Consider the following 111591-nt stretch of genomic DNA (forward strand, 5'->3'; position numbering starts at 1 on the left):
TATTTCCTCCTCAACTCTCAGATACCAGGCCTCTCACTATGGGTGTTGGGCCTGATTGGGGTCGAAAATACTGATTAGGACAGTATGGGTGTGTCGTGTGTCATTATCCTATTAGGAGATGACAGATGATTCCTGGGATGTCCCTGGTCTGGGAGAACCCTCCCCCTCCCCCGGACCCCCGGGCCCCCGGCCCCCCGGTCTGCGTTCTTTGATCTGCCCAGATCAGCCTCAGGGAGGATTGGAGAAGGGCAGGTCCCTCCCTGTCCCTCCCCATCGCTGGATCCCATCACCCAGAACCATCACTGAGGCCCACTCTGGACACAGGTGGGCCACCCTGGGGCACCAAAAGCTTTCCTGGTGGGTATTCATCCCTCTGGGTCTCTCTACTTTTCCCCAAGTTTTGAACCAATGCCTGCCAGAGGTCCTGGCACATTGCAAGGGCTCACCAAATGCTTATGGAATGGATGGACAAATATCCACATCTCTTTGGGCAGCTCTTCCTCTGTCCCCCACCCTCCATCTCTCCCTGCTTTCCCATCATGTTCTTTCTCATCCCCGCCCAGGCCTCACCTGTCTCCTCTCATCTTCCCTTTGACCCTGGTGTTTCTCCTAAAGCCGCTGGGCCCACCATTCCCATTAGGGAGAAACTACAGCCAGCTGCATTGGCAGACAGATTCTTTACCCTGAGCCATGGGTTTGATCCCTGGTCCAAGAAGATCCCACATGTGCCGGGGCAGCTGAACCTGGGCACTACAACTACTGAGCCTGCACTCTAGAGCCTGGGAACTGCAACTACTGAGCCACACACCACAACCGCTGAAGCCTGAGAGCCCTAGAGCCTGTGCTCAAGAGAAGCCCGCACTCTCCGCAACTAGAGAAAACCCTCAAGACAACAAAGACTCAGAACAGTCAAAAATAAACTTTAAAATAAATACAATTTTTTTTAATATGATGGAAAGAGGAGTTCTCAAGACCCCAAATACAGGCACACCCCTGGCACCTCAGAGTCAGGAATGCAAGATCAGAACAAACGTGTCCTCCAACGCCTGCTTGGTGTGATCATGCATTTATACCCACACAAGCAGAGAACCCACACACAGCACGTGAAGTTACCTACAAACACACACAGGGGCGCACAATCGTGAAATCACTTGCACTGACACCACACAGAAATAGCCCATTTCACATGCAAAAGAGACACCTCAGTTGTGTGGTTATACGCCCAGCCACAGACAGGCCAATCCCTACTAGGACCATGAGCAAAGACTTGGTTTTATTCACTATTGCATCACCAGCAACTAGAACATCATCCCCACTATCCTCATAAACACAAAATGTTTCCTATGGGCCAGGTGCAGTTTCTTTACATGAATTAACTCATTTAATCCTCTCAGCAACTCTATTGGCAAAAACCCATTTTGTAGATGGGAAAACAGAGGTCCAGGGAAGTTGAGTGGTTTGCCCAAAGTTTCACAGCCATTCAGAGGCCATCAAGATTTGAACTAAGGTTTTCTGGCTATAGAGTCCAGAATACAAAGCTGCCACTCAAAAACTAATTCCTAGGCTTCCCTGGTGGCTCAGTGGTAAAGAATCCACCTGCCATTGCAGGGGATATGGGTTCAATTTCTGATCCAGGAAGACCCCACATGCTACAGAGCAACTCAGCCCATGCACCACAACTACTGAGCCGGTGCTCTAGAACCTGGGAACCTCAACTTCTGAAACCCACATGCCCTAGAGCCTGTGCTCCGCAACAAGAGAAGCCACCGAAATAAGCAGTCCGCACCCCGCAGCTAGAGATTAGCTCCCGCTCGCCACAACTAGAGAAAAGACTGCGCAGCCACGGAGACGGAGCACAGCCGAAAATAAACAAATTAAGTGCTACAAAATAATAACGCCTGCCTTCACCTAGTCAAAATTACAGAAACTTGACAACTGAGACTGCACCCAAACACAGGTGCAGAGGAGGGAGGATCACAGCAGGGCAATACAGACACGTAAATAGAAAAGACCTTCTCACGTGTCACACCCCAGGACACAGGAACGCTCAGAGAGACACATCGTGACAACCCCTACACAGAAGCAACAGCACCCAGAGAGGCACACACACCACACAGCAGAGATACAACACACCCAAACCCAAACTCTGACGCACCCAGAGCGCCCTGAGTCCGTCCTGTTCCGCTCCCAGCCCCGCTGGGCTGGCCCTCGAGGAAGCAGCAGGCTCAGGATGGGATGGGGGCCACCTCACTTGTCTGCTCAGCCAGACTGGTTCCACCAGGGTCATGGATGGCACCACCCTCCTTGTGAAACCCACGTTGGGCAACTGGACCCTGACCTGGCCTGGACACCTGAATTCTGGGGAGAAAGAGGCTGGGAGCCTGGCTTCTGGAGTAGGGACTGGGTTCTAAGGGAGGCGAGGAGGGAACTCTGAGGAGGGATTCCTGGGGCACAGACACTTGGATCCTCACCGGCCCCCGGCCCCCGGCTTTATTTTCGTTCTGTTTTTTGCTACCAACCCATCTCCCTCCTCTCCCCTCATGCGTGCATGCTCAGTTGTGTGACTCCATGGACTGCAGTGTGCCAGGCTTTTCTGTCCATGGAATTTTCCAGGCAAGAATACTGGAGTGGATTGCCTTCTTTATGGATTCCCTTCTTTGAAAGTGAGTTTCCAGATTTAGCAAATAAAAATACTGGACACCAAGTTAAATTGGAATTTCAGGTAAACAGCAAATATTCGGTTGGCCTGAAAGTTCAATCGGGTTTTTTCATAAATGGTACAGAGATGGTACAGAAGATGGTACAGAGATGGTACAAAAAAGCTTGAACAAACTTGTTGGCCAACCCAATACTTTTTTAAGAGTAAGTATATTCCCTCCAACATATGGGACACTGCTGCTGTTACTGTTTAGGTGCTCAGTCGTGTCCAATTCTTTGCAACCCCATGGACTGTAGCCCACCAGGGTCCTCTGTCCATGGGATTTCCCAGGCAAGAATACTGGAGTGGATTGCCATTTCCTTCTCCAGGGGATCTTCCCAACCCAGGGACCAAACCCTGGTAGGCAGATGTTTTACCACTGAGCCACCTGGCAAGCCCCATATGTGACATACAGTAAAAAAGTATTGTTTATCTGAAATTCTAATTTAACTGGACATCCGGTATTTTCTCTGGCAACCCCATTTGAGGGGGATGTAGGCCAGGTGCCCAGAGACTCTGCCGTGGTCACCCCTCAGCCCCCAGCTCTCCTTGTCCTGCCCTCTGCCCTCCTCCTCACCGCGGAGCAGGCCACCTCACAGCTTCTCCAGTCCTGATTTCCTCATCTACATGAGTCGCTGTATCTAATTGGGGCCCCTGGGCTGTGTCAGAGTTGGAAGAGGAAATTTGAGGACAACTCAGGTTGTCATCTTGGGAGCCCTAGAATCTGACCCTGACTGAGTCACCTGCAGCCCACGGTCTGGTCCACTGGGGGAGGGGGCCCTGTGGCTCTCTCCAAAGAGCAGGCCTCAAGGTGGGGAGAGATGCCAAGAAGGGGCGCAGAGACTCCCGGATAAGGGCACTGAGACACAGAACTTGAGAGGAGGGCCTCAGAGATGAGGAGACAGAGAACCAGAAGAAACTGGAAGACAGATCTGCAGCGATGGGGAAAGAAAGAAAGAAAGGAGAGATTCAGAGCCAGAGAGACAATAATACAGAGATGGGGCACAGAGCGGGGAGATGTTTCCCAGACATTCAGGCTCCAGGACCAAGTGATGGAGACAACGGGCAAGAGGCTGGGTGCCGCCCTCAGGTCTGGGACAAGCACAGCAAGCCACTTTGGGGTGGTGCCAGGAGACCAAGGCTTGGGGGAAAGCGGGACCCCAGATCAGTAAGGTGATACCCAGCATGGTGATGACACCACTCCCTCTGCAGCTAACACCCCGATTTTCCAGTGCCTCCTACATTTTTGGAGTGACACCCGTGCTGGGAACCTCATCCACCCGGCTCTAATGCCGCTTCCTTCACTGAGTCACCTCCAACCCCGCCAGACCTGTTGAGGGGAGACTTTTGGGTGACTCAGGCATCCAGGCCCCCAGCTCTTTCATTTCCCAGGAAGCCATCAGTCTGAGTATCCCAGGACCCCTACCTGACTCAGGGACACAGTCTAGCTTAGACCTGAGAGTCTGGACTCCCAGCCCCTTCTGCCCTCAAACCCAGGAGTCCTGGTCCCCAGTGCTCTGCTCTGTTTGGACTCAAGCATCCTGGACCACATCTTCCTCCTTCAGGAACCACAGGTTTCTCAGTTCCCAGCATCCTCTCTTCCCAAGTTGGAGTTGGGTGAGGCGTGTTTATTTACTTTGGTTCCAGCATGGGTCAACCCCCCAAACACACTGCCCCCCTATGTGCCTGGTGGGCCTGAATGGGAGGACCCGAAGCCCCCACTCCCAGGGAAGTTGGGGCCTCACTAAGGGTGGCGGGAGCACCGACCGGCCTTTCTCTTCTCGCCCTTTCCCTTCCGCCGAAGCTGTGGGTCGTGGGTCGGCCAGTGGCTGGCACCCCCACTTACCTGACTTGTTTTCTCTTTTCTGAATCTCTGGCTTCCCCTTTCTTGTTACTTCTCCCCAGATGTCTGTGCCCCACTGTCTCAGCATCTCTCTCTGTCTTCTTGTCTCTCTCCATCTCTCTGAATCTCCTTGTCTCTCTCTCTCCCCTCTGGTCCTCTCCTTCTCTGCCTCCCAGTCCCTCCCCGTCTCTCTGTCTCTCCCTCTCTTTGGTCTCTGGACAGCTGTGCCCCGTGCACCTCCCCCTCTGCCCTCTGTCTCCATCTCTCTGTCTTTCTGCTGCCTTCCTTGGCTTTAGACCTCTACTCCCAGCTCCTCACCCTTGGGCCCCCTCCCCCACTATTTCCTAGGTCCTCTGAGGCTGAGCAGAATTGGGATGAGGGATGGAGAGGGAGGGAGGGGAAGTCCCAGTGGGGAGAAGAGGGTCAGCCAGACCGGCTTGGCTCCCTGGGCATCTTTGTCAGAGCCCCGCCCAGCACCACACAGCCCGCCCATTTATAAGCCACTTGGTGCCCAGGCGTCACCCATACCTCTGTCTCCACCATCGCGCAGCAGTCCTGCAGGTAGGGGCATCCGCCCTGCACAGCTCTCTGCTCAGAGGCTGGCACCTCTGCTCTGTTCTTCCTCCAACCGACTCCACATCTGTCTCCTTACATTCCTCTGACTGCTTACCTCTCTGGACATCCCTGTCTTCCTCATGCCCCCTGTGACCGCCCCCCTTCTCAACCTGTTGACACTGGGTTGAATTTGGAAGTTCTGGGGCCTGGTTCCCCCTCTGCTAACCCTCTTGGCTGGGCCATCAGGTATGAGGTGTTTTTCTTCAGCTCCCTGAGCCTCAGTGTTCTGTCTGTGAAATGGGCTTGCAGAAAAAAAAGGTACTGGGCAGGTGTGAGTGCTACTGGCAGCATCTCTATAGGCACCCAGCTCTGATCTCTCTCTGCCCTTGTCTCTGACTCTGCCTGTCTCTTGGTTGTTCTCTCCAGCACTGCCTTTGGTATAAGAGGGTCCTCTGGGGTCTGTCGGGCAGCTGTACAGAGATGGGCGAGTTTCTCGCCCCCAACCCCATACATCCCTGTCCCATTCTTTCCTAGCAGGCAAGCTGACTTGGCCTCTTTCTCCCCAGCATCCTTACCCCTGAGAACTCAGCCCCCAGTGCCCCACCCCTTGCCCTGACCTCCCTCAGTATCCAGCACCCCCTGGGCAGACTCTGACGCTGTCACCGCCGCCACCTCTGCCATCCCCAACGCCACCTCCTCAGAGCCAGCAAGATGCAGTTTGAGATGCACGACAACGTGAAAGGCAAAGGTGGGATCGCTGGATGGACCCTCAAACCTTCCAGTCCCTGGAACATGGCCACTTCCTTCCCCTGGGCACTCTGGCTTCGAAGACAGACGGCGCCTGCTTGCACCCCAGAAGCCCTGAAACGCGGGAACCCAGCACCCCAAGCCCAGACGTGGAGGAGGCGGCGGCACGTCTCGGCCCCGCCCACATGTGGCGCCAACCTCCCCTAGACCTGCAGGATGCCCCCCTTACCCCCAGCTGAACCAGACATGCAGCAACTCCGGGGACAGAACGGGGGTGGCGATGCCCAGAAGTGGCGGCAGGGACTGGGAAGACGCAGTGGTGTCCCCTCGATGGGCGGCCTGGTGGCCTTGCCCGGACTGCCCGGCAGAGGGAGGGGCGGCAGAGGTGCCAGGGCCGGGGAGGTGCTGCGAGGCTGCCCGCTGACCCCCGCCGCCTCCCTCTGCAGCCATGTCCTACCCAGTGACCAGTCAGCCCCAAAGCGCCGGCACCTGCTACCAGACCCAGCTCAGTGACTGGCACACCGGCCTCACGGACTGCTGCAACGACATGCCCGTCTGTGAGTGCCCTGTCGCTCCCTCTCCAGACCTGGGAAGGAGCGGGAGGGGAAGGAGGGTCACCCTCCTCGCCCTCCTCACCCCGCTCCCCGGTCCCTTCCGTGGGCCTTGAATTCCCGGTCTCTAACCCTCCCCCCTCTCTCCGACGCCCGATACTCCCTAGGGTCCTGGCTTCACCACACCTTCCAACTCTCACGGGGACCCTCCTCGTCCCCCTTGCACCCTCTTTCCTTGTGGTTCCAACTCCTTCTTTAAACCCTCTTTCCCGCTCTAGAAACCCTTACTCTTCGGGCCCCTAATTTCCTCTGGGACTTTCACTTCTTCCAACACTCAGTAGCCTCTGGGACCCTCACCCGGCGCCCCGCGGACCCCGCCTCGCCCCTCTCCGAGGCGGAGCCGCCCGGAGGCAGCCGGTGGGCCCCGCCCTTAGCGCCCTGCTTGCGCTCCAGGTCTGTGCGGCACCTTCGCCCCCCTGTGCCTCGCCTGCCGCATCTCCGACGACTTCGGCGAGTGCTGCTGCACGCCCTACCTGCCCGGAGGCCTGCACTCCCTGCGCACCGGCATGCGCGAGCGCTACCGCATCCAGGTGCGTGCGCGCCCGGGACCCGTGGGAGCCGAGGGCTGGGGGACTGGCCTTCTCGGGTGCCAGGTTAGGGCTGCTAACCTCTCTCTCCCACCCTCCAGGGCTCCGTCGGGAAGGACTGGGCGGCCCTCACCTTTTGTTTGCCCTGCGCCCTCTGTCAGATGGCGCGGGAACTGAAGATCCGAGAGTAAAGAAGTTTCCCTCACCTTCTCCTTGCCCCCCGCCCCCACCCTTCTCCTTTTCCCCACCGTGACGCCTGCCCTCCTCTGCCCTCTCCTGGGACGGCCTGCCCCTCCACCCCATCCCTCACCAAAAATGCGACCACAATAAAAACCTGAAAACCAACTCCGCCTACATCCTTTTTCTCCCAGGGAAGGAATCTGGGTGGAGAAGGAGGTTCGATGCGGGAGGCGGGGACACAAGGGAGATGCCTAGGTGTGGAGGGAGTTCCAGAGGAAGATGCTTGACCTGCATCTGCTGTGTAGGTCGTTGGCAAGTCTCTTCCCTCACTAAGTCAGGGAGTCCTCGCTAACAAAGTAAAACCACTAACTCCTTAGCTGCCAACCTAAAGCTCTGACTGGAGCATGAAAAGAAGTAAACCCAGAAAGGCTGTCTGGGAACCATGCAGGCACTAACCCTTCAAAGAACAAATTTAGGAGTCCCCTTGCTCAGTCATTGCCTTTGGACTCTTGGTCTACATACAGTGCTAACAGATTTGAGGTCTCTGTCTTCAAAGCACAGAACCCTCAGGTTTAAAATTCTAGAGCTGAAAGGAACACTCAAGGATCATCTGATTCAATCCACCCTCTATTGCAAAAGCAACTAGCAGATTAGAAACTGTTCAGGTTTCAACACTGGACAGACCTGTCCAGTGACTCTTGCCACTTCCTAGCTGTGTTATCTTAGTAAATTAATAAAACTTTCTGAGCCTCTTGCCCCCACAAATTCTGGTGGTTCTACTTTCAGAACATATCCAGAGTCTCCCTTCTCCCCACTCTACTGCAAGACTTGTTCCAACCACAGTGGCTCCGCCACTGAGCTTCCTGCCTTACCTCCAGCCTGTTTTTAGTTTCTCCCCCACAGAGGAGCCCTGCGGACACGTGTGGAAGTAGATCACATGTCTCCTGGGCTCAGAACCCTCTGATGGCACCTTCTGCATGGAGGAAAAAGCCAGAGTTTGGGGACTTCCCTGGTGGTCCAGTGGTTAAGAATCTGCCTTCCAATGCAAGGGAAATGAGTTCAAGCATTGGCCGGGGAACTAAGCTCACACATGTTAGAGAGCAATAAGCCTGTGAGTCACAAGATACAGCTAAGGTATGACACAGATAAAAATAAGTATTAAAAAAAAAAAAGAAACAGCGTCCCCACAGCAACTCAAGGACCTGCACAATCTGCCTCTTTTTCCCCCTGTGACCTTCCCTCTTTATTCTCTTTATTCCACAGGAGGCTCTTTGTTGTTTCTCTGAAATGTTAGGCACGCTCCCATGTTAGGATCTTTGCTCTGGCTCTTCCCGCAACTCAGAGTTCTTTCCTCAGATGTCCTTATGGCTGATTCCTTCACTGCTGCTCACGTCATCTTAAGAGCAAGGCCTCCCTGGGACTTCCCTGGTGGTCCAGTGGCCAAGACTCCGCACGTCCAGTGTAGGGGGCCCATGTTTGATCCCTGGTTGGGGAACTAGATGCCGCATGCCACAACTAAAGATCCCGTGTGCTACAGCTAGGACCCAGCACCGCCAAATAAATTAAAAAATCAAATGAAAACTCATGCCAAGCACCGAGCACAGTGCTGGAGTGCTGTAGGACCTTGGTAAAATTTCTCCTGAAGTCCCCAGGATGTGAGTGGCCACACACAGGCTAGAATCCAGGTCCCTAGCCTCCCGTGTCCAGGCTTTCTCTCACTTCACTATGAGCCTCTTGCATTCAGGTGTGTGGATACTAGGGAGAGGTGCCAGGCAAGGGGCTGACATGGAGGAAGGAGGAACACACGCCATGGGGCATCTGTACAGGGACATCTACATAGCAGGGTTGGAGGGAGGGTAGCTCTGTCCCAGAGGAAAAATCCAGTCCAAGAGCAAATGTTCTGCTTAGGAAGGCAAAGTCACAGCGTGAGTGTTAGGCAGAGGCCTTACCAAAGGGTCTGAGCACAACATGTAGGTGTCTGGAAGAACCTCAGCTCCTTTCTGGTTATGCGTGACCACGGGCTCCAGACTCCCTGAGGCAGCATGTCCCACTGCTACCTAGCTTTCCCAGTTGGGCAATTCTGCCTTATCCTGAGCACAAATTGGCCATTTTGAACACCGACTCCTGGCGTCTGCTCTGCGCTGAGATAGCTTTCAGTGAGGTCAATCTGTGCTGAGTAATGCCGTCCTTCCTTGGGACGTGGAAGAGCCTGGTGGTCAGGAACGTGGGTGAGAGAGTCAGGTCCGGGTTCACATGGCAGCTGTCACTCAAAGAAAAAGAAAGTGAAGTCGCTCACTCGCATCTGAGTCTTTGTGACCCCATGGACTGTAACCTACCAGGCTCCTCGGTCCATGGGATTTTCCAGGCACAAGTACTGGAGTGGGTTGCCATTTCCTTCTCCATAATGTCTATGAAGTACTGTTTTTTCATCTGCAAGATGGAGACTACATGGTACCTACCTCATACAATTGGTTGTTGGAAAGATAAAATGAAAAGATCAAGCGAGCCACCTAGCATTGATACTTAGCAATGTAAGTTCACAGTCACGTCTTGGAGGTCAGGTGTGACTATCATCTCATGAAGGCAAAATGTGTGTGGGCAGAGTAATCCCCCCAAATTCCTTAAACTGCCCATCAAGTCTGAAAATATCGAGATAGTCACAGGCTGCACTGAAGGCTCACTGGCCCCCCTGATGCAACACATTTCTGTGTTCTTGGCTAAATATCAGAGGTGGCCAGCCTGCGCCTCGGGGCTGGGTTTGCAGAAAGTTAACTTAAAAAAAATTTTTTTTCATTTATTTTTGGCTGTGCTGGGTCTTCCTTGCTACGAGGTTACTCTCTAGTTGCAGGGCGAAGGCTTCTCGTTGGGGAGCACGGGCTTGTCGGGCCTCAGAGATTTTGGCTCTGGTTCTAGAGCACAGGCTCAGTGGTTGTGGCACCTGGGCTTAGCTGCTCCGTGGCATGTGGGATCTTCCCAGATCAGGGATCGAACCCCTCTATCCTGCATTGGCAGGTGGATTTTTTATTACTGAGCCACCAGGGATGCCCCCCACAAGTACACTGTTGAACACTCCCAGCCACACTGAAGGGATGGGGTCTCCTGTCCCTACCTTCCCTCACAACAGGGCTCTTGCTCACCCGGGGACTGGCAAATAGAAGTTTCCATGCTGCTTTCCATTTGGGTTGAGAATCTACTTGAAATGGAGAACACTCACTGTGCCAAGGCCTCATTTCAGTCTTTGTGCTGCCTGAGTTCTCTTAATGTCAGGGGCCAGAATAAAACCCGAACTTGGGACCAAGGCAGGCTGTTTTCCTTCCTGAGCTGAGTAAGGGTCTCTTCTCGATAGGGATCTGGGCAAGGGTAAAAGGTCTCACTGCCCTCAGGTGCCCTCAGTTCACGCCTTCTGGGAAACAAGAGCTTCTGTAGTGGTACCACCCCCATGCCCACCAGAAGACATGGTGAAGAGTCAGGCCCTGGCCACATGGCTTGGGGGGTGGGGGCACCAAGATAAGGATGTTTATCCGATGTAACCAGCTCTCAGGTGCCAGGTCAGAGAGCCAAGCCAGCCCATCTTCTACAGACAGCACTGGATACCGGGTCTTCCACACACTCTTTATTTGTTGCTTTTACTGCTCCCCCAATTTCCCACAGCCTCTGATGGCACACAGGGATCAGCCTCTTAGATGAAGGCCCCCAGCAGACAGGAAGACACAGGGTCCCCACTTTCCAAGGTCCAAAAAACAGCTGGGGGGGGGGTGGAGTCTTGGGAAAGAAGGAGTCCGAAGTTCAAGATGGTCAGGAATGGGGGAGGCGGGGCAGTCCTAGGGGCAGAAGGGCTCAGAAGTCCAAGGTGGCAGCTGGGGTGAGGGGAGGCCCTGGGGAAAGGCCAGATGCTGCTTCAAGGCAACGTCATCTGGGAAGAGAGCTGTAGGTTGAAAACTCTCATTTCTATTCCCAACCTGGGTATCCCCTCCCCCACAACCTCACCCAGGCCGGCATCTCAGGCAGGGGCTTTGTCTCCTCATGCGCCCTGGCAGCGCAGCGACACTGGCCTGGGTATCGGGGAACACCACCTGAGCTTGTCCCTGCAGCCTCGTGGTAGCAGAAACAGCATCTTGCTGTGGCTCGCTGGGCGGCTCCGCTTCCAGTCTCCTCTCAGCAGCACCCCTCCTTCACTACTGGGCCAACCCCCACACTCAGCCCTCTCTGCCCAGATCCTCAGGGCAGTGGCTGTGCCCCTGGTGGGACCTGACTGAGGAGATGTTGCTGAAAGGCATCTCAGGTCTAAAGCTGAACTCCTACTAATCTTCCCCCATAGCCCCAGTCTGTCCCACCTTGGCCCACAGTTTGGGCCACAAAGCTGGCGTCAGCCTGGCCTCGTTCCCTCCCCTATTCCGATGTCCATGTATGCCATCATAACATCCTTCCACTCACCTCCCGCTTCCGTCCCAGACTCCTCTCACAGCCTCTGCCCTGACCTGGCCCATCTCGGGTCCTGTCCCCCTGCGGCTTCTCTCGGCATCTCTTGTCTATTCTCCACACAGCTGAGTGACCTCTTAAATACATCGGATCCTGTCATTCTCCCTCAGAAGACTGTCCAATGGCTTCCCAATGCCCTGAGAATAAAACCCCAAGCCCTACTCGGGGTCGATGGGCCCCGGGTAATCCGCCCCCTGCTTGAGCCTGACCCCGCCGCCTCTGCACATCTGGTCAGGGCCACACTGGCCAGCTTTCCGACCCTTTTCAGTAACAGCCACTTCCCGCCTCTGTCCTCGCAGTTCCTTCTGCCTGGATCCCGCTCCCCACAGCTCCTCCCACAGTCGGTTTCCTTCTTAAAGTCGAGCTTCGCACACTTAACAACTGACGACCCCAAAGTCCCTCATCCCGTTGCTAACTCACACCGCTCGCCCGGTTCAGACATGCTTTTCCTCGTTTGTGCGTGAGCGCGCGCATGCGCACGTGACTGACTCCCGGCACTGGGACCTAAACTCCCGCGAGACCAGGGACCTTGACTGTCTCGGTTCCTACTCACGCCCAGTGTCTTCAACAGTCCCTGGCGCATAGTAGGTAATCAGTAAGTAATTGTTGAACGCAGAACAAAGAAGGCTCTGTCTGGGGACCCTCCCCCCAGGGGAAAGAAACCGGAGGTCTCTGAGAACACAGTGTCCCAGTTGGAGGGGCCCCAAGTCCAGGGCGGCCACCCTATGGGGACTCGACTGCTGGGGCTGAAGGTCCCGCCAAGGGTCAGAGGGACATGCTGGTGAGGTTGTCCTGGCTCAGCAGCCCCTTCCGGCCCGCACCAGCCCCGTGCCCACTGCCCCCAGCGCCCCCGCCGCCGCCGCAGTACTCGTGCAGCCGGTGCCGCAGTGTGACGAGCGCTGACCCCAGGCAGGCGCCGTTGGGTGCGTGGGGCCCACCAGGCAGTTGGAGCAGCAGTGTGGCCACGCCGGCCATGCCATCCTCGGTGGGCTCAAGGGTGATAGGCCCGGCTCGCAGGCCGGCAGTGGTGGTGGGGATGGCCGGTGGGCAGCAGCCGCCTCCTACAGGTCCCCAGGGCCCGCCGGCCCCCGTCAGCAGCAAGGGTGCCAAGAAGGGCTCAGAGCGGCGGAAGGTGGGTGGCGGGAGCCCGGCAGGCTTCCAGGCAGGGGCTGGGGCAGCAGGGTCCGGCGGGAAGCAGACGGTGACCTTGGCGAAGGGGCGGCTGGCCATCTTGGTCATCTCCTGCAGGTGCCGGCGCTGTTCCTGCCGGTGGTCCAGGGCCTGCTTGGCCTTCCAGAGCAGCACACAGAGCGAGAGGAAGAGGAAGAAGCAGGAGAAAAAGACGGAGAAGAAGACAAACAGGTCAATGTGGGCCTGGTCCTGCCGGAAGAAGAGCAAGCCCTGCGAGTCAGCTGAGCCGTTGGCACTGGGCCCACTTGGGTCTCCCACACCCAACAGGAGCAGGTAGAAGCGGCTGGACTTGAGGGTGTGGTGCTCGTGCGGGTAGGTGATGACCAGCCGGTCCCTCACGCCACGGACCACCAGCACCGCCGACGGCTCTGTCACTGTCACGTAGGTGATCAGGCCCCGTGGCCAGACCTCCCGTACTCGCGGCTCTGCTGGGGTAGCCGGCCCACCTCCAGCCCCAGGTCCCCCCAGATCCCCAGGTCCCCGGGGACCACCGTCAGCAGGGGGTGGGGGGGGTGGGGGAGGCGGTGGCGGCTGGATATGCACGGTGTGGACACCAGTGTCAGGAGCCACGCGGACCACGAAGGTGTCATAGGAGGTGGAGACATAGAGGTCCACGGCGCCAAAGGTCACGTCCAGCGTCAGGCGGATGTCCACATTGGTGAACTTGGGCTGCACTCCAAAAAGAACCGTGCGGCCGGGGCCCAGAGCCCGGCGCTTGGGCTCGTGGAAACAGTTGGTCTGGGACGTGGGGTCCAGGCAGTACTCCTGCTCCACAGAGATGAGGCGGTAGCACTGCTGGCCCCCTAGCGGGCTCCCGTGGAATGACTCTCGGCACTTGGCACACTGCGGGCAAGGCAGGGTGAAGCAACTCAGAGTCCAGTCCTCCAAGGAAACAGACTGTGTTTTGTACCTACTGGTAAGTAACCTCTGCCACTGTACCAGGTCCTCTATTTTGTATCTACTGATTAGTTGTCCCCATGTCCCAGCAGCTTCCCTGTGACCCCGCCCCCCCAAACGTCCCTGACAGCGTGGACACCAACAGCAGCCTACACTCCAGCACTGCAGTTCCTGGTGTTACCCCAGCAACCACAGCACCCTGATGGCGAAGCTTCTGGAACTCTGGGACACAGCGATGCAGAGCTCTGTTGAATCCTGGCTTGACCACCTCCCTAGCCGTGTGGCCTTGGACTAGTGACCTACCCTTGCTGAACTGGAGACTCTTCCTCTGTACCCGGGGAGCAAACACTGCTGAAATCATAGGCTCCGCACGAGTGGGCCCGCCTGGCCTGCTGGCCTTGCTGTTTCTGACTGGAACAAGTAGGTCCTCCCTCGGGGCCTTTGTACTGGTTGAGCCTCTGCCTGGATCGCTCCCCTGCTCCCCCAAGTCTGAATGTCCAGTGTCCTCACGTCCATCGGGTCTTTACTCAAGTGTCACCTTGAGTGACACTTACCTTCTCGCTCAGGCCTTTCTTGGCCACTGTATCTACCATTTCCACTCCCCCACATCCCCGAGCCCTCCTCTCTGCTTCATTTTCCTCCTTACTGCTCATCACTAACACCCTGGGTGTCTTGACTTATTTTTCTGTTTATTGCTGGACTTCTCCATGAGTTTGCCAGAAAGTGAAAGCATTAAGTCACTCAGTCATGCTTGACTCTTTACGACCTCAAGCCCACCAGGTTCCTCTGACCGTGAAGTTCTCCAGGCAAGAATACTGGAGTAGGTTGTCATTTCCCTCTCCGGGGGATCTTCCTGACCCAGAGATCGAACCCAGGTCTCCTGCATTGCAGGCAGATTCTCTACCATCTGAGCCACCAGGGAAGGACAAAACATTTTGCCTGTTTTGTTCCCTTCTGTGTCCCAGCCCTCTGCGTAGTGCCTGGTGTAACTAGGTGCTCAGTAAATATGTGCGGAATGAATGAGTGGATGGGTAACAGCTCACTTGATTCCTGCAGCCCAGTAGAAATCACTCAGTCTCTGAGGTTGACCAGAGCCAGTCCAAGCTCCAAACCCACGCAGCTGTTTGACCCCGGACAGGTCTCTGAGCCTCTTCCTCTTCTACCCACAGCTCACTGAGGCCTCAGCACAGCCTTCCTGAGCGTTCCGTGTGTGCGCTGTCTCCACTGTATCTGTGGCATAGCTCCAACTCAGTGGCAAGCACTCCCTATATAGTAACTACCACTGCTATCACTGGGTGCTTCCCAGGTGGCTCAGTGGTAAAGAATCTGCCTACCAATGCAGGAGACGCATATTTGATCCCTAGGTCGGGAAGATCCCCTGGAGAAGGAAATAGTAACCTACTCCAGTACTCTTGCCTGGAGAATCCCATGGACAGAGGAGCCTGGTGAGCTACCGTCCATGGGGTGGCAAAGAGTCAGACATGACTGAGCAACTGAACAACAACAACTGCTGTCATTAGAAATGAAAGAAACTGCTTTATCAGAGCCCCCAAACAGAGCTGCTGGAGGAGAAGGTCTGAACTCATCTCCAAAGCTGTCTGTTCAGACAAAGACCAACAGGCCTTTTGATTAAACATCAAGAAAGCAAAACTGGTCCTGGGTGACACCTGTCCTGGGTCAGACAGCTGTGGGTTTGGAGCTTGGACTGACCCTGGTCAATCCCAGGTGTGAGCACCTGGATCTGGCCAGTCCTGAAGGCAGACTCCAGAACTCAGTTTTGAGAGCCACATTTTGTTTTTTGCTCAGCTACTATGATATGAGTTTTCCAGCATTTGCCATCTTTAAGTTGTGACTACCTGTAATGGAGCCTGTCTCCTTACCACCCTGAAAGCCCCCCAGGAGGCTCATTTCTGGGTTCCCAGTATCACACTGAGGGCCTGACACTGACTGCTGCTGCTGCTAAGTCGCTTCAGTCATGTCCGACTCTGTGCGACCCCACAGACGGCAGCCCACCAGGCTCCCCTGTCCCTGGGATTCTCCAGGCAGGATCACTGGAGTGGGTTGCCATTTCCTTCTCCAATGCATGAAAGTGAAAAGTGAAAGTGAAGTCGCTCAGTCGTGTCCGACTCTTAGCAACCCCATGGACTACAGCCCACCAGGCTCCTCCGTCCATGGGATTTTCCAGGCAAGGGTACTGGAGTGGGGTGCCATTGCCTTCTCCGTAGGGATCAGTTTATCAAGCTGACCTTGATCCCCAGGACCACATATACCAGAACCTTATTGTCAGTCCTGCCTGAGCCAGGCTGCCTCATCCCAGCTCGGACCTCTTCTGGGCTTGGTGCCCTTGACCCGTAACTTGCATCTCCAGCCGTACCTGGTATTTGTAGCAGTCTCGGCGGTCACTGGGGGAGCTGCCCTGGCACGTGCCTGTCTCTGTGTTGTTCTGACATGGGCAGCCTGTCCCATCCTGCTCATTACACGTGTCCGCGTGGCCATTACACTGGCATCTGAAGAGAGGGAAGAAGATGCGGGTTATAGAGCTCCCATGACCTACAGAGGCCAGGCTGGATGCTGCAATCCTTGAGGCCAGAAGAGGAAGCTGAGGCTCACAGCAGTCAAGCCATTTACCCCAAGGCCACAGAGCTGTTCGGTGGCTGAGTCAGGATTAGAACCTAGGTTGGACGGACTCCAGGGTCAGAAGGAAGTGGATGGAATGGGGAGACTGGCGTGAGGCGTCTCCCTCAAGGTCCTCTCTATTTTTTCTTATTTTTAAATTAAAAATATTTTTTAATTTTTGGCTGCGCTGGGTCTTCGTTGTGGCATGTGGGCTCTCAAGTTGCAGTGCACAGGCTTAGTTGCTCCCCAGCATGTGGGATCTTAGTTCTTGGACCAGGGATGGAACCCACGTCCCCTGCATTGGAAGGTGGATTCTTAACCACTGGCCCACCAGAGGCATCCCAGGGCAGTCTCTCTGCCTAACAGTCTCCACCAGGGCTGCATTTCAGTACCAGCCTCTGAGGTGGAAAGTCTCCCACCTGAGTCTATCTATTGCCCCCAACCCTGGCCTCAGGGGACCCCATCCTTGCCTGAGGGCTGAGGACTGGGGAGAGGACTCGGGCTCTCAGAGCTGCTCCTATTGGGCAAGGCGGAGGTCCCTGGCCCGCCTCCACTTACTTGGTGCATTTCCCGTCGAGGAGAAAGTAGCCGTGGAGGCAGCTCTCACACTTATCCCCGTAGCTGTTATTCTGGCAGTGCACACACACAGCCTCATCTTCACTGGGACCCTCTGTCACCCACTGTTCAATCTGGCCAAGGGAGGACAGGGCGATCACCAACCAACACGGACCAGACCCCTCCTTCAGACCCAGGAGCTCAGGACCCCAGCCTCTTTCACCTCATCTGGATCCAGCGAGTACTTCTCTGGCTCCCTCCTGGCTATCTCAAGCTCCTTCCTGGAGACGCAGACGTGGCTGTTGCCGCGACAAAAGGCGTGGCAGGGCCGGCAGGTCCCTCCCCCCACGGCTGAACCCACGAACAGTGGGAGGCACTGCTCACAGTGGCTGCCCTGAAAACCAGGGACAGAGTGGTCAGAGGCAGTGAAGGGTCCTAGTGGGTGTGAGAATCGGGGGAGGTTCTGAGAGCACCCAGCTTCCCTGGTGGCTCAGACAGTAGAGAACCTGCCTGCAATGCAGGAGACCCGGGTTTGATCCCTGGCCTGGAGAAGAGAGTGGCTACCCACTCCAGTATTCCATGGACAGAGGAGCCTGGCAGGCAACAGTCCACAGGGTCGCAGAGAGTTGGACACAACTGAGCAACTAACACTTTCCACTTCCTGAGAGCACCATGGGAAGGCAGCAGTGGCTCCGGCATTTGGCTTGGGCCACCCCAGCCCCTCTACCGTTTGGCCCTCCACCTTCATTTGCACACCTCCAGTGACTGGGTCTCAGTCCCCTTCAGTCCGGGGTGTTGAGCTCGGAAAGCCATTCCCTACCTGATCCTAAATGCTGTTCCATGTGCTCACCCTCCCTGGCCCAGCACTAACTGTCACACTATTCCCAGGCACCCCACTGTGACACAGCCCCAGAAGGTGTCCCCACGGTCCTTTCATCCCCCCGAGATGGGGCTATGCCATCTCCTCCCTGCGTCTAGCTGACAGGGGCTTGGGACGAGGCTCAAGATGCCTGAGCGCAGGCGGAAGGCCAGCAGGGCCCGGGGGCAGGCCTGGAGATCCCGGACGGCCACCTTGGTGTGGTTGTGGCAGAGCAGGCAGTGGTCGCGGGCCCCCACGCCGGCGCAGTCACTGTGACGGTTGCAGCGACACTCCGTGGAGCAGTTGCGGCCAACGAAGCCGAAGTGGCAGCGGCAGTGGTCGGGCTCCACACACGAGCCATTCACGCAACCCTGGGCGCACACCGGGCGGCATAGCCCCGTCACGCTGCGGGGAGGGGGTGGGGGTCAGGGCAGGGCAGCAGCCGCCCCCTCCCCAGGGCAGACCTGGCTGGCGTTAGGGTCCTCACAGCTTCTCAGAGCCCACCCCAACCACCCACCCTCTTCTCCACTAGTCCACCCTGCCCCAGGTCTGTTCCATCACTGCCCTGCTCCAGGGTCCAGCCCAGAACCTCCTGTGGGAGCGATGGCCCCCCATTCCAGGGCACCCTCTCAAACCAACGTACCAGCCTGCCCTCCCTGGACCAAGCGCCTACCTCATGCCCTCCTCCACACCTTGGACTGTGTTTCCTTGCATCCTGCTTGGGTCCATGCCCCATCCTTAACTGCTCCTCACAGGCTCTCCCACTCCACGGTCAGTCTGGTCTGCTCCCCTCAACCCCACCAGAGCCCTGGTCCAGCCGGAGCCTCACTTGTCCATGGTGTAGCCTGCCTTGCAGCTGCACTCGTAACCGTGGGGCCGGTCGTGGCAGTTCTGGGTCTCATTGCAGTCATGGTGCCCGTTGGCACATTCGTCCTCCGGGGGGCAGGAAAGAAAGGCCCAAGAGGCCCCAGGTCGCCCACACGTCAGCCCTGATATGAGGATACCAGGCTTCGCTGGGAGGCAAGAGCCTCTGTACCTCCCACCCAGCCACCCTGGCCCTTGCTCCCACTTTCCCTGAACACCACCTATGAGGGCCCGCAAGTTCATTCTCCACACCAACCCCCATATCGGAACCCAGACAGGCACTGGCCCTCCTCACCCCATCCCCAAAGCCGTCTGTCTCACCGTCACGGGGGCCACTGAGTCCACCCTCCAGGCAGCGGCCGCCCCCATCCTGGGCCCCCCAGGTACACCAGCCACAGTGGGGGCGCCGCAGGCAGAGGGCGCACTGGGTTGCCTGAGCACAGCCCAGGGAGCAGCTCTCGGGTCCGCGGAGCAGCCGCCCACAGCCTCCGGCCATACACCGCAGGGGCAGGTAGGAGGGGCTCAGACACTGCGGGGAGCGGAAACGGCAGAGGAGGGGCATCAGACACACGTGTCCTGGGGAGCTCCCTGGGCCGCACCCTCTTCTTGGAGATCTCACCCCTGCTGGCCACAACCAGGTGGGCCAAAACGGACATCACCTGGGGCCACAGCATCCTCCCTTCTCAGCCTTTGTAACTGGAAGTTCAGACTGGAAGTCAGGCTAGGGACAGCCTTAAAACTAGACTGTGTGGACCAGGGCTGGCGGGACCGTTTGGATAAACATGTGACAGCAGAGGAAGAGAGTGGGGAGGGGCGAGGAAAGAGCAGAGGCAGAAGGCAGCAGAGATGAGACCCACACACACTAAAGACAAGAGAGGCAGCCTTCCGGGCTCCGTCTCCAGTGCCTGGCTGCACTTCCCACCCGCCTTACCAGAGGCGCCACTGTGTTGGTGTAGTGAGCCCTCTCTACCACCTGGCTTGGGATACAGCCGTTTCTTACAATCAAGGAAAGGCAATGGCCCCAGGTGGACACAGAAACAAGATTCAGGAGGGGGATGCCAGCCACAGTCTCTTAGAAAGAACATAGAAGAGGCTTCCCTGGTGGTCCAGTGGTTAGGACCTTGAACTTCCTCTGCAGGGGTTGTAGGTTCAGTCTCTGGTTGGGGAACTAAGATCCCTCATGAGGCACAGAGTGGCCAAAAAACAAACCAAAAAAAAAAAACACTTTTTTTAATTAAAAAAAAAAAAAAAAGAACGTGGGCCCAGCCATTGGGGCAACAGGATCCTCCTGCCCTTGGCTGGGAGGATTTGGGGTCTGTGGTCAGGCGCTGCAGTGCAGCTCACGCACCATCACTTACTGTGTCCAGGCACTCAGACAGGGTATGCAATGAGGTCAGGAACTTACCTCACTGTATGATAGCATTTTATTTACAGCTCTGGTCTTAAGTAAAGTACAAGGGGAAAGGGATTAGTCTAGCCTGTCTGTCTGGATGCACTCAGGAAGAAACAAAGCAATTGTGCAATCCTGAAATAGAAAACTCTGATTGCTGCGGCCGGAGCTCTGAACCCACTGCGGGCTATGCCGGTGATGAGCTGAGCCTGGCTGAACAGCCGGAGCCAAATTCTCCTCCAGGTCAGGCTTCCAGATTTAAAATTAGTGCCCCCTTGACAGACAGCAGGGCCATCGGGAAGGGGGCCGAGAGAAGCCCAAGGCTCCAGTCGGCCAAGTGTTCTCTTCTGGGACCACTGTAGTGGCCCAATGCGATGCTGCCCAACACCATTAACTGCGTTTCCTGGAAGAGACGCAGGGTCCCAGCTTGTCTGCTGACCTATGCCCACTGCCTGGCAAGGTGCCCGGCACGAGGAAGGTGCTTGGTGATGAATTTAGTGAAAGAAGAAAGGGAGGGAAGGAAGAAGCCAGCCAGTCAGTGGGGAAGACAGCACCCTGTTGCCTGCCCCAGGCTCTAAGGCCAAAGTCATTCAGAACAAAGTCTGACAGTTACAACATGGCTGCCCTTGAGCCACAGCACAACAGGTCTTGTCTGCACACCTGTTACATTTGATCTGCTGTTGGGGGATGGGCAGCAGTATTTTTTTATGTTTTTAGTTTTGGGGTGTTTTTTTGGCCACACGGCATGTGGGATGTTAGTTCCCTACCAGGGATCAAACTCGCAGCCCAGCACTGGAAGGTGAAGTCTCATCCACTGGATTGCCAGGGAAGTCCCCTTGACCTATGTCTTTTAAAAAAACCCTGAGCCAACACACTTTAGTTTTTAACTGCTTCTCCCAGAAGTCAGGTGTAGCAGCGACCCTCTGACATTCCCACGCAGCTTCAGCTCAGTGCTATCCACTCAGCCGCCCCACCACTCCCTCCCGCCTCCCAGCTCCTCAGCTGCCTGCAGGCTCTCTGGTGTTGTCTTCCAGTCCCTGGAATCCCAGTAAAGACAAATAATACCAACCTCAAAAATACTTAGGGAGACCTTGTATCACCAGAAGGAGCCCAGGCTTGAGGATGAGAGAGGCCTCTGCTTGTTTGAGGAGCCACCGCAGGGGGCCTCTGCCCTTGCAGCCACACTGAGCGCCCCCACAGGGAGCAACCCCCACCCCCAGCCATGGTACTGACCCTCTCCATGTGGCACAGAGAGTTGAGAAAGGAGATCTTCCCAGGGGTGTGCGTCGGGGGGTGGTATTACTGAGTTTCTACTGAACAGCAGGCACTGCTCCAGGCTCTAAATAGTTCTCCCATCTAATGTGGACGACCCTCCTATGGGATGGAGTGGTATGACGCCAAATATATTTGGTTTTTGTCCCGGGTTCCTGGTACTGAGCTACTAAAATGCACAGGGGTTCCTGAGTGATGGGACATCCTTTGTTATTCACAAGGAACCCCTTTACACCTAAGTTTATGTTAATGGGGTGACTTAGGGGAGTTACCAGTCACCAGGGTTTAGGGCAGAGACTGAGGTCTCTAAAAACACTTGAACAATGAGATTCAGGGACTTCCCTGGTGGTCCAGTGGTTAGGACTCTGCGCTTTCACTGCTGTGGGCACAAGCTCAATCCCTGGTTGGGGAACTAAGACCCCACAAGCCCCGTGGCGTGGCCAAAAAAGAACAAGACAAGGAGGAAAGAGATGTGAGGAGAGAAAGTGGGAAGGAAGAGGAAGGGTGATGGCGGGAGCAGACCTAAGCAGAGGAGGACTGGGGCAGAGGTGGTGGTGGTGAGAAAGGTGAACGTGGCGGGGAGGGGAGGCCTACCCGCACCCCCGGCCGGGTGTGGTACCTGCTGGAGGCTGCTGCTCCAGACGCAGTGCTGCCAGCCCCCGTCAGCACCCTTGGAGTCCAGGCAGGAGGTGCAGTTGGGCAGGAGGTGACAGGGTGTGGGGCAGGGCAGCGGGGGTGATGACTCCACCGGCATCGGGGACACATTCAGCAGCGAGTGGCTGAAGCACGTCCAGTCGTAGGTGGGCTGCACCGAAAGGATGCGGCGGGTCTCCCCTGAGGTTGGGGGTGCAGGGACTAAGAAGTGGGTCCAGGTCCCTTGCCCACTCCCCACCTCCCACCTCAGACCAGGCCGCTGAGCCCCTGGCGTCCCTGGAGCCCTGGAGCAGGATCCAGGCCCCCGGACTCTCCTCTCGGGGAGCAGGCCTGGCACTCACCCGTCCTCTTGAACTGCCGCGTCCACATGCACTTGCCCTCCCTGGTGCACTGCGCGCAGTCGGCCGCCCCGCACACGGCCTCAGAGCAGTTCCCGGCCCAGAAGACCTCACGCTGGTTGATGCGGCAGTCGTTCTCTGAGGTGCAGGACCCATTGCGCCCGATGCAGGCGCCCTCAGGGCAGTTGGTGCACCACTTACAGCGGGGGGCAGCGGCCTGGGGGGGCACTGGCTCAGAGGGGCGTCAAGGCCCCCAGCACCCCCCCGGTCTCAGCTGCTGCCACCTGATCCAGGTGAAGAGCCCCGGGTGCCTGAAACACGTTCCCCAAAGCCCCCACCCCATCACTCACCTCTCCATCTCCAGGCTGCAGGGTCCGGGGATGGCGGGCCAGGCACTCGCTGCAGGTCCGCAGACGTCGACATTCCTCAGGGGAGTGGGGCATAGGGGAGCAGGGGGCGCCGCCACAGCCCAGCCTGGGGAGGCGGGAGGCCTGGCCCATCACGCTCAGCCAGGCTCCATCCTTCCCGTACCCAGCCCCCCTCCCTGGTGCCTCCTGGACTCTGGTCTGCAGGCCCCGCAGGTCCATCCCAGTCTCAGCACAGGCCTCCCAGACTGGCCCCTCCTGAGCTCACTTGGTGACGGTCCCGCGGCCACCTGTCATCCCAGAGACACTGGACAACACCCCATGTCCTCCTGGCACTCCGCCCATGGAGGCCTCTGCCTCCTAACTTCTTCCCTGACCACCCCCTCCTCCCCAACCCCTGCAGCCCCCTGCCCAGGTCAAGGCTCCTCCTCTCAGGCCTCCACCTGCAGCCTCCCCTCCCCATCCCCTCCTCCATGAGCCCACCCCTGCCCTCTCCTGCTCACCCCTTCAGTGATTCCCCATCACCCACGTGGAGGCTCGCAATCCCTGACTCAAAATCCTTGAAGGAATACACGTTTCAGGATTTTCTAGGTTTTAGAAAAGCAGTGGGTGTACCCACTGTTATGTAACACCCCAAGCAGAGTCTGGGGGAGCACGCTAAAAATCAGACCCCATAATAGTCTGTAGTAAACACGGTGACACATGTAATGGGACAAAACAAAGCCCATTAGTAGCCTCATATCAGCAAAGGGTAACTGCGGCCAGTACAATTTGTGCTAAACCCAGCAAAGTACTTTCAGCCTCCCAAGATAGATGCCTGGATTCCCAAACTACAGACAAGGAGTCTCCGGAGCTGGACGCAGCCCAGGGTGGCTGGGCCCTGAAGCCCCTTCTGAGCAGACCCACCCACCTCCCAGTCTCAGTCTTCCCCAACTCAGGTGTTTCTAAAAGCCACTAGACACAGCCCTACTTCCAAATCTTTGTGGTCTAAATGACCCCAAGCTGGTCATGTGGGGCCCAGTTCAGACTCAGCTGCCCCAGCCCACAAACAGGGCTCCCCACTCAGGCACTCCTCATGCCTGCCCCGCCTGTGATGAGCTGGCCCTTCTCCCAGGGGAGCTGGTGTCCCGACCAGACAGTACCTTCCTGAGGCCTCCCCAACAAGCCTGGCCCAGCACAGAGCCCCCTTTGGACGGCACCAGTACCCCCCACCCATGTGCTGTCGGTCTTCATGGTTACCTGTGGGCCTGGTCCCCGGACAGGCAGGCCCCATGGCACCAGGTACAGGCCCCAGTCTGGTTACAAGCTTCAGGCGAGGGCAGCAGGCGGCAGGGGTCAGGGGGCAGGGACAAGGCCAGCAGGCGGCCCAGGGCCACTCCCCCAAAGCCTCCTGAGATAAACAGGCGACCCCCTACCGCAGCCACAGCGTGAGCCACAGACTCTTCCATTGGCGGGCCCACGGAGGCTGGGCCTGGGGAAAGACAGAAAAGTTCAGAGACACAGAACAGGTGACTGGAGGCAGAGATCCACACACAGGAGCCAGTCAGAGAGGGATGCTGGGCAGAGAGATGGTCTAAGAAGAGCAGAGACAGACAAGAAAAGGCAGGGAGAAGATAGACAAGGCCAAACAGAACAAGACAATCAGACACACACAGCAAGACAGAAAGAGGGAGAGAGACACACCAACAGGAAAAGGAACAGAAAGAGTGGAATAAAAACAGAGGCAAATTTTGTGGAACCAGACCACCAACACTGCGAAGGTACTGAACGTCACTTGACTCACTTTACCGTGGCTAATTTCGTTACCTGAATTTCCCCTAAATTTTCATTTATTTATTTTTATTGGAATATAACTGCTTTACAATGTTGTGTTAGTTTCTGCTGTACAACAAAGTGAACCAGCTAAATGTATATATATATCCCCTCCCTCTTGGACCTCCCTCCCACCTCCATCCCATCCATCTAGGTCATCACAGAGCACCTACTCTTTTTTAAATCCTAAAAAAAAGTAAATAAATAACAGAGTGGTGGAAAAGATAGATTAAAAGCAAAAGAGAACTAGAGACAGAGGGACAGAGAGAGAAACAAAATGAAAAGGAAACAGAGCCAGAAACACAGTCAGTCACTTACGATGGTCAAATGAAATACGAAGGCAAGATACAGCCCCTTGCCAGCCTATGAACTGAGAGGAAACACCCTCACATATGACAGTCATCTCTAGAGAATGGGATTATGGGGGATGCTTTTTTTCCTGTTTTACAAATTACCTACCACGACTTCATAATCAGAATTTAAAACATTCCTAACAAAAAAAAAAAGGAAGGAAGGTGTTTCCGTGGGTGTTGAGATAATGTGGAGAGGACGGGAGCTTTGCCTGTCAATCTGAAGGGGTCCATGTGACTGCCAATGAGTGGGGGGTCTCAGACCAGGCCAGAGCGCCCCCTGGTTGTTCCAGGGCCTCCCGGGAGGGTGGTGGACTCACCGATGAGGTCAGGCAGGAGCCAGGTGTTGCAGTTGACCTGGTAAAGCAGCACGTCACTGCTGAACTCGTCGGGGTCTGAGCGCCCCCCGAGGACCACCATGGTGTCCCCTAGCAAGGCCGAGGCATGGAAGAGTCGGGGCCGGGGCTGTTGGGGGAACACGCGGCAGGGTAGCCTATGAGAGCCCACATCCTCTGCTCCCTCTCAGCCCACCCAAGAGCCATCTCCTTTTTGTGAACCCCTAGAACCCTCATGCCCCATGTTTTTCCCCAGGAAGCCAGCCTGGATGGTTTGAGATGAACCCCTGGTTTCTCGTGTGACCTCGCCAGCTGGACTGGGGGGTCTCCTGCTGAGGCTCGTACTTCCATCTCCCTTGCAGTCTAGCCCCAAGAAGGGCTTGGAAGCTTGTTCACAGATGGAAAATGCAGCTGTCTCTAGGCACCCAGGTTCCTGCTCTCACTCACACTGATGCTTTTGGCCTTGGAGGTGGAAGCACAAGAGACCTCAGCTCCCTGTTTCATAGCTGGGGGTGCCAGGAAGGGGAGGGGCCTGTCCAGGCCACACCCAGAGTGTGGGAGCACCAGGTCAGAACACAGGCCTCTGATCTCCTGGTGGATGATTCTTACCTCCAGGTCAGATAGAAGAAGGGGAGACTTGGGGGAGGGAACTGGAAAGGAGGCAGAGTAGGAATCCAGGGTTGAGCCACTCCCTGGGGCACTGGGAAAGGAGGGGCCCTCCCGCCACCACCCCCCCGACTCATCTGTCTGGCCCTTTTTCCTGACCTTTGCTCCCTGAGAAGGGGCCAGCAGGCTCCAGGTGCGGTCAGGGCAGTGCAGGGAGTAGAGCTCAGGGGACGGGGCTGCTAGCTCCACATGGAAGCGGAAACCCCCAAACACGTAGAGGGAGTCGGTGGCCTCGTGATACACAGCAGAGTGACCATAGAGACCTGGGGGGAGAGTGAGCACAGAGGCTGGGGGAAGGGCTGGGGGCCGAGAAGGCCCCCTGGGCTCCCCTTCTCATGACCACGACACCACCCTACCAGGCCCTGAGGCCGGAGACCTGGGAGCCTTTCTCAACCCCTCCCTCTCCCTTCAGTGCTAAAGGACAGCCACTGGAGACTCTGGGAAAGGGAAAAGAGAGAGACAGGGTGATCAGAGGGACCTTGGGGACAGTGATCAAAGAATGGCAGAAGGAGAGGGCCTTCCCTGGTAGTCCAGTGGTTAGGAATCCACCTTGTAATGCAGGGGATGAGAGCTTGATTCCTGGTTGGGGAACAAAGATCCCACAGGCCACGGAACTAGAGAGCCCTCACGCTACAACTACTGAGCCTGTACGCCACAATTGGGCAGTCTATGCGCCACATCGAAGGATCCCACGTGCTGCAACTAAGATCCGGCGTAGCCAAAGAAGGAAAGAAAGAAGAGAGGGAGAGAAAGGAAAATATCTGAGGGGCAGTGTTCTCGGGCCTGGGAGAGGGAAAGTATCCCACTGCTACTAGGCAGGAGGCGGGGCAGCTTCTCAGGAAGTCTGGGAGGGGTAAGGAGAGAAACTGAACTTCTCAAAAGACAGCATCCTGAGAAGGTGGGTGAGTGACGGGGTACACAGGGAGACAACAGGCGTAGGGGCAGCGACCACAGACCGGAGGGGGTAGATAGGACGGCCAAGAGTCAAAAGCACTGTGCCCAGCCCCCAGGCTGCGCCCTGTCCCCAGGCCCACCTGTGGGGGGCGTCCCACTCTGAGCCCCGGACACCCAGGTGCCAGTCGCCAGCTGGTACTCAAGCAGCTGCTGGTTGAAGCCATTTTCCGGGGAGTAACCACCCACCAGGAGCAGAGATAGGCCTCGGCGGGCAGTAAGCGTGTGACCAGCGACAGCTGGCAGCTCCACAGTCTGAGGGGCCTGGGGGATGAAGGATGGAGGTCACCAGGGAGAGGGGCAGAGATCAGGGGTCATTTTGTGCGTAGAAGCAAGGCTCAGAGCTCCCCATTCTCCCCTTGAACCGCTAAGGGGGAACAGGTCAGACCCCAAGCCTTCCCACCAGTCATGGTCCCGGCAGGTGAGCAGACCTGTCACTATTTCTGCCTGCTTGGTGTCGCTTCTTCAGGTGGGAATAGCCCGTGGTTCCTCTGGGAATCCCTTGTTCCCCGGCTCTTACCCTGGCTGCACAGGGCTGAGTGTACCAGCTCGACAAGGGGACTGTGTCCCAGCCTGGCCACCCAGAGGGTCACATCCCCTTGGCTGGGGACTGGCTCAGGAATTAAATGTGACCCAGGACGGCCAAGGAAATTCAACTTCTGGGACTTGTGCTGGGGCCCCAGGAGGAAGCATCCTCCTCTGGGGGCAAGGATGGCTGGAGCTGCTCTCGCCATCTCTGCTGGAGCCTGGCTGTGGGGATCTGGGGACTGAGATGCTCACCTTCTCCTGCCGCCACTGCAGGGTGGTGAGGTTGAGGACCCAGAAGTCCCGGGAGACGCCCCCAGCTGTGAGGCCCCCCAGCAGGTACATGGCCCCACGGCCAGCAGGCACGTAGGCAGCAGCGTGGAAAGAGCGAGGGGAGGGGCCTGGGCCCCCATCCTCAGCTCCTGCCAACATCTGTGTCCACCGCCGTTCACTCACTGAGTACCTGGGGCCAAGATGCCAAAAAGCAGCCCATAACCCCCTGGGGCAACATCCCCCCACTGGTACCCCAGCATCCCCTGGAAATCACCCCCCACTTGGCAGGTACCCCAACACCTCTAAGGTGACCCTCCTATGACAATCACTGTACCATCCTCTGGGATACCACCACCTCAATAAGCACCCCAGCCCCTGAGGTAAGCCTCCTGCGACAAGCATTCCAGCATCCTTTGGGGTATCCTGCACCTGTGGAGATTTTTCTGCACCCTCCACAGGGGACTCTTATGGGACAGGCATCTCAGCCTCCCCTGAGGTGACCTTTTGTCATTCAGGTGTCCCACCTTCCCAGGCTGTCCTCACCTATACAGGTTTCCCAGCAGCCCCTGGGGCAGGCCCAGGCCCCCAAACATCCACAAGGTGGCATCAGGTCCCTCCACCATCGTGTGCCCCAGGCGGTGCAGGAAGCGGCTGGCAGTGTCCTGGGGGTGGGGCACGAACAGGAGAGCTCAGGTGAGGTCATTACCAAGTGGCAGGCTGGGTACAGGGTCTCTGGGGGTAGTCTGGGGAATGGAGCAGGGAGAATGATCCAGGAGGCGGGCTGCACAGCACCTCCCTGGGGAGTGGTGTCCCATAACTCACAGCTGAGAGGCGGCTGTCCATGAGGGTCTCCCAGACCAGCTGCCCACCATCCAGCTTTGTGGCACAGTCAGGACCCCCGAAGCCCTCAGCACAAACGCACACGCCCAGGCTCTGGGGGACAGCAGAAGAAGCTGGGGGGGTTGCCCTGATTACTACTCCCACCCCCCGTCCCACCTGGCTTGCTCTCTTCTACCCGTACCTGATTACACGTCCCCGCCCCGTTGTGGGCATTACAGTTCTCAGGACACACAGCCATGCGGCAGTGCGGGCCAGCCCAGCCTTGGGGACACCGGCAGAGTCCACCACCTGGGACCCCATCCTGGGGCACACACTCCTGGGGGACAGGGCAGCTCCCAGGGCCCCCTGACCCACAGCGGGCAGAGCCCACGGAGGCGTTGAAGCCCCAGGATGAGGAGCCATTGGCCTCCCAGTGAAGTACCAGCAGCCCTGTTGGAGGAAAGAGTCCAGAGGCTTGTCACAAGGCCGCAACAAAGTGATATTTAAAGAGACAGGGGTTGGGTGTCCCTGGTGGTCCAGTGGTTGAGACTCTGCACTCCCCATGCAGGGGGGATGGGTTCGATCCCTGATCAGGGAACCAGATCCCATATGCCGCAACTAACTGCATGCTGCCAATTAAGAGCTCACATGTTGCAACTAAGCCCGTGCCACAACTAAGACCCAGTGCAGCCAAATAAAGAAATAAATATTTTTTAAAAATACAGTCGGTAGGCCTGCAGGCTCTCTGACCTGATCCCCTCTCACCCTTCCAGCTCTTTGCACTCCAGCACCACTGGCCAGCTTCCTATTCTCAGAACAGGAAGTTACTGTTTGTCGTCATTGTTTAGTCGCTAAGTCGTGTCCGACTCTTTGCAACCCCCTGGACTGTGGCCTGCAGGGTTCCTCTGTCCACTGGATTTCCCAGGCAAGAATACTGGAGTGGGTTGCCATTTCCTTCTCCAGGGGATCTTCCTGACCCAGGAATCGAACCTGCGTCTCCTACATTGGCAGGCCAATTCTTTACCACCGAGTCTCAGAGCCTGGGCGTCTGCTATGCCTCCCTCAGTAGTCGTCCTTGCCCACACCGCCCCCTTCAGGCCTCAAGTAAAATTTCACTTGTGCAAAGAATCCTTCCTCACCTGCCCAGACAGGCCAGGTCCCCAGTCCTTTCCATTTCCTCTCGTTCCTTCTCAAAAAAGTGTCACTACTCTGACTATAATTTGTTCACTGCTGTTTGTCACGTCCCCTTCTGCTGTGAGTCCATGAAGGCAGCGCCTGTGTCCCTGATTCCCTCCGACATGCCCAGCATGGAGCCCAGGAAGGCCCGGCTTGACAGCTGGGTGCTCAGTAAACATTTGCTGGGTGAAATGACACAGAGGACCCCTCAGCTCTAGCAGCTCACTGTGCAGGGTCTGGGTTTGCATGCGATCACCAGCAGAACTCCAACTCTGCCCTCTCACAGCCTTGTAGCCACTTGGTTTTACAATCGGAAGAGAAGCATTTCTAAAGACAGGCCCTTTCACTGCAGAGTAGCATCCCTGGCCCCCACTCATGGGATACCCCTACCCATGGGATACCAGTAGTACCTCCAATTGTGACAATCAGAACATCTCCAGACACAGCCAAATACCCCAAGGGGCAAAGTCACTCCTGGTTGAGAACCACTAGGCTGAAGAGAGAGATGCTCGGGGGCCACACCAGCTACATTCTGTGTCCCCCACTTGGACCTGCTTTCCAGAGACACAACCCAGGCAGTGCAATCTTCAGCTGAAGAAACTGAGGCCCAGAGGTGGCAAGGAATTGCATCACCCAGCAAATCAGTTGCTGGGACAGTCAGGCTGGGTCTTGAGCCCACCTCAGGCAGCAAGGGACAGGGACAAAGGACAGTCCAGGACCGTGGTCCCATTCCCCCAGTGCCCATACCAGACAGGGCCTGCACAGTGAGGGGCCGGTCCCGCCGCTGGCCGCAGAACGCAGCGATGAGGCTACGGTCCGACTGGACAACACCAGTGTCCAGGAAGCGTGGGAATCCATCAAAAGCCAGGACGTAGCTCAGCTGGAGGGGTGAGGAGTCAAGGATCAGGGGATGATGAGGAAGAGACAAAGCGATCCTTGGGGTCTGGGAGGAGAGGAGCTCAAAAAGAGATGGCAATCTGAGACAGGGGCAAAAGCTGCTTGAACCACCTAGTTCGACTGTCACGCTGTGGCATGGAGGCCACCATTCCCAAGCCTGTGTTGACAGCAGACACGGCTAATCAATCAGGCACTTGTGCCTGGAGGCTCTTTCTCAATGCACAGATCCTGGCAGCCACTACCAATCGATCAGAGTCGGCACTCAAGGTACAAACGTTTACCATGCCTGGACTGGGGAATGGGAAACTGGGGTCCAGGAAACAGGAGGCAGCCTGGCAAGTGGGAGGGTCTGTGGGCTGAGGAACAGAGGGGTAGGGGCCTGAGGAATAGAGTTGGGAGTTTGATGGATGAAAAAGCAGGGACGTGGGGGCCAGGGTCTGTCTGAAGGTTCCCCCTGGGTGGGGGAACGTGGGCCTGTCACGAGCGCCCTTGGTGCTCACCGTGCACGGGGTGCTGCTGTCGGGGGAGAAGGTGAGGGTAAGCGGGGGACAGAGGGTCCCGGGGGCACAGGGCTGTAGCACCTCAGTGGCCGAGACAACCCACACACAGTAGGACAGGCCAGGCCCCGCTCTTGCTGCCCCGCCACCTGCTGGCAGGAGGCCCCCAAACCGGCGTGAGCCCAGTGCCACTGAGGACACGTTGGTGAGGAGGGCACGACCCCCACACTCCCGGAAGCAGGAGCCACCTGCCCTGGGGGGGAGAGAGGAGAGGCAGCGTCAGATCAGCCCTGCCCCGGCCCGCCACGTCCCTGACCCCCACCCTGGCCTGGCTGGCCCCTGGCTCACCGAGGGTCCCCGTAGTAGCCAGGGGAGCAGAGCTGGCAGTGGGCACCCTCGGTGTGGTCCTGGCAGAAGCAGAGCCCGCTGAGGTTGTCACAGTGGCCTCGGCGAGGGTCCCCATGCCCATTGCACTGGCAGGGCCGGCAGCCGCCGGAGCCTGTGGCGTTCCCGAAGCTGCCGGGCCGGCACCGCTCACAATGCTCCCCCCACGTCCAGTCTGTGGAGGTCCCCATGGGCAGGAGGCAGGGTCAGGGGCCAAGGCAGGAAGGAGCCCGACCCTGTCTGATCCCACCTGGCTCAAAGAGGGGCAACTGGGACCCAGACTGAGGAGGAAGTGCAGATCCCAGGAGGGAGGGCGGGCGCTGAACAGGCAGTGGGACCGAGGGACCTGGAGCTGGGGGTGGGGACTCAGGAGCCCCGGGGAGGTGCCCGAGGCCAGCGGGCTGGCTGCTCACCCTGGCACTCGTCGCAGAAGCCGGGCCCCCGCTTGTGGCAGTGGCTGTGGAAGTTGCAGCCACAGTCCCGTGAACAGCGGGGCGCAGGGGGGCCGGGGGCAGGAGTCGGAGGGGGCAGGTCCGATGTCCAGCCCAGGTCACACACGCAGGTGAAGTCTGGGGGGCCACTGCACACACCGTGGCCACAGTCCTCCAGGCACCTGAGGGGGCGTGGCGGGGGTGGGGGAAGGATAGGCAGGCCTGGAGCCCCCAAGGCATCCACCCCTCTCCCTGCTCCACCCCAGTATCTCCATGGCAACACCATCAGAAGCTACTGCCTGTTCCAGGATCCTGGACTCCGTGGGTCGCCCTGTCTCCAAGGTAACCCCATCACGTGTAGTAACTCCTGTCTCTATAGAAACCAAATATCACCACTGGTGATCTGTTCTCTGTGAAAGAGAGACCCCTTTCCACTTGGTCCTCCTCCATCTCTATGGCAACTGCGGCCTCTAGTCCAAGGGTGACCCGTCTCCACAGTAACTGTGTAACACTGAGGACCCTGTTGGTCTAATGAGGGCCTGTTCTGCCAGGTAAAAACCCAAGGCTCACTGGGGAGGCTGGCTCCAGGGAAGGCAGCCTAACACCAGCATCAGTTCCGCCCAGCGTCTCCGCCCATACCAGCCCTGGGCCGACATCTCCATGGAAACCCAGGCCCCACTCACGTGCGGTTGCAGTAAGTGACGCCATCGCCCTGGTAGCCCCTCTGGCAGTGACATTCATAGCTGAGGGGTGTGTTCAGGCAGGTCGCCCGCAGGTGGCACCGCGCCAGGCCCAGGCGGCACTCGTCCACATCTGGACAGCGGGCATATGCCCAGCGGGCGGGGAGGGCCACAGACAGCCCCAGGCCCTCCCCGACCCACAGGGAGCAGTTCCCCTCACTCAGAGGCCCTGAGAAGTCCCCCTGGAGGCAACTGCAGGGAGGGGGGTTGAAGAAGGCAGTTGGGGTGGAGGGGCACAGTAAGGAGAGAGACAGAGAAACAGGGACAGGGAGAGAGGAGATAAACCAGAGAGACACAAAGATGAATATGGAGACAGACAGAAAGAGAAATGGAAGACAGGGAGAGAAAAACCCAGGGAAGCCAGGCAAAAACGATTTTAAAGGACAGGAGAGGGGGCCAGGATATAGACAAAGGGAGGCAGAAAAGAAACACAAAGATCAGAAGAAAGAAAACAGAAGGGAGGATGAGAGGAAACAAGTCACAGAAACAGGGAAAGAGTTGGGAGGGAGAAAGAGAGAGAGAGAAGGGGGGAGAACAGAGAAAAAGGCCAAGGGGCAGAGAAACAAAGCCCGTGAGAATCAGGGTGGGCAGCGAGCCCCCGCGGCCCCGCCCCGACCCCGCCCCCTCACCGGCCCAGCGTGGGGTTGTCCTCGTTTCCACACCAGCCACACTCGTGGCTCTGCAGACACTCGTGACAGCTCTGGAATCGGTCACAGCTCCGGCACCGAGGCTCCGAGTGCACGCTGCGGAGAGGCGGGTGTGAGGCCGCCGCGCCCCATCTCCACCCTCCCCTTCCGCGCCCCTGCCGCCTGGCCGCACCTGTCGTCCCAGCCTCGGCAGCCCCCGTGCGGGTACCGGGCCAGGTAGGCGGCGAACAGGAAGCAGGTGCGGGTGGACTGGCACCAGGCGCACTGGCTCGAGTTGGCCAGGCAGTCGTCACAGGTCAGCCGCCTGGGGGCAGGCAGGGCACAGGGGCACCGGGTCAGGGCGCCGCCCAGCCCCCCCACACCCTCACGCGCCCTCTCCCAGGGCCCAGCGGCGCTCACTGGCTGCAGAGTGGGGGGCACTCTTCCGGACTCTTCAGGGCGCCCCGACCCCGGCCGCGCCGGCTGCACGCCGCGTCCCCCTTGCGGCTGGTGCTCTGATGCCACTCACAGAAGGGGTCCTGGGAGGACGGAGGAGGGAGAGCCCAGCTGAACCTTCCCCTGGGCCTCCTGGCGCCAGGTCCCCAGCACCGGCTCACAGATCCCTGGTCCAAGCCCGCCTCCCTCCTGCAGCCAGGGAGATCCACAGGTTCTGCCTGACCCACACAGCTCGCTTTGGGGACAGCAGCACCACTTTGTGTGGTCCAGGTGGGGCTGACCCAATCCCCAGGATCCAGAGATGGGCAGGGGTCACCCTCTCTTCCCCCAGCCTCACTGGTCCAGGAGCTGGCACCAGCCCCAACAAAAGCACAGGAAAGGCTCTTTGGCAATCTCTGTTGAGCTGAGGGATGAGGGTGCAGTGGGGACAGGAAGGTGTTGTCCTTCCCCTTGGGACTCAAGTGCCCGGGGTGGGGGCGGGGAATGAAAGCCTGGAGCCCTTGAGGCTCCCTTGACCCTCCCAAGGAATGAACTTCCAGGGAAAATGAGGACATGGAACAGAAGGAGGTGAATGGCTGACTAGGTGGCTTGAACTTCTGGAGCCAGCAGGCCTCAAGACCTGCTCTCGGGCTCTGCTGTCCAAGCAGATAACGCCCCTCTGGTGCAGAGACGTCCAGCTCGGTTCTCCGGTCCCTGCCACATGCAGAGTCATGCCTACGTCAAGCCTGCTCTCCAGCCCCTCTCCCACCTGACTCTCACCTGCTAACAACAAGGGCCCCCACTGTCTGTCCTCACCACTACCCAGGGTCCCTCAGCTAGTCCTGGGGACCCTCCCCCTAGGGCTGAGTCGCCTGCTCTGGCCGACTCCATGCCAAGACCTCCCAGCTCCGGCCTGGTGGGCACCTGGGTGCAGGCGTGGCAGTCGCGATGCTCCTCGCAGAGCGGGCAGAGGGCAGGCACCAGCACGAGCAGGGACCCGCCGGCCCCAGCGTCCCCGCAGTGGGCGCCGCTCTGGCGCAGGTGGCAGGTGGCACTGGCCAGGCACCAGCCGCAGCCCTGGTCTGCCAGGCAACCCAGGCAGGAGGAGTAGGAGGCACAGGCTGACGAGCGGTAGGGCTCCAGGAAGAAGAAGGAGATCTCCTGGGGGTGGGGGTGTCAGAGGAAGGTGAGGGCTCCATGCTCCAGGTCAAGGTTTGGGATAGGGATCAGTGTTTGGAGCTAAAGACTTCAGGGTTTGGAGACAAGGCTGAGAATTTTGGGGCATGCAAAAAGTCAGGATCTAGGACACTGGCAGATGAAAGGGGATCAGGGTTTGAGAGAATCTAGAGATCAGAGGTCAAAGTAGGGAGGGCAGAAGTCAGGGTCAGCGAGGTCAGGGTGGGAGGCTTCGGAGATGTGGACAGGGGTCAGAATATGAGACCAGGTCAGACTCCGGAGGTCAGATGCTGGGGTCTGGGAGGCTGAAGGTAAGGCCCAGAGTTCAGGAGTAAGGGGTGAGGGTCAAGGGAGTTAGTTCATGGCCCTGGGCTCAGCAAGTCCAGGGCGTCTGGGTACTCACGCTGCCACCTGGCACGCCAGTCCGGTCCCACAGCAGGGTGAGCTCGCTGTGCCCGGGGCCTGCTGAGCCATTGAGCTGGCCCCGGATCTCTACTGCATACTTGTGGCCCCGGCCGGGCAGTGGGAAGAGGCGAGCTGACCCTGGGCGTTGCAGCCGCCTCGTCTCCTTCTCCTGCTGTGCCACCCAGCGCCCCACCTCCTCCTGGGGGACAGACGGGCCCCTGAATGTGCCACCCACACTCTGGCTCCTGAAATCCCCAAGAGCCCCAAACCCACCGAGCACCCACTCCCTCCAGGGAAGAGGAGGGCCTCAGAGCTCCTTGGACCCTAAGAACCTCCCAGCACCCCCAAACCTCCCAGCATCCCACCTTCTCCTCAGCGGAGTCTGACCTGGTAACTGAGAGCTTCCACTTTTTTCAAAATTCCCCTCTAATTCTGTTCAAATGAAGACCCCCCCAGGCCCTCCCTCCACTAAGGATACATCCCAGGCCTCCAGTTTCTCCCCAGTGCTGCTCCCCACCACACACCCACACCCCCTATATTTACCGCAAATAGCCGGCTGAGTCTCCCAGGCATTCTTACCATGTTTTCTGCATCTGGGCCCCGGGCCATCCGGGCCAGCACATGCAGGCGCTGCGCCCGGGCCCACACGGCCACATCCTCAGCCCCAGACCCCCCAGGGCCTCCCGGCAGCAGCGGGTGGATGAAGCCACGGTAGACCAGGGACACATCGGTCTCTGAGCTCGGCGTCAGGGTGATGGTCGTGCTGCGGACGATCAAGACCTGTGCCGGCCAAGGTGGGGAGGCGAGCTTGAGGACCTCTCTGCCGGGCCCCGTGCATCTCAGGCCTCTCCAGCCACAGCCGAGCCGAAGAGACCAAGCAACCCAATCTCCTCCTCTGTTTTACTATATGGGAGTCTGAGGCCAGGATTAGGGGTGCAGCAGAGACGGAAAGCTCACCCATCGTTACTCTAGGAAGGGAGCTGGGCTCCAACTCGGACAGCAGGCAGCGGGGTCCCAGCCCCTGCTCATCTCCACCTCCCAGTAAACTCCAGGGCCCTGGATCTCTCAGCAGCTTCTTCCTCAACATCCTATCTTTCCACCTAAGCCCTTAAGAGTCCAGCTCCCTTAACTAGGGGGTTTGGAGAACTTCCAGGTTACAGGTTAGTGAACACATTCATGTTCCAGGAAGATGTCTCACCCTAACTCCCTGGGGACAGAAGGTCAGATCCCTTCAGGACCTCACCCTATGTATCCTGTTCTTTGTTGTAAAATGAACCAGTATGTAAGTTATATGTTAAAAAGATTTAAAAAAAGAGTCCTGATCCAACATTCAAAGCTTATTACAGACTTATTACATGACTTATTACAGACTTATTATAGACTTATTACATGATTTACTGCTAGTATGTGTTTTTATAATTGTGAAAGGGGGAACAACCCAAGTATTCATCATGGGTACATGTATGCTAAGTTGCTTCAGTCGTGCCTGACTCTGCAACCCTATGAACCATAACCCAACAGGCTCCTCTGTCCATGGGATTCTCTAGGCAAGAGTACTGGAGTGGGTTGCCATGCCCTCCTCCGGGGGAATCTTCCCAATCCAGGGATCAAACCAGTATCTCTTATGTCTCCTGCACTGGCAGGCAGATTCTTTATCACTAGGCCACCTGGGAAGCCCATGGGAGACTGTTTAAATAAACTAGAACACTACGGCATTAGAATGTAAATGGAATATTATGAAGCTGTTAGAAAAAGAGAGAGACAGAGAGTGTTTCCTAAGTTCTGCGATGGGAAGCTTGCCAGGATACACCAAGAAAAAAAGGGAAGTGGCAGTACAGTATAGACGGCATGTTACTTTTTCCGCAAGAAACAAAAATAATTAAATATCAATTTACTCATATTTGAATAGGTAAACTGTGGAAGGATAGATTAGAAATCCAAACGCGCCACAACTACTGAGCCCCATGCACCCCGAGTCTGTGCTCTGCAACAAGAGAAGCCACTGCAATGAGATGCCCGTGCACTGCAACAGACTATCCCCCTCACTGCAACTACAGAGAGCCCACCCGCAGCAACGAAGACCCAGCACAACAAACAAATAAATTTTTAGAAAAGGAATAAAGGTCTGACACGTGCCACAACACGGATGAGCCTTGAAAACGTTTGCTGAGTGCATGAAGCCACACACAAAAGGCCATGTATTATATGATTCCATTGTACGACCTATTCAGTTCAGTTCAGTCACTCAGTCATGTCCGACTCTTTGCGACCCCATGAACTGCAGGACGCCGGGCCTCCCTGTCCATCAGGGTTAACATAGCCAGATACAGAAAAAGGTGAGTGGTTGCCAGAGGCCAAAGGGAGGGGGGAGTGGAGAGTGATGCCTTATGGATCTGGGGCTTCCTCTTGGGGTGATAAAAACATTTTCGAACTAGAGAGTGGTGATAGTTGCACAATATAGTGAATGTGCTAAATATCACTAAGGGTAAATTTTATGTGATGTGTTATCTCACCACAGTTTTTCGAAAAAAAAAAAAAGAAAGAAAAATTAAGTCAATAAGGAAAATCAGATCTTTGAATGTGAACACTTAAGGGGTAAACACAAGAGTGATAAAGGCCCATTTGAGGGCTTCCCTGGCGGCTCAGTGGTAAAGAATCCACCTGCCACTGCAGGAGACACAAGTTCAATCCCTGGTCCGGGAAGATCCCACATGCCGTGGAGCAAATAAGCCCCTGTGCCACAACTATTGAGCTTGTGCTCTAGACCCTGAGAGCTACGACTACTGAGCCTGTGTGCGGCAACTACTGAAGCCCACAGGCCCTAGAGCCCGTGCTCCTCAACAATCAAAGCCACCACAGTGACAAGCCGGTGCACCGTATCTGGAGAGCAGCCTCTGCCCTCTGCAACTCGAGAAAAGCCTATGCAGCGATGAAGACCCAGCACAGCCAAAGCCAAAGATAGACAAACAAACTTTAAAAGTTTTTTAAAAAAGATCCATTTGAAAAAAAATGAGAACTCTTAAGACCAGGCCCTTCGACACTCCATGCTGGGCTCCTCACCCTGGCTTCCCCACCTTGTCAGGCTGGGAGGCGTTGGGTGGCTGCTGGAAGGTGAGCAGGTGCAGGCCAGGCAGGAAGCTCTGGGTGACACAGGCCTCCAGGGAGGTCACAAAGACAGGAGCGGGCCCCCACCAGCCCACGGTGCCAGAGATCTGCTCCCCACGGCAGCGGGCCTGCTCTGTGGGGACAGGAGGGTCAGGAGAGGGAAGTCGGTGTGTGGTGGCTGGGCCGCCCCCCCCCCCCCCACCCCCGCCCACACTGCCACTGGACACTCACCAGGCCGAGGGAGGCAGCTCTCATTGTGCACGCACCAGCCCAGGGCGCCGGGTCCCCGGGGGGGAGCCGCACTGCTGCTGAACGCCAGGCAGGCCTGGCAGTCACCCAGGAGACGGCTCAGGCCCAGGCAGCTGGCAGCCAGACACTGCAAAGGAGGGACACATGGCAGTCACCACCCATGGGAGCCTAAGGGACCTGACACTCAGGAGTCTTGGGGCAGAAAGGTCAGGAAACTGAAGAAAGGGACTGAGAGCCGAGTTGGAACCAAAAAGATCAAGAGGACGGGGTGGGGAATCTAGGGACAGATCAGAAGTACAAAAGGATCGGGAAGAGGGTCGAGGGTCAGGAATGCCCATCTCAAGTGTGAAAATGAGTCTCCCAAGTGCAGCAAAGTCCGTCTCGACTTGGTTTAGGCCGAAGACGACACTGAGGACCAGGTCTTGTGCTAGGGGACAGAGGACGAAGACAGTCACTCACAGCCCCCGAGGGAGTCCCAGGAGGCGGGGCGGCTTGGCAGGCCCCCTGACACCAGCTGCATTCGGGGTCTCGGGAGCAGACGCTGTGGTCCGTGTACATGGAGCAATAGTCCAAGTGGTACTGCAGACAGGTGGGCAGGGAGGAGGGGGTGCTCAGACCTGGAGCCTTCTCCCACACCCCCACTCACTCTGATGGTCCCAGGGGACCCCAACTGCTCAGAACATTGAGGACCCCAGTCCGCTTCTCCCCACCCCCAGGGACCACTGCTCCTCTGCCCTCAGCCCCAGGGACCACCATTCCTCTTCCCCTGGACCTGGGGTCTGACCTCCCTCCCATCACAGATCTCAGGATCTCTTCCCTTTCTCCCAGGGACCCTCCCCCAACAACTTCCCTTAACCATGGGAACCAGGCCACCTCCTCCCCAGCCACCCTCTCCCTGTCACCCCAGTGCTCACGTCTGGAGCAGGCGCCTGGAACACAAAGGGGGGTACTTTGTAGGCCATCAAGTCCCCACGGGGCCGGCCACTGTACCCCCCGGCCACCAACAGGACGCTGCCACCAAGCACAGCCGCCACGTGTGAGTACCGGCCACTAGGAGGCGCTGCTCGGCCTAGGAGAAAACAGACCCCACAAGGACATGAGACCACCCCCGCAACGCCCCCTCTCACCTTCACGGTTACCCACCTAGAGGACCACCCCTGACCCCCCCATGCTTCGACCCCACTTGTCCAATGAGACACTCCCAGCCTGCCTGGCCTTGCTCTGGCACAAGTTCTCTCACCTCCTGGAGCTCCCACACCGCTGCCCGAGTTATCTTTCAGACAGAGCATGCTCTCTGGGATCAGAAGGACTTGGGTTCAAATCCTGGGTCTACCACTTCCTTGCTTTCAAATCACAGATCAACTGCTGACTAGTTGTGTGACCTTGGGCAAGAGACTAGATTTTCCTGAGTTCTGGTTTCCTCCTCTGTAAATGGAGCCTTGCCCTCGGGGAGCTGAGGTGGGCTACCTGGCTCACATCTGTCCGACACCTACGCCTCCCTCCAGCGACAGCCTCTGCATTTCCTCTGGGAAACCACCCCTCGCACTCACACTCCCCAAGACTCAAGTCGAGCTGGCCTGGACTCTGGCAGCAGTGGGGCTTGAGCCCAGGCTGATCAGAGTCAGTGACTAGTTCAGGGAGGGAACGTAATTCCTACTATTCCTGGGGAAAAGATACTGTCTTTTTCCCAGGCATTTTAAAAACATTTTATTTTATTTTTAATTGAAGGATAATTGCTTTACAATATTGTGTTGGTTTCTGCCATAAATCATTATGAATCAGCCATTGGTATACATCTGTCCCCTCTCTCTGGGCATTTTAAAGGGGGTGACTATAATCACAGAGCTGCTGGTGACCATCTACAAATGCAAACCTGCCAGAGACTGAAGGAAACCGGGCTGAGAACTGGAGGGAGACATGGCTGAGGCCATCACAGGAGCACCTGGGTCCAGGCCAGCCTGCAGCCAGTTTTCACTCAAGGGAGTCAAGACATTCTTCCTTTTGCTTAAGCAATGGGCTTTCTGTTGCTTACAACCAAGAGTCCTGACTGATGGGTAAGTGGTCAGGGACTGGTGACTCCCTCACTCTCTTACCTATATGTTCTGTAGGTGCAGGGGACCTGGCCCAGGGATCAAAATCTACAAAGAAAGAAGAGGCCTCCAGAAGCCTCACACTCTGGCCTATCCAGTGAGGGAGCCTAAAGGGGGGCTGGGATCGGAGGCCTCCAATGCTAGGCCAAGGCTTTATTTCTGACGGTCAAACAGAGTTCCTTAGGGACCCCTCCTCCTGCCCACCCCTTAAACGTTACTGTCCCTTCTCTTACACTTGTCCTTTGTCCCCACCCTTCTATTCAGTAGGGTGGGGAGAACAGATGGGCCTCTGGGAAGTCCAGAGCCCACTGAAAGGATATGCCTGGCTTGTGCACACAAGGGTCTTTCCGAGGAGAGGGCCTGTGACTTTCTTCCCATTTGCAGAGCTACCCCTGATCTCCTGAGCTTGCAAGGCTTCTCCATGTGCCCTCCAGGTGAGCCCTCTGGCCCTGTACTCTTAGGACGGTGTGTTGGGCCCTGTCTGGACGGTGCTCACTTGTTCTTCACTTTATCAATTTATTCTCATCACAGCCCAGAGGTTTAAGTGCTATTACAGTTTACAGAGGGGGAAGCTGAGGTACAGAGAGATTAAATGATGGCTTTTATACAAAAGGTTGTTGAGGAATGGCCATTCCACTTCAGCATTTGCCCACTGTCTGATCTTGAGAAAGGCGCTTCTTTGGAGGCAGTTCCCTGGAACGGCTGAAAACTGGCAAAACCTCAACTGCAACCCAGATCTGATGCTACTGAATACGTCTCCCATCTCCACAGCAACAACGGCCTAGGCCTGCCTCCAGTGCAGCCACGCCTCCTGAGGCCAGCTCCAAACAGGACCGAGTGGCTTCTGCCCAAAGTCCCACATCACGGTGGGAGTGTGAGTGACCCTCAGGAGCCCCTGACAGAAACAGAGGGGCGACTCACCCTCCGGAGTTCCTGGAGGGGCAAGCTCGGCCCCTGACACCCACTGATGGCAGCCCAGGTGGTAGAAGAAGATGCCGTCTTCATAGCACTTTTCCTCCTGGTAGTGGGTGTGCACGTTGCCCCCTGGGGAAGGAGGAAAGGGGCACAGCTGGCCAGCCTGGGGGAGGTGAGGGCATCCATGCAGGGGGTCTCAGCTCAGACGTGGGCCCCTGGCAGGCGGGGACAGGGAGCCTCCTCACCATAGACCAGCATGTAGTTGCCCAGGACGCTGGCCGTGTGGAAGGCTCGCTCCCGTGGGCCCTGAAGTCCCTCCCGGCCCTTCAGGGTGGTCCATACACGCCGATCCACGTGGAAGAGCTCGGTGGAGTTCACCCGCACAGAGAATCTGTCGGGGAGGGGTGGGAGAGGAGCTCAGGGCAGGAAGGGCCTCTCCCTCCTCTGGGCTCTTAGGAGTCATGATCCCCCAGGGTTGAGACTGGCTTTACTGGATATTTATCCTCTTGGAACTAGCAGCAACTCACGGGCAGGACCCAAGTCCGACACATCTCTGGGTTCCCTGCATAATCTAGCCAGGGCTGGACACCAAGCAGAGGTGAAGCAGATTGATCGGCGAGTGGGCGTGCGTGGGGAAGCATGTGACCGAGAGGCTGGATGACAGAGTAGAGACCGGGTGAGTGGGTGAGCGAATGAATGCGTGGAGGAAGAAAGGAAGCGGTGGCTGAGGGACCGCAGGAATCTATCAGCGGGCGAAGACCGCCAAAGCCTAGAGGCCCAGGGTGTCGGGCCAGGCCCGGCTCTGCAAGGCGGGGGTGGAGGGAAGGTCACTCACCGGGCAGTGGAGGGCCGGTGTCCACCGTGAACCAGCAGGGCACGGGAGGGGGCGTGGAACACCATGGAATGTCCGGTGGCAGCAGGGGGCCGCCCACCTGCTGGCATCACCTGCTCCCAGTAGCCCCCACTGGTGCTGTTGAGGCGGAAACGGAAGAGGCCGGAGGAGAAGAGGTCGTGCTGGGTGCGGCCACCAGACACATAGAGCCACGTGTTGTCCACAAGGGCTGCTGCGTGACCTGCCAGGCCGGGCGGCCCCGAGGGACTGGAGGCAGGTGGTGCCAGAAGCTCCCAGCGGCCGCCACCCATTGGGCTAAAAGCCCAGATGTCGCTGGTGAGGGTACCATCAGCCAGCTCACCGCCCATCAGCACCAGGGAGCCGGCCCAAGCCACAGCCACGTGGGAGTGACGGGCAGCCTGTAAGGAAGAGACCAGGATGCAGAGATGGAGAGAGAAACAGGTGGTTCTACCCAGAAGGACAGGGACAGCCAGCCAGACAGAGATGCTGAGACAGGGCAGGACGGAGAGACAGACAGAAGATGCAATAGAGGCAGAGAGAAAGACAGACACGTGCTAAGAGAGAAAAGAAGAGAGACCCCGAGAGACAGACTCGTGCAAATACAAAGAGAGGTGTGGCAGAGAAACACAGCGAGAGAAGGAGCAGTCAGGGAGAAATGACGGAGACCAAGACAGAGAGTCAGAGACACAACCCAGGGAGCAGGAGACGCAGAGACCCAGGGAGCAGGAGGCGCAGAGATCAAGAGAGCAGATGACTCAGAGTCAGGGACAAAAAATAGAAAGATGAACCGAGAGAGACGAGAGACACGAGAAAGGTAAGATGCAGAAAGGAGGATAAAGGAAGAAGAAAGAAAGGCAGGAGTGGGAGGGGCCGGTGGCCCTGCATCAGGCTGCAGGGGCGGGGGATGTGCGGGGCAACAGGGTCACTCTGGAGTGCCATTACTCAGTGGATCTGAGTTTGAGCAAATTTGGGGAGATAATGAAGGATGGGGAAGCCTGGTGTGCTGCAGTCCCCGGGGTCACAAAGAGCAAGACGTGACTGAGCTACTGAACGACAGCAACTGGGATGCCCTGGCTGGCTCTGACAGAGGGGACAGGCACCCCTGGCGAGGCAGAGGTGGGGTCCATACCGGGGCAGGGCTCAGGTCCCAGCGCTCCCAGGTGTTGGCAGAGAAGTTGTACAGAACGAGGTCCCCCAGCGCCCGGTTGAGGTCCTGTCCTGTGGAGAGGAGGACAGTGTCAGGCCCTGGCCACAGGCTGCCAGGCCTCCAGACCCCAGACTCAGACCACGTGCCATCTGCTCACCTCCGAAAACAGCCAGCAGCCCGGGTGGGGACAGGAAGGCCCCGGCTGCCCCGATACGGGCAGAGAAGGCGGGGTCCCCGGCACTCACGTTGTGCCACCAGCCAGCCCCCTGGTTCTCCCACAAGTGCAGGTCACAGGCACGTCCCAGGAAACCAGGCTCACAGCGGCACGGTCCCAGGGGCTGGGGGGAAGGGGACACACAGGCAGGGACAGACAGACAGACAGGGAACAGAGACAAGAGCCAGAGTGGGACAGGCAGAGCAAAAAGTGAGAAGGAAAGAGATGAGCACGAAAGGGGAAGATGGAAAAACCGAGAGGCAAGGAGAGAGACAGGAACGAGACAGGGCAGCAGACAGAGGAAGAGACGGACACAGAGACACAACCAGAGGGAGGTAGAGAAGTGGAGAGAAGTCAGACCAGCGGAGAAAGGAAGAGGAAAAAGACCCGGAAAGAAAAACAAGGACAGACAGACAGACAGGTTGGAGAAAAAAAAGACAGTGGTGAGGTCAGGGTTGGCCTAGGCTGAAAGAACTCAGGTCCGGGGAGGTTAAGGCAGAGAGGGCTCAAGGCTGATCCAGGCTGATCCTGGACACGCACGGCTTAGGCCCCGGGTCAGTGGTCAGAGGTCAGAAGTCATGGGATGTCCCTGGCAGCCTAGTGGTTAAGATTTCACCTTCCAGTACGGGGGTGCCTCCCAGCCAAAAATTCAAAACATTAAACAAGCAATATTGTAACAAATTCAATAAAGACGGTGGCGGGGGGGACGCGGAGTCAGAAGTCACAGCTGGGCACCAAGCCAGACAGAGTGGAGGGGTGGGAGGGTGGAGTCAGGCCTGGCTCAAGAGGAAGGAAGCCAGGCTCACAGGTGACAGGTGGATTACAGGTGAGGCTGGGACTGGGATCAGGCTGAGGAGGGGCCCCCTGATGAAGTGGGATGGAGTCACAGGTGGGGGAGTGGGGTGTGGACAGAGAGGGGAGTTCTGTAGGAGGGAGCAGGGTCCCAGGGCAGGGCTGGGGCGGGTCAGAGTCATGGAGGGGGGGTCAGAGCATGCTGGCAGGGGCTGTCTCAGGCAGGGGCAGAGTCAGAGCCAGGAGGTGGGGCTGGAAGGTGTGACCACAGGCCGGGGTCCAGGGGGAAACGTGGGGTCAGGCTCACCGAGGCGCAGGTGCCGTGGCTGCCGCAGTAGGCTGAGCACTCCTGCAGGCCGCAGTCGGGGCCCCCCCAGCCCGGCTCGCAGACACACACCCCCGGGGGCCGGCACTGTCCGTGGCTGCGGCAGCCGCCGGGGCACAGGGAGAAGCGGAAGGAGGCGTTGAAGCCCAGCAGGTTGTAGTTGGCATCGCTGAAGAGGTGTAGCAGCATCTGCAGGCACAGGGTACAGGGCTCTGGGGTGACACGGAGGGGGGTCTGCTCCTGTGCCCCCCACCCTGGGGCGCCCCATCTCCTGTCTTTGTCTCTCTCCACCTTTCTTTGTCCCTGTATCTTTCCGATGGATATCGAGTGCCCCGGCCTTGTGTTTCCCTCTGTGTGTCTACCCCCATGTCCTACACACTCACTTGGCTCCTCCAGCCACAGCCCTGCAGCCCAGCCCCACCAACCTTGCCCGAGGAAGCCTCGATGGGCGGAGGCCGCGTGCTCCCACTCAGACTGGCCAGCAGGGGCCCGCGGGGGGAGTCACCGTCATACACAAACAGGTAGTCGTAAGTGCATTCTGTGTCCAGGAAAAGGAAGTCCAGTAGGATCCGGTGCTGGGAGCTCGGGGCTGAGCAGTGAGAACAGGGAGGCAGGGCTCAGACGTGGACCCTCCCCTTCCCGCCTCCACGCAGCCCACCCACAAACACCAAGCCCTGCTCCTCACAATGCTGGAGCCCCAAGACGAGTCAGGCCTGGGCTTTGCCTTCAAGGGGCTCCCAGGCTCCCAGCCCAGGGAGGATGGGGCTGCAACAGCAAGAGGGACAGAAGCTCAAAGAAAAAAGGACAGTATCAACCCTGGGAAGGGCTCCTGAGATCAGGCCAAACACCCCCTATCATTCAGAAATTGGGAAAATTGGTGTGCAGAGAGGAACCCCATCCCAGTGGTCACAAAGAACTGTTCCCATTTATTCTTGAGCCTTGAACACGCCTAAGCCTGAAGGTCAGGGTTCACGCCCGAGCAGAGAGGCAAACTCCCAGACGGAAAAGGGCCTTTGTGGGCATCCGGTGTTCCAGGCTCAAGAAACTCTAAGAGAAGAGGCCTATTTCTTCCCCCTGGGCAAAGACCGAAACTTGGAGCACCACAGCTCCTCTCTGCTCTGACCCAGAGTGTCTTCTCTCTGTGTATCATACTAGCTAAGGGCACAGCCTCTGGAGCCAGACTGTCTGGGCTCAAATCTTGGCTCTGCCACTTACTAGCCACTAGTAAGTTGTGTGACGTCGGGCAAGTCACCAGACCTCTCTAGATCTGTTTCTTCATCTGTAAAATGGGGATATGAACACTGTGGTCGATTCAAACTTCTTGGTCACTCCTCCCATCAAGAGATGAGGGCTGGACTTCGCCGGTGGTACAGTGGATAAGAATCCACCTGCCAATGCAGGGGACACAAGTTCAATCCCTGGTCTGGGACGATTCCACATGCTGCGGAGCGACTGAGCCTGCGCTCTGGAGCCCGTGCTACACAACAGGTCACCGCAATGAGAAGCCTACACGTCATAGCTCGAGAAGCCCCCACTTGCCGCAACTAGAGAAAGCCCATGCACAGCAATGAACACCCAGTGCAACCAATAAATAAGTAAATTTTTTAAAATTAAAAGAGAGAGAGAGAGAGAAGGGCTGATTCCTGAACCCTTGTATCTGGGAAGAGACTAGCTTGGCCAATACACAACAGCAGACCTGAGGCTCCGGGACTTTCACAGCTAGATCAGAGGAAGCCTACCACTTTTACCTGAGCCTCGTAGAATACTCCTTCTCAGAACCCAGCTGTCACGCTATGAAAAGCCAGCATCACGTGGAGGGGCCATGTGTGGGTATTCCAGCTGTCATTCCCAGCTGAGCAGCGAGCTGCCATCAACTGCCCGCCCATGACCGAGCATCCTGAGTGCCTGGCCCAGGGGACTGTTCCGATGACTGTGACCACACGGGAGGCCGTAACGGATAAGGCACCTTAAGTGCTGATTTATGATGGGGCCTCACACTTCATAATGCCACTACTCCTGGCACTGTCACCATTATTGCTCTCTGTCTGGTTCCAGAAGGTTCTCTCACCCCATGTCTCTCACTGGGGGCTCAGGGTGGTCTTGTGGGCTCGGGCAACTAGGAGACCCGGGTTCCAGCTCTGCTCGGACCTGCTGGAGGACCAGTACCCTTTCCCATGCTCCTCACTACACCCATCTGTGCACTGGAGGTGCTCATCCACTCTTCACCAGTTCCTGGGGCTCTCGGGGCCTGAATTTCCTTGATGTAATTTGGGGATGATTCTCACCCACCAATGCTGGTGTGACAATCCCAGATGGGGACTTCAACATGCTAGGGCAGGCCTCCTTCCTCACCTCCTGTCTTCCCCTGACATGACTCCCTGAAGGATCCCCCTGGCTCGACGTCTGGTCCTTACCCTCCCCTGCTCAAAAGCCCTCGGTGATTCCCCACCATCTCCAGGAAAAAGTTCAGCTCCCTAACTGGGGGTTTGGAGTCTCAACCTGCCCCACATCTCCCCACAGTTCGATCAGGAGCTGGGCCTTTGCACAAGCTCCTCTCTCTGTCTTGAGCATGTTCTCCCTTCCTGCCAGCACACTTCCCCCCCTTCTCCAGGAAGCCTTCCCCGATGCCCCCTGGCTGGATGAAGGGTCCTTCCAGGTTCTCACTTTCCAATACAACCTCCATTTCTCTGGGCCAGAACCATCTGTGCCCACGTCTGTCTCCCCTGCAACTGAAGAGGCCCACAGGACAGGGCCTGGGCCTGCTCATCTTGGGAGTCCCTCCCCGATTCTGCCCAGCACAGGGCCTGGTGCTGAGCAAGGGCTCAGGAAATACGGGATGAAGGAAGGAAGAAATACACCAGACAGAATACTGAAGCTGGCACCTCCCCTGTTGCCTCTGGCCAGAGCCCCCAAGAACATCACGCAGAGACCTCGAACTGTGGTCTGGAGTACGCAGAAGAACCATTCAGCCAGGCCGGGCAAACAGACCTCCCGGAATCTTACCAGCCTCAACCACACTATAAAGCTCTGTCCCTAGAATCACAACAAACACATCTTTGTCAGGTGTCTGCCGGGGGCTGCCGGCTCACCATCTGCCTTCCTGAAGTTCCTCCCTGAGTCCAAGTCCTTCTGTTTCCATCCAACAAGGGCCTAATCCCTAGACCACGCTGGACAGAGATCTGAGCCCAAACGCCCCTGCTTTTCAAAGGCTTAATGCCTCTTATTCATAAGGATGTTATGAATCCTTATGAGGACTGGGCCCAATTGAGTGTGAACGTGGTGGAAAAAAAAAAAGTAAGTGCATCATTTGTTTACTTTTTAATAGATGGGGGAACATGTTGGTTCCTAGAGGTGACAGACACTGGGAAGGATAGGGCCTCAAGGAGGGATCCAGAAGTCTCCCAGACTCCTCCTGACCCCAACATCCAGCCAACCGCTCCCCAGGTCTCATGGGTGAAACGTCACACATCTCTCAGCATTCTCCATGCCTCTCCACCCACTTAGTTCCTACCCCAATTCAGAACTCATCCTTTCCTACAAGACAAGCACACTGAGTCTCCAGTTTGCCCCTCACCCAGCCTGACAGCGACACCTCAGTCCTCCTCAAAATCCCCCTCTGGCTCCCCATCAACGCCCAGAGAAAAGTCAAGCTGCTCATTGTGACATTTAGGGCCTTTCCTCCCGTTTCTGGCCCGCTTTGCTCTTCCCAGCCAACAATTCAGCCAGATCAGACGAGCTGAGACATGGCTCTGAGACCCACCAGTCCTCTCTTTTATTTTGCTGGCGGCACATGGGATCTTAGTTCCCCAACTAGGGATCGAACCCATGTCCCCTGCAGTGAAGACTTAACCACTGGACCACGAGCAAAGCACCACAGGCCCTTCTTTTGTCTTCATGGGGCTGTTTCCTTTTTCACCTGGTATATTCCTAACCCTGAATATTCATTGGAAGGACTGATGTTGAAGTTGAAGCTCCAATACTTTGGCCACCAAGTCCGAAGAGCTGACTCACTGAAAAAGACCCTGATGCTGCGAAAGCTTCAGGGAAGGAGAAGACAGGGGTGACAGAGGATGAGATGGTTGGATAGCACCCACAGACTCAATGGACATGAGTCTGAGAAAACTCCAGGAGATAGTGATGGACAGGGAAGCCTGGCGTCCTGTAGTCCATGGGGTCACAGGAGTCAGCGGTTGAACAACACTCCAGTGCATGTTTCAGAACCCTGCTCAGTGGCTGCCCCTCTGTGACTCCCAGCAGAGTCTTTTCGCTCCTCTAGGCTCGTCTACCCAACCAGGCACCTCCTTCCGTCTCAGCCCTGAGCACACTGGAGGCTGAATGTCTGTGTCTAGCCTTACCATCCCCAACCAGCCTGGAGCTCTTCAAAGCCAGAGAATAATTTACATCCCCAGTGCATACACAAACTTCCCATTCTCTTCTCAACCCCTAGATGAGGATGGCCCCCACACTGGGGACAGACACACTCAACCCCAAGAAACATGCTTCACCCATATCCCACACAACAGCCATAGAGATCTTCTAAACCATAAACTGAATCATGACTTTCCCTGTTCGAAAACCTTCCAAGGATGCCCTGTGTCCCCAGATAAAGACCAAGCTCCAAAGCCTGCAAAAGGAGGTCTGGCATGACCCCGGCCCTGTCACACCTCTGGTCTTTGCCCAGGATCTCCTCTGGGGGACTCCCACCTCTCTCTGGAGGCTAGCTCCTCATTTGCTGCCAAGGGAGGCCTTCCTGGACTTCTCTAGCCACTGCCTTAGATTGCTCCTCCACCTCCTTATTGTCCTCAGGGCACAGCTCAAAATCACCACATCCTACACCTTCTGGTTCCTCCCAACCCTCCAACCTCTGGCTCACTGTCTTCTTGGATTCTGTCCTAACACACAGATATATTAAATAATCTGCCTGCAATGCAGGAGACCTGGGTTCAATCCCTGGGTCGGGAAGATTCCCCTGGAGAAGGGAATAGCTACCCACTGCAGTAGTCTTGCCTGGAGAATTCTGCAGACAGAGGAGCCTGGTGGGCTACAGCCCATGGGGTCACAAAGAATGGGACACAACTGAGCGACTCACACACACAAAAGCATCATATACTCTTATTTCCGGGCCTTTGCATGGGCTATTCTCCTTATCTGGAATGCCCTTTTGCTCTCTCCTACATACACCTCTGGTCTCAGGCATAGCCCAGGCTAAGTCAGATGCCATCTCTGAGGTTCTCACTCCCTAGGGGTGGGTTTGTTTCCCCCACTAGACTGGGAGCCCAGAACAGTAAAGATGGGGCCTTTGCACGGGTTATTCCCTCTTCCTGGAATGCTTTTCTCCTACTCCTGGCTGATTCCCATAGGTCTTTAGTCCTCAGCTCAGACATCTCCTCCTCCAGGAAGCCTTCTCTACTTTCACTCACCCCACAGGATTAGGTACCTCCTCTGGGCATCCCCAGGTCCATGGGGTTCCTCCATCACAGCCCCGACCACTCCGGGTTGGACTATTAATGTGTTTGTCTCCCCGACTAGATTCCAAGCCCCAAGTCATCACGGATTGCTGAGGCTTGTGGGTATCTCTGCTGAATCCCAGTGGCAAAGACAATACCTGGTACATGAATGACTGAAAAAATGCTTTCATTGAAGTACTTTAAAAAGAACAACACTAATAATCCTAAGGACATTTACTGGATATTTACTATGTACCAGGCACAGTAAGTACCTGTTCTCATTTATTGAGATAGCCCTATGAGGTGAGTACTATTACTATTACCACATGCAGAGAGGGAAAGCCAAATCTTAGAGAAAGGAAGCCACCTGCCTAAATTCACAAAGCTAGGAAGAAGTGGAACCCAAATCTGAAGCCAGGTGGCTGGGCTCAAAGCCTGAGTTTCCAACAACTTCTTTTTAAATGAAGCTTAAAAAAAATTTTTTTTTAATTTATTTTTACTTTTTTGGTCACATCAAGCAGCATGCAGGATCCTAGTCACCACTAGAGATGGAACTCACGTCCCCTGCCCTGCAGCTGAAGCACTGTCTTAATTGCTGGACCGCCAGAGTAGTCCCTAAGTATCTAAGGATTACTCAGAACAGCCCACACTGATGCTGTGGCTTGTAACTGTCCATCTGGGTCTGGTTGCAACTCCTCGATCAGACTTCAAGGCCTTCCAAGGCAGGGCCCAGGTTGGCTGCATTTTAGAGCAAAGGGCCTGGACCAGAACGGATTCTGGGAACGTGGTCAGTGGATGAATGAGGGCACAAATAAATGAATTAGCGCACCAGCGGGTGTGCGACCCAGGCGGCCCCACTCACCCTCGATGAGCCATTCGCAATTGCCATTGACGCTGTAGTTGCCCGCACCATCTGTCACGAAGCCTGGAGCCTCCCGCAGCACTTGCCGCTGCCCCTTGCAGTCCCCTGCCTGGGCTCCAGGAGATAGTGGCCCCAGCACGGCCAATGATATAGCCAGCGCCACAGCCAGAGCCCGACCCAGGGCCATCGCCGCCTCCTCCCCTACTGACGGGTCGTAAAGCCCCGGTGAGGGCCTTCCACCCCGTTTGAAGCCCTGCAAATGCGACCTCTATGGATGGGACATGGCCTTGTAGACCAGCGGGGTCCAGGAGCCGCTGGGACAGCCGCTGTCGCCGGGTTCTGGAGATGGCGGGGTGGGCCCTACAGACCCATGGAAAACCCTATAATGGGGGTCGTTATGGACGGGGCAGACCCTTAAGAGGCCATGCGAGTCTCTTGTAGACATGGGCCCCCATAGGCTAGCTGACTCCATAAACGATGTCCAGCAGTTACAGTCCCGGGCCGCTGCAGGCCGAAACGGACCTTATAGACCCTCGGGTCCCCAGTGGGCGAAGGGGTGTACAGTTCGGCGGCGGCCTACATCAAGGATGCGGGCACGTCCTGGACCGGAGGGTCCTCCGGGAGAGAACCCTCCAGCCAGGGGCGGAGCGCGAGCGGGAGCCCAGGGCAGAGTCAGTCTTCAGGGGCTCAGGCCTGGACCCCATAGACCAACTCGCTTGCTCACCCACCCACGGCTCCCGTCCGAGCCGGATGAGCCAGATCAGAGAGACGAGGGGACGGGAGGGCGAGAGCGGCCACGGGAAGAACGCGGGGAGGACGGGAGGGCGGGGGGCCTAGCTGCCGCTGTGGAATAAAAAATAAAGAGGAGGCGAGAAGTTGCAGAGACGCAGGTCAGAGCGGCCCTGGGAGGACTGCAGAGCACCCAACCCCACCCCTCCACAAAGGGAGACTTCCGGAAACTTCCCCGCCCATTTGTTCCTAGACGCAGGCGCAGCAGACCGCCTCGGCCGGAGAAGTGAGAATTACACATGCGCGGTGCTAAAATCTTAATTCGAACTCCTGGTGCAGGTGGCTGAGCGAAGCATCGGCCACTGGAGGGCGCTTCTACCTATAACTGGGGCAGAGAAGGTAAAAATAAAGCTGTACAGTAAGAGGACTCCGCTAGATAATGATTCATACCTTCAGGGCTCTCCGATTATGGGTCAACAAAAGGGCAGGTTATGCAGGTCCCTCACAAGATACCATTTCACAGTTGGGCACACTGAGGTCCCGAGCGTGGAACGGTTCGTGTTCAGCCCGGTCTCTGAGCACTATCAAGATGTGAAAGAGTCCATCTTAAAGATAAAAACTCAACGAATCCTCTTTATTTTGGCAAGAAGGGGGAAAAGTCTTTCTGCCAAGGACCTGAGGGAGGGCCTCCGGGATGGAGATAGGGTGGGCAGAGTACGGGTCCGAGGTCACAGAGATCCAGGGGAAGGTTTCAGAGTCGAGGGTAGCTTCACAATATCTGTCCTGGGAGCAGTGGCTCGGGGTCGCAGATTCCTGGAGAGCCTCAGGCAGGGTCCCGGCGATCGTCACTGGTGTTCCGGGGTCCGGCGGGGTCAGAGGTCTCGGAGGGGGCCAGGGGGCCGGAGGTCACGGAACAGCGGGAGCCCAGAATCCGGTGCCGCTCGGGGCAGGGGCTGAGGGAGGGGACGGGGAGAGCGGCTCCCGCGGGACCGTTTGGCACAAGAGTCAAAGGGGGACTGGGCGGGAGCGGGACCCTACGCACCCCTACCTGGGCACGCGGGGTGGGGAGGTTTGGCAAGGCCGGGGATGGCAGAGCCCTGGGGCCGGGTTAGAGAGGGGATCTGGAGCCCGGCCGGGGCCCGGCGCGGCCCATGGGGCAGGGGCGGGCAGGGGTGCTCAGACCGGGGGTGCAGTGCCCCCGGCCGTGTGCATGCTGAAGTACTCGGTGAAGCCGGTGTGCGGCGCCGCTGTCTGGGGCACGAGCGGCTGGTAGGGCGGCGTCGGGCCATCCCAGCTTGGGTCGGCCGCCTTGGGGAACCGAGAGGAAGGGGGCGGGGAGACCGCGCCCGGCTCGGCCACGGTCACCACGCGGCCCCTCGGGGCCACCACCGCCGCCACCGCTGTCTCCTCCACCTGCTTCCCGGCCTGGGAGGGGGGTCAGGATCAGATGCCGTCCTGGACCCACGGAGGGGCAGATGCAGCCCCGAAGGCCCGTCCCCCTCCCCGCGATGATCCCCCATCCCGAGGTGTGGGCGCAGGGGGCAGGCAGGGGCGCCTGGGCAGTGGGGCCAGGTACTCAAGCGGGGGAGTCGGGGTGCGCCGGGCCAGCTCCGGCGGTGGCCGGGGAGGTGGGGGAGAACCGCGGAAGGCCAGCGGCGGCGGGGGCACCGCGAGGGGTGTCTGAGGGGGCGTACGCAACAGCGCCAGGACCCAGTCTGGCAAGGTGGGCGCGGGTGCCGGGGGACGGTCGCGGCGCGGCGTGGGGGCGCGGGGGCTGCGAAAGGCAGGGGGTGGGCTCAGGCGCCTGGGCGTGGAGGGCGGTGGAGGGGCCGGGAGCGGGGTCAGGTACTCCAGGGGCGGCGCCAGCAGCTCCTCGGGCGCCGGGGGCGCGGGGCTTACGCAGGAGGCGGGCGGGGGTATGGAGAAGAGCTCCGTGAAGTTGGGCACCGAGTCGCTGATGAACGTCACGTTCCCATAGACGTGCTGTGGGAAGGCCTTGTCTGCGGATTGGCTGCCTCCAGGGCCCGGGGCTCCGGCCGAGGCGATCTGCGACGTGCGCACGTGGTATGGGAAGTTCTTGTTGGCCGCCGAAGGGCGTGTCATGATCTGGGGTGAAGGGCAGGCGCAGGTTGGAGAAGGGCTGTCCAGGCCTCAGGCTGCCTTCATAAACAGGAGCCCTGAGGATTCTCCCGCTCACTCGATACCCCCGCTTCTCTGAAACCCTTGAACTTGGCACCTCCTCTGGGCTCTCACAATGCCCTGGGCTCTAACTTTCATTCCGTCACCACTCTTTACTACTCTGCAGGCGCTTACTCCGTCAAAGCCCTGAGCTCCCAGTTATCACTGAATGGTTAAGCTGCAGCATCCTGATATCTAGTAGGATATGAGTGTGCTAAGTCGCTTCAGTTGTGTCCAACTCTTTTCGACTCCATGGACTGTAGCCCGCCAGGCTCCTCTGTCCATGGGATTCTCCAGGCAAGACTACTGGAGTGGGTTGCTGTGCCCTCCTCCAGGGGCTCTTCCCCACTCAGAGACTGAAGCTGGATCTCTTAGGTCTCCTGCATTCACAAGCAGGTTCTTTACCACGAGCACCACCTGGGAAGCCCATCTAGTACATGTGGGAAGCCCATCTAGTACTAGCTACATGTGGCTATTTAAATTTAAAATAACCAAAATTAAGCTAAAACTTTAATTTCTCAGTCACACTGGCCACATTTAAGTGTTTGGTAGCCACATGGGGTTAGTAGCTATTGTACGGGACAGCACAGATGGTAAAATATTTTCATAAACAGAAAATTCAATTGGAGAGCACCGGACAGACTCTAGAATGTTAGCTCCTTGATGGCAGGTACTTGATGGTTCTTTTCCCTGCTGAATCCCCAACATCTTCTAGAACAATGCCTGACACATATAAGCTCTCAATAAATAATGGCTGAATGTAGAGATGTCTCCGGATTAGCTGGGAGGCCACAGGGCGGGGACTGGGGTGACCCTAGCACTGTACATGGGAGCCCAGCTCAGTCCCCCCAAGGTTGTTGCTGAATAAGTGAACAAGGAGCTGAAACCAGAGCGATGGAATGCCTGCTGGTAGTGGAGCTGCTCTGAGCTAATGTGAGCATTTTTGAAACTGGGCGAAGGTGAAGTATAGCAGAAAGGGTACTGTGTTCTGAGCCTGCACCCCACCTCCTGGCCCCACAGTTCACTGCGTATGGGATCTGGGGCACGCTGATTAAACTCCCAGAGCCTCACTGCACAAAAGGAGTTGCAGTGCCTCCGTGGAAAGATGAAAAGAAGGTGGAAATGAAAACTGCTGGTGCAGACTCTGGTACATGGTGTGTGCGTGTGTGCTAAATCGTGTCTAACTCTGTGCGACTCTGTGAACTGCAGCCTGCCAGTCTCTATCTATGGGATTCTCCAGGCAAGAGTACTAGAGTGGGTTGCCATGCCCACCCCCAGGGGATCTTCCCAACCCAGGGATCAAACCTGCGTCTCTTAGGTCTCCTGCATTGGCAGGCAGATTCTTTACTGCTAGCACCGCCTGGGAAGCCCTGGCACATGGTGGGTTCTCAGCATTTTGCCTCTCTCTGTCCCTCTGTGACTTCCTGCAGAGCGTCAGGAAGAACCATCCCAGGAAAGTGAGTCTGTACCTAAGTCAGGTTCCAGGGTAGAACATGGGGAACCTGGCCCCCTCCCTCAGTGGCTGAGTATATTCTCAACAAAGAATATATGGTGGACCCGTCAAGTCAGGAGCTGGGACCCTCAGCACTGCCTACTTCCCTGTCTGGTTCCCACTTATGTCAGATCTTCGGTCTGCTAGAGAACTCCACCACCCCCAGCAATAGCCATGGAGCCTGGCAGGTCACCTCCCCACTCTGGGCATTAGCTTCCCCTCTCTGTAGAGTGGTTTCAATGACTATTATCCATCCTGCCCTGGGGCTGCTCTGCCAAGTAAACAAGACAGCGGAAATAAAGGCATATGGGTGTTTCTAGCATGGAACAGGCTAGTTTGAGAAAGGTGCCCACTGAATGGCTGATGGATGGATGGAAGAATGAATGCACAGAAGGACTGGACTGTCTCCCAGAAAGCCAGATAGGATGTAAACCAGCGCAAAGAAGAGAGCTGGTGCTGTTAACCCCTGCTGCCATTCAGATCTAGGCCCCCTGGAGCCCCAGCCTGACCCACCCCAGTGGCTTCTTCCTGTGATGGAGTGGCAGAGATGGGAGAATGTGAGGGGGCGGCGGGGGAGTAGGCTTAGGAAAGGCTGTGGGGATACAGAAGGGGAAAGGGAGACTCTGGGGACCCAGGGTCAGGATGGAAATGGGGATGGGGGCAAAGAAAGAGCATAGCGCTGGGGGAAGAGCCCAGGACACAAAAGTAGGAGAAAGGAATAGAAGAGGGTGGACTCTAGGGGATACAGTGGAACAGCCTGAAAAGACCCAGCAGGCTCTCAGTAAGCGTGTGTTGAATGCCTAAAGGATGAATTGAAGGAAATGGATCAAGCGCTCAGAACAGAAATTCAGGCAGCTCAGGGGTGGATGGCCTCATGCATCCTCCACCCGCTGGTTTCCCACCGCCTCCCACCCCGGATGCCCAGCCTCACCAGGAACACGCCGTGGGCATACAGATGGATCCCCAACTGGATTCCATTGACAATCTTCTCCCGGGCCCATTTAGGGATCCCAAAGTTGGCGATCAGGGCCATGACTGGAACTGCAAAGAACCTGAAGGGGAGGCAGTGGGTCTGTAGAGACACCATCCCTGCCTTCCACCCCACCCCATGGCCCCGAATCCCCTGCTATGCACACACACACACACACACACACACACACATACACACCCCAAGTGGGTCCCAAACTGGAGGGAAGCCAGTGTGACCTTCAGAAGCCAGACGTTAAAAGGACACAGGAATCCCACTGGCCTGGGAAATGTGGTGAGGGGGATGGGCAAGCAGTAGGTTGAATTTAACTCAGTTCTAACCCCACCCCAATTTCTGGCACCTGATAGGAAATCAACAGATGTTTGATGACTGAATTAACATATAATAATAATAATTAAGGACTTACTGCATGCCAGACCTGTTACTAAGCATTTCATGAGTACACACTCATGTAACTCTCACAGTGACTCTATGAGGCAGGTACAATTTCTGTTCCTATTAAACAGGTGTGGAAACTGAGGCAGAGAGAATTTAACTGATGTGTGTAATGTCACACAGTTTACAAGCTTTAGAAAGTAAAGTAAAAGTGTTAGTCACTGAGTCATGTCCAAGTCTTTGCAACCCCATGGACTGTAGCCTGCCAGGCAAGAATACTGGAGTGGAAAAAAAAAAGAGTATTGGAATGGGTTTCCATTCCCTTCTCCGGGGGAATCTTCCCAAACCAGAGATCAAACCCAGATCTCCTGCTGCACTGCAGGCAGATTCTTTACCATCTGAGCCGCCAGGGAAGCCCCACAAGCTTTAGAACTGGGATCTAAATCCAGGTAATCTGGCTTAGAATCCACCTACTTGGGACTTCCCTGGTGGTCCAGTGGCTAAGACTCCACAATCCCAGTCCTGAGTTTGATCCCCGGTCAGGAAACTAGGTCCCACATGCTGCAACTAATGATCCCACATGCCTCAACTAAGACCCAGCGCAACCAAATAAATAGGTAAACAAATGTTTAAAATGCACACGTGAGAAAGTAAATCATTTAAAAGAATCCACCTACTTTACTGCTGTGTGTGTGTGCTAAGTTGTTTCAGTCGTGTCCGACTCTGCGACCTTCTGGACTGTGTAGCCCACCAGGCTCCTCTGTCCATGGGATTTTCCAGGCATGAATACTGGAGTGGGTTGCCATTTCCTCCTCCAGGGGAATCTTCCCTACCCAGGGATCAAACCTGTGTCTCTTACATCTCCTGTGTTGGCAGGCGGGTTCTTTACCACTTGCACCACCTGGGAAGCCCGTAACTTTACTGCTGCTGCTGCTGCTAAGTCGTTTCAGTCGTGCGACCCCATAGACTCTGTGTGACCTCATAGACGGCAGCCCACCAGGCTCTCCCGTTCCTGGGATTCTCCAGGCTAGAACACTGGAGTGGGTTGCCATTTCCTTCTCCAATGCATGAAAGTGAAAGTGAAGTCTCTCAGTCGTGTCTGACTCTTAAGGACCCCATGGACTGCAGCCCACCAGGCTCCTCTGTCCATGGGATTTCCAGGCAAGAGTACTGGAGTGGGGTGCCATTGCCTTCTCTGAACTTTACTGCTATGCCATGTTAAATGAAGAGAATCACAACTACTTTTTGTTGGACACTTACTATGTGCCACACTCAAAGCCCTTATCTGTTGCTCTATGCACTCTCAGGACACCCATCTGCAGAAGATACTCTGGACAATTCCTCTTTCTGGGTAGGTGACCTGAGGCTTTCATATTTTTTTTCACTTTGGGAAAGGAATTGTTTCCAGGTTACACAGTAAGTAAGTGGCAGACTCTGGTGACAGCTGCCTAACTTTAAAGTCCATCTGCCTCCCAGAAGAGGGTCTGAGTTGAAGACAGCCGTTTCTGGGGAGCCGGGGAAGACATGGACAGGTTGGGGGCCCAGCACATCTCACCAGAGGGTGTAGGCAGCAAAGAAGGGCACGTAAAAGGGCTGCTTCTCCGGGAAGTGGCGCAAGGAGACGAGCACAGCATAGGAGAACCACACGTAGGCGGCCACCTGCAGCCCAATGAGCCCGTAGCCCGCTGGCGACTCATAGGTGTACAGGACCTGGCCCGGGTCAAAGAACTGGACCCAAGGGAGAGGGTCAGTCACAGCCCTGGCCTTTGGCCCTCCTCACAGGGACCCCAGACCCCACCCTCAAATACCCTCAAAGGGCACAGAGGCACTTGATCAGGACAGAAGCAGTAGGAGAATGAAAGATGGAGATGAAAGGATAGACGCAGAGAGAGAGAGTGAAAAGACAGAAACTATCTCTGCTACCATGGCCCAGCACAGAGCTGAACACCACCAAGTGTAAGTTCTTCTGTTTGCACCAAGTTGATGAAGCAGGTCTTATTTTCACCCCATTTTACAGAAGGGGAAAACTGAGGCTAAGCAGAAAGCCTTTCAGCCAAAGTCAAGGTGATATATAAAGCCTTAGAGAAGTCCTCAGGGGTAGGTAAGACCCTCCTCATTTTACAAAAGAAGAAGCAGATCTGGGGGTGGGGTGGGCATCAGTCAAGGTCAACCAGCTGGGAAATGGGAGAGCCAGAGTGGACTCCAGGTCTGTGTGACTCCTGAACTTAGTCACGACACTGAGCATGAAATGTGACAGACAGCGAGAGACAGAGGGAGGAGGAAGAGAGCCACGTAGAGAGACGGGAATGCACTTAGGGAGACAGATGGAAAGGCGGAAAACCACAGAGTGGGAGAGAGCGAGCCAGGAAGAACACTAGCAGGCAGGTGGAAGAGGTCACTAAAAGCCTTGGGGGTGGGGAGGACAGAGCAAAGCCTGAACTTTTAGGGGGACTCACCTCAGCCTCGTAGATGAGCAGCGCCACGTGTGTGAGGGTGTACAGGGTCATGTAGACAGACAACTTCACGGAGCCCGAGTGGCTGATGCGGCCCCTGGCGGCAGGCCATGAGGGGAGACAGCAGGGGTGGGGGCCGTCAGAGAGGAAGGGGTAGCCACCCCCTCCCCCAACCCAATCTCTGCCCTGCCCCCCTGCCCAGCCACCCCATCCCTGCTGTGCTCCCTCCCGCCCCAGCATGGGCACCGTGTCACCGTGAATCCCTTCCCCAGAAGGATCAGCATCAGCAGGAAGATGAGGAAGCTGGAGGAGAAGAGCAGCTTGGCTGGTAGAAGGAGGAGAGGGCAGCTCAGACACAGGGCTCTGCCGGGGGAAGAGCTCCACACCCTCCCGGGCCCACTTCTTTCTCACCCAGGATCTTCAGACTCTCGTTACCAATGCCATCCGTGGCATACTGGCCCCAGTAGATGCAGAAAAATAGGAGGCTCAGGACTGAGGGGCGGACAGGCAGCGAGAGGAAAGGACAGACACCGGCTTTAGAGCATCACTCTTCCCTAGCGCTGTGATCCAGATGACCAGAGCCCTTCGTTCATCCCCATCAGGATTTAGACTCGCTACTCCTGCTGACTTCCTGGGATGCTCTGAAGTCCAGACCCCCAGCCCCTCCTCCCTCAGACCCAGGAGTCCAGACCCCCCGCCCCTCTTCCCTCAGACCTAAGAATCCAGGCCCCCAGCCCTTCCTTTCTTAGGCCTAGGTATCCGAGCCCTAAGCTCTTCCTCTCATAGAACTCAAAAGTTAAGATACTCTAAACCTCACCCTCCATTCCTGCTGCAGCCATGAACATTTTATAAGTCGTGTGAAGCAACTGACGACCTTTCAGCAAATCTAGGAGGATAAGGGAAGGCTGTACACAGACAAGTTGGCTGCCCTCCAACCTTGTCCCCCCTCCCCCATCTTCCCTCTCCCCCCTCGCTCCGCCCCCGCCATGGGCTGGACTCACATCCAAAGTAACAGGAGAGGAGGAAGATGAGGATGAAGATGAGGAGGAAGGTCACATCCGTCTCCAGGATCCCTGCCAATTTGGCAGAAGGAAACCCTGCAGTCAGCAGGGGTCTTCCCTCAACAGGCTCCCAGTTCTAGGTTCCCATTGAGATGCTGGGTCCCCACGTGCTCACCAAACTCATCAGCAGAGAAATGCCGCGTCCAGAAGGACTTGCCGTTGGTGAGGACCATCTCATACTCCAGCTGCAGCCCATCTCCCTGTGGGGAGTGTGGCGGCCTAAGGAAGGGGGGTGGGGGTAGCCCTGGGCAGGGAAGGGGTTGACAGGAAGGCAAGGAGGAGAAGGCCCCAGTCACTTACACCACACTTGCTGAGCGCGATGTACCACCACCTTTCACGCACCGAGCGGAAGCTGCGGCCACTGGAGCAGCTCAGGTATCGAGTTCCTGCCTCTGACACCACCTGGGGAGGAGCGCGAAGGCTGAAGCCTGCCTGGACCTGGACCTTCAGCATCTGCCCATTCCCCCAGGCCGGGCCCATACCTGACAGCCTGACCAGGCATACTGGGTAGTGAGGTTGATGACCTGGTTGTTCTCTGGCCTGATCACTGACTCCTTGGCCAGGCAGTCCTAGGCAAGGACAGGGATGTGGTCACTCCTTGGCCAGCTTCAACCTTGTCCCCCCTCAACCTTCCTCACAGACTTCACCTTGTCCCCCGCCTTGTACACGGCTGGCCACTGGGATGGGTCGTCGAAATAGAGGAGGATGTTCTGACAGCACTTGGCCTGCAAACCCAGAAATGTGGGGAGTTGGGGAGCTGGGGTAGCCCTTGCCTTGGGAGGCCAAGGGGGTGTCCAGCTTCAGCACGGTGAGCGGTTGGGCAAGGCTCACCTCAGGGTATCGGAAACGGAAGTCTAGTCGGCCATAATCCGAGAGGAAGCAAAATCTCGTCAGGAACACCCAGTCCTGGAAAAGGGGCCCACTCAGACTTTTTCTGAGCCCTTTGAGAGCTCTCCTTGACTCCACAGTCCCCCCCTCAACTTTTCCTCCCTACCCTGGAGTTCCTGGTTTCCTAAGAAGCATAAAAGGGACCAGGTCACCTCCAAAATTATTCTGTTATCCTTTCACCTTGGTTCCAGGATTCCTGCTTCGGATGTCCCCCAAGTTTCTTCCCCTCCTTTCAAACACTTCTCCCATTTCTCAGGTGCCAGAGAAAGCCTGGAGGGCCAGATCCCCATCCTGGACATCTTTTGTCACAGACAGACAGACAGACACACACACACACACACTGGACATCTTCTGTTACAAACACAGACAGACACACACACAGACACAGACACACATACCCCACAGACACACACACACAGACACAGACACAGACACAGACACACACACACACACACACACACCCCACAGTGGTCCCAGAGCCCATCAGATGCTGGGGAGTATTCCAAACAGCCCCATCTGGGTCCTGAGCAGGAGTGTGAACTCAGGCTCTCTTGCGGTGAAAAGTGCTGTCCCTTCAGCACCACCTCGGTTCCCCCACCCCCACCCCAAACTCTGACTCTCCCAACCCCGCCCCCCTCCTCGCCCAACTCTGACCTCAATGTCTCTCCTACAATTTCCGAGGCTCCTCTCTATCCCCCGGGCCTCCTCAGCCTCAATCCAGACCCAGTCCCTCATCGCCCCTTGCTCCACGCCCCCCGGCTCTCAGGCACCTTCTGGGAGGGGCGGCAGGGGGCGGGGCGGCACCTTCCCCCTTCTCTCCCTCCGGTCCCTCGGGGGCCCGGCGGGTGGCAGGGGAGGGCCGGACGCGCTCACCTCCTTGGAGCTGAGGTTGCCCCGCACGTACTTGGCCCGGGCGCGGGGGGGCAGAGGCAGCATTAGGAGCAGCAGCGGCGGCAGCAGGCGGCGCAGAGCGGGTGCGCGCGGGGGCTCCATTCCACCCGCTCCGGCCCCGGCCCCGGCCCGGGTTCCGCTCCCGCTCCCACTCTGGCCCGGCGACGGCGGCGAGAGCGCGCGGGCCGGCTGGCGCGCGGCCCCGATTAAAGGGGCCGCTGGGCACCGCGCTCCCTGCCTTCTCCTCCGGAATGACCCGGCCTCGCCCCTACTCAGTCACCGTCGGAGGGGCCGCCCCTTTCCTATCCGCACCACCCCTCTCCAGCCCCAGTACTCCCCTTGGGTAGTCTCCTTGATACCTCAGGCTCCCGGTGTCCTAAAATGAACTCCAATGCATTCCCCCAAGACGAGCATCCTCCTCCAGGCTGCCATCTCAGGATGACCCACAACCCCCAGGCCCCAGCTCTGTTCTGACCTCCCCTCAGTTTAGCCCCCAAATAGCCCATCCCCGCCCCCATAACAGCCATCACCAGCTGTGGCCACTCCAGAACCCATGCACCCTGTGAAGTTCCTATAGAAACACAGAGGCAGAGTGGGTAAACCACCTGTTCTGGGTCGGGTCACACAACTCCAAGTGGTAGAGAGCCCTCAGCCACAACCGCTACTGCCTGACCCTGTCCTGTCACTGCTTACCAGCTTACCAAAGTGTGAAAATCAGTTGCCATGAGGCAGAAGGGGTGGTGTTACAAGAAACCCACAAGCAGACTCTGAAATCAATTGCTTGGGTTCAAATCCCAGCATTGCCATAACCTTCCTAAAAGACCTCAACCGAGTCACACCTGTGTGATCTCCCAGCCAGCCCCCTACATCCTGGTACTGACTTTACCATTTCCCTGCGGGCAATGGGGAGCCCTGGAAAAGCTTTACAGAGTAGAGTCCAAGCCCCCCAGCTTCATTTTCCCAATCAGATTCCAACACATGTTTAGCTTCATCCCTCCCCCTCCACTGCAGAAAATTTGCTGCTCCTCAAAATGTCATTTAAAAAAATTTCCAAGTTAAGAGGCCAAGCAGGAAACATAAGCGGGTGAAATGGAGAGTGTTGACCCCACAAAAAAGGAGCCTCTGCAACTTAGCTTCAGCAAGCTTTCGACAGGAAGGAGAGTAAGTCTGATATGCCAGTTTCTCTGCTTTCATTTTTTTTTTTTTTTGAGAGAGAAGCCAGAAATTTTTTTTTTTTAAGCTGATTTGTAACAGTAGATAATTGATTCAAAAATGTTAAATATATTGTAGACCAAAGAAAAAAGTCTGCCACTATATCCAGGCTTCATCTGCCATTCCTGCCCTGATCCTGCCCACACATTGTTCTTGTGCCCACCAGACCAGAAGCCTCTCATAAGCAAAGCCCAGATGTGACTCATGCTAAGTCCCAGCATGGTCTAGGGATACAGGCAGAATGGGCCTTACACATGCTATTCCATAGAGAAGCATTTCTAGATTGCCTGGAATGTTCTTTTTCTCCTCTACTAGCAAATTTTTACCGAACTTGAAAAATACAAGGGTCTTTTGTCAACTTCTCGTCAGCAGAGTAGAGTCATCACTCCCTCCTTGGACTCCCCAGCCCCTGGACTTCTCTTTCAGATGCCACAAGGGCTGAAACTGTGTTCACCACTGTACTGGGAGTCCCGTGGAGACATAGCCTCAGTCTCACTCACTCCAGAGCCCCAGCATCACCAGAGTCAAGCACAAAATTGGCCTTAGTGGGTGGATCTGTTAAGACTGACTGGAGGTCTCTGGGCCGAGGACGGTGACAGATGACAGTACCTTCCCTTCCACTTTGGACCCAGAACGCAAAGCTAGGGAAAGCTGCTGTCCTGAGCCACCCACTCACTAAAAATCAAGAGGACTGCGAAGAAGACACTTTATTGAGGTGATCAGAGTTGGAGACTCCTGCCCCCAACCCAGCCTCAGCCTGCTCAGTACAGTCTCATGGGTGGAAAGGACCAGGCCTCTGGGCTGCTCTGAGCCACCATCCAGGAGAGGCTGGGCAGTGGTGCTGGGGGGCTGGGGCTCCAGTCCAAGGCAGAGCTTTGGGGCAACAAGGGTGATGGTGGCTGGGGCAGGAGTTGTGGTGGGCCAACCCCCCAAGGCCGGGGAGGGGGCGGTGTGGCTACCAGCCAGATGCTTTTCAGTAGATCAAAGGCTGTTGGGGGGCCCCAGGCCGCCCCAGATGGCGAAGGCAACGAGGATAATGGGGGTGGCCAGGGACCTTTCCGTGGTGCCAGGCTCACTTGGTGCACAGTAGGAGTGCTGGAGGTGGGAGGCACAGCAAAGGTGAGCTCCTTTGCCCCCTGCCGCCTCCTCTGTCTCCCCTCCCCTGGGGCCTGCTCAGGACTGTTGATCCAGGAAGATGTCATCCTTTGCCTCTTAGGTGTCCCTGGCACAGAGGAAAGAAGCATGAGGGACAGCTGAACAAGAGCAGACAAAGGAAACGGGAGTTTAGGAGGCAGGAGGTAAGCTCACCTGGCAAGTGTGGCTGGCAGCCCCGGAGCACCAGGGTAAGGTCAGGCACACAGCCGTGGCAGGCCTGTAAGGTGCCCACGATAGCATCCCTGGCCTCTTGAACTAGGTTTCTCCTAGGGAAGGCTTGTGGCAGAATCAGCTGGCATTGCAGCTCCCCCAGCAGCTGCTCCAAGTCAGGGAGCTGTGGGGAACTGGGGGGGCCTGGGCCCGAGCCTCCAGGCACCTGGTTTTCCTTGCCCCTTGACTGTAGGGATGGTTGTTGGACCCTGCCTGGGCTTGGGGAGGACTTGGTGGTGAGTGCAGGGGTGCCCGACTCCAGAGACTCACTGCTAAGCAGCCGGGCCACGTCCAGAGATTTCACCTCATGGCTGAAGAGACCCCGGTGGTCCCGGCTCAGGCGGCCCTGGGTTATGACCACGAGCTTGGCAGCAGTAGGGGCCACAGAATTCCGCAATACCATATGTGGATCCCGACTGGCCACAGGAGGGTGCTGATAGGCCAATGGCTGCCGACTGCCCGCCAGGGCCTCATTACGCTCCCGCCTGGTCTTCCGACGGCGGACACGACCAGGCTTCTCAGGCTGCTGGAAAGGCTTGGGGGCTGGCTCCCCGGGATCCATGGTGCCCTGGAAGATAAAGACAGGGTAGTCATATGAGAAGAGTTGGTTTGGGGTGAAGTGGGAGTACTGTTTAGAGACTCAAAATGAGAGAAATGGATTGGTAGAGAGCAATCGGAAAAGGTTTGGTCAGGGAAAGACGAGGGAAAAGGCAGAGTCATAGGGGCAGGATGGCGTCAAGGGAGTCATGCTGAATGGGAAGATCTGTCAGAAGATCAAGGATTAGATGGAACTAGGATGTGAGGAAATCCTTAAAAATAAGGGACGGGAAAGGGATCATGATACTGGAGGGATCTGGTGAACCAGATAGGGACTTTGGACAGAGGAGAAATCCAGGGGGAGAGGAAGTACTGGAGAATGCATAAAGTGGAGAGAGATGGTAGCAAGAGAAAGGCAGGAAAGAGAATAGAAGTTGGAGAGACAGAGTAAGCCGGCAGGACAGAAAGGGCAGCAGAGGAGCTATCAGGGACTGGGGCCTGGTCATGGAAGAGGCGTAGACCTCAAGGCTTGGTGAGGTAGGTGAGGTAGAGATGGGGGTACAGTTGGTGAGGAGGGGCACCTCACCTTCTCCTATGCCCAACGAACCCCGCCCTGCCCTGCCCACTCCACGTGGCTGTGGGGGACAATGGCTTCTTTTCCGCAGTGACCCCAGCTCTCTCGATGCGCCTGACGCTCTTCCGGGCCTCACACAAGGCCTCCTGCACGCACGCACGCACGCACGCACGCATGCGCGAGCCCCTCCCACGCCCTTTGGCATCCAGTTCCGGAGAGTCACAGGCCCAGAGGCACGTGCCAGCTGCCCGCGGTGCCGGTTATAGTCCCGCCCCTCCCAGCCTCACTTTCAGAAATCTCTTTCATTTGTCCTAAGCACCTTCTATCCACCTTCTATCTACCAATTGGCCTTGGTCCACTAGGCCCGCCCCCTTCCTCAATGCTGATTGGTTTAGACATCCATTGGCGGACTTTCTCTGTTGAGTGGCAAGGTGCGGCAAAGCCAAAGGGGAGAGGGGTCGTTGCAGCCTCTATATACAGCTAGTCCCCACGCAGTCAACAGGGTTTATCCCTAAGGAATCAATATAGTGTCGTCATTTGGAGCAAGGCTTCAGAGTCACACTACCTAGGTTCCTATGCCCAGACGGGCACATTTGAGCTCTGAGACCTTGGCAAAGTATGTAACTGCTCAGAGCTTCAGTTTCCTAATCTGTAAAATGGAGTTGATATCTTCTCCTTCTTATAACTGCTGTAAGTATGAGGTATGCCAGCACCCAATTTGAAACAGCGCTTGTTGAATGGATGCCTATAAACTTTCCCACTACACTTGTCCCCCTCAGTCCCCCCTCCCAACCCCACCCCGCAGCTTGCGGGATCTCAGTTTCCTGACTAGGGACTGAGTCCCAGCCCGCGTTGTGAAAGCCTGGAGTCCTAACCACTAGTCCACCAGTGAACTCCCCCCTCAAACTCTCAAATAGAGCTATACCAGGGTTTTCCCAATACCCTAATAAGCTATATTGTGCATTACTTGGTAATATTGCTTGTCCAACCTTCACAATCTTACAAAGCCAAACGCCTTAGGTACTACTTCTAAGAAATCCTTCACCCTCAGAGTCCATCTCTTTCTCCTCCCACAAAGGTCCCCTGTACCTTTCTTAATCACAGCCTTGATCCTTCCCTCAGTCGTGTGTCTGGAGTCTGCCTCCTCCAACATGGCTAGAAGAAGGTCAGAATCAGACCCATTCCTTTAATACTCATTCAGCAAATACTTGTGAACAACTACAGATAGTACTTGGTACTCTGAGTCAACTCTGAAATCTGTATGCAGGTCAGGAAGCAACAGTTAGAACTGGACATGGAACAACAGACTGGTTTCAAATAGGAAAAGGAGTCCGTCAAGGCTGTATATTGTCACCCTGCTTATTTAACTTATATGCAGAGTACATCATGAGAAACGCTGGACTGGAAGAAACACAAGCTAGAATCAAGATTGTCGGGAGAAATATCAATAACCTCAGATATGCAGATGACACCACCCTTATGGCAGAAAGTGAAGAGGAACTAAAAAGCCTCTTGATGAAAGTGAAAGAGGAGAGTGAAAAAGTTGGCTTAAAGCTCAACATTCAGAAAATAAAGATCATGGCATCTGGTCCCATCACTTCATGGGAAATAGATGAGGAAAGAGTGGAAACAGTGTCAGACTTTATTTTTTGGGGGCTCCAAAATCACTGCAGATGGTGACTGCAGCCATGAAATTAAAAGACGCTTACTCCTTGGAAGAAAAGTTATGACCAACCTAGAAAGCATATTGAAAAGCAGAGACATTACTTTGCCGACTAAGGTCCGTCTAGTCAAGGCTATGGTTTTTCCTGTGGTCATGTATGGATGTGAGAGTTGGACTGTGAAGAAGGCTGAGAGCTGAAGAATTGATGCTTTTGAACTGTGGTGTTGGAGAAGACTCTTGAGAGTCCCTTGGACTGCAAGGAGATCCAACCAGTCCATTCTGAAGGAGATCAGCCCTGGGATTTCTTTGGAAGGAATGATGCTGAAGCTGAAACTCCAGTACTTTGGCCACCTCATGCGAAGAGTTGACTCATTGGAAAAGACTGATGCTGGGAGGGATTGAGGGCAGGAGGAGAAGGGGATGACAGAGGATGAGATGGCTGGATGGCATCACTGACTCGATGGACGTGAGTCTGAGTGAACTCTGGGAGTTGGTGATGGACAGGGAGGCCTGGCGTGCTGCGATTCGACTGAACTGAACTAAACTGAGTCAGGCCCTGTTCCAGGCAAGTGGACTGAGGCAAAACATAAACATAATAAAATGCATCTCTGTACCTCAGCATCAACCTTCCTAGAAGGAATGAATAGCTATGAAGGTCTCATTTGGGAGTGGAGCTTCAGGAACATGATCAGGATTATTTGGGGGTGGGACCCCACCACCTGGTCCCCCAGAACAAGGAGATCTGGGAAGACTTGAGGTCTGAGATTAATTTGGGGCAGAAGGTGGGAGTCAGCTACCTTAGATGACCTTGGCTATGGATGTAGGTTTCAGAGCCCAGACACACCCAACTGAAGTCGGTCAGCCATAGGTTTAGGGAGGGGAGCGGAGGCCACAGATCTGTAAGGTAAGCTGCGCGGGAGGGGCGCCAAGCTAACTTGGCCCTTGCAGCATCTCTAATTTCCCTTATCTTTCTGCATCTTCTACTACCCTCTCTGCAGGGTCAGTGATGTCTAATGCTGAGACATATAGTTTAGCTATTATGTCACAAAAACTGGTGATTTTGGCAGGGGAGGGCCATGAGCACATAGACTCACTAAAGTCCCAGCACTACCTTCAAGTGTCGCCTTCAGCTGAGCCTCTAATTTTCGCATTTTGCCATCCTCCTTTTCTCTCCCCTACGTCTGAAGAAAATGGGTGCGTCCCTTCCTAGCCAGGTGCGTACGAGCCACCCCCTCAAGAGATCCAAGGAATGGACTCGTCCACTCACTCCCCCACCACCACGTGAATGAGGGACACACATACAGCCCCACCCCGGCCCCTCCCCACACTTCTCGCCCTACAGCAAATGGTTTCTTCCCCCAGGACTGGCGCTAGATTTTCCCCGCCTACTCTCGGCCTTCAGGTATTTCGCTCCTCCCCGTGAGGCCGGTAGGGTGGTTTCTCCCCCCCTCCCCACGGTATGCTGGATGGTCTCGCCTGCCCCCACGCCCCCCCGGTGCCTGGGTGCGCCAGCCGCCGCCGCCGTGGTCCGAGTGAGCGGCCGGAGCAGGAAGCGCCGGACGAGCCCACTGCGCGGCCGCCGTGGGGGAAGCGAAGGTTCCCAATTACACCCTCCTAAGTGAAGGTTTCCGCCCCGGGAGCGGGGGCGGTGCCCGGGAATCCGTCGCGCTCTCCGCGGGAGTGCGGGCTTCGGGACCGTCCATTGTTGCCTGAGGGGTAGGGGTGGGCGTGGTGGCGCCACCTCCTCCCGGAACACTGTCCCGCCGACCGCGCTCGCTCGTCCTGCAGGAGCAGGGGCGCCAAGATGAGTGGAGACGAGAACCCAGCCAGCAAGCCCACGCCGGTGCAGGACGTGCAGGGCGACGGGCGCTGGATGTCCCTGGTGAGCGACCCCGCCCGCGATACTTCGGAGTCCGGGGCTGGGGGCGGGGAGAGGGGGGAGAGGAGAGCAGCTGGTTCCCGCAGCTCTCCCTGGGAGATTGGGAAACTGAGGGCAGTTGGGGTGGTGCTGCCTAAGGAAGCGGGGTGGGGCGGGCGCCGCAGCGTGCATGCCATTGACTCCCCTCCTTTACGTCCCCAAAGCACCATCGGTTCGTAGCAGACAGCAAAGATAAGGAACCCGAAGTCGTCTTCATCGGTGATTCCTTGGTCCAGCTGATGCACCAGTGCGAGGTGAGGCCCGTCCCTCTCCTCCTGCCCCACCCAGGCCTGTGCCTTCACTCACTCTCCTGAACCAGAGCCCGGGCTAGGCGGTGTGTGGGGTACTCAAAATACCCTCACGGAACACCGGACACCCAGATTTTCTGTATAACGTGTCACGTTCTACTGAGAAGGAAGTGTGTTGTGTCCTGGCTTTTTGTCGTATTGAGTTTGTGTATAGTGAGACTTAAAATGAGGCTTCTTGCAAGAAGATTGCCTACCATGAGGCTCTTTGTTAGCTTAAATTAGTGCACAGCCCTAATGGATTTCCACAAAGCTATAGTTGTTTCTACAAAATGAAGGTCAGTAGGTCTCTACTATGGAGCTCAATTATGCTACCTATTCACTAAGAGGTGTTAAACCATGGCTTTCCTCAAAGTGAAGTTCAACTGGAATGCTGCTGGTTTGATACCTGGCTCAAGCAGAATGAGTTTCCGTAAAAGGAGTCTTGCTTTTATCGGGATTTATGAAAGTGAGACCGTGATGGGTTTGTGTAAAGTGAGGTTGACCATATTGGGGTTTGCTTAAGGTGAGATTTAACCAGACTGCTTTCATAAAACAAAGCTTTAACATGATGACATTTGGTTAACCTTTGGATGGAGAGCGGTGGTCCATGCTGACGATGCCCCTGTGCCCACACCACTTCTTGCCCACAGATCTGGCGGGAGCTCTTTTCCCCTCTGCACGCACTTAACTTTGGCATTGGTGGTGACAGCACACAGCATGTGCTGTGGCGTCTAGAGAATGGGGAGCTGGAACACATCCGGCCCAAGGTGAGCAGGGCTTGGGTGGGCAGCCAGAGCCCCCTCAGCCTGCCCCCCTCACCACCGCTCCATCCTCTCTTTCCACAGATTGTGGTGGTCTGGGTCGGTACCAACAACCACGGGCACACCGCAGAGCAGGTGACTGGGGGCATCAAGGCCATAGTGCAGCTGGTGAACGAGCGGCAGCCCCAGGCGCGAGTCGTGGTGCTGGTGAGAGTGGGGAGGGCAGGGGGAGGAAGAATGGCTGTGGTCTGGGACCCCTTCAGGTGTAGCCACAGCTGCACGGCTTTGAGCAGTTCTCAGAGCAGTGGCTTTCAGGCAGAATCTCATGTTGAAGCTTGCTTTGCCCATCAGAAGGGCTGTGGTAAAGGACATATTCGGGGGCAAATAGCCCCTTTTGCCCAAGGGACTGCTGAAAGTCACTCTGTTGTCTTTGACTCTTTGCAACCCCATGGACTGTATAGTCCGTGGAATTATCAAGGCCAGAATACTGGAGTGGGTAGCCTTTCCCTCCTCCAGGGAATCTTCCCAACACAGGGATTGAACCCAGGTCTCCCACATTGTGGGCAGATTCTTTACCAGCTGAGCTACAGGGAAGGCCAAGAATACTGGAGTGGGTAGCCTGTCCCTTCTCCAGGGGATCTTCCTGACCCAGGAATTGAACCAGGGTCTCCTGCATTGCAGGAGAATTCTTTACCAACTGAGCTATCAGGGTGTTGAAAAACTCAAAACACTTAAATAGCCAAGAGTGGTCAGACATTCCCAAGGTGAACCTAGCTAGCTTCCATTACTTCTAGAAGGTTCCACGTCTAGAGTGAGGTGTCAGGACCATAGTTTGGAATCTGTGTTTCCAAAACGCCTATTTTCCCATCCCTAGTGTATTCTGGAGCTTAGGACTTCCTGATGGGGGACAGAGAATTCTGACACAGGAGCAGGACACCCAGATGCTGGTAGGATGCCTCCTCACAACTCCTTGTGCCTTCCCCAGGGCCTGCTTCCTCGGGGCCAGCACCCCAACCCACTTCGAGAGAAAAACCGACGGGTGAATGAGCTGGTACGGGCAGCACTGGCTGGCCACCCTCGGGCCCACTTCCTGGACGCAGACCCTGGCTTTGTGCACTCAGATGGTACCATCAGCCACCACGACATGTACGATTACCTGCACCTGAGCCGTCTGGGGTACACACCTGTCTGCCGGGCCCTACACTCCTTGCTTCTGCGTCTGCTAACCCAAGACCAGGGACAGGGTGGTATCCCGCTGCCGGAACCCAGCCCCTAAGCATCTTCCTTCCTACAACATTAAATTTCCATTTTTCAGTCTTCCATGTGCTGCTTTATGTCCAAGCCCGTGTGGGTATCTAACTCTGACGTCTATGACCCTGCAGCTCTGCCCAAGGGAGGCCTCACCAATCCATCAAGATATTCTGGTTCATGTAGTCAGGCAGATTTCTGCCATCACAGTAGTGCTCCAAGCAGGCACCGCCAATCAATAACCCACTGGGTGAAACTGGTTTGCTAACATGACCCTGTAGCATCAAGGTCAAGTGAGAATTCTGGGTGACCCAGCAGTCAAAAGCCCACCGACTGCTGCACTCTGACCTGAGCTTACCTGTGACTTCCTGTGACAGCTTTCTGACTTTCCCACCCCCGGCAGTCAGCCCTCCACACGGTGTATGGGTATTTGTCTTCCCAGAGAAGCACTGTCCAAGGCTGTATGATGTATGATCGAGGCGGAAACCAGCAGAGTATTCCTCTGACTTGGCTGCAGTGCTGGCTCAGGCCACACAGGGGCAGCAGGGGTCACTGGGGACAGGGCAGTACTCTGATCCCACCAGCTTTCCCACCCAGTGCCTGCCCTGGTTCAGACCTTGAGAGTTCACCTGGAACATTAAGGGTGCACTGCCCTTCTCACAGCACCCAGTCAAAGGCCTTCCCCAACCGTGCCTGGCCAAATGGCTGAGTAGGCAGACTCTGCCCACCAGGTCCCGCTGATGTAGGGGATGGTCCTGGAATGGTACCCCACTCCTCACAGTGGTTGGGGGCAAAGCCTGTAACCCCACGGCCATCTGGGGGCCAGACTGGTATGACCCACATCCCTTCTCCCTTGAGAGCTGGCAGCCACACAGGTGTGTTAAACAGCTTTAATCTCGGTCATTGCGTCTTCTCAGCACAGTAAGAAATATTGCACATGATCAACATGTTTTGTTCTGGGGATGGGGACGCGGGTGGGGGAATCACCTTCTTAGAAAGTACAACCCAAGTTGGGAGGGCAGAGGGGGTGCGGAGAGAACCCTCCCCGTGCCTGTGGCAAAGTGCAGGAGCCCCCACCCCCAAGCTAACCTGAGTCCAGCCCCTCTGGGGAAAAAAGGGGTACATGAACTCCCCCTACTCCACAGGCACCTCCCTGTGGCCCGAAGCCCACACTACCCTCCAGCTGGCAGCCCTCACACGAGCCATTTTGCATAAAGTACAAGTGAAAAGGTCTGAAGGTAACACACTCCAGGTTATGTACAGGGGCTCGATGGAGGGAGACTGTGCCCCGCTTCCCCTCAAGTCGCCCCCTGTCACAGGGGGGGGAGCTGTTGGGGGAGGGGGGTAGACAAGGGAGCAGGCCTCATTTCGCCCCCAACTGGAAAGGACGAAATGGCTTTACTGGGGAGGAGGCAACCATCCTGCCCCCCCATTCCTGCCACCTAACATACTGTCCATGTCCTGAGGGGGGTACTGTGGGTCTGGGGTCTTCTCAGGAGCCCCTCACCTGCCTGTGGCAGCTGTCGAGGGACCAGAGGGGGGTGGTGAGGGTTGGGGGGGCCCCTCCCAGCCAGGCTGTCCAGGCCCCGGCTCTGGGGGTGGAGGCAGTGGCGGGGCAGCCGGGGCTGTGCCAGAGTCCGAGCCAGGTGAGGTGGGGTCGGGGCCCCCGGCGGGGCTGGGAGTGGGGACAGGGGCAGCAGCAGTGCCAGTGGGGGGCGGTCCGGGGAGGGGGGCCTCAGCTCCCGGGGGCTGTTCTGAGGGAGTGGCCGCTTGCATGATCTTCTGGCGCACCTCACGGATCTTCAACTGCAGACAGACCTTGGAAGGGAAGATGTCCGCGTAGCGGGCCTGGAAGGCTGCCGTGGCCTGGGCTGTGGGCAGCAGGGGCAGGTTGGGAGGGGGAGAAGGGTAGGGTGAGATGAGTAGGTAGGCCCTCTCCAAGTCCCCCGCCCCGAGACTCCCAGCTGTGCTCACCTGATGGGAAGAAACCGTGGTCCTGGAAGAGCTGCATGACCAGAGCCCGGCGCTGGTCCAGGGTGCGCCGCAGCGACGAGTAGGGCACTTTCTCATACTCCAGCTCCCCGAGCACGTCTTCGGCTTCTGTGCCTGTGAGCAGCACAGGGAGCCCGGTCAAGCCTCCCACCACCATGCAAGGGTCCACTCAGCCCTCACTGAATCCTGTTTCACACTGGAGTTCAGAGAGGGAACCTGCCCAAGGTCAGATGGGACCTTAGGAGCCTGTGAAACTCCGGAACCGAGACACAACTACGGAAGCCGCTGCATCCTGAGTCTGTCCTCTGCCGCAAGCAAAGCCGCCACTGCAGTGAGAAGCCCGAGCACCTCAACTAGAGAGGAGACCCCGCCCGCCACAACTAGACAAAGACCATGCAGCAACGGAGACCCAGCCAACAAAGCAGAACACCTCCACAGCCCACCCTTGGCCTGCTGTCCTTGCTCTCAGCGACTCCCGGCCAGCTCTCTGACCTTTAACCCTGTTCCTGAGACCCCACCCCTCTTGGAGGCCCTGGGTCCTCCACAGCTCTGCCTGCCACCACGCTGGCACCTGTGCGGTCAAAGGTGAAGATGTCGCCCTCGCACTTGGCACTCTTGGGGGTGTTGGGCTCCGAGCTGCAGCTGGAGCGCCGCCTCATCTTGCGCTTGGGCGAGGTGGGGTCCTCGGGGGCCGAGTCCAGGTCTGTTCAGACAGAAAGCAGGCTCAGGGGCCTTGGCCCCCATCTGTCCCCCTCCTCCCCCGGGCGCCTGGCGCTTGCCTACCAGTGGAATTCTTCCTCTTCTTGCGGTAGGAGCCCAGGATGGCCCGGGGGGAGGTGGCCAGAGACTGCAAGGTGGGCGAGGGCAGCACCTCCTCAGGCCGGAACTCAGGCAGCTCGGCAAAGCGCTCTTCGAAGTCCACCTCCGACAGGACCCTGCTGGAGAGCAGGCAGGGTCACCTCCTCTGCCCCCGCCTGCAGCTGCCCCCTCTCCCAGCAACCCGCACGCTCCGCCCAGTCCCCCAGCCCATGCTCACTTGTCCACAGAGTCAAAGGTCTTCTTCAGGGGCGGGGGCCGCACCTTCACCTTCTTGCTGGCACCAGCCGGCTCCTTGCGCTCGGGGGTGTCCCCGGCCGCCCTCCCACTGCCGCCCTCGCTGCTGCCGCTGCTGCCACCAGGAGCTGGGGCTGGAGCCAGGGCTGGACTGGGAGGGGTGGGAGGCTCCCCACGGCTCTCCAGGCCCAGCCCAGGGACACGCCAGTCTGAAGACGAGCTGGGGAATTTGCTGGCCTGGGGTGTGGGGTGGGGAAGGAGATGGAGAACACTGGGGTCAGACTCACCAGGGCAAGACCCAGAAACAGAGAGGGATCACAAAGATGGATACTGACCACCAAGATACAGAACTGTGGGCAGGACCCAGTCGTGCAGACAGACAAGCCTGAGGCCAGAGGAGAACCCACAAGGGCGTGGTTCAGACAGGTAGAGGGAAGAGGGGTGGGACAGAAGGGCAGACAGGGGACAGAGGAGCAGAGCCAAGCAGTGGTGGCCACCCCCAGGCTGCTGGGCACTCACCATGGTCTCAGGGCCCTTGGTGCTGGTCTGATCCTCGGCAGGTGGGGGCAGCGGGGGACTGCTCCGGGCTGTGGGAGTCCAGGTCTCGGGGGGCAGTGGAGGGGCTGGTGTTGCTGGCCTCCCCTCAAGCTCTGACTCGGACACTGGGGGCTCACGGGCTGGGCCAGGCTCCAACGGCTGCCGGGGTGCAGGGCCTGGCCGCCCAGGAGCACCAGCCTCAAAGGAGCCCACAGGAATGCTGGCGATGGCCGCCTTTACTTTCTGGGGGGCTTTAGGGGTGGGCCGCTGGGCCTTGGGGGCCACTAAACTGTAGGTCATGGAGCCTGCGGGTGTAGAGAATATTTGCTGAGCCAGGCTTGACAGGAACCCATCCCCTGGGTCCACCCAGTCAGCCCGCCCTCACCTGGCCTGACACCCACCTGTGGCACTAGGGAAAGGGCTCGCAGGGGCCGGGGTGGCAGCAGTGGGCGCTGGTGGGCCCTTGGGCAGGATGGGGGCAGCAGGTGGGGTGGTGCTGGTAGCCACAGTGTAGACCAGGCCTGGGGGAGCCTGGGATGGCTGGGCCAGAGGTGCTGAGGAGGTGGGTACGGGGCTGCCGGGGTAAAATGCTGTGATGACGGGACCACTGGCGGCTGCGCAGGTGGGAGGCAGCTGGGGACTGGGGACAGGCGACACGCCCACCTGGCCAGGAGCCAGCAGTGGGGCTTGGCCTGTGGAGAGAGACAGCAAAGACAGGGGACCAAGTTAGGGCCTGGGCTGCCTTGGCCCCACCCGTGGTCCCCAAATGCCAGCCGGGCGCACTCCACCTGAAAGCAGGGGCTGCACGAAGGCGGGGCCGCTGGGCCCCAGCGAGGTGAACCCCAGGGCAACTGAGCTCGTGGGTCCGTACGAGGTGACTGTTCCAGGCTGACTGGACGCAGGACTGGTGCCCAGGGGCAGTGCGTGCCCACCTGCTGACTGCACGTAGGTGATTCTGCAGTAGGGAGAGGCAAGGGGAAGGTGTGACGAGGGCTGGGCCCCCGAAACCCTCCCCTGCGCTGACTTCCAGATGAGAGCTCAACTGCCATACCTGGTGGAGGAGGGCAGCAGGACCTTCTGAGGCTGCGAGGCAGGGCCGGGGAGTGGGGCCGGGCTGAGTGGCGGCACCAGGCCGCTGGGTGTGCTCACAGGCACCGGAGTCAGCTGGATGATCTGCGGGCAAGGGAACCACAGGAGGGGCTGAGCTGGGGCCCCAGAGTGAGGCAGGGGAGGCCTGAGACCTTGGAGGCTGGATCTCAGCAGAGACACGGAAGGGAGACATCGGACTGGGGCTAGGGAGGATGAAATCAAGGGAAAGAAGGCAGCAAGAAGCTGCAGACAGAGAAGGGACAAGGGACCAACGATGAGGGCTGAGGGCAGAATCAAGATGCTCAGACATCAAGCCAAACAGTGAGACAGAGGCCCAGACACCAAAGGGGAGAAAAGGAAGACACCGAATAACAGGCAGACACAAAAACCCCAGGACGCAGAGACGAAAGCCCAGAAGGGGGAGGCAAAGGACAGGTGGGGCTGCCACTGAGGTGCCCTTACCTTGCTGGGTGGCTGAGCACCGTTCTGCACAGGTACTGAGAAGGGCGGGCTCACCAGGGGCAGTGGCTGGCCGGCCCCACCTCCCCGCACTGACATGCTGGGGGTGGCCAAGGGTACGAGTACCTTCCCGGGCAGCAGCTGGGCTGAGCCGCCAGGGGGCGGGGCCTGCACAGGAGACACTGACTGGGCTGCAAGTTGAGAGACGGGGGAGCAGGTGGTCACACAGGAGCGGAGGCAGCCAGGGGCCCGCTCCTCGTGCTGCCCGGCCCGGGCCTCACCTTTGGGGGGCGGGGCGGAGGGTACGGACTGCAGGATGGGGATGCCAGGAGTGGGTGCGGTGGCAGCCAGAACTTTGCCGTTGGTGGAGGTGCCCGGTGGGAGGGTGAAACGGATGCTGGTGGTGGGGGCAGGGCCGCCGGGCGCCGCTGCCTTGGTCCCAGGGGCCGGTGCCACTTGTAGTTGCTGGGGCAGCGTGGGCAGAATGTACTGCACCTGGGTGATGCCCCCAGCCTTGCCCAGGGGACCCGGCTGCAGGATGCCCAGGGGCACGGGCCCATTGGGGCCACTCCCAGCACTGGCCCCCGAGCCAGCAGCCGCCCCACTGCCAGGGCCCCCCTGGGCAATGAACTGGACAGCAGGTGGCGCTGGGGCCCCATAGCCCGGGGTGCCCACCAGCAAGTTAGTGACAGTGGCCGGCGCCTTCCCCACAGTGCCCAGGAGGGGCCCAGCCACCAGGTGTGGGGCCGTGGAGGTGGCAGCTCCTGACTTCTTGTCCGAATACACTAAGCTGACGCCCAGCGGGGAGCCCCCCGGTGCCCGGGACCCAGTGACCGCCTCAGTCCTGGCGCCGGCTGTGTCACCAGGAGACGCTTCGGCCCGGCTGGGAGCGGGGAAGGGCTTGGAGGCAATGGGCACAGGAGTGCTGCTGACGGGCCGCACCACGTTGGTGACCATGGTGGCGGCTGGGCGGGACAGGGGCGTTGCTGGGGCCCCGTAGGCCAGCGAGGGCGCTGGGGCTGAGGGCACGCGCGCGCCACTGCCCTCCCGTTCCTCCTTGGTTGAGGGCAGGACCAGTGTCTGCAGGACGCCTCCTCCCCCGCTGGGAGGCACCGCGATGACGGAGGGGCCTGGGGGCTCCAGGCCGCCCACGCTTTCAGGTCTCTTGCGACGGAAGGTGACAGGATCCGTGGGGAGAAACCGGGTGGCCTTGGAAGGTGTTGCTGGGCCCCCAGTTCCAGGGGGTGGGGGACGGAGGGGGCCTGCGGTGCTGCCCTGACCTGACTCCTGGGCCTTGAAGGTCCCTGAGCCCAGTGGAAAGGAGGTGGCGGCTGAGGAGGAGGAGGCAGCAGGCGAGGACGCGGAGGAGGTGGGCCCGTAGCCTTTGCTGAAGCCTGCAGGTGGATCTGGGGGCCCTGGAGGCTCAGGGTCCAGCGACGGACGGCAGTGAGTAAAGGACGAACGGATCACAGGCGAGAACACCTTCCGGCCAAAGCCCTGAATGGAAGGAAAAGCGAGACACAAGCATGTCCCCATTCCACGTCCTACCTGGCAGCCAGGCCCGTCGAAGGCCTCCACTCATCCAGGCTGAGACGCCCATGGGGCAAATAGCTCGCCCTCTGGGCCCTAATCTGCCCCCATCTTGACACACAGAAAAGGAACATTCTCCCTCCCAGGACACACGGACCAGACAACATCAAGCCCCAAGCCCGCACCTTGCTGCCCTCCGGGTCCTCCCCAGAGCTGTCTCCACTCTCGCTGTCAGTCACCCGCTCCTTGCACTTGAGGTCGATGTCAGTGGTGCCGAAGCCGTCGTCAGCTGAGGGAGCAGACGCAACAGTGTTGGGAAAGGGCTGGGCGCAGGGCTGCCCAGAACGGAGGGTCTGAAGCCTGGCTCTGGCCTCAGCTCTGCCCTGTGTTGGCTAAGTGTTGTCCAGGAATGCTGTTCCTCAGCCCAGGTGTGCCCACCTGCCTGCCGCCAGACCCTGAGAGCAGGGAACGGCACCTGACCCTATGCCCCAGTGGCCCGGCCACACTGGTGTCCTCAGGCTTCCCGTCTGGCCTGCAGCTTCTTTTTTTTTAAACATTTATTCATTTGGCTGCACTGGGTCTCAGTCACAACACTTGGGATCTAGTTCCCTGACCAGGGATCAAACCTGGACCCCCTGCATTGGGAGCGTGGAGTAGTCTTAGCCACTGGACCACCAGGGAAGTCCCTGACCTGGGGCTCCTCGAGGGCAGGGCCAGACTACCTTGGTAGGGCCTGAACTAAACAGGCCCAGGATCACAAACAAACGGGGAAGGGAAGGAAAAGGGGCCTAACGACCTGAGCCAAATCTCTACCTACTTTCCCAACCTGAACCTGCTGTTCCCCGGCTAGGACTCTGGGTCCTGAGACAGCTTACCAATGACATCATCGTCCCCCTCCTCCTCACAGATGACCATACGTTCCTCATCACTGGTCATGTCCTCACTGGCTGCACGCTGGGAGCGGGAGGCCCGGGTGGGGAGCAGTGGGGGCCGTCCACTGGCTGCCAGGGTGCCTCCCTCCCCAGGCGCCGCAAAGGGGCCTGGAGCCCCATACTGGGTGGAGGGCTTTGGGCCAGCGTAGGATGCAGGGGCAGACACCATCTGCAGGGCAAGTGCAGGGAGAGTTCAGCCAGGGCAGTCATCTCCCTCCCTGCCCGTCGCCCCTACCCCTGCGGCCCGCCCTCCAGACCTGAGTCAGTTCCTGCAACGCCTGGCTGTCTACCTCCCCACCATCCAGGCTGTGGACCCCACTGTGGGAGAAGGCGCGGGGCCGGGCTGAGCCAGGTCCCCCAACAGTGTGCAGACGCTCTCCCCCACAGGAGCCGCTCCCTGGAGTCTTGGTGTCTGAGCTTAAGAGCGTCTGGGCCGTGACAGACAGGAGCTCTGAAGACACTGCAGGGCGGAAAAGAGACAGAGTTACAGTCAGGAAGCCTGCTACCAGAGCCTAGGCTGGCCAAAACATCCATAGACACTTCTAAATACTGGGTGGAAGCAGGTTGGACTTCCTGGGCCACCAGGCAGGAGAGAGGCACCAGCCACCAGCCCAGCATTTCCCACTATTTCCTGTCCTCTGGGGTTTCGAGGAATGAGCCCACTGCTCCCTGGGAGGTGGCCCTTCTGAGGGGAGAAAAGCCTGGAGACAGATACGTGCAGAGCTGCTTAACCGACAGACACTGGACTGTCTGAACCTATGTTCCCTGGTCTCAGAGCGAAAGGAACATCCCTTGCAGGGCTGTGGGCCTGAACCCAAGGGATCTCCAGAAAAGTGCCTCAGGGCAGTGCACTCTACAGACACCCTCAGTCAGCAGCAGTAGCCAATAAGGGCCTTTTCTGACTGCGGCCCTGAGAGCCAACAAGCTAGTTTTTTGTTTTTTGTTTTTTTTTATGACTTTATGTACTCATTTACAGGCTGTGCTGGGTCTCTGTAGCTGTGCTGGCTTTTCCTGAGCTGCAGTGATCCTTAGCTGCAGTTTGCAGGCACCTCACCATGGTGGCTTCTCTTTTGCAGAGCACCGGCTCTCGGGTGCATGGGCTCAATAGTGATGGCTCGAGGGCTCCAGAGCTCAGGCTCAGTAGCTGCGGCACACAGGCTTAGTTGCTCTGTGGCATGTGGGATTGTCCCAGACCAGGGATCGAACCCACGTCTTCGGCATTGGCAGGCGAATTCTTTACCACTGAGCCACCAGAGAAGCCCCCAAGCTGGGGTTTAAATTCAGACTCGGCCACTTCCTAGTTTTTTGTGACTTCGAGTAAGTGATTTTGCCTCTCTGAGCCTCAGTTTCCTCATCTGGAAAATGGGCTTTGGTTTTGAATGCTACACATTATGCTCTAAGAAGTGCCTGTCACGTAGTAAATACTCAGTAAATGACACTTGATGTTGAGATTTCTGTTTGGATGTATAACCTCCTTGAACCTCCCTGACTCCTTCACCACAGCTCAGTGTCAGGGCCTTTGCAGTGAGGGGATCAAAAGGAATGAAGCCGAGAGGAGCTTCTGGGGAAGCAGGCTGAGCAAGCAAAGGGGAGAAGGGCTTCCCACAGGAGGGAAGAGGGCAGAGGGGCTCACTGACCTCCAGGGGCAGCGGCAGTGCCTGTCTCCGACATGCTCCGCTCCCTTGGCTCCTTGTGTCCTCCTGCCAGCCCTAGGCTCGTGGGCTTGGCCTCTGAGCTGGACTTCTTCCGGTCCTTGTTGCACCACTTCCAATCTGGGTGGGCCTTAAAGTGGGCCTCTTTCACCTAGCAGGAAAGGGCAGGAAGACCCTTCACTCATCCACCCAACCAGAGGAAACTGAGGAGCTGAGAGGTGGCGGTATTACCTGGAAGGCCAGGTCATGGTACTTCTGCTTCTCCTTGGGCCCCAGGGCGTACCACCACTCGCCCAGGATCTTACTGACAGTCCGGTTGTCCTGGTTGGGGTGGCGCTGGTGGACCAGGGCCCGGTGCCGCTTGCTGAAGATCATGAAGGCATTCATGGGCCGCCGGATATGGTCCTTCTCCCGCTGCAGAAGACACCAGCCCGCAAGGGATTGTTAGAACCCGGAGGATGGGCTTGAGTGGCCTCAGGGTGAGCTAGGGATGGGTGGAGATGAGACACCTTGTTGGGGCTGCGTCCATCCTTCTCTGAAGATGAGTCTCGTTCCTTGGGCAGGGCGCTGAGGGACTGGGTCCGGCGTTTCCCGGGTGGCAGGGGCAACTGGATCTCAGGAGACATGATGGAGAGGAAGCTATGGGGAATGAGATGTGATGGAGAGAGAGCAGCAGGGACAGGGAGAGCTGAGTCTCCAGCCACGCCCCTCCCCTGGTCCCAGACCTCAGGGTACTCACGCATCGTCGTGGTCACTCTCTGTCTCGCTGTCCAGTCGCGGCTCTCCTGGCGGTCCAGGGGCCTCCTCCTCCGTGGTGGGAGGGGGGCCCTTCCCAGGTTCCACCACCCCCAAAGTGTGGGGGGGTCCGGGCCCTGGGCTTTCAGGGCATGTGGCTCCTGGGGGCCGCCCCGGGTCAGCATTCCCTGTCCCACCGGGTGGCTGCTCGTGAGCAACGGCTGCCGACTCAGCAGGTTCTGGGGGTAGAGCAGCGGGCGAGTCAGAGGGCTCCGGGGCCATCCCAACCCCATCCCCGGGCCTCCCCACAGCCCCCTGCCTCTCACCTTTGCTCTGATTGGAGGCCACGGGGTGGCTGGCAGGTTGCTGGGCCTCACTTGGCTGTACAGAGGGGTCAGGCTGGCTGGGGGCCAGGAAGGGGACTAAGGAGTGCCAGGGGAACACGGCCACAGAGCGAGGTTCCACATTTGTCCACACTGTGGGAAGGAGTCAGCTGAGTGGTGCAGCAGGAGAGCCAGGCCTTGACACCCCCTCCACCCAAAGCAAGCTCTTTTCCACCCTGGACAAGGTGCCGCCCCCTCTTCTTTACACCCTCTTCCCCCATCCCAGAGCGCCCTGGGCTCAGGCGTGTGACATCACTCAGGAAGAGCTCCTCGCTGACAGATTTCTAGATTTATAAGAACGAAAACAGAAGCAGGGAAAGAGTCCTCACACCCCACGCCCTCCCCCACCTCTACCTCCACCAGCCTTGCCACCAGGGACCAGGCCAGAGGAACGACTGGCTCCTGTCGCAAACCAGGCCATGCTTGCATGCCATCTCACTCTCTGCGCGAGGCTAGAGACCCTCCCCTAGTCGCACCCCACTCCCATCACCACGCCTCATCTGACAGAGCCCCTCACCTTGGCCTCACATTCCCTTTCTCTTTTCTTGAGGCAGATGGCCCAACCTCCTCTCCCACTCCTCTCCTTCCCTCCTCTCCCCACTACCCACAGGGCATGGGATCTTAGGCCTTTCTCCTTGCCTCCCTCCCCCTACCACACACCCCAGGGACCCAGACCTGCCCTTCCCCGGCTGGGCACTGGTGGCTCCAGCATCCTTCTCTTTTCTCCTCAGAGAGAAGTCTACTAATTGTGACGAGGCCTCCCCGCCTCCCTCACTTGAAACTCCTGTGCTTTCCTCCAGTACAGTGGCCAGCCCTCTTGCCCAGAAAGATGGAAGGGTGTGGTAAGCTCCTCAGAAGAAAAGACAGGGACAATAGAGCAGACAACAGAATTGTTACAAGACCCTGCCCAGGCAAGGCAACAGCGCCAGGTGTTTCCTTGAGAATATCCACAGGAAGGTACCTCCCGCACCAGGGGCCAACCTTCTGTTCCAGGAGCTGGGTGATAAGAGAGCCAGCCTGAGGCTGCGGCCCACCCTTGGCTGGACTCCTGGGGCTGGCCCAGATTGGGAGTGGGTCTCCTTCCCACTGCCAGCTCCCTGGGGGAAGTTGAACCCACAGAAAAGGCCCCTGCTAGGGGAAGACCATGAAGACAGGAGGAAAACGCCCTAGCCCCAGTCCCCATCACTCCAAGCTCCCCCTGATCTAGATCAATTTGACCTCAACTGACCTCCCCCCCCAATGCCTTCAGAAGGCTATCCTCGTGGAGCCCCTATGGGAGACACTGGCCTCAAGACCTGCTTCTGTGAGATGCTGCCAAAACAAGAAGTAGACATCAAGGCAACAGGAGAGGGACAAAGAAGCCAACGCTGGAGAGGACTCTAGATACTATGAAAACCCCATCCCCACTACTGGGGCCCTGGAGCCCCACAAGCCTGCTGGGCCCTCAAACCCACAAGAGCCTCTAAGCAACCTGGGCAGGTCCCTCTCTTCACAAAGATCTTGCCTCCTGATCTGCTGGGTGAGAAAGAAGAGGCCCAGCAGACAATGGGAGGACCGTCCTTTGGTCCTGTCCCTCCTGAACTCCTCCCCAGCGCACTACCCTCCAGGTTCCTGGGTCTCGCCCTCTCTCTCTCTGAAGAGCACACCACAAACACATCACTCTTGAGCAGACAGCCCCTCACTCACAGACCCAAGACCTGTCCTTAGCCTACTTCTCAATCACAGCCCCCAGCGCCTCCCCACTCTGTTTCACACCTGGGACCAGGCATCACACTGCTACGACTCTAACCCATGCTCCGGACCAAGGTACTCTGCACCCCTCACCTCCTATGACAACATACCTGTTCCACCCCGCACCTAAACCCCACAGCTGTCCCCAGCTACGCCCCACTCTGCACTCTTATCACTCTGCTACACTCCCACCTGCCGTCACTAACCACTTGGCCCAGCCGAGCTCTGTAACTTTCCCCTCTACTCTGCCGCCACCGTTCTCGTACTGTAACCCCATCACCATTACTCTGCACTCAGCACCCCGACATCTTGACCCCTGCAGTCCCAGGGCCCAGGCGCTACTGACCGAACATGCCGAGGCCACGGGAGGCCGCGCCGGACGCGGGCACCAGGGGCCTGTGGGCTGAGTACATGGTCCGGCGCGGGGGGGCCCGGCCGGGGCTCGCGCCTCCTCAGCGGCCGTCGCCGTTCCGCCCGCCGCCGGCTCCTCGGCCGCTGCCGCTCGGGCCCGGGGGGAGCTGGAGGCCGTTGCCACATGCCCCCCCCCACGCCGCCCCCCTCCGGCCGCCCCACGCGGGGGGTCTCTGCCGGGCGCGCCTGCGCACAAAGCCGCCTGCCTCCCGCCGCCCGGGGGGCGGGGGGAGGTCAGAGCGCGCCGGCCCCGCCCCGCCCCCCGGCGCGCGCGGGGGCCGTCACGGGGCGCGCGGCACGGGGGCCATCGGCACCGCCCCCTCCTTCTCCCTCCTCCCGCGCGGAGCCGGGCGGGCGGGGCAGGTGGGGCGGGGCGCGGCGCGCGTGCGCGGGGGCGGCCCCCTCCCTTCCCCGTTCGCTGGCTCGCTCCCTCCCTCCCTCGCAGCTCCGACGGGTAACGGCTCTGGCCCCGCGCGCCCCGGCTGCCGGCACCGCGCCCCGCCTTTCCGGGCCTGGAGCCCGCGGTTCAGCGCGGGGTCGGCCTCCGGCCCCGGGCGGGCAGACGGACGAGCGTGCGTGCGTCCGTGCGCTCCGAGCGAGCCCCGCGCCGAACCACCGCCGCCTCCCCGCCCCGCCACTACTACGCGCTCCCCTCCCCCCGCCGCACCTCCCCCCGCCCCTTCCCCGCTTCCCCCGCGGCCTTCCGCGCAAGCCCGGCCCACCGCGCGCAAATCCATTGGCTGCCGCCGCCGCGCGCGGGTCAGGCCCCGCCGCGCCCGCCCCCATTGGCCGCCCCGGGGGAACGTCAGTCATATGCAAATAAGAGCAGGGCGGGGCGGGCTCCGGTTGGACCCAAGCCGGCCCGGGGCGGGACCGCGGGAGGAGGGCGGCAGGGAGGGCGCACTGCAGTAAAGGCACCGAGCCAGGGGGGCGGTTCGGGGCGCCTTGCTGCAGAGGCCCGGGGCTGTGGGTGGTACTTGTGTGTGTCCAGTCCGCGCGAGGAACACGCTCACGCGCGGCTCGGCCCACCTCCCTCACGCCCACCTAGGGCGCGCACGGCCCCGCAAGGCAGACGAACTGCGTGTAGGGTTGGGCCGGCCACCCCTGAGCCCTCACCAACTCTCACAACAGCAGTCACAAACTCACACACACAGACACACACTCCTGACAGACCTTCCTACCACACCCTTTACCTTATACACACCCCAGGGACACATGTACCCTCCCTCTTACACTCTCACACGAAGTCACACACCTAGAACACTTCCTCACATAATGTACTACCTCCGATACTAACCGTCCATTGTGCCCCACCCACAGTCACACACACTCGTTCTCCCCCATCCTCTTCACATCACCCATTTCATACATGCCCTGTCATATATGCTTCATCAAAGCATATACTCCTCACACATCCCTGTGAATCATCATACAAACCACACGACATATTAACAGGCAGAATTATCTCCTACACCTTATCACACTCACTGTTTGTCCACTGCACACACCCTATGTCCCTCTAACACAACCAACACTCGTGGCCTTCCTGGTACTCCCAACCCCAACACAGGTAACTCTCACAAGTGCCATCATACTGACCACACACACTATATAAACTTACCCCAGTGAGCACTACTTCAGTACCCTGGCTCATCAGGTATACAAAGTGCCATGGCTGTTTGCCATCATTGAGCCACCCTACCTGACACTTAGCAGCCACCTGGGACCCTCCACCTCACAGTGTAACACAGGAGGCCACTACTCTAGGTTGTGAGTCATTCTTTTCAAAAGAAGGAAGAGGGGAAACTAACACGGGCTGCTCTGTTTGGGGAGCTTGTATGTATGACCCTGTGCGTTGAAACCTCACAACCACTAGGGAAGTACACTTTATTATGCCCATTGTTCAGATGAGAAAGTGAGGCTCAGAGAAACAATAAACGGTGCAAGATCATGCAGCTGGGACATAACAGCCCAGCACTCCAACTCAAGTGCTCTTTCCGCTACTGAAAATTCAACCTCAGGGTGGACACAAGCAGAGACTCCCACCCCAAAGGTCTGGGAATGTGTTCAAAGATTTGGAGAGACTGATGAACTATAGAAAAGTCAGAGGGTACACGAAGAGTCACAGACAAGGTCTGGGGCCTACCAGGCACAGAGGCAGTGGCCTTGGATCATGTAAGAGGGGCCCTGAGGTCACATCCTGTGAAGGCAGAGGCCTGGGGTCACAACTGGGCAGGTCAAGACTGCACAGGCTCAGATGGACTGAGACTGAGCTCCTACACAGGTGGGATCAGTGACAGGCACAAACTCTTCCCAGCCTTCTGCACCTACAGAGATGAAGGCATGGAGAGGGGGCAAAAACCAGGTAACCTGAGCCCAGCGGGAAAGGGGAGGTCTATAGCCCTCTGACCTCCAGTGACTGCAGGGCCAGACTCTTGGCTGTGAGCCTGGAGAGACCAACACAGGGACTATTAGGTGACCACCCCCTCCTCCCTATGCAGCCCCAGACTCAGACCCTCCATTACCTCACTGCCCCAGGGACTGCAATGTGAAGCAGAAATCAAGGCTGAAATCAATGTGGCCTGCTCTATCTCCCCATGGCTGCCCCCTCCTCTCCCCACCGGTGAGTCACCTCCTGGCAAGTTAACCCCTTCCCCACTGCAATGCAGCTCAGGGACTGAGCTTAGAGGAACCCTGCCCCCAGCACCCCCACTTCTGCTGCGTGAGAAAAGGAGCTAAGCCTGGCACAGGAGGGAAAGAGGGCCCCAGGCATCTGGGAGGGTTGCACATCTGGTAGAAGGCAGTGCCCACAGAGGAGGGATGGGAAGAGGCCCCTTACAGGGTAGGGGACAGCCAAGTGGGGGCCCAGCCTAGCAGGGAGGGGCCGGAATCCGGGCGGGAAGGGCCCCCCTGCCCTGGGCACTGGGCCAGCCCTATACTTAGTTTCCATTGTTTGGAATGGAGGAACCCTGGGTGGGGGTGATTAAGAGTAGAGAAGAGGGAGCAGTTCCCTGTCTTCAGCCATCCCCAACTCTTAACTGGGGCCTCCCTGGTTGGAAAATGCTGAGGAGGTTCCCCAAACCAGGGCCTCAGCCCCATGTGAGAGGGAGTGCTTCACCACCCTTCACTCAGAGCAGGTACTGGGCAGAACTACAGTGCAGCTCGCCCCTGCACTACCGGGTAACCAACTCCACAAAAGGTTTGGCCCCAAACAATCCCCAGGGCACCACTCCACCCCAGCCTGGGGACAGGGAGCCCAGACAGAGACAGCAACTGCCACCCAGGGTGGCACAGGCTGAGGCCTGCCCAGAGCCCTGGGGCGCACAGCCAGGGATGCTGACAGACTGAGGGACAGGCAGACATGCCCTGAACTCGCGGGCCCCCGTTTATTGAGCCCGAGAGGCACCGCGCCCTGCCGCCTGCGGCTCCCCACCCTGCTCTCCAGGCCCGGGTCCCCGCCTCGGCTCACCACCCCGGTGTCCCCAGCTCCCCTCACCCGCTCTCCACATACACACCCACCCACCCACCCCGGGCGGAGTCGGCGACGGCCAGGGTTGCCTGGGGAACGAGCCCAGGATTGGGCTGGTGCTGCTCGGGAGGGATGGGGGCCTAAAAATAGCGCCGGGGTGAGTCAGTGTGAGTGGGGCTGGGGTAGGCAGAGGGACCAGAAGGGAAAGAGAGGCAAGCGAGAGGTGTGGGGGAGGCTCCCCAGGGATTGGGAGATGAGCGGGATAGGATGGAGGGAGGGATGTGGATTTGGGGGTAGAAAAAGGAGTCGGGGGGAGTGTACAAGTGCCGGGGCTGAAAGGGCTGGTCCGCGCGGGCTGAGGGAGGCGCCACTGCCTGGGCGGAGGAGGGGGCGCCGCCCTGCGTTCTCCTCCCCAACCCCGCGCTCACGAGATTTTCCACTCGCCGCCTGGCCCCCAGCCAGCCCTTGGCGGGCCCCACAAAGCCGCTTTGTGCTGGGAGGGCGGGCGGGCGCCCGGCCGGCCTGACACCCACGCGGGCCGCGGCGGGGCGCGGGCCAGCTGGCACCCGAACTGTCTGCTGGGGGGGAGGTCCCCCACCCAGCCCGATAACGCGGCCGCGCAAGGGTTAATAGCGCAGGGGCGGGGGGAGCAGATCTCGACCAATCGGCGTCGGCGGGAGCGACAGCAGCCAATGGGAAGACCTGAGGCCAGACGCCCCGGGCCTACCCCCTAGGGCGCGGGAATGGGCGCGGCCCTGACTGGGTGCAGGTCTGGACCCACAAAGCCCCCGATGCACCCTCTTTCTCTGGCTGCTTCGCATGAAACAGGCTCAGAAGGGGGTAGGATCTTGCAGTCAGGAGGTGGCACGATCAAGATTTGAGCCCCGGTCTGCCTGGCTTCACGATTAGCTTTTCCACCGAAATGAGGAGACGGGGGTTCCCTGGCCCAAGCCCCCAAGCGGAGCGGGAACAGGGAACGGGGTGCAGGCGGAGGCGGCGGCGCGGCAGGCGAGGGTCCAGCCGCCTGCGGTGCAGCCGCTGCCGCCGGTGGTAATGGGAGCCAGACGCCGTCGTCGCCGCTAATGCGCCTCCCTCCCTGCCACTAATGGAGCCATTAATGCCCGGGCGCCGGGGGCTGCGGGCCACACACCACCGCGGCGTTGCGCATGCGCAGGCCAGCAACCCCAGCCACCCGCCGCCACCAGGAGGCAGCCTGACCCCTTGCAGTGCCTGGCGCTCGGGGTTCTTCCAAGAAATCTCCAAGACTCACTCCTGCTACCTCAAAAGAGCCTCTTCTCTCCTCTCTCCTGTAATTCACCCTCTTTTCCCAGGCTAGGTCTCCTTTCTATCCAGGGGTCTTTGACAGCCTGATCCAACCCTCTCCCTCTGCTCTGAACCGTTTCTAGGCTCTTCACGGGGCTGACACTCAAGCGTGGCTCAGCTGTACCTGTCTTTCTTGGCACCCTTCTGCCAAGCCTAGGGCCCATGTCAGCTCCAGCCTCAACTGGCCACTTCAAGACCATGCACTTTCACCCCTCCTGGCCTTTGCTCCTGTGGCTGCCTATGCCTGGATGGCCCTTCTCTTCTACTACCCTGAAATCCACTCATTCTTCCTGCTTCAGCTCCAATGTCACCTCCAGTGAGAAGCCTACCTGAACCTCCCTCATCACTTCATTCATTAAGCCAGAGTTGCTTCTCTCCTCTGCCCTCCTCCGGCTCTGGGCCTCCCTCTGCTCATCCTTACCTGTGCCTGCATCCACATATGCCTTTCCCACCCACTTTACCCCAGGGCTGCTCAGCTTGGGCCAGGGAGAGGGGTGAAGAGAGACTTCTGGTGGGAGAGAGGGCGGTTATTGTTGGAGACAAAACAGAAATTCTGGTTGGGCAGAGTATGGATCTGCGGAGTCAGGAGGATTTCCCCATCACCCCGCTGCCCCCCTGGCTCTTCTTGGGGCCTCATTTTCCCAACGTACCCAAGCACAGTGGGTGGATACTGCTTGGTCTCTGAGATTCTGTCTGTTGGGATGGACTACTCGTGGGACTCAGTTAAATGCAGCTGGCACCAAAGTGTCTTCTGAAAGGTGATGGGGGTGGGGGTGGTAGGGGTGATCCAGGTCATGCCCTCGAGCAGGTGGGTGGGCAGAGGAACTGCTTTCCTGCTGCTCCCCCACAGCCGGATCTCCTAGCTTGGCCCCCAAAGCCCCCACCTTCCTGCCTGTCTTGGGAACAGGTGCTTGGGTGTTGATGGGTCTGTAGGATAGCTCCCGATAACTCTCAGTAGCTTTCAGGACAGGAGCGGACATTTGTCAAGGACCAAGAAGGGGTCTTCAGGCCTAGACATTACCCCAGCACTCCCCAAAGAGGGAGCAAGAGACCTGGTGCTTAGCAACTCTCAATGACTTAGAGGAACAGAGTTTCTGATGTGCGCAAAGTGGGAGTGGGGGCTAGGATAGGGGAAGCAGGTCTGTCTAAAGAATGCGGGAAGGAGGACCAGAGGGTAAGCCAAGGGTGGACCAGAGACAGAAGCCCACGATTGGGGCGGTGGGGGGTGCAAAAGAGAAAGAGGGTGGAATGAAAGCTCCAACGAGGACTGATATCTAAGGAGGTACAAGCCAGGAAAGCCAGAGAGCCAGACTCAGGGAAAGCCAGACAGAAGTCCACAGAGGGAGACTCAGGTGCAGAAACGGAGACCTGGGCAGAGACAGACATAGGCACCCAAGGGAGAGACAGATACGCAGTGGCTCAAACAGGCAGATGGGCAGACAGGCCCAGGAGAAGGGGCACTGCCTGTCAATACAGGGAACCCAGGCAGAAGCCAGGAGCTGGAAGGCAGGCCATGCCAAGCACGAGGCTGAGACATCTGGCCTCCTAGGCCAGGGCTGTAGGCCCTGGGGCGGCTTCCTCTCCGGGGGAGCAGGCGGGAAGAGTCAGAGGGAGGTGGCGATGGCAGCTGGCTGGCCCGGCCATGCACAGAATGCGGAGAATGCCGGCCCGCCTGCTCCAGCAAGTCCCCCAGCGGAAGCAAATGCCTGGCGGGGGGCAGAAGCAGGCAGGCTGCCCTGGGCCACCCCCTCACACCTGCTGCCCTGACAGAGGGTCAGGCCCTGGCATGGGCGGGCCAAAGGGTGATAGCTTCACTGTGCCCCTGGGCACGGTCTGCCCTGTCTGGGCCTTAAGACAGAGAAGGCCCCAAGGTGCCTACCTCCCAAGGCTTTAGGAAGGCCTCTGAGAGAAGAACAAAAGGGCCCACTGGCTGGGAACCTGAGGGCAGCCTGGATACCTCAGCATGGGTGTAGTCAGGGAGGCGCGGCTCAGAACCGCCAGGACAGGCACTGGACAAGTTCTGACGACCAGGTGGCTTCCAGCAAGGGGCCTCCCCTCCCTGAACCTCAGTCCCCCTCCCGCTACCGACGACAAGGCTGGAAACTGGTAATCCCTATCTCATAGCGTCAGGAAGTTTCAAGGAGGCAGCCCCATCCCTGCGGCTGGGCAGTGGTGTGTGCTCAATAAAGCGGGGTACTGTTATTGTCATCATTACTGAGAGTAACGGGCTCTGGCGCCAAACAGTCTGGGTTCAAATCCTGGCTCTCCCTGTTCCTATCTGGGTGACCACCGGCAAGTCACTCAGCCTCTGGGGCTGCAGTTTCCTCCTCTGTCCAGGGGAACTAATGGTCCTGCTGAGCTCCTGGGGTGTGATCACGACTCAAGTAAAGGTGCACTGAGCACTTACTGAGCAGTGTGCCGGGCACATGCATGGGTAGTACTCAATACTCTTACTTCTGGTAGCAAGGGTCCTGTGATCTAGATCGAGAGATCTGATTCAAGACACAGTCCTGCCCCTTCCTGGCTGGGTGACCTCCATCAGGACTCATGTTTCTGTCAGGGCCTCACTTTGCCTCATCTGGAAAATAGTAGCAGGAACCCTGCCAGACCACCCTGTTAGGCCCCAGGTCACCCTCCCCACGCAGCTGCAGTGAGGGTCATGACCCAGCGGTGCTATATGTGAGGGCAGTGTCAGGGGGCTGCAGGCATGTGGGGGGTGGGGAGCTGAACGGGATGGTTATAGAGTCCTTCTGCTTCAGTGTCTTCATCTGCCTAAGGACAGAAATCCCTGCTGTGTCCACTTTGTGGAATTTTGCTCATATCAGCTACAAAATAACAAATGTAACAAATGTTAGGGGTGAGCGCTGTGCCTGTGTCCTCCGCCCTGGGTCTGGGCAGGAGCTGAGTGAGGGCAGGGCCTGGGCTCCTTCCTACACTAGTCTTTGTTCCAGCCCAAGACACAGCGGCTCCTACAGAGATCCACGTCTACCTCCTTCTTCCCTGGTTTCAGGGGCTGGAACTCCCCCTATATGGTACAACCCTCCATAGTTTCCTAGTGCCCTCAGGATAAAGTTCCCAAGTCTTAGAAGGACCTTCTATGATCTGACTTTGATGTACTGCTCACCTATGCAGCCACACATCCCAACACTCACCCATGGTCTAGAGCCCTTGACTTTGCAGATTCAACTTCCTTTAAACTTTGGCTCTTGCCTCAAGGCCTTTACACAAACTCTTCCCTCTACCTGATGGTCCTCCTGCCGGCCTTGCCAGGCTCCCTTCTGCACACCCTTCAGGCCTCACTTTAGAGGGCTTCCCTGGTGGCTCAGACGGTTAAGAATCCACCTGCAATGCAGGAGATCTGGGGGTTCGATCCCTGGGTTGGGAAGATCCCCTGGAGAAGAGAATGGCTACTCACTCCAGTATTCTTGCCTGGAGAATCCCATGGACAGAGAGGAACCTGGCGGGCTATAGTCCACAGGGTTGCAAAGAGTCGGACATAACTAAGCGATTGAGCATGCACTCACGGCCCCTTCTCTAAGAAGTCCTCCCTGACCACCCCAGCCCTGACCACTCTGGACAGCCACTATCTGGGGACAGGTTTGTCTACTCCAGGAACCATGAGCCCTGTGAGGATGGGGCTGTGTCCTTAGCGTCAACCAGCACAGGGCCAGGCACAGAGAGGGCCCTCAGTCAACAGTAAATGAATAGGTAAATAAGAAAAAGATGCTCGGGAAGGGGTGAGTGACGGGTTTGTCACCCTCCATGAAAGTTGCTCTGACAAGGCCCAGGCCAGATGGTTCTCCAGCCCCATCTCAGAAATGTCTCGCCCCCACCCCTGGCCTCAGCCCTCTAGCCACACCGGCTGTCCTCAGCTGTGCTCCTTCTGACCTCGGAGCCTTCCCATCAGCCTCCCAGGAGGTTCTTCTGTCCCAGGGTTGCAGGTTCCAACTTCTCCTCCAACCCCTGGCTTACATGTCCTGTCCTGAGGGCAGCCAGACTAGGTTCACCTCGGGAGGCATGCCCGGCACACCCCCGGATCCCCGCCAGGGCACTGACCACACCTGTGCTATTTACCAGGTACAGCAGTGAAGATGAGGTCTCCAGGCCTGGGCCTGCCACCACCTGGCAGAAGGACCCACTGGAGCCTCAGTCTTCCCATCTGTAACCCAGGACTGTGGCCAAGTGGTCACGAGACAGCCAGCCTGGGTTTGAAGGCTGGCTCCGGGATTTACTAGCCACGTGACCCTGGGCAAGTAACTAACCTGACCTCAGTTTCCTCTTTTTTTTTTTTCCTGGCTGCATCATGCAGCCGGAGAAGGCAATGGCAACCCAATCCAGTACTCTTGCCTGGAAAATCCCATGGATGGGGGAACCTGGTGGGCTGCAGTCCATGGGGTCGCAGAGTCAGACACGATTGAGCGACTTCCCTTTCATTTTTCACTTTCATGCATTGGAGAAGGAAATGGCAACCCGCTCCAGTGTTCTTGCCTGGAGAATCCCAGGGACGGAGGAGCCTGGTGAGCTGCCGTCTATGGGGTCACACAGAGTTGGACATGACTGAGGTGACTTAGCAGCAGCAGCAGCATCACCATGCAGCAGCTTTCAGGATCTTAGCTCACTGATCGGAGATCAAACCGGGGTCCCCTGCAGTGGAAGCGTGGATTCCCAACTACTAGATCGTCGAGAAACTCCCAGTTTCCTCTATAGGAGCCTACTCACAGCAAGGTTCAGTATGCTGTGAGTGCTATGTTAAGGGGTGGGTGTGAGGTTAGGAGACATAACCTACTCACAGTGCTTATCACGGTGATGCCCTGTCAGTTCTCAGGCCATGGCAGTTGTCATCGTGATTACCATCTCTGTTACCCCATCAGCTCTAGGGGGGGTGGGAGGGGTGGGGCTGGCTTTGAGCCTGCACTCTCAGCAAAGGTCTGCTGACTGGTAGACCCCAACCAGGAGGCCTCTGGAAACACCGCACTGACCCTTCAAAGTCCACATGCTCAGCCTGACACAGGAATTTCCATGGGAACTTCTGTGCAGATGGGAGGCCAGCCTCCCCTTGAAAGCCCCCCAGGGTGGGGAGCTTACCTCTCTCGAGAGCCACTTTGCCAGTCGCCCAGTACAAAATGAGCCCTCACCCAGCCCCTCCAGCAAAACCTCTTACCTGTCCCAGGCCGGCCCATGATGACTTCCTTTTTGGGAGCAGGATGGCTGGTATAGCTGCTGGGCACCAGGACAGGCAACAGAGCAGCGGGTGAGGGGTGGAAGGCCACCGGCTGGAAGGGTGAGGAAGCCAGGCCGAAGGTGGGCATCGGCTGGGCCACAGCAGTCGGCGCAGCTGGAGGCACAGTGATGGGTACCGGGGCCGGCAGAGGTGGGGGCAGGCCAGGCTTCCCACTGGCCACCCCTGCGGGCAGCGGGGTCTCTCGGCAGCCCCGCCCGGGGCCTCCGGCCCGGGCCTCACTGCCAGTGCCCACCTCCCCGGGAAACTTGGAGGGCAGCGGCACGTCCGGGTTACGGACGATGATGGGCGAGTCCCGCTGCACGGCAGGCACCCGGCGCACGGAGGGCCCAGGGTCCGAGGTCAGACCGGCAGGTGGAGGCAAGAGCAGCAACGGTGAGGGCTGGCGGGAGCGGGAGAAGGGCACGGCGGGCGACACGGCTCGGAAGCCGGCCGGCGTGGAGGGCGTAGGTGTGTGGGACACCGAGTCCACGCCAGAGTCTAAGCTGTCACTCTTGGGGAAGTCTGGGGCGGCTCCTCCACCCGCTGCGCCGGAGGCCCCCAATGCCCCTGGGTGGGGCAGCAGCTCCGTCTTCCGTCGCCCAGGGCTGATGGGCACAGTAAAGGTCAGGTTGGTCTGGAAGGTGGGGAGGATGCCAGAGGAATGGCGCTCTCGGGGGGCAGGTGGCGGCGGGTGGGGGCCCAGGTCTGGTGGCGTCAGCACGCCCGCCTTAGGGGTGCTGGCGCTCAGGTGGCGGCTGCGGACAGCGGTGCGCTGGATGACGGGCGAGGCATTGATGGGGCTGAAGTTGGCGGGGCGGAAGCCGAAGAGCGGCGATGGTGAGGGCGATGGGGCTGGCGAGAAGGGTGACTGCGTAGACACAGGGGAGAAGGAGGGCGTGCCCGAGCGAGAGCTGCCCAGGGACACCAGCATCACCGCCGCCTCGCACTCGTCAAACTCAAAGCGAGACAGGTCAGCGGGGGCCACCAGGCGTGGACGGGAGTCTCCGCGGGCTGCCACGCTGCTGGCCTCGCTGTCCCGCGATGTCTCGTCCCCCCAGTCGAACTCGGTGCTGCCCTCGCGGGCTGCCACGCCTGCCGGCCGCCCAGCCCCACCTGGGCCGCTGTCCGCCAGGCCCTCCATCTCCTTGGTTCGCATGGACAGGTGACGGGAGCAGTAGCCCCGCCGCTGTGACTCCTTCATGCAGCCGTCTCTCGAGCACAGCCGTCGCCACTGCTTGCCGTTGAACTTCTTTCGGATTCCGTTGGGTGTGCAGACCACGTCGCCCTTCTTGTACTTCTGCTGGGCCGCCGTCAGGGGCGTGCGGGCCCGGGCGGCCGGCGCGGCCCCTTTCTCCAGTGAGGCCACGCTGCTGCTCCGGCTGCCGCCCTGGCTCCCCTCCTGGCACGGGGAGGGCTGCTCACCCGGGCGGCCTGGGCCTGCGAAGGCAGGAGACTTGGGTGGTGGTGACAGGAGCTGGGGCGGCAGTGGGAGCAGAGCTGGGGTGCCCAGGGCGGGCGGGTGCTTCTCCTCACCCTCCTCACAAGCCCCAAGGTTGCCACCAAAGCTGATCTTGGAGACCTCGGCGTCCTCAGGCTGCTTGGGGTCCAGGGCAGCAGGGCAGGGGGGCAGGGTGGCCCCGGGCTCGGCCTGCTCCTCCTCAGGGCCTGCCGGGGGCTTCCTTGGCAGGGCTTCAGGCTCCCAGGGGGGCCGCAGCAGGCGGAGGCTGGAGCGGGCCACCCACACCGCCTCCTCGGGCTCCCGGTGTGGTGGCGGAGGCAGCTGCGGCAGGGCGGCTGGGCCCAGCTGGGAGCTGGGGCCAGGGCCAAAGCGGACCTTGTAGGCGGCGGGCTTGGTGGCCACCTCCACCACCACACCCTCCCGGTAGGCTGCCATGCCAGGCTCCACGCAGGTACAGACCGCTGTGCCCACCGCCAGCGCCCCTGGTGGGGGTGTGGCATCCAGAACCACATCCACACCCCCGCCAGGCACCCCCTCATAGAAAGTCAGGGCCCGGTCCCCATGGAACTGCACACCCAGGTCCTGGCTTCGGCGCACCTGGCGCACCACAGCCGGCAGGAAGAGGCCGTCCCCGCGCCGAGCCAGGACTCGCTGGGACCGTAGCTGCCGCAGGTCGTAGCCCCCGCTGGTGCTGCCAGGGGGCCAGGGGCCCAGACCACAGGCTTCGGCCGCCTCATCCTCCAGATCGGCTGAGTGCTCGCTGGCTGTGTCGGTGGAGGAGGAGCGCGTGGAGGTGGGTGGCCGTGGAGGCACCCCCAGGGCGCCAGCTTCCTCGGGGGTCCGTGCCCGCTCTTCAGGGGCACCCGCCGCTGCACTGCTGCCGCTGCCGGCGCCATGCTCCTCCACATACTTCTTCTTGGGCGCTCGTGACTTGAACGTGGCCGTCTTTCGGCTGAGTGATGGCTCCCAGCGGCCCGCCTCCCCCTCCACCTTGGGTTCTTCGGCTGGGCCTGGGGCCGAGTCATCGGCTTGCAGCTCCTGGGGCAAGCCCTCGGCCCCCGGGCCCCGCTCAGCTTCCTCCTCCTCGCCCTCCTCAGCCTCTTCTGGCCCCGGCTGTTGCTGCTGCGCCTCGTCGTCTTCCTCCTCTGGCTTGTCCCCCTCCCCAGCCCCTCGCCGCCTCAGGGCCTTGGCCCTGGTGGCTGGTGGGGACTTGCCACTGCTGCCAGAACCTGGAAGGCTGGTGCACGCCTTTTTCATGGGCTTCATCTTTTGTCCGCCTGCCGGGTGAGAGGATAGACAGGGATCATTGGGAGCAACCTCAGGAACCCCCCCTAGACCCAGTGTCCCCCGAGACTTCCCACTTGCTAGGGTTACTTCCTCAACTCCATGATCCCCAAGGTCTCCTGCCTGGCTGTGTTCAACTCCTGTGGGCCCCTGGCCGGCACCCAGACACAGACTGGCACCCATATGCCCTGAGCTATATGCTCTGGTTCCTTGGGAACACTCACATACTCTGCTTTCTCGGCAGAGGACAGTAGGTGCAGGCACACACTCTGACTGCCCCAAGGGAACCACGACTAAAAGTAACAGTTCATACCTATGGAGCACTCACTCTGTGCCAAGCCCTGGGCTAGACTTGCCTTTATTAACCTATTGCATCCTCACCACAGCCCTAAGAGGCGGATGCTACCATCAGCTGCATTTACACGGGAGGAAATTGGGGCACAGAGAGATCAAGCCACTCGTCCACATCCATCCGGCTGGGAAATGGCAGAGCTGAGATCTGGACCCAGGTAATCTGGCCCCAGAGTCTGTGCTCCTAACCATTTCAGTGTGCTGCCTGTCACATGATCCAGAGGGCACGCTTCCTTGCACTGTCACTGCCCAGAGAACACACGCACTCACACACACAAATGTACAAGCACACAGTCACAGAAAGGGAGGTGACTGGGCTGCGATGTGAGCCTCTCTCTACCACCCCCACCCCAGCCCCGGACAGCCTGGCATGGCCAGGCATTGTGGGAAGGAGTGGGCAGCTGCAAGTCCCAAGGGACAGCTGCCCACTCTGTTCTGCACCCCAGGCCTGCCAGGTACAGCCATCTCCCTAGATCCTGGCAGAGAACAGGCAGGGGCACGTCTGGGGCAAGAGCTCATACCCAGTGCTACCACAGGGCTGTACATAAGTGCGCGCACACACACACACACACATAGCACACACACACACACACACAGAGACACACACATCACACAGTGGGACACAGGGCTACACCCCAGGGTTTCACGGTCCCTCTGGATGGGAGCCTGCCCCTCCCCCCACAGCACCCAGCGTGATACCCGAAAGCCCAGCCACCCCCCTTCTGGCCTGCTTGCATCCCCGCCCTGCCCGGGCTGGCTCTGGCAGGGTGGCTGAGCTGACTAGGCCCCCCTGGTCCCCAAATATGCCCTCGGACTCCAGGTGGGGGTAAGTGGGAGAAGGTCAAAGACAGCAGGACAAGCCCAGCAGGCCAACCTCACCCACTTCCTGAACAGTCATTACTGCCCGCCCCCTTTCAGGCTGCCCTGAGAGAAGAGAAGGGAAAAAACTTCACTCTGAAGTGACTAAAAGAACCTGAGAGGCCAAAAAGGGGGCCCCCGGCAGGGTTGGGGGACCCAGGACCATAAGCCAAAGAAGATCCGAGGCACCCCTGACTCAGCCTTCAGGCTCCCCCGGGACCCCGACCTCATGCTCTCCCACTTGGGGCCTGCTGCTGCTTAGGAACCTGCAGTCCCAGGCTGCCCCTTCTCTGAGACAATCCTGGGGTCCTCTCGGGCAGAGGCTGGGGGCCCCAGGGCTTCTCACAATGCGGCAGGCACCCAAGTATCCAGGAGTTGGACAGCCACCACCACCTTTTCCCACTGGCCCGCTGGGCCACCGTCCTGGGCACTGAGACCGGGCCCAACACAAACCTTTGCATACCCCACCCAGGGCCTACAACCACACTGCCTGGTCCAAGTTCTTCACACCAGAAACCAAGCCTCTTTTTTTCCCCTGGGGCCTACTCTCTTCCTGTCCACCCTCTCAGGATAACTCCCACCCAAGGCCCTCTTGGGCCCTCACCTCCCTCAGAATCTAAGCAGTAACTCCTGAAGCCCAGGCTGGCCTAGGCTTCTCAGGGTCTCATGTCCTCTGCTCCCATCAGGCCTCCTGACACCAGCATCTCTGCCACTCTCTTTCCCATCCTGTCACCATCTCTATCTCCACCTCTCTCTTCACAGGCCCTAGGCCCCCTCCTCTGTCACTCCCTCCTTGTCACCCTCATCTATCTCTGTCACCCCCTCCTCCCAGTCACTCTCATGTCAGCCATCTCTGGACCTGTCACCTTCTCTCCCCATCACCTCTCCTTGTCACCCCCTCCAACTCTGTCCCCTCTCTATCCCTGTCACCCTGATCTAGACCTGTCACCCCTCCATTCCTGTTACCAAGTCTCTGCCCACCACCCCCTCGTCACCCTTTTTCTGTCACTCCTTCTCCCCACCACTTCCTCTACTCTATCCCACCTTCCCATCATCCCACTCACCCCTTTTCCCCTGTACCCCTTCCCCGTCCCTGCCACCTGTCCCCTCTCGGCCCCCAGCACCCCAAATCCCCCCTGCCTGTGTCAGCCCTGGCCCCGCCCCTCACCTCGGGCTCAGCGGGGTTTCGGGGCGGGGGGCCGTGGCCCCGGCTCGGTCCGGTCCGGTCCCTCCCCGCCCCCCCTCCGGCTCTCCCTCTCGATTCTCCCTTTTTTTTTTACTCCAACACACAAAATGGTGAATGGACCTGCAACAGCTGGAGCAGTCAGCCAATCAGCGGCCACAACCCCGCTGACCGGCGCCGTCCTAGACCAATAGATACTCAGAGCTTGGTCGGCTCCGCCTCTCAATGACGAGCGACGCTTGCCACAGCCAATCGTGCCCACCCGGCAGCGCGAGGGGGTGGGGCCAAAGTCCAAGATCGGCCTCCCTCTGGGACCGACACCAACCTGAGCCTACGACCGCCCGATCAGCCTAGGGTCCTGCCCTACAAGAAGTGATGGACATCAACATTGACCAACCGTAGTCCGTCTTAGTTCAGAATGACGAATACAGTACCCAGTCGTCTTACACTCTAGGCCGGAACCCAGCCTCTATGAAGGACAGTAGCCAATGAAGTGCAAGAAGGCGGGGCTAAGGGACCGGCTCTCCAATGAGCAGGCTTGGAAGGCGTGGCCTGAGCGTTTGTTGACCGGCTGGTCGCAATTCCTGCTGGGAGTGATAGTCTTCTTACGTCTCTGGCCCATAGTCGACAGTACATGGCAGACTACAACTCCCATGTGACAGAGTGCCTGGAGCTCTGAAGAACCCGTGCGAGGAGAAAAAGTCGAAAGGGCAGTTCCTCGTGAGTCTCACTGGACGCCAGGAGCATCTTAGACCCAGGGCCCCGACTCACCCGGATTCCCGGCTCTGGCGTCGCTGCTGGCTCCTCTCAGTGGCGGCGGTAGCGGCTCAAGGGGGAGGTGCGAGGAGCAGCCAACCGCCACCCTCGAGCCCCGTACCCAATCAGCAGCGGTCGGGGCGGTGCAATGACCTCACCGGGTTCTACTCTCTTACCCCTCCCCCATGTGGTTGTTGCTGCCGGTAGCTGGGAGTAGGGAAGTTTGGGGGGGGAGGGAAGGAGCATAAGTGATGTCACCTTTCCCCCGTTTGATTGGCTGCCGGGTGGCCGCGACTACAACCAATCAACAGTCTCAGAAAGTCTGGCGCGGCCCCGCGGAAAGCCCTGTTGCCATCGGGAGGGTAGAGAACTAGCACTTGTGTGGTGGCGCGCGCTGCGGAGTTGTCTCCGCGCGTGGCCTGGGGCTTGGTGACCCTGGGGACAGGCCACCTTCCCCAAGACTTTGACATTTAGGGCGGCTCAGTTTTCTGATAGCGCCCCTGGGCGTGGGGTGAGAGGAAGGCTTGAGATGGGGAAATACAGCCCTTCGTGGAGCATCACTGCCTTCCGTGCAGAGCTTACACTTTGTAGGTGTTCACACCTGCTGGGGGGAGGGATCACACTGGGGTTGGGAGGAGAAGGATATGCCCTGTTGGTAGTAGATTCCTGCTGCCCAGATACGGGGTTCACACCAGATATGAAGAAAATGCACCCAGACTATTGCAGGGCCGTACGCCTATAACATTCACACTACAAGTGAGAGAGTATATTGTGACATGGTCAGTTCACTTTGAGCTATAGGGAAATCTCAGTTGTCCAGTGGGATTCACTGAGTATGAAGGAGATTGACATTATCCACGAGATTCACATTATCAGCTGTCCACAGATTTCCCTTGAGAGTGGCAGAAATTTCACTGTCTGCAAGAAGTTCACACTGGGAAAGAGTCCTACACTATTTCTTATGCTATTATATTACAGGGTTTCCCAGGTGGCTCAGTGGTAAAGAGTCCGCCTGCCAATGCAGGAGATATGAGTTCAGTCCCTGGGTCAGGAAGATCCCCTGGAGAAGGGAATGGCAACACACTCCAGTATTCTCGGAATATCCCATGAACAGAGGAGCCTGGCGGGCTACAGTCCATGGGGCTGCAAAGAGTCAGAGGCAGGTTAGCAACTGAACACACTATATTATGTCATGAGTTATACTACCTTATACTGTCCTATTATTACTGCTATTTTAATATCATTCTAAAAGAGAGTTTGCACTTCCATATTGAGTGGGCCCATACTGAGTAGGCCCATATTGAATGGGCCCTGAGTTGAGGGAAATTTTACAGAGCTGTTTATACTATGCCCATAGGGTAGACGTTAGCTCAGTTCAGTTGCTCAGTCATGTCCGACTCTTTGCAACGCCATGAACTGCAGCATGCCAGGCTTCCTTGTCCATCACCAACTCCCAGAGTCCACCCAAACCCATGTCCATTGAGTCAGTGATGCCATTCAACCGTCTCATCCTCTGTTGTCCCCTTCTCCTCATGCCCTGAAATCTTTCCCAGCATCGGGGTCTTTTCAAATGAGTCAACTCTTCACATCAGGTGGCCAAAAGTACTGGAGTTTCAGCTTCAACATTAGTCCTTCCAATGAACACCCAGGGCTGATCTCCTTTAGGATAGACTGGTTGGATCTCCTTGCAGTCCAAGGGACTCTCAAGAGTCTTCTCCAGCACCACAGTTCAAAAGCTTCAATTCTTCGGCACTCAGCTTTCTTTATAGTCCAACTCTCATATCCATACATGACCACTGGAAAACCATAGCCTTGAGTAGATGGACCTTTGTTGACAAAGTAATGTCTCTGCTTTTTAATATGCTATCTAGCTTGGTCATAACTTTCATTCCAAGGAGTAACTGTCTTTTAATTTCATAGCTGCAATCACCACCTGCAGTGATTTTGGAGCCCAGAAAAATAAAGTCAGCCATTGTTTCCACTGTTTCCCCATCTATTTGCCATGAAGTGATGGGACCAGATGCAATGATCTTAGGTTTCTGAATGTTGAGCTTTAAGCCAACTTTTTCACTCTCCTCTTTTCACTTTCAAGAGGCTCTTTAGTTCTTCTTCACTTTCTGCCATAAGGGTGGTGTCATCTGCATAGCTGAGTATGGGTGGGTCTGAACAAACTTATATTCATCAGAGAGTTCCCACAGCACATTTAGGTAGACCCTTGGAAAATGGTTCATGCTGTCCCACAGGTGTTCACAGCAGCCACAGAAAGTTCCCCATGCTTAGTGATGTTCACTGTCTGTGTTAACTTTGTCACAGATATGAAAGAGATTAAGTATACTGTCCATGGGGAGGTGCATATTGGGCCAAAGTTTACATAGCCCATTGGGAGCTTACGTGGTGTTGGGGAGGGGAGGATTTCCATTGATTGGGATGGTGTTTCATGCTCCACAGTTAATCTGTATCAGGCATGAGGGAGAATTAGACTCAATGAGCTCTGCAGTCTCCACAAAGAAATTCACTCTGCCTAGGGAGCATAATGCTACAGTGGCAGGGGTTCTCTCCTGCCCAGGCTTCCCAGGTGGCTCAGTGGTGAAGAGCCAACCCGCTTGCAGGAGACGAACATTCCATCCTTGGGTCAGGAAGATCCCCTGGAAAGAAGGAAGGAAATGACAATCCACTCCAGTATTCTTGCTGGGAAAATTCCACGGACGGAGGAGCCTGGTGGGCTACAGTCCGTGAGGTCACAAAGAGTTGCGACTGCTTAACAACATCAACTGTCTGTTCAAGATTGTCTCTGAATGTGGTGTGTTTTTAATGTCCACAGAGGAACCCCCCACTGCTTATTCTAGTTACACCATGCATAGAGGAGACCCGTCTGTGACAGTTCACACAGTCCAAGGCCTATTTCACATGTCCCTGGAAGAATTACATAAAATGTAGTTAACTTAGTTACATAGCTCATCAAAATTCCACTGTCATGTGGAGTTGGGGGAAGTGGTGCTACAGGAAGTGGGATAACATAGGCTTGGCCAGGTTGCTCAGGGTGGAACTGAGCTGGGCTTCTTCCCAGCTGTATGACCTCGGGCAAGTCATGAATCCCTTGTGCCTCAGTGGCTACATCTGTTACAGGATAATTTTTTTTTCAATCCTATGGCATAGGGTTGCTATAAAAATGTAAAGAATTAAGATGTGCAAAGCTGAAACTAAAACCTGATATAGCCAAATAAATAAATATTTTTTAAAAAAAAGGATGTGCCAAGTATTTTTTTGTCTCCTCATGTCTTTTGAGGGTAAGTCCTCAGAAATGTCAAGTATTAGACTTCCCTGGTGGTGCAGTGGCTAAGAATCCACCTGCCAATGCAGGGGACATGGAATCAATCCCTGGTCGGGGAAGATTTCATCGGCTGGGAGATTCCGCAGGCTGTGGAGTGCCACAGCTATTGAGCCATGTGCTGCCTCTCCTGAAGCCTGTGGGCTTAGAACGTATGCTTTGCCACCACAAGAGAAGCCACCACAATGAGAAGCCTGTACTTCACATGGAAGAGTAGCCCCTGCTCACAGCAACTGGAGAAAGCCTGTGCACAGCAATGAAGACCCAGCCCAACCAAACATAAATTAATTAATTTTAAACATTTTAACTACTGTGGTGAGTAGTAGTATTCAGAAGGAGCTTGTCACCACCTGCAGGGTTTATGTTGTCACAGCCTTACTGTTAACTTTGTCCATAGTTTGTGTGTGTTGTGGGGGTGCTGTGGTAGTGCTTTCTGAAAGAATTCCAGGGTGCAGCGTATCTGAGGGGCATTTATCAATCCATCAGGAGGCGTTATGGTGTAGTGCTTGAGGTCCCTTTGTAACGATTTTTAGCTGTGTAGCCTTGGGCCTGGAACCTCTCTCAAGTCTCACTCTCCTAATCTGAAAAATGGGAATCATTCAAGTATCTATCTCATTAGGTTGAGCTGAGGATGAAACGAGATGGTGAGTCTAGGGCCTTGCGTATAATAAGTGCCCAGTAAATGGGAGCAGTGATTTTTTATGTGCTCTGTCCTGCACTAGACTCTGGGAGTCCCTGCTTTTCAGGAATTCCCTGCTGGTTCAGTGGCTAAGACTCCATGTTCCCAATGCAGGGGGCCCAGGGTTCAATCTCTGATCTGGGAACTAGATCCCACATGTGCATCCTGCCCCTAAAGAGTCCACTTGCTACAACTAAAAAAAGATCCCATGTACTGCAACTGAGACTGGTGCAGCCAAATAAAAAAATTTTTTAAAAGAATTCATCATTTCTTGGCCTTTATTTGGGGCCTATTCTCGGTGATGGGTTACACCACACCTTAGGGAGTCATACTGTCAACACAAGTCATAACACCTTGTGTTGAAGGGGAGTTGGGTAAATTTTACTGGAGAGTTAAGACTTTCAGGCTTGGGAGGATATGTGAAGTTGTATGAAAATTACACAGGCTTCCAAGGGGGTGCAGGTGTAAAGAATCCACCTGTCAATGCAGGAGATGCAAGAGACATGGGTTCGATCCCTAAGTTGGGAAGATCCCCTGGAAGAGGAAATGGCAATTCCGATATCCTTGCCTGGAGAATCCCATGGACAGAGGAACCTGGCGGCTATAGTCCATCGGGATCACAAAGAGTCAGACATGACTGAGCAACTGAGCGCATGCGCACACACATGAAAATTACGAAAGCCCAGAGGGGTTTTTAAATGTTAATCGTCTTTCAACTTTATTGAGCACAAGCAATAGAAATCCAAACGACAGTGGCTTCAACAAAATAGAGAGGTGTTTTTCTCTTTCCTCTGAAGAGGTAGAATCACCTTGCTGTCTTTTCAGTCACAGTTAGTTCTTCTACCTCAGTGCCTGCTGAAGCTCTTGCCATTGGCTCCAAATTCCAAGCAGGGATATGGGGTGTAGGGGGTTGACACTGAGTCTTTTAACAGCTTTTGTGGAAGCCCCACTCTATCCATATGTCTTATATCTTATTTGCCAGGTATATTCGGCCACCTGTATTTGAGCCCAGAGGGTTTGAATGGAATAAGGAGTTTCCACCTGTCTGTGGGAGAGGGTTACATTATCTATGACTTGGTAAGACTGACAGTGATGGGACTTCCCTGGTGGTTCAGTGGCTAGGATTTGGTGCTCCCAGGGCAGGGGACCATACTCAGTCCCTGGCCGGGGACCTAGATCCTGCATGCTGCAACTAAAGATCTCACATACTTCAACGAAGATCAAAGATTCCACAGGCTACAACTAAGACCCTGCAGAGCCAAACACATAATATGTTTTAAAAACCCGACAGTGACATTGGTGTTTACTGCACCTGTTGGTTGTGTGTTAGTCCCTCAGTCATGTCTGACTCTTTGCCACCCCATGGGCTCCCCACTGGGTTCCTCTGTCCTTGGGATTTTCCAAGCAAGAATACTGGAATGGGCAGCCATTCCCTTCTCCAGGGGATCTTCCCGGCCCAGGGATGGAACCCGGGTCTCCTGCATTGCAGGCACATTCTTTACCATCTGAGCCAGCAGGGTTGAGGCTACACTGTCCACAGAGTGGTTCGCCTGAGCCGTGGCATTTTCCACATGGGGACACGTGGTAGGTTACAGTGCCTGAGGCCATACTATGGGGCCACACTGTTCACATGAAGACTCCCGCTGCTGCTTGAGGTGACCCTGTCTACATGCTTACCTGCACCATACATGTGAGGTTTACCCCGGGGTGGGAACTGACCCTACTGCTAGAGGAATTCACACCATGTTAAGCAGGTGATGCTGCCTCTGTGGCAGCGCATACTGAAGAGGGAACAAGTCATTTGTACGAAGTACACCTGGTTTATTTGTTTCCTTACGATCTGTACGGGGCTCACACTGTTTATGAGGGTTACACTGTCTCTGTGGGGTTTATACCATTTATGTAGGTTGCCCTGCTATATGGGTCCACCCGGTTTACAAAGTTTGGATGGAGTTGTTCGAATGGAGTTCGGATCACTTTATGAAGGTGAGCATATCTGGACAAGGCTAACAAGGGTCATGCTGTTTAAACTGGAGTTCATACTGTTTTTGAGCATTACAATGTTTATTGGGGCTCTACACTGTCTACGCAACAGTCGTACTGTATATGTGCTTTACATCTGTCACAGACACTCTGTATGGGTTCTGACTGTCACCTTATCCCATCTGTTTTCGGACTCAGTTCACTTCAGCAAGTACATATTACCAGCCTACTCTATGACTACAGCCTACTCTTTAACGGTGACCACAGCCATGAAATTAACAGACGCTTACTCCTTGGAAGGAAAGCTATGACAAGCCAAGACAATGTATTAAAAAGCAGAGACATCACTTTGCCGACAAAGGTCTGTACAGTTAAAGCTATGATTTTTCCAATAGTCATGTACACATGTGAGAGTTGGATCATAAAGAAGGCTGAGCACCAAAGATTTGATGCTTTTGAATGTGGTGTTGGAGGAGACTCTTGAGAGTCCCTTGGACAGCAAAGAGATCAAACCAGTCCATTCTAAAGGAAATCAATTCTGAATATTCATTGGAAGGACTGATGCTGAAGCTGGAGCTCTAACACTTTGGCCAGCTGATGTGAAGAGCTGACTCGCTCGAAAAGACTCTGATGCTGGGAAAGATTGAAGGCAAAAGGAGAAAGGGATGACAGAGGATGAGATGGTTAGACAGCATCACCAACTCAATGGACATGAATTTAAGCAAACTCCAGGACACAGTGGAGGACAGAGGAGCCTGACCTGCTATAGTCTATGAGGTCGGAAAGAGCTGGACGTGATTTGGCAACTGAACAACAGCTCTGTGATGGACCTTGGTCTAGGCACTGGCTTAAGACTTTGTGCTTCCCGTGCAGGGGGTGCGTGTTGATCCCTGGTGAGGGAAATAAGATCTCACATACCGGATGGTACAGCAAGAAAATAAAAGGAACCCGCAGGGTCTGGGAAGGGGCCTCCAATATAATAGTGGTCAGGGACTTCCCTGGCAGCTTAGTGGTTGAGAATCCATGCTTCCAGTGCAAGGGGAGTGGGTTCAATCCCTTGTGGGACAACTGAGATCTCCATGCCACACACTGTGGCCAAAGCATATAGACATACATATAGGTATATATCTGGGTTTCCCAGGGGGCGCTAGTGGTAAAGAATCTGTCTGCTAGCGCAGGAGATGCAAGAGGTGCAGATTCAATGCCTGGGTCAGGAAGATCCTCCGGAGTAGGAAGTGGCAACCCACTTCAGTGTTCTTGCCTGGAAAAATCCCATGGACAGAGGAGCTTGGTGGGCCACAGTCCATGGGGTCGCAGAGTCAGACACAGCTGAGTGCACTCACACAGATAGTTACGTATCTATATCTATGTAGTGGTCAGGCATAGTACTGGGAAGATGGTGTTTGTTTTTTAATATTTTTAGTTTTATTTAAAAATTTTTGGCCTTGCTGTGCGAGTTGCAGGATCTTAGTTCCCTGACTCGCCCTCAGCAGTGAAAGCTCAGAGTCCTAAACACTGGACCACCAGGGAACTCTTGAGAAGGTGGTTTTGGCGTAGAAACCTGAAGGGAATGAGGGACAGAGCTATGCAGACTTCTGGTGGAAGAGCCCTCAAAGCAGATAGAAGAGCATGGGCAAAATCCCCGAGGGAGGAATATGCCTGGCAAATTCAAGAAATAGCAAAGAGGCTGGAGCTCACTTGGGAAAAGGGCATTGCAGGCAAGAAGTTGTTAAAGCCTCCCAGGGAGTGGAGGGGCTGATGGAGGGTTTGGGGCGGTAAAGGGATGTCATTTGGTTGACTGGAGCACTTCTACCTGCCAGTGGAGCACAGACTATGGGGACGAGGCAGCAGGGAGACCAGTGAGGAGTCACCAGACCAGGGGGATGGTGGGGGATGTGTGTGGGGGGAGGGTGACTGAGTCTGAAAAAGCTGAAGGAAGACCTGATGGGAGGAGTTCCCTTCAGACTGGATGTCAGAGAAGAGAAAGGAGTCAAGGATGACTCCGAGGTATTCTACCTGTGCAACCAGGAAAACGGTGCTGCAATTTCCAGAGATGGGGAAGATTGGGGGTGAGGTCACTTTGGGGGTGCTCTGCTGCTACTGCTAAGTCGCTTCAGTCGTGTCTGACTCTGTGCGACCCCATAGACGGCAGCCCACCAGGCTCCCCCGTCCCTGGGATTCTCCAGACAAGAACACTGGAGTGGGTGGCCATTTCCTTCTCCAAGGCATGAAAGTGAAACCTGAAAGTGAAGTCGCTCAGTCAGGTACGACTCTTAGCAATCCATGGACTGCAGTCCACCAGGTTCCTCGGTCCATGGGCTTTTCCAGCCAAGAGTACTGGAGTGGGGTGCCATTGCCTTCTCCGTGGGGGTGCTGTAAGAGATCTTTTTTACTTGGAAAACTTGAGAAATCTAAATGGAGATACTGAGGAGGTGGTTCAATGTGTGAGATTGGAATTTGGGGTAGAGTCCTGAGATGGAGACAGAAATTTGGGTGTAATCAGCATAGTATATGGTGTATAAACCATGGGCCTGGTGGAGATTGTCAAAGGAATGTGTGTAGATGGAGAAGAGAAGAGGACCTAGGACTGAGTCCTCGAGTCCTTCAGCATTTCAAATCAGAGAGACCAGCAAGGGTGATAATCTAATGGGGTTACCTTTTTCTGTCTGGCAATGGCTACACAGTTTAGGTGGCTTCACTCTCTAAACAGGGGTCTCCTACCTCTGGGATCCGTCTAATGCCTGATGATCTAGAAGCTGATGTAATAATCACAGAAAAAAGTGCCCAATAAATGTAATATGCTTTAATCATTCCGAAACCATCCCCCTCTCCCCCATCCATGGAAAAAATTGTCTTTCATGAAACCCGTCCCTGGTGCCAAAAAGGTTGGGGACCGCTGCTCTAAACAGTGTGGGTGGGGCCCGCTATTTCTAAGGGAATGGCAATGTTCACAGAGTAATGGTGGTTCGTCACTGTTCATAGGGGCGATGGGTGGGCGATGATTATGATTTTTATCATCCACACGGTCTCCTTTCCAGGCGTGACTCTGTGAAGGGTTGTGACTTCTGTAGGGGTAGGTTCTGTAGGTTCTGTCCATGCCTTTGCCTGACAACAACAGGATAACTGTTTTATCTGTGTCAGGACAGTAAACTGGAACGAGAACTACTAGGTCCACGGGAGTGGGGTGTCTCCTCACTGTCCAGACAGAGGTGTTTTCTCCACGGAGCGTTACCCTGTTCATCCCGGGCACCTCTGAGGTCTGGGAGAGGCTGTGCTTTTTACCAGCCTCAGGGGCATTTGTGAAGGCTTTCTGGGGAGAGTCGGGGGAGGGGTTGGATCCTTGTCCACTGGAGTTCACACGGTCTTGGTTGCATAGTATGTCTTCAAGGATTGACCAGCGGTGAGAGTTCTCATCACAAGTTCACAACCTCTGGGTGTTTCACACAGTAATTGTGGGGTTCACCATTCCTGGGGGTGGCTTCCAGTGTTCACAAGGCAACTGAACTATCCAACACAGTCCACACTTCCATGGTGCAGTCGTGTTATAATATCTGTGGACATGTCATTTTCATCAGAGCTTCCCATTCTCTGTGGGTGGTTGAAAGTCTCCCCTGAGGCACGCCCACCATCCATGACTGTGTTTCACAGAAACTGTGGGATTGAATTATCCAGCTGAGTCAGGGTAGAATTCTGCCATTAACAGGCAATTTCACTGTCCATGCTTGTGTGTTTGCTGCCTACAGTTGGAATCTCTAGGCTTACATTGTCTACAGGTTATGCTGCTCACTTCTGCTAATTATCACCAGTATTTATTGCCTACTTTTCTCAAATCTCTGATTTCTCATAATAACCTAATCATTAATACCCCCATTTTACAGATGATGAAGCTGAGGCTTAAAAAGATCAGTTCACTTGCTCTATACAATCTCTCTCACATACAGGAAATAGCAGTTTGGGTTGCCACCCTGGTCTCCGTCTTCTGGTGGGAGTATAGAGGTCTCTGAGGCTGTAGTTTGGATCTATTATCTTTTAAACTTGGCATCATCTTTTTCTGAGGGGTGGGGCAGTAAAAGACATAATAAACTATACTGGTTAAGGGTGGTGATTTTGAATTGGATAGACTGGATTTGAATCCTGGCTCTGACAGTTTCTGAGCCTTGCTTCATTAATCTGTAAATGGGGCTAACAATAGGAATTCCCTTCTTTGGGGTTTTGTGAGGCTTCAATGAGAAGATGTCCCGACAACGCTTGGCCCAGCGCCAGGCACATCATGAGCGTTAGCAATTCGGGAGCTGTTATGATAACAATGATGATGGTTATTATTGCTGGACCACACTGCTCCCAGAGGGTTACAATATCCGTGGGGGAGCTGCACTGTCCGTAGGCAAGGTTACATAATTCCCCAAGGGGGTGATGCTTCCTGGGAGGCCCTGGTCTCCCCAGGAAGAGGCCTGAGACTTCTTCTGAGGCACTGCTCAGGGACTGCCCTAAGGCCTCTAGGAACCCACCAAAGGAGGGTGGGCTTGAAGCCCTAAGCACCCAGAACCTAACCCTTCAGGCCTTTCCTCTCTATTCACTTCTCCCTATCTTGGTTTCACTCTCTCTGAGCATCTCCTCCCCAACCCCCTTTCCTCTCTTTTGGTACCTCAGAGTCTTTTCTGAGATTGTTTCTAGGATCAGCCTGTGAATATAACTGCTGTTTGCCCTCTACTGTTGGCCATCTGATCATTGCTGATTTCCTGTTTCCCGAAGCCTCAGGCTCCATCCATTCCTCCCAGCTGCAGAGAACAGACTTAACACATCCCTACGCACTGGCCTTCATCCTTAAGCCCTGCCTTCCTCTCTCCTGGTGACCCCTTAGTGTCCCTGGGGAGCACATTTGTTCAGACTTTGGTCACCCCCTCGCATCCTGGCTCCACCCCCGGAACCCCCCTGCCCTGGAGGTGGAAGTGGGGGTACCTCCGGCGCCAGCGTGTTCCCAAGACAGCTGCAGTCGCAGATGGGGGGGCGGCTCTTGCGTGCTTTCTCTCTGGTCACTTCCTCCCCAGATGGGACTGGGGCTATCTGGAAGGCCAAGACCCTATCCCTGGAGGAGCGGAGGAGGCAGCCGCCTCCCCATTTCCGACACTGGGAAATGCTTCCCACCCATTCCACCCCACCCCTGGACAGCTGCCCCCAGTCAGGCTCAGGGTTGGAGGGGGTGCGCATGGTAAGGCCAGCCTGGGAAATGTGGTCTGGATCATCCTCCGAGGTCTTGACCCGACGCCCCCCCCCCCCCCCCCCCCCCGGCCTCCTGCAGAGAAAGTTCTGCCTCTTCCGAAAAGGTCCATACTCCTCACAAAAGTTTCTGACACTCATCATAAGGTATCCCCCAACCCCTCTTACAGGCTTCCAAAGAAAATGTGGACCCCGCAGTGGGCAGGAGAGGAGGAGGA

The 111591-nt window shown here is 57.2% G+C and overlaps 6 protein-coding genes across 19 annotated transcripts; 2 read left to right on the forward strand and 4 right to left on the reverse strand.

Annotated features, from left to right (window-relative positions):
* The first annotated feature begins 5065 nt into the window (after positions 1 to 5065).
* On the forward strand, positions 5066 to 7326 carry CNFN (cornifelin). 4 transcript variants are annotated; one of them, XM_027978400.2, is made up of 5 exons: positions 5066 to 5102; positions 5631 to 5844; positions 6290 to 6400; positions 6848 to 6984; positions 7083 to 7326. In XM_027978400.2, exons 2-5 carry the CDS (start codon positions 5808 to 5810, stop codon positions 7170 to 7172), a joined length of 375 nt encoding a protein of 124 aa, XP_027834201.1. In that variant the 5' UTR covers positions 5066 to 5102; positions 5631 to 5807; the 3' UTR covers positions 7173 to 7326. The 4 variants fall into 4 exon arrangements, with proteins under 4 accessions (XP_027834201.1, XP_027834200.1, XP_027834199.1 ...); XM_027978399.2 differs by having other exon boundaries at positions 5634 to 5844; XM_027978398.2 differs by having other exon boundaries at positions 5663 to 5844.
* Positions 7327 to 10759: 3433 nt separating this feature from the next.
* On the reverse strand, positions 10760 to 52051 carry MEGF8 (multiple EGF like domains 8). The gene is made up of 41 exons (XM_027978350.2): positions 51139 to 52051; positions 45255 to 45418; positions 44812 to 45018; positions 43656 to 43836; positions 43481 to 43569; positions 42334 to 42749; positions 41744 to 41889; positions 41505 to 41627; positions 39408 to 39562; positions 38953 to 39072; positions 38476 to 38620; positions 38214 to 38377; positions 35719 to 35919; positions 35138 to 35338; positions 34483 to 34719; positions 33544 to 33662; positions 33317 to 33448; positions 33127 to 33240; positions 32441 to 32689; positions 31740 to 31939; positions 31291 to 31501; positions 30946 to 31195; positions 30296 to 30428; positions 28575 to 28822; positions 28376 to 28486; positions 28097 to 28215; positions 27536 to 27743; positions 26839 to 27019; positions 25904 to 26067; positions 25124 to 25268; positions 23881 to 24112; positions 22627 to 22750; positions 22280 to 22493; positions 21904 to 22118; positions 18944 to 19151; positions 18588 to 18747; positions 17971 to 18163; positions 17123 to 17293; positions 16903 to 17033; positions 16103 to 16235; positions 10760 to 13674 (listed from the first exon to the last, which is right to left on the reverse strand). The coding sequence occupies exons 1-41, from the start codon at positions 51323 to 51325 to the stop codon at positions 12406 to 12408; spliced, it is 8370 nt and encodes a 2789-aa protein (XP_027834151.2). The 5' UTR covers positions 51326 to 52051; the 3' UTR covers positions 10760 to 12405.
* Positions 52052 to 52473: 422 nt separating this feature from the next.
* TMEM145 (transmembrane protein 145) lies at positions 52474 to 62348 on the reverse strand. Of its 3 annotated transcripts, none has more exons than XM_027978374.2 (15): positions 62176 to 62348; positions 61246 to 61320; positions 61062 to 61139; positions 60897 to 60983; positions 60715 to 60816; positions 60530 to 60614; positions 60355 to 60426; positions 60171 to 60239; positions 59765 to 59845; positions 59600 to 59678; positions 59357 to 59450; positions 58456 to 58628; positions 56469 to 56589; positions 53767 to 53973; positions 52474 to 52820 (listed from the first exon to the last, which is right to left on the reverse strand). In XM_027978374.2, the coding sequence occupies exons 1-15, from the start codon at positions 62293 to 62295 to the stop codon at positions 52740 to 52742; spliced, it is 1524 nt and encodes a 507-aa protein (XP_027834175.1). In that variant the 5' UTR covers positions 62296 to 62348; the 3' UTR covers positions 52474 to 52739. The 3 variants fall into 3 exon arrangements, with proteins under 3 accessions (XP_027834175.1, XP_027834174.1, XP_060254613.1); XM_027978373.2 differs by having other exon boundaries at positions 52474 to 53292; XM_060398630.1 differs by having other exon boundaries at positions 52474 to 53973.
* A 1749-nt stretch (positions 62349 to 64097) lies between these two features.
* PRR19 (proline rich 19) lies at positions 64098 to 68845 on the reverse strand. Of its 2 annotated transcripts, none has more exons than XM_004015704.6 (3): positions 66971 to 68845; positions 64714 to 65338; positions 64098 to 64627 (listed from the first exon to the last, which is right to left on the reverse strand). In XM_004015704.6, the coding sequence occupies exons 2-3, from the start codon at positions 65330 to 65332 to the stop codon at positions 64167 to 64169; spliced, it is 1080 nt and encodes a 359-aa protein (XP_004015753.3). In that variant the 5' UTR covers positions 65333 to 65338; positions 66971 to 68845; the 3' UTR covers positions 64098 to 64166. The 2 variants fall into 2 exon arrangements, with proteins under 2 accessions (XP_004015753.3, XP_042086907.1); XM_042230973.1 differs by lacking the exon at positions 66971 to 68845 and adding an exon at positions 65894 to 66029.
* A 23-nt stretch (positions 68846 to 68868) lies between these two features.
* PAFAH1B3 (platelet activating factor acetylhydrolase 1b catalytic subunit 3) lies at positions 68869 to 71827 on the forward strand. 3 transcript variants are annotated; one of them, XM_027978396.2, is made up of 6 exons: positions 68869 to 69140; positions 69333 to 69426; positions 69627 to 69716; positions 70400 to 70516; positions 70595 to 70717; positions 71496 to 71827. In XM_027978396.2, the coding sequence occupies exons 1-6, from the start codon at positions 69004 to 69006 to the stop codon at positions 71784 to 71786; spliced, it is 852 nt and encodes a 283-aa protein (XP_027834197.2). In that variant the 5' UTR covers positions 68869 to 69003; the 3' UTR covers positions 71787 to 71827. The 3 variants fall into 3 exon arrangements, with proteins under 3 accessions (XP_027834197.2, XP_027834196.1, XP_042086914.1); XM_027978395.2 differs by having other exon boundaries at positions 68869 to 68946; XM_042230980.1 differs by having other exon boundaries at positions 69053 to 69168.
* Positions 71828 to 72634: 807 nt separating this feature from the next.
* CIC (capicua transcriptional repressor) lies at positions 72635 to 100239 on the reverse strand. 6 transcript variants are annotated; one of them, XM_027978353.2, is made up of 21 exons: positions 100182 to 100239; positions 94216 to 97011; positions 82064 to 82213; positions 81742 to 81976; positions 81512 to 81641; positions 81234 to 81416; positions 80988 to 81153; positions 79608 to 79810; positions 79294 to 79519; positions 78604 to 78707; positions 77170 to 78385; positions 76892 to 77079; positions 76392 to 76513; positions 76129 to 76295; positions 75742 to 76032; positions 75323 to 75645; positions 74787 to 75040; positions 74534 to 74688; positions 74322 to 74453; positions 73733 to 73864; positions 72635 to 73629 (listed from the first exon to the last, which is right to left on the reverse strand). In XM_027978353.2, the coding sequence occupies exons 2-21, from the start codon at positions 96998 to 97000 to the stop codon at positions 73262 to 73264; spliced, it is 7530 nt and encodes a 2509-aa protein (XP_027834154.2). In that variant the 5' UTR covers positions 97001 to 97011; positions 100182 to 100239; the 3' UTR covers positions 72635 to 73261. The 6 variants fall into 6 exon arrangements, with proteins under 6 accessions (XP_027834154.2, XP_042086879.1, XP_027834155.2 ...); XM_042230945.1 differs by having other exon boundaries at positions 99736 to 100239; XM_027978354.3 differs by lacking the exon at positions 100182 to 100239 and adding an exon at positions 99396 to 99537 and having other exon boundaries at positions 74534 to 74685.
* Between the last annotated feature and the right edge of the window lie 11352 nt (positions 100240 to 111591).

Source organism: Ovis aries, chromosome 14 (assembly GCF_016772045.2).
Source record: "Ovis aries strain OAR_USU_Benz2616 breed Rambouillet chromosome 14, ARS-UI_Ramb_v3.0, whole genome shotgun sequence".
Classification (NCBI taxonomy): Eukaryota; Metazoa; Chordata; class Mammalia; order Artiodactyla; family Bovidae; genus Ovis; species Ovis aries.

Coding starts and splice junctions, on each gene's coding strand:
- CNFN (XM_027978400.2), top strand. CDS start 5,808: ATGCAGTTTGAGATGCACGACAACGTGAAAGGCAAAG. Junction 5,845..6,289: donor CGACAACGTGAAAGGCAAAG/GTGGGATCGCTG, acceptor CTCCCTCTGCAG/CCATGTCCTACCCAGTGACC. Junction 6,401..6,847: donor CTGCAACGACATGCCCGTCT/GTGAGTGCCCTG, acceptor CTTGCGCTCCAG/GTCTGTGCGGCACCTTCGCC.
- MEGF8 (XM_027978350.2), bottom strand. CDS start 51,325: ATGGCCCTGGGTCGGGCTCTGGCTGTGGCGCTGGCTATATCATTGGCC. Junction 43,837..44,811: donor GCCACGGCACCTGCGCCTCG/GTGAGCCTGACC, acceptor CCTTCCCCCCAG/CCCCTGGGACCGTGCCGCTG. Junction 35,339..35,718: donor GCCCAGATGCAGAAAACATG/GTAAGAATGCCT, acceptor TCTGTCCCCCAG/GAGGAGGTGGGGCGCTGGGT.
- TMEM145 (XM_060398630.1), bottom strand. CDS start 62,295: ATGGAGCCCCCGCGCGCACCCGCTCTGCGCCGCCTGCTGCCGCCGCTG. Junction 58,629..59,356: donor TGCTCATCTACGAGGCTGAG/GTGAGTCCCCCT, acceptor CCTTGGGTCCAG/TTCTTTGACCCGGGCCAGGT. Junction 56,590..58,455: donor TTTGCTGCCTACACCCTCTG/GTGAGATGTGCT, acceptor CCTCCCCTTCAG/GTTCTTTGCAGTTCCAGTCA.
- PRR19 (XM_004015704.6), bottom strand. CDS start 65,332: ATGGATCCCGGGGAGCCAGCCCCCAAGCCTTTCCAGCAGCCTGAGAAG. Junction 64,628..64,713: donor CTGCCAGCCACACTTGCCAG/GTGAGCTTACCT, acceptor CCTCTGTGCCAG/GGACACCTAAGAGGCAAAGG.
- PAFAH1B3 (XM_027978396.2), top strand. CDS start 69,004: ATGCTGGATGGTCTCGCCTGCCCCCACGCCCCCCCGGTGCCTGGGTGC. Junction 69,427..69,626: donor ACGGGCGCTGGATGTCCCTG/GTGAGCGACCCC, acceptor ACGTCCCCAAAG/CACCATCGGTTCGTAGCAGA. Junction 69,717..70,399: donor AGCTGATGCACCAGTGCGAG/GTGAGGCCCGTC, acceptor TCTTGCCCACAG/ATCTGGCGGGAGCTCTTTTC.
- CIC (XM_027978353.2), bottom strand. CDS start 97,000: ATGAAGCCCATGAAAAAGGCGTGCACCAGCCTTCCAGGTTCTGGCAGC. Junction 81,417..81,511: donor ATGGACGCAGCCCCAACAAG/GTGTCTCATCTC, acceptor TGTCTTCTGCAG/CGGGAGAAGGACCATATCCG. Junction 74,454..74,533: donor GAAGAGGAAGAATTCCACTG/GTAGGCAAGCGC, acceptor CTGTCTGAACAG/ACCTGGACTCGGCCCCCGAG.